The sequence below is a fragment of the Amphiura filiformis genome, chromosome 20 (assembly GCF_039555335.1).
Source record: "Amphiura filiformis chromosome 20, Afil_fr2py, whole genome shotgun sequence".
Taxonomy (NCBI): domain Eukaryota; kingdom Metazoa; phylum Echinodermata; class Ophiuroidea; order Amphilepidida; family Amphiuridae; genus Amphiura; species Amphiura filiformis.
This window is the reverse complement of record NC_092647.1, coordinates 61,487,108-61,607,891: the sequence shown is the minus strand read 5'-3', so window position 1 is coordinate 61,607,891 and position 120,784 is coordinate 61,487,108. Positions and strand designations below refer to the sequence as shown.

Genomic DNA, 120,784 nt, shown 5'->3' with positions numbered 1-120,784 from the left:
GATCGTTAGCCGCAAACTAATTTTCAGTCTTTTATTATACTTTTTTTACAAAAATAATAATTGATATGAAATTGAACATGTTCTGTATCATATAGTATTTTCAAATTGACAGTATTCAAATCAGCAGTATTTACAAACAAGAAAAGGCGTGATTTATTGATCGAAGTGTGTTCTCTGAAGCAACCAAACCTATACCGTAGAGTTTGTAATTTTATTAGAACAATGTGCCTGTTGCTGTTGTCACATCGTTGTTGTTAATCAATGCAAGGTAAAGTTATGCCGATGATTTGGTCAATCTTGTGCAATATTATGGTGACTATTTATTGATATTGTTGTGACTGTTTTATGAATATTTAAAAGTATTTATAATGTGTAAAGTGTATGTACGTTTAGATTTTCAGTGTGCCAAATGACATTGTACTATTTGTACCGTTTGATAAAAGGGTTTCTTCAAGGAATGTCTATAAAAACTGGAACTAGAGAGGCCAGTCCAATAAAGTGATCAAGTCGTAGGACAGATGTTTCAAATGGACAACACATTATCAACATATTCTGTAGATTCTGGAGTATTTCTTCTGTTATGTTGGGAATGGTCATTGAAATAATATTAAGTATATAATATATATTCGTAGCCGTGTGGGAAAAAGAGTGAAAACCAGACTTTAAACTAGGTGCGCTATCACACCAAAGGTATTTAGTCTAATAACTAATAAAATATTGCTTTGGAATTATTTGTCAAAGTTATATGATTAGGTGCTGATAAAAAAAGGCGCAGTGGCAATGTTAATAAACCGATGGCGATGTTAGATTTAGTCAATCTTGACCAACTCCCCCAGATTATGAATGTAAAGCCTGAAAACGCCATCACTTTTCCCTTTAACGCTATAGAAAAGTAGTGGCACTACAGTCGACACGATATATAAGGTATCAGTTCGTGAATCATACCTTACAGCAAAAGTAAGGGTAGATTTAAAAAAAATTAAGTTGTTCATTATATGCGCAAAGATATGTTCTTTAGTTTGAGATATCAGTGACGACAAACATGACAAATGATGTAGCAGTCAGCAAGTTACGCAACGAGTGTACACACCAACAACATAAGCCTTAGCCAAAAAGTGCATACCGTATACATAGTGCCGTCCGAAGAATGGCCTGCTACGGATAAACGTTGCTTTGCGTTTCATAACTTGGTGATATTTCCATCACTTCCTGCCGCTGATATCTCCAATTAAATGAAAACATCTTTGTGCACATTATGGTTACCTTGATGTTTTATAATCTACTCCCGCTTTTGCTGTAAGGTATGATTCATAAACCACTACCTTATTTATTGTGCTGGATGTATACCAATCAATCATACCTGAGCAGGACACGATCTGGAAATTGAATCGATCTTTATTAGAGATGTATTACGGTGGCATTCATACACATTTGCACACATTTGTATGTTTTTTAGGATCTGTTTTAGTTGACACATGTTACAAACAATACAAGAATGCCAACAGCTATAGTCACAGCTCGATCATTGTATTCGGCTTGAATCGGGATCAGATGAAGGGACCCGAAGTATTGTTATGAACAAAAACGGACCGTGCAGTTTATACTACGCTCAGGCTCATCTTTTTACAAAATAAAATTGAAAAATAAAAACGCTTAGCTGGACCCACAATGCAATGGGTGTAAAAACGTCGATGTGGTTACCACCAATCGACTGGTTTTTCACGATTTCTTTGGAATACAATATTCAAGATACTTATGAGAAAAATAGGATCAGATCATGATACCAAAATCTCAAGTCAGGAGATGAGTTTGTTGATCTGGTCACGCCCCTTTAAGTAATGTTAAATAATGACCACGCATCTGTTTCATAAATCATATGTATGGAGTGTGGCATGTCATATGATATCATAATAGGACTACACAACACCTTGAATAAATGTAATTATTTTGTGTGAGATTGCAGTATTTTGAATTACCTCGGAAATTATATTTTAAACCTATAATATATTAAATAGATATAATATTTGAAATGCAAAATTTTTGATTTCAGATTACGTTTTGTATTCTTCCAATCACTAATTAGACATGACCGGTTTTTATATTTCATCCGGTCTCTTGTATTCTGATATGTGTTCGAATCAAATGTAAACTTGTTATCCTTTTCATATTTATTTTGTCTGTTGTACACTTGGCATCGGCTGGGATTATTACTTACCGCTACATGTAGTCCTAATGCTGGTTTCATACTACCCTACCGCTTGCCGCTGAGCGGCGTGGCGCACGAGGATGTATTGCAGACAAACGGACACAATCAAGGCTTGCCATTGGTTGAAACGCCCTGCCGCTTGCCGCAGCGGCAAGCGGCAGGAAAGTATGCTGGAGGCTTAAGGTTCGTTAGTCCGAAAAAAAGGTTCGCTGTTTAGGTTTCCTAAGATCCGTTAGGCATCACATCCAATTTGGTCCTATAGAACTATTGGTGCCCGGTTAGGTACCTATAGCTCTTAACAGCACTCCCTGGAGATATAATAAATTGTATCAAGCATAATAATTAACAGTTGCATAGTGTTATTGTTTTCATTTAAATAAAAAAACTAATGCACTGTACAAATGTTCAGGGTAAGAAAAAATGTGCCATCGGTACCTCTTCGGACACCGATAGCACTATAGGACCAAAAAAGATGTCGTGCCTTTGTTCTAAAGTTTGCTAGCACCCTCTTCCCTGAATCTCGTCCTAAGCATCACCCCAACCCTAACCCTAACTTTGGGACTAGCCAATCCTTTTAATTTATCGGACTAGCGACCCTATTTTTCGGACTAGAGAATTCGGACTAGTGGAACTTAGTATTTGAGTAGACCAGCCATTGCAGATACGGTATAATATTCTAACAAACAGAGAATAAAATTGTTTATAATTTCAAGTGTTCACTATTTAATCAGGGCCGGATTTACCATAGGGCCAGATGCCAAAATTGCCCCGTGCAGTGTGCATCTTCCACTTTAGCCAAAAAATCACCATGTTTTGGGCCAAAAATTGCAAAATTTTGCGCGCTTTGCGCGCACTGGCCTGTTATACAGCACAATTCAGTTTCAATTCGGGCTAAAATAGTCTAAAATTTAAATTTTTTCGCGCGCTTCGCGAGCAAATGTCCAAGTAAACTCTGAAAACTTGGCCACTTGAGTGCACATACCTTCCTCACGGTGCGTTTGGGGCCTCCAAATTTTGGTCTGGCCCAGGGCCCCAAAAAAGGTAAATCCGGCCCTGTATTTAATTTGTCATTTATGTTTCTTAAATTTATCAATAAGTTCATCCGGGTAAACAAATGAAAAAATAAAACGTAATAAAGAAAAAGATGTGAAAACAAAGGTTGTTGTATGCTTGTGTTCAACTTTGTTTATGTGATTGTTAGTGATCATTTGTGCTTAGTCACTCTTGACACCCCTGTCGTAATACACTCATAATATTTGTTGATTGTAAAATACGGAGTTGAAACTTACCAGACACTTACAAAACGGATGAATTTAATTTCGACACATTGACATCGTTTTGGTGTACCATCGCAAAATGCGGTTCATTTCCTACATGTAACCCTTTTTCGAACATACATGTATAGGCCTATATGATAACACATAAACCCCTGAATAAGGTATCTACACTCCCAGACAAAACGGTAGTTGAACACTTGTATAAAAGATTCCCACTTTTACACAAGTGTTCAATTACCGTATGTCTGGGAGTGTCATTGCATTTGACATTCTAAAATTGCGCTTTCTTTTGTGTGAAGTATGAACCCTTTCCGTTGTGTCTCTAGGGGGAGACGAGCCAATTCACTTGTTGTATTGTACAGGGTGGGTCAGTGGGTTGGGAGGAGGTGTTAGGAAGAGTAGCCTATGAAGTATCCATGTCAAAGTGTTCCAACAATTTTGTCCGGCCAGTCCGGGACTTTATTGCACATTTGCAATATCAAGGTATCTGTTGAATTCGTCCCTCCAGTTTTCCATATCTTCGTATTTCCAGAAATAAAATTCTTCCCTCCATTCCCTTTCTGTCTCCTGCAAATCGGCTGAAAATGAGACATAATGACATTTTTACTGATTTTCGAGTATTTGGAAAAGAGGAATGTTTTACTTGTTATGTAAATTTACCACTGTAATTTTATTACTGTACCGCAATTTCAAAAAGAAGATAATGGCTTAACCCTTATTTTGTTTGACCTTTAGGGATGGAATCAAAACTCGACCGTCGGTTGACCTCCGGCTCCGTCCAGTTCCGCCCGGTTGTTATTGTTCTTAACAATGGCAATCGTACGGAACCGCCGGTCAACCGTCGGTCGAGTTTTGATTTCATCCCTTAACACTTTTCGCTTTCCGTAGTTTAGATTGAGGTTTGGTTTATATTATCACTTTACATTTTTCTGATACGCGTCATGCAGTATCCAGATCCAGCCAAAGGTTAGTTACAGTATTCGAGAGTTGACACTATAAAAATGGACCTTTGGGGCTATTCCCCGGGGGGGTCACTCACATTGTGGCCTGTACACCATCCGCGATAATCAACTTTTGAAAAGCACCCTAAACAAGGATTTAACCCTTGGCTAAAACAATTCCCTAAACAGGTGTTTTCACACCCTAAACAGGGATTTTATTCCTTGCATCAAATTTCATACCCTAAATTTCATTTCCGCGTATTAGCAATAGCAATTTTGCTACCCTTTTTTTTACAATATTTCATGTTTTTGACACCCTAAACGCGTTACGCGCGTATCGTGCCTACCCACGAAAAACTACCCTTTTTACACGTTTTTATTATCGCGGATGGTGTACAGGCCAGAATGGGAGTGACCCCCCGGGCTATTCCATTTGAATTCCATAGGCGTTTACGACATGAGCTCATAACAATAAAGAAGTTTGTAGCGAGTTTGCCGTCGAACAAGTTTAGAACTGTCAAGTTTTCGCCAGGGGTAGGTCTGACTTATAGGATACAGTATCTAAGTATGAGACAAGTAGACTGCCCTGGCTCTGAAAAGAGCTGTTCACCGAAGACTGCCCTGTGGCAGATATCCACTAATTTGGCTCAAAATAAAAACATCCTTTTAATACGTACCTGTGAATGATCTAACTTGAGGTATGTAATCATTCCAAAACTGACATTCACTTGCTTTCAATGCTCTTCCATTTGAGAGTGTTAGAGCTAACTCTTTGTATTCTAAGTCAGGGATGGTGTAGGTAGGCCAAGCTCGATCATCGACGTAAGGTGGAGAGGATGAAGATTCTTTGTTAGGGTCGCTGCGTTATGTAAATAAGTAAAAAAAGAGACACGTTATTGTATGAAAATGGTAGGAACAGTATTTTAAACATGAATGAAATACACAAGTAAGCAGTTGTTACATAAGGTTGTAACTGTGCGTACTCCAAGTCGTTATGTAATTATTACTAAGAGTTGATCTGAACCCAAATATTAAATATTTATATCAAATATCTATTTTATGACGTTTTTGAATAAGATTAATGGCTGGATATTACTTTTTTTCATGTTCAATTGACAATAATAGAGAGATTGCGATTTCCAAACGTACGGATCGAACGCCCGTGCAATCTATTCAAAATCCCGTCACAGGAGAGTGATTTTGAATAGATTGCACGGGCGTTCGATACGTACGTTTGGAAATTGTTATCGCTCTATAATAGAGAGCTTGCGATTTACAAATGTAGGTATCATACGTACACCCGTGCATCTATTCAAAATCCCGTGAGAGTGATTTTTAATAGATATACCGGCGTTAGCGTATGATACGTACGTTTGAAAATCTCAAGCTCTCTAATATTGCATGTATCATAACGGGTCGTGTATGTGTTCTGTAAAAACAAAACGGCGCGTGCATTAATCATTTCAACTACAACTAAATCGTACCTATATTGGTTGACCTATGACATGAAACTTAACTCTCGTTAAACACATGTTATAACACATGGGGCAGGTAGTTGCAATGACACATATGTCGCTATGATGCCGATGTAATGTGAGTGCGACCTCTACGGCAAATTGGAAATCCCGGTCAAATTTATGTTAAACATGAAAGGAAATGGCTTAGCCTAAATACTTCGAGTCCTCGTATTGCGACACGTAGTTACTTTTTTAGAGTGCAAGAACGTCGTATTCACATTTTTGTCATTTTACAGCAGAATAATATTTGTGTTTTAACCCTAGAACTACTGAGCCATAGTTTGTAACACGAACTAAGAAGAGGGGAATTGTTGCAACCCCCTTAATTCTCAATATATTGAAGTCCTGAGCGCAAGAAGACCGTAAGTCCACTTGGCCCCTCAACATGTATGTATACACTGAAGTTTTCACAAATCTTTCACAACTTTTCATGATGTTTTTACCCTGGAATATGTATTAAACATTATGAAACCCTAAGGGGCCAAGTGGACTTACGGTCTTCTTGCGCTCAGGTCTTCAAATATAAACGTCATATACCGTTATATTTTGGGACCTCACCAACCCACCCTCTATGGTCATCTTTGATGGCCGGTCCTGCCCCCGGGTAAGGTGCTGGGGTAAAAATGTTATCACCAAAATGAGCGCAAAGGATGTATCTATGATTAGCTTATGTCGTTTGGGCGTAAATGCGGTCGTTTTTTATGACAGATAAAAAATCTTGGGGTGGGGATGGTACAACCCCCTCCTTCGTAGTTCTAGGGTGTTCTTTTTAAATAATGTAATAGTTTTCTTGAAGAGGTTCATTAGGTTTGTAGAAACTCAAATACAATATTTCATCTTGACAAAACCAATTTGTTTTACTGACCTGACAGTTTCGACCATCTTGGACGATGGTCATCTAGAGCCTTAGCGGACATTCTGTCACCTTTGGTGGGAGGAACTGAACACCATGTCACTAACTCTAAGCATTTAGCGGAAAGTCTAGCAGAAGTCATGATAGAGGAGGGGGAAATCTTCAACTCGCATGACGTCGTCTCACTTTTTACAAACACGCCAATTGACGAATCGCTTAATGTCATCAAAGCCAGATTAGAACATGACAAGACTCTGAGTAAACGAACTCTTCTCGCGGTAGATGACATCATTGATCTCCTTAAATTTGTGTTAACCACCACATATTTTCTGTTTCGTGGAAAAATATATAAGCAGCGTTTTGGTGCAGCCATGGGGAGCCCGGTGTCCCCGGTTGTCGCGAACTTGTATCTGGAGTTTCTGGAGCAACAAGCTATAGCAACAGCCCCCTTGGATTGTAAACCGCGCTTATGGAAACGTTACGTGGATGACATTTTAGAAATTATAAAGGAAGACCAAGTGGAAAATCTCACCACGCATCTCAATCAAACGGACCCCACGGACAGCATCAAATTTACGTATGAGAAAGAGCGAGAAGGATCCATACCGTTTCTTGATACTTTGATTGTGCGCAAACCCGATGGTTCGGTCAAGCTACTGGTCTACAGGAAAGCTACACACACAGACCAGTATTTAAATTTTGCTTCACATCACCCTATTCACCACAAGTTGGGCGTGATCCGCACATTATTGGACAGAATGAATAGTGTTATATCTGAAAAGGAGGACAAAGATCAGGAGGAAGGCAAAATCAAGCACGCACTTAAACAATGTGGCTATCCGAGTGGACTTTTTAATCATGTCAAACGCAAGATGGATAGTAAACAACAGGCAACAAAGCCCAGTAAGAACAAGAATTCCACAGAAAAAAGCAAAGGACTTGTTATAGTTCCTTATGTTGAAAAAATGACGGAGACAGCCACTCGTATTTTTAGAAAACATGGTATAGCTACTGCGGTACGTCCCCACACCACATTAAGAAAAATGTTGGTTCATCCAAAGGACAAGAGAGACTCCATGAGTACTACGGATTGCATTTATGAAATCCCCTGTGCAAATTGTGACAGTACTTATGTAGGAGAAACTGGGCGTCGCTTCGAAACAAGACTGAACGAGCATAAGAAAGAGACAGAGAAAGTAGCGCGTAGTAAAGGAACTTTTACTCGACAAACAAGGAAACAATCGGTCAGTGAACAGTCCAAATCAGCGATTGCGGACCACGCTGCACAACAAAATCATATTATCAATTGGAAAGATGCCCAAGTCCTCGAGAAAGAATGTAATTCGGGAGCCCGCCGTATCCGTGAAGCAATCTGGATAAGGAAGAGAGCACCGAACACCATGAACAGAGACGAGGGGGCCCATTACCTTAGTCATGTGTACGACCCACTTCTGGGCGCTGGTGCGCCCTCTGTTGGTGTACAGAAGTCGAAAAAACATCACTCTGAAGATGACCATCGTCCAAGATGGTCGAAACTGTCAGGTCAGTAAAACAAATTGGTTTTGTCAAGATGAAATATTGTATTTAATTTTTTTAATGTAATAGTTGTTTATAAATAAATGCATTAACTCTATTGCTATAATTCATTAACACCCCCATGTCGCTTACGACGTTCTTGCACTGATTCGATGATTTGTAACTTATTACCTTGTTACAGCAAAGTTAATCAAGTAAGTCATAACATCCCGTGATAGTTGTTTCTCTTCATCTGGGTATGTGTGGGTTCTTAGCTGAGGTGGTGAATAAAACGGGTAGCCGAATACAAATTGGAGTTCCTCCATGTGAGCCACACCTAGCCATTTAGGTCCAAAAACTACATTGGTGTAAATGGACACACTAGGAACATGATTAAAAAAGTACTTAAATATCGCTGGTCCCCCGTTTTCTACATGAGCTCTGACTTCTAAATCAGCTGGACAAACAAAGTTCTCATCACCGTAGAAATTACTATACGAATCTATGAAATCAGCGTTGGGATCATCGGCATCTTTCCAATCCGTATATCGTTGCTTAACGCTGTCAAAGATAAATTGATTTTGGTAACCAGTCAACAGAAGCTCAATGGCGTTATCAAATGTTTCTTCGGATATAACAGGTGGTTCGCTAGCGTTGACGTATGTGAGATAGTCATAGTTGAGAAGAATGAATAGGGTACCTTCGTCTTTGTTGACTCCAGTCACCAGTGGGCACTTTTTGAAATCTTTATTCGCCAGCATGGTTACAGGTGATTCAGTGAAAAATGTACCGTCAACGACTGGTGCCCCTGAATATTTAAGCTAAAGCCAAGAATTCTCCGCGTTGCGGAAATTCCGCGAAAATCGCGGAATTCGGAGGTAAAGCGGAAAACGCATTTCTGAGAAAAAAAAAAATAATAAGCAAAAAATGACCTAGAAAAAGATAAAAATACAATTGAAAAGAAATAAATAAAATACTAAATGAAATGTATCTTCAAAATTCATCAAAATAAAGTAAAATCCGTCATAGATTTACCGTACAACGCCTGTCCTACCTCCCATTGCAGCCATGATACCCAATCACCCATCCCAACTTTGCAACATCGCAATGATCGTCACATTGGCCGGGCTGCAAAAAATGTGATAAAATTACAAAGCGGAGAAAAGCGGAATTTAGCATTTGTAAAGCAGAAAATTCTTGGCTTTAATTTAATCTGTCAAAATTAAAAAGAGAACACTGTGACTACTTGCATACTTAAGATTTAATGCAATGATTATGATCCTCACAGTGATAAGAGAGGCAACTGCGTAGGGGAGTAGAGGTGTCAATGGTTAAAGAACCCATATCATTGATATGGCCAAACTGATCACCAAATAGCACTACCCGAAGGTAAAAGTAAAGAAAAGTCATGCGTGGCGCAGCTATGCGGGACGTGTGAACTCTATTTTGTTCTCAATTTATTTTCATGATTTTACTTACATCGTACGCAGCTCGATTTATTACCGATGCTCTAATCCTTCGCAAACATTTCATCAATTCAGTATTATCAGTCTGTGTACATCCCACCTCAGCAGCCAGCTCATATGTACGTTGACGTTGATCTTCTATATTATGATGGAATGCCCATGGAGATAATATACTACCACTCTGGAAAAAGGACCAGAATGCACAATAGTATACTTTAGTAAACCTTTAGTCAAAATTGGCCTCACTGAATTACCTTTCATATTACTGGCTTTCATCCAATGGCCCCTCATTTTGCACCCATCTTTTAGGTTAAATACCGCTTTTTTCTTGCATGTCATCTGAAAAAGTACCAAGCTGTATAGTCAAAAATGTACAAATTTCAAAGGAACATACAGAAATGTTTCTGCCATTATTTTACAGTTTGGAAGAAAAGTTCCCCAGATTAATTCGCTGCACATCGATTTCTCCACTCAGTTGGTGTGCTCCTATCTAGTTTAAAAAAAAAGAGCAGCCCACTGTAAAAATGTGGCGTTTACATTTCAAAAAGTCTCAACTCATCATGATTTTGATAATTTGGGGATTCAACCTTCTTAACTGAAAATAATGTCTTCTCAATGTGAGAGTTCCCTGTATGAGAAAACTGTGCTTGAAATTAACTATTTTCCCACTGGGGTATAGAGAATTAGTGGCATTGAACCTTTAGCGTCAAATCTTTCACCGAAAGCCCCGGATCGTTTTAACCGATGTCCGTCAATTCAAACTTCGAGTGCCCGCAGGTGGGCTGCTGTAAAGCCAAGTCCGGAAAAATCTTCAATGTTATATTTAGATGGTAATACGAAGTGCTTTACATAATAGAAATCCTTACCAGGAGTATCACTTGCTTGTACAAATCGCGACTGTATTTAGAAAACAGATGAGATGACACGCTTGCAGCACCCGCGCTCTGTCCTAAGATAGTCACTTGATTGGAATCACCGCCAAGAGCTGTGGAGATAAAATAAAATATGGTAAAAGGCCATACTATACTATAATAGTCTGGTGTCTTGTGGGCATTGTTCAGTTGTGACAGACGCAGGGCTACATGTTCTCCAGCGTCTTCCGACGACGTTGACACTTTCTATAGCGTCTTTCGTTGCAGACAACGCCATGAATAATGAACAGGGCTAATTTAAGCGGAAAATCAGGCTGATACAGAATATTTGCCCGTTGTGCATACTTTAGCTATTTCATTTATACACAAAACATCGATATATATTAATTTAATCACAATACACGTACTCCATCTGTTTGCTAACTACCAAAGTGATTTTACTTGGGGGTTTGCGTTCAATAAACTGGTAGATCCCAAAATCAAAATTGTTCAGTAAGTGAGCCCTCATTATAATAATACCTACCAAGATATGTTGCATTCGATAACATAAGTATACTTTACTTTACTTTTACTGACACTAATAATATAAACCTTTTTTATGACCATTTATTGAATACTTTACATGTAATAGACATCTGAATAATTTCAAGTTCAACTAAATGCGTTCATCATGATTTATCACATAATATTTTCTATTGATCAAAAATCGACTATGGCATAGTCTACTGTCGCAACGGAATATCGCACAAAACACCGTACTAATATATGCTATCAGACGTTAGTAACCATGGTAACACCGAGATTCAATGGGTTGATATGGAAATAAATTGCAGATCATTGTTCATTTTGTACTGCTGACTTGTACATCTAATACCTGAGCATTTAGTCACGCATAATGATAATTAGATATATTAGATTTCCGTACGTAGACGCGAAGTCACTTCAACCGCTGTAATTAAGCGGCAATCTTCACGAATTCACGTACTGCGTTTATATGCGAATGTCTATTCCTATATACAGTAAGCCAAAAAATTGAGGTACCATTTATGTTTACCCCCCTCATTCGTTGAAATTGTTCAAGAAATAAAGGCACGACGATCCAAAACCCCAAGGAAGGTGCCAATGCAGTTGCAGTGTCTTCCATTGCATGCGCTATTGATTTGTACACAAAAACAAGGGAACTAGCACCGTGCTTCCATTGATTAGTACGTTAAAACTAGCGTCATGCTTTCATTGATTAGAACACAAAAGTGCAACTTTTGATTACGTCTCTTCAGTAGGTTTTAGATCACCGTTTCTTTAATTCTCAACCAATTTCAACAAATAAGGTCTTGAATCAGAGCTCAAGAGTTCAGGTATTAGCTGCTTGTTTTAATTTTGACATATTTGTCTTTATTTAGGATATACAGGGGTGAACACAACTGGTACCTTAATTTTTTGGCTTACTGTAGTTCAAATATTTGCTATTCTGCTATCATCTCACCTGTTTCCTAAATACAGACGCGAAAATTGCATGTCGTAAGTTGTAATCTTAGCAACAACTAATATACAGATATTTTTTGTCATGTTAAAGAGTATATTATACAAAATTATACCATTTGAAGGCATGAGTTGAGTACTGACCGTGTATGTTTGTTTGTATCCACTTGAGAGACTCTGCCTGATCCATCAAACCATAACTTCCTGGCGAAGCTTCGTCTCCTGCGGGTTCGAAAATATAACGGTCTGTTGGAATACGAGGGTCATTCAATAAGTTCTACCTCCACTCTTGTAACGTTGGTTCTGTAAATGGTAGCTTCTTCAATCTTGGCATGATAATACATTGGAATATCACCCACACTTGCTTACAAAATGTATATTGATACCTTTTCCAGATTATCTAGATGGTGATTTAGAACCAATGTCAGATTTGATGTACCAAAAACGGTAAAAAGTCGTAAAGCATTTAAATTTAAATGCAAATACAGTATATGTGTATCCCTCTTACGAGATTAGCCCGATATGCAAGTGTTATGATTATTATTTAATTTTTGCTTCGTAATATCAAATTTCTTTGGCTATCAATAAGTAAACGGCCCCCCTAAAATAGACCTGACATAGAGTGGGTTGCTGCCGATTTTTGAAACTAACCTGTTGTAAGAAAACCAAATGGTCCGAGTCGATAGTTAATAAATATCACTATGACGTCACCTAATGCAGCCAATGATATGCCACTGTGAAGATTATTGTTACCAGTATCGAAGCCTCCACCATGAATGAAAACCATAACAGGTGCTGCTGATGGCTTCAAATTAGAAAAAGAAATGGAGGTATAAGCAGAAAGATCAATGGTCACCATTTGATCTCACAGGGGTAATAACCTAAAAAATACTCCGATTTGTATGAAAATAGTCTCAAATTTTTCCTCTTCTATAAGCAATTAAAAATAGAATAGTTTGCTATAGCTAGGATGTTTGGTTACCATGGTAACATGGTGACAAAGGTCAAGGTCTATTGAATCAGATAGGCCCAGACCCTTTTTGCTACGTTACCATGGTTACCTATTATTTTTCTGTATGGATTTTCTATGATGAACAATTTGAGACCATTTTGGTGAAGATCGAAGCATTTCCCAGGTTTTGACCCCTGTGGAGGTCAAATCGTGACCTTTGACCTTTTTGATATAACTCCAGAAGGGTATGTCACAGATAGGTAAAAGTATACTTTTTCTGGATCGGCATGACAGGAGGAATAATTCGGAGAACCTTTCAGCAGCATTTGAGCAGTTTGAATTTTGACCTCTGTATGAACTTTGAACCCGCCATAATAATAACCATAACCAAAATGCCCAATGCTGACAGAGACAGAGGTCAAGTAAACTTATTTTTGCAAGTTGGTCTTGGGAAGTAATATCCATCAACAACAAAACAACACTATGGACACCAAAATTAGCTTCTGCGTTTGGCAGCCGGACTACTATGACATGACATGTACGAGGAAGGCTAATAGAGAGTGGCCCACTTCTCTTGCTTCTCTTTTTATTCGTTCTTTTTGTTTTGTGAACGTTTTCTAACACACTCATTCAATTTTCTCCTGACCTTTTTCAATATAAATTCAACGGTGGAGCACATTTTTACATATTTACACGTAACACCAGGGTAAATAATTAGCAAATACCCCCCGAGTCAAGTGTACTTACCGCAGGATTAGGAACAAATATATTCATGAATAGACAATCCTCACTGACTTCGAAGAAAATAGCTTCAAAAACATATTGCATACATACTTCACGTTGGTATGTTGCATTATAAATATCATCACCCCATGACTCTTTAGCTATAGGTGGACTAAAGCGTCTTTCTCCTAGTGGTGGTTCCGCATATGGAATACCTAGAAACATATCGATATCTTTATTGATTCCAAGAAACTCATCTGTAAAACGTTCCGTTTTACCCAGAATACTGCCTTGTTCAACATCTACGATTGGCTGAGAATTAACTACTGCAATTAAAGCAATAATGCATAAAGTTTCTGTGTATCTGTAATATATACCTGCCATTTTGAATCAAATTTGGACACAACTGTGTATAACGTTATCAGTCTTGAGATTGGAGGTAACTCAACGTCAACAGATAATGATCTTGACTAAATAACAACGATGAGCACAGTAGTAAAGATTATCATGTTATAGGTTTAATTAGCTACGAGGTAAGTTGTTGCATTTCCGCAACTTCGGTTCTAGGCGTCAAACTTTGCAGAACAAAACAAACTGGGTTTGTTTTTGATATTTCAGTTTTAAAATTTGTAGTATAGATATCTTATAATAGAGGGGTTATTGCTTGTGATGTGTTTACAACACATGCTCCTCAGGTTGGTCTTATAACCCTAGAATTATGAAAACTTCTGGGCCTCATAACTGGTAAATTGTTGGTCACAGTTATGAGGCCCAAAATTTATAATGCTAGGGTTAAGAGTTAAGACCAACCTTAAGTAGCATATGTTGTAAACTCATCACAAAAAATTATCTTCGATTTGTCTTCCCCTATTTATTATTTGATTTACTGAAAGTATAATCTTGTAATGGAGGGGGTAATTACTTTATTTGACGTGTTTCAGTGGCGTAGCGTCATAGGGACACGGGGGAACGTGACCTCAATCTATCTGAAATTAGTTTTAAAAAATCTCATAGGAAAATTGCCGAAAAACGGCTTGTGCCCCCCAATCAGATCCGGTGCCAACCCCAATCATGGTCGGGGCCCCCCCCCCCCATGTGATGACCCACGCTACGCCACTGAGTCGTGTTTAGATACCTGATGTTTATATTGCCTTCATTAGCCTTGACATATAAAACATATCTCGACCATTCATTAAGTATGTGTGTCTTATTTGATTTAGTTTACTATTTCATTATTTCATTGATATTGCTTGAGCTATTAGAATTTGTCAAATGCAAAACGAAACATCAAAGTTTGCTCAAAGGTACATTAAACACAAAGGTACACATTTAGTTTTTTTGTGAACAATGGCTGTTTGAGAAAAATAAAAATGTTTTTAAATACATCATTGAAAGTGTTGTTGCATTTGGAAACGTAGTTACATTGACAGAAAAAATGTCAAGAAAATTGAGATATTTTCACATACCGTGTATCGGCAAAATAAGTGTAGTATTTCAAGACATTATATGCTAATTGTGTTTCCTCTTGTGGATAATCGTAACCGCCTTCGAAGCGGATCAAAAGGAAACCAAAAGAAAAAATTAGCTCCTCAGTGCGTATCACACCCATCCATACAGTATCAAATTAGTACAGATGTGACTTATTTATTGAAACGAAGTGGTAGATTGGCCCTCCTTTGGAAACAGTAGAGTGTTGCAAAGTTACATGTTAAAGCAATGGTTAATTACTGGTTCATCATCGTGTACACTTATGTTGGCTTGAATCCATTAACAAGTTCGTTATATTCATCGAAAGCATTCCTCCAATCGGTCATATCCGTGTACTTCCATGTGTAGAATTCTTCACGCCATGTACGTTCGGTCTCTACCAAATCAGCTGAAACGGGTAATATAATAAACTATTATAAATATTTTACCTTAATAGTTACAAAATTCACTGAAACGGCTTACACCTTATGCAAATAGCAGTCTCGGATCTATTTACTACAAGCTAATTCCTGCAAACAAGGATTAGGCCAAAATCAGTCGGAACTCGAAAATATTGATTTTGAGATATTTTGTTTTGGAAACTCTTTAATTGCTCATATCTTTGGAACTGGTTGTTCAATTTCAATGGGATTTTCTGCAAAATCCAGCTTTGTAAATACTTTTTACTATCCTATAAGAAACTGAAATTTTCGTGTTCCAACAACATTACCCAACAATTGTTTTTTGAACTAAATAATGTAAAATCTATATCCTCTGCGTAATAAACATTTATCTCCGGAAATCACAGTTTTCATAAAATAAACTTCTTTTGACATATTTCCATCCCTCTGGTAAACAGTCTAATGAAAATTACCAGCATTCCCTATGGCAAAAATCCGCTTTCTGCCACGCAATGCGCGAATGTTCTTTGTGCAAATTGTTATTTCTGTTATTTCACCCATTTCCGAGTAACTGCTGGACTATACAAATCAGGGAATAAATTTCGAGGTACCTGAGAAAGTCCGAAGTTTAGGAAGATAGTTATTCCAGAAGTGACAGACATCGACTTGCAAAGCTCTACCAGATGTCAGGTTTACGGCTAGTTCTTTATACTGCAACTCAGGAATGGTGAATGCAGGCCAGCTGCGGTGGTCAGAATACGGCGGAGGTGTTGAGGATTCCTGATTGGGATTCCTAAATTAAATATAACATAATGATTTAAGAACTTGACTGGTAATTGACCAAAGAAACAAACAACTGAGAACAAAAAAATGTGACGCTTAATTTGATACAGTAGCAACAGCCACATGAAAATAAACAAATGTAAACTTACAGCTTGCCCCACCAAAAGAAAAAGCGTTATCGCATTTGAAAACGCGGTTACATTGACAGAAATAATGTTGAGATTTTGAAGACATTTTCACATACCCTGTCTTAGCGAAATTAGTCCAGTATTTTAAGACATTATATGCCAGTTGTTTTTCCTCTTGTGGATAAGTGTAACCTTCGAAATAAAATGGTGGATCAAATGGAAACCCAAACACAAATTGTAGCTCCTCAGTGTGCGTCGCACCCATCCACTTTGGCCATGTGTCCTCAAACCAGAAAAGGTTGGACTTGCTCGGATGATGCGTAAAGAAGTATTGATAGACATCAAAAGCTGCAGCAGACGCATGCGCTCTAAGCTCCAGAGAACTTGGGCATCTAAATTTGTCATCACTTAGAATGTTGTTATAAGCGTTGTAATAATCTGCATGTGCGTCATCTGCATTTGACCAGTCAACATATTGCGTTTTAAAACTGTCTATTATCAGATCATTCTTGTAACCTGAGACACGTGTTCGCAACGCATTGTCAAATTCCTCAGCAGAGATGAAAGGTGACTCGGTGCTGTTGTAGCTAAGGCCATCAGTGTAAACAAAAACATAGAGGGCGCCCTCGTCCTTATTAGCTCCGTGAATTATCGGACATTTCTTGAAATCACTATTCATAAGCATTGTATAGGGATGTTCTGTTAAAAATACACCGTCTACGTAAACTCTGCCATCAAACCCAAGCTGCAGAAAAATATAAACACATCAAAAAAGAAAATAGTTTGAGTTATCATAACTTTATTATAATTTTGTTAAATGCAGTATGATACCATACGAATTGAAATGATCGACAAAGTAAGGATTGAATGAAATTGGGTCCGATTCGAAAAGTCGTCATTTACTATGTAAAATGAATAGGTATCAGCCATGCGTAATGCGCTCCAAATGGGAAAGACCGCCATCAAGATGGGGTTGTTATTGATCAATGACACGCTCTGAACGCTGCTCAATTCAGGTGAGTGGAACATGTTAGGTAATACAATCTCACATCGCGTAATCTGTTTGTATTTGCGACTTTTCAAATTAAACCAAATTACTCGTACGCTCATTAGTTTCTCGATCATTTCAATTCGTTTTTACAAAAGTGTAGTACCATACTGCGGCTAAATATTATTTCACACATTCCTATAACTCGTATTGCTTTCAATTATTTGTGCTAAAAGTTACGAACCCTCAAACTACTGCAGACTTTCTTCTTTTATGTGTTTAGAACAAAAACAGTTTTTACTAACACTAAGCTAATAAAAAGTATTGATAAATTATTTTGTCAAAATTTCAGAGTACACAGACAAAGTGAACTCGCGTATGCAATGATATTACCTCGTGCATGAATAGGATCGAGACACGGGTCGTCGAATCGTAAGTCCTCTGAAAACATTGAAAACGAGGTTCTATTTGTGAGGCCTTGGAATAACACCGACAAACATAATATAAACTGGCCTCAAAAAGAAACTTATAATTTTTCATAAGGTCATATCTTAAAATCCTCTCCATAAAAATGAACAAAAATTGTACACAGGATTACTTCAATACTCTACTCTAAACACTGGTCAGTAACCAAACAGTTGTCCAACTGACACAACAGCTAAATGCACTGACATGCAACACCTTCCTGGACCACATTCACAGCGAAACAGATTTAGAACATTTAGAAGTTCAACATTAGTCGACGTCAGTTTCAAGATCTTTGGAAATATACGTAATGCAATGGGTGGATGTCAAAAAAGTGACATATCCGGGTGGCACACTTCCATTGCACTGGCTGTTATGGTTATTATTAATGTGGCGGCCATTAGAATCAAAATAATGTAAATGAATACTTACCGATGCAGCTTTCTGTTGAATGTCAATTGCATCGGCCTCTCGTAAACATTGTAAAAGTTCAACACTGTCAATAACAGAACAGCCCAACTCAGCACCAAGATGAAATGCAACCTCGCGTTGTGGGTCAAGATCTTCATGAAAAGCCCATGGAGAGAAAATACTTCCACTCTTAAAAAATATTACACAATGAACGTGTTATAGTTTTAAGTTTACCATTCATAACCTCATGATGTGATTAATCCAATCACAGGTAATAACTTTTAAATACCCGGACGCAAATGCAAATTGTTGAAAAAGTATAAATTACCGCGTTTCTAATAGTACGCTTTACAATTACCGTGTTGCGAGACGTATACTATGATGTATTCGAACAAAAAATACGCTGGCGCTGGCCGATTTATTTGGACATCGCATGATTTGGCGGTAGTGTGATTGGTTGCTAGCGGTATTTCTCTAATCAGCTTATTTTAAAGGGAAAACGAAAGATACAGTTAAAATGTGTTTTCAAATTGAAAAGAAGAAAATGGGACGTAAATTTATTTAAAAATGTAAAAAGTGACGTTTGTGAATGAGGTTAATGAGTTTGCATCAGTAATTTTAGGGGTATTGCCTCAGTTCCAAAGCACAATGTTTAGATACATGTATTTCACAATACCCTCAAAACAACAGATGCGCAGTCATTAACCCTAACAAGCCTGAGTACTACAAAACACTACAAACAACGTTCGTGCATCCCGCGGGATGTGATGACGCAATCACCCTATTAAGTGATATATGGGCACGAATTCTCTGGCCCGGGGCAGAATAAGACCCGTGGCTAGGTGTCGCCGACCTACTGCTTGGCATGCGAGGGGTCTCGGGTTCGAGTCCCACCCAGAGTCAACAACTTCTTTGTTCGTTTTCTCTATTTATTTCTCCCTTCTTTCCCTTCCAGTCGCCAAAAAGCCCTTCGGGGTTAGGTTTAACCTCCGCAATTCATCAATAACCTCCATTTCATCGGTTCTTGTCTATTTTGTGTGTTATGTATTCTGTATAAAGCAAAAAGTACTAGTTTCCTGTTCATTTATGCAGTGTCCACACCAAGTATCGTGTGTGTAAACCCTACCAAATTGAGAGTCCGGAAAAACATCCGTTTATGAATTTCAAAAAGTATTCATATCCACGATTTTCTTCTTTTGAACACAGTGTTGTTGCTTGGACGAATAAACTTGTAATACTAATACAATGGTCAAAAGCAAATTGATAAGATCTATGTGCTCTTCAAATTACGATGCAGAAAATCATGCTTCGTAAGATACAACTAAATTAATTAAATTGAAATCAATTTATTTGGCAAATAAATTACACGATTATGACCTCTTACCTCTAATATAGCTCTGTCAAATAAATTCCTACTTAATTTAGAAAACAAATGAGCAGATACGCTGGAAGCTCCGGCGCTTTCTCCAAAAATGGTAATGCTATTTTCGTCACCACCAAAAGCTTAAAAATACAATACAATACAAATATGTTTTTAATTGAAATGAATAGGCAAGTTTACTGAATAAAAAAAATGAGGGACTTAGGTACTTCTGCAACTCGGATCAGTGATGATGACAAATAAGACACATTAAAAAGCATTTTTTATTTTATTGTTTTGGTTCTAAAAGGTTTGCATAATATTTTCTGACCCCTAGCAACATCAAATTGCTATTAACAAAATTTCGCGTTTACCTCGTAAATTTCAGCTTACCTAGTTTTAACATAGATTATAAGTGTTTGACTTTGTGTTGTAGACAATGGCTTACCTCGAACATTAGTTTTTATCCATCTCAAAGCTTCTACTTGGTCTAACATCCCATAATTGCCTGAAAAATGTTCATCACCTGTAACAATAAGCATAACAAACATAACTGGTAGGTAGGAGTTGTCATTTCTGTTAACGGATTTTAGACAAATAGCCTCTGGACGGTCAAGGGCGCGATGTGGAGGATACTTTTTGACGGACAAACTATAACTTAATTTGCCGTCTTGCATATTGTAAGGTGATTATGGTTCATTGTTCCTCCCACGTCAAATTATCATATCTTTTTTAAAGGCAGTATGGCTCATTGGTCCTCCCACGTCGAATTATCCATTTTGTAACCACAAACGAGTTATACCTAATGTGACGAATATTGCATTCGATTTCAAACTTTTTTTAAAAGTTTTAATTTTAATTGTTTATGAAATTTTGTTACATCAATATGAATGAAGGGCCATACGAACCGGTTGTAAGAAATCCAAATGGACCAATACGATAAGCAATCGTTACCATGATGACGTCACCCACAGCTGCTAATGGAATGCCATTGAAATAATAAGAAAATCCAGTATCAAAACCTCCGCCGTGTATGAACACCATTACAGGTGCTCCTATTGGCTGTAATCAAAATAAAGAGAGTACCAAATCTAAAAACAACAATCGGTTATATTAAAACGTTAAGATTCAATACCATTATAGTACTTTTCATTGAAAGTGTACGTTGAGGTGAGATGCGTATGACATTCACATAATAGTATGGCGCCGTGTGTTTGGGTTTTTGGCATCCTTACACCTCAAATAATAAAGCTAGAATGTGTCATTTTCTATCACCCTATGCATGCTTCCCACGAAAGATCGAAGGTCATAATGGCGCCAAAATTCAAGAATGCTTCTATCATGATTTAATGTATCTCAAATATTCCCTCATAATGTCAAAAAGTTTTAACAGAGATCATATTTAAAAAATGGTCCAGTTTCGTCGAAACTGCATGATGGTCTCAAATGACTCCAAAACACCCCCAAACACTCTAAGAAATAAAGATTCTGAAAATGGCACCAAAAATGTGATACAGAACTGTTTTCGGATCTTTAAAGAACCTTTAAGGGTTCTCCAAAAATTAAAGAACCTTTTTTAAAGGTTCAAGGGAGGGTTCTCCTGAGAGGACAAAAGAGTGAACAAAACAAGAAACAAAACACCCATATCCCCCTTCAGTGTTAATGCAGCCAATGTACAGATATAACCTTTGACCCATAATTTCTTTTAATTCTGAGGTGACACATTCCCCAAATTATTTTCACATTTCGTTAGCCGAGAGGAGCAGTTTGAGACAAGTTACGATTGAATGTATTTCAAAAATTTTATTTTACACACAGCTTACCATAGGATTGCTAACATAAACATTCAGATGAAGACAATCTTCACTCTGAGAAAATCCCTCGGCTTCTGAATTATATTGAGGGCATATATCCCTTATGTAAGTTGCGTTATATAAACCATTCCATTTGCCCTTTGGAATCGGCGGCATCAGTCTATTTAGTCCAGTTGGTGGTTCAGCATAGGGTACACCTTCGAATATGTCGACATCTTTACTCATACCAACAAAGTCGTCTTGAAAATGCACGGTTTTCCCTAATATATCCCCCTGCTCTACAGTCACAATAGGCTGTGATACAGTCTGGGAGATAATGCACAGATATATGAATAGTTGACTTTTAAAGAACGCCATTTTGGTTACTAAGCAAATTGATGCTTGAGATACTTATCAAACAGTCATTTTATATAGACCGCCTTTGGACCCATCGACAACGACCACCAATATTTACATAAACGATAAGTAATTATGATCATGTGCTCTGATTTTATCCGAACATTATTTTTTGCTGTTTGGCTCATATATGCTTTGTCAATGTCAATGTGAAACCAAAAACACTTTTTGCAACAAATATGCTTGTGGAGTGCGTTTTCGTGGAAAACGATATTCAATGCGGAATATAGCTTGCCCTTGATATAACATCATACAAAAGGATATATCCTACTGAAAACGTTTCCCACGAATACCCACTCGACTATAATTCAACAGAGACAAAGCTATTGACAATAACTTCTGCCGAGAACTACGACAATTGGACACCACGTGACCGAAAACTGAAATCAAAACTAAAACCAGGATAATTGTCAATTTGTACATCCGACTTCCGAGTCATTGTGATTATTATAGCTGTTGATTTCTTGGTTTTTAACGGTTAAAGCCATATTGTAACATTTGCAGAGGAGGACGTCCTCAATTTTCTTTCTAATCTGGTTTTTACACGATTGTAATGTACTTTAGTAAACAAAATAAACTTTAGGTGCTGTAGTTTTGTTAAAATCCGAGATTTATAATAAATAAATGTCTTAATAAAGCGGTTTATTATTACAATGGAAATATTAGTCGAACACATATGCGATGTTCACAACACAGTACGTACACGGCGTGCGGGATACAAATACAAACACACATCATAGGTTCGTAGCGTATTACGACCGCTGGATTGGCATTGGCGCTTGTAGTAAATTCAAATTTTCTTCGCTTTACCTCACTTGTTCGGCTTAAAATTAAAAGAGGGCATAATTATCTGAAACTAAAAGCCAACATAAAATACGAATCTATTTTTATAGAAATGTTACATTATGGCTTTAAACGCTGTAAATTTATAGAGAGGTGGCAATTTACAGCTTTTAATAGCTACAATAGCAAATGTTTTTGAGATTTTATTTGGTCAATGGCCAGATTTAATTGATATTGTGGATAAAATAATTGACTGGATGGGCATTTTCCATCCAGTTTGCCTGTTATTTACCTCTTTGAGGCAGATTAAATTTGACGATTGACACTTGAGGCAAAAATTACGTATCATTAGCTTTACATTGCTTGTAACACGAATATTTAGAAAAATTTGTGAAAAAGATGATTATTTCTTCCAAAAATGAAATATGCACGCTGTTCGTAGCCTAGTTAAAGAAAGGAAGGAAGGAAGGAGGGAAAACAGGAAGGAAGGAAAACAGGAAGAAAGGAAGGGAATAGGCACTTCTAAATAATTTCCAATTTCACAATGCCATTTACATGTACATGTACCTATACTCAGTAGCGATATACCATTGTTGCCACAGCACTATAATACTTGTCTGGTTTTTAAAATTTATTATCATGATTATTGGTTTCGTTCGAAGAGTCCATTAAACCTTCTTAGCAAGAATGATTGCCTGTCGGAAAGTATAGGACAGTGCAATAATTCATTGCTTGAAATGAGCTTTCTCGCTTTATTTGTCAACGGCTTCAAGCAGAAGACAAAATAAGCTATAACTACTAGATTAGTCATTACTTAATTTAACAGATGATTAAAATGACACACTATGGTCAAAGAGTACCTAATCTGCCATGTTGATATGTTGCTTATGAAGGAAAAACACTGTGTTGCGTCCGGTAAACTTGAATTGCTTGTTTGGCGCGTTGTAATGCTCAAGCTTATAGACGGAAATTAACCTTTTCGGTAAATTCCATAAGCCTTTGCGAGTACACCTGAGAACTCGTCATTTGACATCACGCCGACTTGCAATGCGTAGTAGCAATGTTCGATAAACGATATGCGCATCGGCGCAGATCGACGCGACGTCAAATGACGAGTTCTCAGGTATACTTATGGGATTTACCGAAAAGGTAAATTGCCATTACATTCAGGGCTCTTGCAGATAAATGCTACAGGTACACTATTTTGCCCTCCATATAAAATATTCCTCATAGCGATATACAAACCAAGATGACGGAATTACCATGGCGTTTTCGCACGGTGCGAGTCGGTACTCTTTGGGTCTGATACATTGATATGATTAAAATTAAAATTAATTGTAGAAAACGCTTATACGAGCGCAAATTGTCTTTACTACTATCTCATATCAATTCATAATTTTTGTATCAATCTGTTTGTTCACTTTGAGTACTCTGTATTTGCCGCAAACTCAAGTGCTTTATAAAGGTAAAAAAAGGAAAAAACAGAAAAAAGAGGAAGAGGAAATGTAACAACAGCAGATGTAATCCCCCCGATTCTATTTATTTCTATGGCAACACTTAAAAATCAAAGCAAAATAAAACCCAAGCTGGTCACTTACTTCAGTTTTATATCCCTTGACAATGATAGCTTTCACTGACAACAAGTAAAAACATTTTAAATGCTTTTGAAAAGAGTGGCGGCTGATATTACAAATTGATCAATCTTAATGTGTAAACCGTATGACCAAACAGAAACTAGACTTGATCAAGTCACTGGACTAGAAAAGATGCCTCATTGCGCTGAACAGAAATACAAAAAGCATATAAATATCTACACATTAAAAATACAATATAATAAAGATTTCCCCAAATCACAAGCATGTACTATTTCTTACATCAGAAATTAAAATGTTACCCATGAAATGTTATCAGCAATTAAAATAAATGCTATCTGGAATTACAACAATATCGCCAGCCTGCTACGCTAAATGCCTAAGTCATTTTTTGTAATTTTAAGAACAAAGAACAAAATGTGCTTCAAACATGCATCAGTTACGTAATCACCCTAATTATTTCGGATAATTCCCTTTCATTTGTATTATTATCATTTGTTCTTGTGCAAAGATTGGTGAATAAATATGTTGAAATGCATGTTTGTGAGTGGAACAAAATTTTGGATCGTCGTACATCACCAACACCGCGTATTGACTTAGTTTCAATTGATTATAGCCGCGCTTTTGATTCCATCTCTCATGCAGTTCTTTTGGCAAAGCTGCATCGCACTTACGGTTTTAGGGGTCCACTTCTAAATTGGATCTCTTCTTTCATTACCAACCGCAAGCAGAGGGTTGTTTTCCGTGGTCAGATGTCCAATTTTATTTCTGTCCTTTCAGGTGTGCCCCAGGGATCAGTGTTGGGGCCACTGCTTTTTAATATTTATGTCAATGACCTCCATCTTCACCTCTGCTCCAAAATTTTCAATACGCTGATGATACCTTTTTATTTCGCACAATTACCAATCATTCTGATATTGAAATTCTTCAGAATGATATTACTGCACTTCACTTGTGGTCAGAGAATAATGCTCTCCAACTTAATCCCCAAAAGTGTCAAGTTATGTGTATTACTCGTCGTAAAAATAAGCCATCTCCAATTTATCTTGTGTCAAATACTAAGCTTTCTCAAGCTAACAGTCTTCGTCTTCTTGGGGTTCAAATTTCTTCTGACCTCACATGGAATGTACATGTATCTTATGTTACTAAAAAGTGCAATAGATTATTAGGTTTTCTTAGAACTGTGGTTGGAAATCAAAATCAAAATATCCTCCTAACGCTGTATCGTTCTCTTGTTTTACCTATTATTGATTTTTGTTCCCCAGTTTGGTTTGTTTATCGCAAAAATCATATTAGCACCCTGGAAACTATTCAACGTCGTGCCACCCGGTTCATATTGGGTCAAAGGAGGGGGGAATCAATCATATGGGGAACGTCTCAAACAACTTAACATCATGGATCTTAACAACAGAAGGAAATATTTGTCTATTTGTTTTGCCTGTACTTGTATTTTAAATTGTAACACTTTTCATTTTAGCAATTGGTCTGTAAACACACGTCATTCAGAAAACTTGGTTTTTAATCATAATATCACACCCAAAACTGACAGTTTCAAATTTACCATTGCTGTAAATTTCCCTCGCCTGTGGGCTGGTTTGCCAAATTCTGTTAAGGATCATTTCATTTTGTATATGGGCACAAAGGCTTTTAAAAAACATTTGAAATATTATTTTGTGAATACCAGTATTGAAGAGCAGGTCTCGTAATTTATGATGTTTCGGTTTTCTGCTCAGTGACCTACCTCATGGCTTGTGTTGGGTGGGTGGGTTTGAACCATATTTTGTACTTTGTTCTCAAAATTACAAAAAATGACTTAGGCAATTAGCGTAGCAGGCTGACGATATGAAGAACACCTAATACTGGTATTCCTTTTTTGTAATGTGATAGGACTCTACTACAAGTCTTGGACCAAGACTAGAACTAATATGGACATAACGCTGTCGAGAGTTTTCAGTGTATTGTAATTTATAGTGTTACAACCGGAGGTATATTCATCCACGCAAAACATTAGAAATGTAAACTATTCAACTAACGTTGGCGAATATTTTGATGAAAATGCACACAATTATGGCGTGTTACATATATTAAACGCGTTGATTTGTCTATTTAACATGCAGGACGCACTTTTGGATCCGGGAATCGGTAGGAATGACACCGATGTAGACCCGCCATTACGAGATGACATTGCGACTGTTTTAACTTTCCAGGAGCGGATTATAGTGTCGACCCTGACAGTGCTTATTACAACTTCAGGAATCATTGGTAATGGAATTGTAATAATGTGTATTTTGCTTTCAAGCAGACTCCGGACGGTTTGCAACGCATTTGTGTTAAACCTTTGCATAGCGGACTTAATCACTTGCCTTACAGGACCAATTATGGTTGTCGCTTTCTTATCTACTGATGGTTGGAAGCTACCTCCTGTTTTATGCGCAAGTGTTGGATTCTCCACTGTAACATGCATCGGTTGCAGTGTCTATACTTTAACAACCATCGCTCTCAATCGCCTTGCCATTATCAGGTCATCACGAGGTTTGTACTCAAGTATCTATAGCCCGATAAAACTTGCCTTCATCATCAGTCTCACATGGTTTGTACCCCTGCTCATTGCATCTTTACCGCCTGTATTTGGTATCGGAAGATTCGGTTATGATAAGCGTTTCAGCTCTTGTACGTGGGATCCACTACATCCTCTTTCCCGAATATATAGTTTACTCCTAGGCGTCGTTTTCTATCCAGGACCCCTTCTGATCATCCTGGTGTGTTACAGTTTTATATTCTGCAAAATTCACAAACACAGCCGTACTGTTGTCACATCTGTCGAACAGGTGCAGTTGTCGGTTAGTAAATCCAGCAGATGTGGAGAGACATCGGTAAATAGTGAGGTCACTGAGCAAGTTTCCCAAGGGTTGTCGCAAAGACAAATTGAAGTGACCTGTAATATGTTCCTGGTTGTAATCGCCTTCATTGTTTGTTTCACTCCTTATGGAGTGTCTTTGATGGCAACTGAAAGCGACGAATTTATAGTATATGGTGCTATGATTCTTTTAAGTAATTCCTGCATTAATCCAATAATTTATTCTATCAAACACCCTGAGTTTAAGTTAGTAATGAGACATGTCATTAAATGCCGATTTAACGATATTCCATAACAATAACACCTAACTGTAAGGATAAAGATGATGGTTGTAAGTTGTTTTCAAGAAAACAATGAAGCCCGACATCATGGACATGTAGTTGCTATTAACGTTTGGGTTTTAACCGAAAAAGGAGTCTAGCGTCGTAAATAGTACATGTATAATACATTATTGACGTGGATTTGTGAATGAGTACATTTGTGACTCATCACATCGAATCACGGCAGTTGTTAGAAATCCACATTTAAAGAAAATAATAGTATCAAGTAAAGACAAAGTTGGTAATGGTGTCTCCAACGGACACATAAAGGATCAAAGGATGATAGAAGAAGATACCTAGAGTAAAAGCAGAAAGATTCGAGCCAGGTATACCAACTTGATGTGGTGAACAAGACAAAGATAGAATTAGATCAAAACTAATGCAGTATGTTGTAAACCATGGAGGTGTACACTGACACTGCGCTAGTAAAAATCCAAAACCACAGGGATGGTAGACAAAAGCTTACAAAATTGTTTCCTTTTGTCTACCACCCCTGTGGTTTTGGATTTCTACTAGTGCATTGTTAGTATACACCTCCATGGTTTACACATTGCATTAGTTTTATCTAATTATACCTTTCTATAACGAAAATAACAAAATACGGCTGTATTTGTCACAAAATATCAATATTCTGTCTCGGACATGTAACACTTACGTGTGAGCTGTCATTTTAAATTAAAAAAGCAGTTTCTTAACTTGGTTAGAAATCTAAATTTACCTTTCTCGAAGACAGCTGCTATGTTTTGATATGATGGGTGCTTTAATCTTTAAAAAATATCACCATTCTAATATATTGAAAATTATATACAATAAGCACATGATTATTGATGAGGTAGTTTCACATTAAGCATGCAATTTAATTTGAAGTCAATGCATCAATTTTATTTCCATTACAATCATGACAACAGAATGATCGTTGTGTACATTTTTAGATTTTGTAACTACGGTAACGAAATACAAAACATTTAATATCCTGTTATTTTTCTGAAAATCCACTATCTGAGACCAAAACGAGAGTAAATCAATCATAAATATTATCAAAATGAGCACATTGCAATTCATACTAATGGGTACAAGTACAGAAAAATTGGGTTAGTAAAATTGGCAAGTAAAGTGCATGTTAATAAGTGAGAGTATGTAAGTGGATGAACTATTGCGGGTGGAGTATGTAGGTGGATGGTTATTGGGATGTGTAGGGGTGTGGTGTACTATTTTCCAGGTATGTTGGTGCCCAGTGGTTTGAGTATGGTTATGGTTAGGTGTGTGATTGAACGATCATATTAGAGTTAGATTTTTACTACGCGTATGTGGTCATGTTTGGTGTGATTAGTGCATTTGACTCTATATAAGGACATGTTTGATGATGCACTATACGTATACAGATGCAAAAGACAGTATCTATAATAGACAATGATGTCTAAAAGAGGCAAACATAGAAAAGAAAAAGAGGAGTAAGGGATATTATTCATATCGCCCATCTCTTTGGTTAGTTATAGCAATATTGTAACACTTGCTTAGGGGGCGCCCACAATATTAGTCAAAATTCTAATTTGGACAAGATTATAATGTATAATTTGTTGAACCATTTTCTTTTGGCGCGTTTATACACCTGAAATAATTAAAAAAAACCAGTTGGTTCCATTTTATTCCCCCTATGGTTTTTACGAGGTCAAAGGTCATAATGGGACCTAAACTCATCAATGACCCCATCATTAATGTATCCCAAATTGTTCCTCTCATTGCTGATAATAAAAATGTTAATTGTCATACTGTTTATAAGAACTGCATAAGTTCAGGGTTTATAAAGTCGATTAGGTCAAATGCCAAACATTTCTAACACAGATGTCAAAGTTTAAGTGCATTAGAAATAAACCATTTTCTTATTGGGTTTCGCAAGAGGAGTAACATGAGACAAGTTTGACCCGTGAAAATTTGACCCGTATGCATGATTGGATATTTGACATATGACCTACCTGACATTATACTCCGGAACTACGCACCGCAGTGCAATATGAAAATATATTATACTAGCGAGAGAAACAATTTGAGATAATGTTACAAAATGTTTGCGTTTTGTGAACTCGTAGCAAGACAAAGATCTGTAAGTATTGCTATAATTGCCATGATTATCACAAACTTTAAATAAAATGTATTTGTAAATTGTAAAATGTATTTGTACTTAATTTATCCTCTTTATGTCATCAAATCGCTACAGAACAGTTCTTTTAAAATGAAACTAGCACTATATAAATCATAAAAAATGAAATGTTTTGATTGCAACGTTTGATTGATTACTTGCTAAAGTAAACTTTCGAGTTAACACAGAACATGAATCAATACATATCAGTTTATCCACAGAACATCTGTCATCACGGTTAACAATTCCTTAAATAACTGAAACAGAATCTAAAATAATTGATTGTATACTTTCTATTCGAAAGAATTACATTTCGTTATTGTCATATTGTCATCATGTGATTTTGCAAGTTTCCTTATTTGCTCTCTGATAATCTCTCTTCCTTGTTGTTCTTGACAAATTGAAACAAAACAAAAATCACATGATTGTACAAGTTTCCCTCTCTTCCTGCTGATCATGATGATCATCTCTCTTCCTTGTTGTTGTAGATATCAAATGTTTTAATAACACATGCAGGGGTATGACTTTAATCGACATAAGTTGTTGTTAATGGATAAATGGTCGAGGACTAACTGAATAAGGGTAATTGGTTTATTAATTATTAACTATCAGTATTTTATGTGACCAATAAGGCAAATAACATACCTGTGAAATTACAATTTGACATACATATTAAAAACATCAAAAAGATTGTACACTGCGATGTTCATATCACTAGAACATGGCTTATGGGATGTTCATAACACATCAAGACGACCAACGTCAGTCACGACTGACGGATTGACATGCATTGGCGACATGGGCGCTGGACGATGAAAAGTGACATATTGTGGACAAGAAATAGAAATCTATATATTTTTATGGGAATATTACAATATTACTTTAAAGGAAACAAGCGCGTGATTTCGTTTTGCGTGGGTTCAATTTACCAACCTACTACGCATATAGAATAATGCTATTGTCAATGCTCCGTTATTAGTTAGCAGAAGTGTCATACACTTGATAATTTATACCATTAAATACCATTTCTTTTTCATGTAAATTATTATTCTTTTATTCAGAATTGTTATTTACATCCACCTTCTTTATCACAGTGTCCGGTGACTTCTTTATAGTCATCGAATTGTTCCTTCCATTCTGGCATATGAACGTTTTTCCATGCATAGAATTCCTCACGCCATTGCTTTTCCATCTCGGGAAGGTTATCTACAAGGTACAAACAGAAATTACAGCGTATTTGTTAACTGTGATTAAAAGTTTTATGCGAGGGGGAGGCTGATGGTGAATGCGTGTCTTATTTGTTTTGCTAACTCTAGTTACCAGGCAAATCCGATCTGAGTACTAATAATAATGGATATTTTGTGCGTAAAGTTTACGAAGCTCCTAACACTTGAAATCCTACACATTTTACACGTCTATATAACCTTATATATTGCAGGGGTGTGTTTGATCAGTGTTGATGAATACATGAATATAAAACCCACCCAAGTCCATGGAAAGTGAAAAACTGTGTAACATTTTAATTCCATCAGTTCGATTTACCTGTATTAGGTATGACGATTAGCATTTTTTATGCCGGACTTGTTTTTTGAATCACATAGTAATTATTTATGCTTTGCTATTAGTCTTTTTTTTCTTATTCAGCTTCATTTCTGCGTTTTTACCACTTATTCCGTCATCATTGTTGCTATCACCTCAATTTAGCACGTCAGCCATCTTGCCCGGTTCATACTGTTTGCGAGTGCACTATAATATGTGTGCAAAAACCACCCAAGTCCTGGACTTGGGTGGTTTTTGGGTTTCACATGCTCAATAGACGCACGTAGAGGGTAGATTTGTGTTGTTCTTTTATACATATGATAGGCTTATGTGTAAGCAACAATCTGTAATGCTTAACTCAATTTGGCCAAAGTATGGACTTGGGTGGACTTTGTATTCAGGTATGTACACTTTTATGGATTTCTAGTTATTTCCATCTGTAAACGTCATAAATAATCTCCTGTATTTGTGCAAGAGGGGGAAAATGTGTAAACCTGTTACTTAATATGTCACAGTTAAATAGTACACTATCTATCAAAATGTGTGTGAAGTCTAATTGACCTGATAGGTATAGCTCGTATGTAATATTAGGTCAATGTAAATAGCACGTAATTTCCATTTGACGTTTTTAATCACAATAAACGTATTGTATGTAATTAGAATTATTAATGTATGTATTTATTTGAATTAAAATTAACATGTTACCTGCAAAAGATCTTAGCTTCACCATGTAGTCATTCCAAAAAGCGCATGGTTTTGCCTTTAATGCTCTCCCTGTCGTTGAATTTAAATCCAACATCAAGTACTCCATTTCTGGGACAGTAAATAATGGCCATGTTGCCAATCCTGCATCATTCGGATCTCTGAAGATAAAATAAAAGAGAAATGCTGATACTAATTTTGTTATTTCGGAATTCAAATGGGACAACAAAAGGATCACTAAGAAATTCGTATTAACGACCCTGGCTTATTCCGCATGCAAGTAAACAACATCACAACATCAGGAGAAGTAATTCATAGGTATTTAAAGACCGGTTTAAACCGGTTTTAAAGATCCAACCATCCCGCTTCCCTCAGAGCATATTCCAGTGCTAACATGAACGCCATCAGCCGAAATGATCCCGAGCACCTGCGTACACACAAGCTCAAGTGCAGCGAGCTCAAAAGGACATCCTCAGACGTTGTGTCCACGAAGCAGGAATCTCTGAAGTCTCTGGACTCTGGTGGGTTAAACCGGTTTTAATGATCCAACCATCCCGCTTCTCTCAGAGATAGATTTAATTAAACCATCATCAGAGATTGGGCACTCCATCCTACTTTCAGGCTAGGAACAGCTGGTATGAGTGGCGTAAACCAGCGTGCTAAGTCAATAAGTAAAGGCAAAATAACCACATCGGGAACTTGTATCTCCAATCTGATACTTATGTACCTGATCTGTTGTTTATTAATTTCCATTATGCATTGCAAGTATATAATTTTGAATTCAAATTTAAACCTAATTGAGATTTTAGAGTCAATAGTAAAATATCGAGTTTTCTTGTCAGAAAGTTATTTCAAGATTGATTTCATTATATACAAGTCTATGACAAAACTGATTTCATAGTTGTTTTAATTAACACATTAACGTCACGACAAAATATTAAAACATAACGATTCATTTGAGGCGAAGAATTTTATGTATATTCTGATAATAGGAGATTTCGTAATGCTATTCAAGATCCGGTATTTTGAACGGACAGCCCAAGCATGACAAGTGTAAGATAATTTTCTTTATGACTTTTGCATCCATAATGAGAAGAAAAGAGAGAATTGAAAAGACACAGTTTACATTACCATTTTAGATTTAGTGGATTATTGAGGTTAATGTGACTCTACATGCAATATTTACGACATGCATTAGGCCTATACATGTATGCCTACCGATCATTGTTGTTACGGGAGCGAAGTTTGAAACTGAACAGTTATTTTCCAATACGGTATTGCATTCAGCACTGCTTATAACCCAGCAAAATGATTGTAAAACGTTATAAACGTGCTATAAACCCGTTTTTTGGTCAAAACGTTTTAATAAAATGTCGGGTTATATAAAGGTCAGTTTTTGATTTTTAAATGCAAAACGTTTTAAAAAAACCCACTACAACAACGTTCTAAAAATGTTGTTGAAATTATTAGAAAGCACATTCTGAGAAAAACATTTGCCAAACATTTTGTCAACAGCTACTAACATTATGATATAGTATTTTGCATCAAGGTTTCAAAATTACTATTCTGAAAGTTATTATAAACAAACCTTTATATAACCATTCATTTAAAAGTTTTCTGTAAAACGTTTTATGTTTGCTGGGAAAGTGATTATATTAAAATTGATCAGGTCCGCAACTTTAGATACTTTATCCATAGCAGAAAGATAGAAAGAGAAAAAGAAGAAAATGCGAGATATAGAAGGAACAGATGAGACAGGAAACAGAGAAAAAGTCAATATATTTACCCAGTCTTCGCAAAATTTGTCCAGTATTTCATAAATTCCACCGTAAGCGCTTTGTCATCATCATTTAACTTGCCATGGAGATTCGTTTCCATAAATGGAGACCCGAAAACGAATTGAAGTTCCTCTGAATGTGCAGCACCAGTCCATCCGGGTCCTAGGGGACCGATTGAAAGCAGTGATGCAGAAGGGTCTCTAGTCATTTGGTACATGTAAACATTGTCTCCTAAAACGAAATAACAAACATCGTCGTGTTCAGTTTATTCTCTAAGTTGAGAACAAAAGGATATGTTAAAAGTGTGTTCCGTTGGTCAGATCTTAGGCCGAAATTGACTCGAGCATAACAAATTACCCTGAATAAAGAAAGCATAACTTTCCCTTCACATCAGGTGATCGCCACCTGCTGATAAGAAAATACCAACAGATAAGAAATACTATGGTATGGAGAAACGTTTACTGTATTTGGCCCTCTGTTGACGGAATCACAGATGTACCAGTGCGGGAGATTTAATTTGTTCAATCAATTCATGATCGTGTATTGAAAATCACTGTTGTGTACAGTTCTGTGTAGCACACTAACAAGTAATTGACGGAACCCTTGGAACACCGCAGTTTTTAGTCGGGACACCGCAGTAATGGCGTAGTCGGATTGGTGTATATCAAGCTGTCCAGAAAATGACAAATTTTCAAAACAGAGGTGTCACGTAATGTTGATTGAAATGTACTATAGTTTTCATACCTACTTAATGATATAAATAGACAGTGCTTCTTTTTTAACGGAATTTGTTAACAACATGAAGTACCGGCATACCTGTTTCGGCATGTGCCCTTGCAACAATATCTGTCGGACAAGCAAATGTTGGGTCAGTATTTATGTCAATAAAGGCTCGTAGGTAGTCAGGATTAGCCTGGTCAACGTCTTCCCACGGTGTGTACTCTTGATATATTGCATCTAGAAACACTGGATTTTCTTCTGACATAAATCTAGGGACCTTTATAGGAGGGAAGTAAGTAAACAGAGAGAGAATATCAATATAAAAGAGTACAGTACGATCAGTATCAGATTTCATTGATGGATTACCATGTTTTGAGAGAATCGAACGTTTTATTTGGTATTGTTAAAAATTAACTCAGAAAAATACCAACCTCTCTAAGGAAATCGGTTTCGTTCATATGCGGCGGGTCATCTGACAGGATGTAATTTGGATATACTGCTAGTGCATATATACCACCTTCATCTTGGTTAGTTCCCAGCATGATGTTTGCATTTTTGAATTCACCTCGTTTGATTTTGTTGATTGGTAAATCGTCTAGAAATACTCCATCTACAGTAGCGCCACCAAATAATTCAGCCTATATATTCAAAAAGTAAGAATTAGATACTTATTTGCCTATAAAATAATCTAACACATTCGTTCGACTGAGAATCAGTCATAAAAATGTACTTAAATTTCTAAAATGGTCAAATCAACTTTTTTCAATAAAGATTAAAACAATTCAAATATTATTTTGCTCAAAAAGTAAACACTTCATCTAAATAATTTGGCGAGAGAATTTAGAAATTAGGCTTATCGACCTACCACAAGGCTAGAACAAAATAAAACATAAGAAACATTTTAATTTTAATGAAACCCAGCAAATAAGGGTGATTATATATTTGATATGGATAAAGATATGGATAAAGCCATAACACTTATGATTTTTTCTTTTACAAAAATGATAAAATAGCATAGTTATTCAATTAACTTAGAGCAGGTCTTTTTCTAAGATTTTTTTAAATGACATTTTTTGGTCATAGTCATCAAACGTTGTACTTCGGTTATATCTATAAACTAAATCTTCATGCATTGACCACTATACAGAAAGGGATAGGAACTCTGCAGATAATTATCATCAAATTTAAGTATTAATTGAATTGCAAAATTATTACACATTTTGCAATTCCGAATTTGTATTATGTTATCAAAAACAACATTTTGAAAGTATTTGATGACGGAAAAAAATATTCAATGACGGAAACGTTTACAATATGATCACAAAGTTGAACAAAATAGACAATTTTGCTGCACAGCAGTCTCATGTTGTTCCGCCTTTGCATTCAAATGTATAGAAAGACCACTCGCTATGTAGAATTTCACATTTAACATCGTTACTTTTTCAAATATTGAAGAAAAAAACACGTAGTCTAATGCCCGGTCTTTATATTCTATTGAATACACAGTATTCCAGTTAGACGTATTAAAGTTGGAACGTGCCGTATAAACATTACGAATGCTAAAATCAGGTTTGAAATAAAATAATGTTATCTATTTTCTATTATTTGCCTTCTACCGGCATTAAAATACAGTTCAAAATGTTCCTCTTACCACCAGACTCGCATCAAATACATCTTGTACGTCCTTGGTACGCAAACACTCAACCATTGTCATTGTATTACTCGTATCACATCCACATTCTTGTGCGATAACCATTGATTGTTTACGAGCTTTCTCTACTTCGGTAAAGGCCCAGTCACTCGGTGCTGCTCCACTCTAATAATAATCATAGAGCAAACTTCGAATAATGACTCATAACCTAATAATAATAGAGCAAACTTCGAATAATGACTCATAACCTAATCTTAGGGGAAAGACAGTCCTTTTCAGTAAGTTAAAGTACAATTCGTCCCAAAGTTTTAATCAATGACATCTTGACATACTTGAGTCATTTTACAGCTCACAACAACAAATAAGACAGTCCTTTTCAGTAAGTTAAAGTACAATTCGTCCCAAAGTTTTAATCAATGACATCTTGACATACTTGAGTCATTTTACAGCTCACAACAACAAATAAAACACAAAAACATACAAATAAAATGTAGTGGATTTTCTTGGACACACGTGTAGTTAAAATAATATTCAGAACAATAAACATGATTACTTTTGCTTTCTTGCTACAAAATGAGCTAGCAAGATGATTCCGCTTGGAGTTTATAGATATTGCTCATCCAACATCCAAAACGAATACTCCAACAACTGTGCAACACTCCCCATTACTTACATTCCATCTATGGTGCATTATTCTTAGAAAAACCTAACAATGACTACTCAAAATATTAACTATTACTTGATAACTGATAGCGCAAAGACGCGCTTGACTTATCCCGAGCAGAGATTCGCGCGTGCTTAATGGACTATTACATTTAATTTCGAAACGTTTCCGGGAATATAAAATAGGTTTTTTTGCGAATTTGCTACATTATATTAACTGTTGCAATGCTTTTTTTAAAAATCAAAATGTAAATCTATTCAATAAATTATATTGCTTAAATTGAAACGAATATATTTTTGGTGACATACCTCCAATATGACCTGATTAAAAAGGTCGTGACTCCCTTCTGACAGCAGATGAAAACTCGAACTCGCTGCACCGGCACTTTCACCAAATATGGTAACTCTATCTGGATCACCACCAAAAACTGAAATAGTGAATATTAGAATATTAGAACATATTGGTTAAAATGTAAACAGTGAAATTAACATCCCATTCATTGTGTTTAACCAACTATTGCTTGTATTTTACCCTACATGATTTGCCCAACTGGTTGGTTACCATAATGTTAACCAGTAGTTGGTTCATGTTTTTAACCAACTTGTGGTTATATTGTTAACCAACCCAAGTTGGTTAACAATAACCAACTGTTGGGCTGTTCACCTGTGAATACATAGTTGGTTAACATTTTAACCAATTTGGTTAAATTTTTAACCAATGTTCTGAGAGTGTATAATATTTTATAATGTACGTATGTGTACAACGTATGTAATAGAGATTGGCTGTTTCGTTTTAAGGCCCTGGAACTTACCGTATATATCTGCAAGTTTTATTTAACGTATGTAACAAAGTTATCACATGAAATTCTATTTTGAATCTTACCAGCAATATTTCGCTGAACCCATCTCATTGCTTCTATTTGATCGAACATGCCATAATTTCCAGGGGCCCCTTCGTCGCCTAGAATTAATGTGATAAAAAACATTAAAAATAGTTGTAAATGTTTTAGAGTAAAACATCAAATTGTAAGATGTCGTCGTAATTGTTAAAACAATTAATGTTGAGTGTTACGTTTTCTTGATGCTTTTAATGTCAGAAAAAAAACACATAACGGTTGACTATGGTCAAGCAATCACCATTTGCCGCAATTTTTAAAAGCACGACTCATAAAAAAAACCAAGAAAAAACAACAAAAAAAAACCCATCAGCCACATGAAGATTCATCTAAACTATATTATCGTACCTGTTGACATGTAGCCAAATACATTGAGACGATAATTTACAGCTACGTAAATAATATCACCCACAGCAGTAATTGGTGCACCATCGTATTCAAACTGCATTCCTGAACCAAAGGAAAATCCTCCACCGTGAAAAAACACCATGACTGCTGCACCGCTGGGCTATTGGACAATTCAGTTGGAATCAAACAAAAACAACAACATATTAGAGTAACATGTGATGTTTATTACTTAATTAAACCGATTGCTAACCCATCATAGTACATTTTGAGATTCTGAATACCGATGCTTCTGAAATAATAAAAAGGGAATCAGTGTAATGACAACAAGAAAACCCTTTTCGTCATAATGGGCTATTGCAAAAATGTGCACCCCATAGAGGGGTAACTTTAAACTTAAAGAAATGTCTGGATTTTCAAGTTTACTTCCTGAAAACGACTGGAATTCCAAATGACAATGTTATTGGATAAAGCCTGAAAATGCAAATAAATGATTGTAAAATCACGGAATACTAAGCCTCTGAAATTGAGGATTTCCTATTTTTCTGCTGGATTTGTTTCGCCTTTGGACACTTTAAAAGTCTGGATTTCCAACAATTATGTCTGGACTAAAAGACCGGAAATCCAAACTCCTCTACTGTATGTGCATATATTTTCTGGAATACCCCTAATGCCCCAAAAAGAAAGAAAGAAAGAAAGAAAGAAAGAAAGAAAGAAAGAAAGAAAGAAAGAAAGAAAGAAAGAAAGAAAGAAAGAAGAAAGAAAGAAAGAAAGAAAGAAAGAAAGAAAGAAAGAAAGAAAGAAAGAAAGAAAGAAAGAAAGAAAGAAAAAGAAAGAAAGAAAGAAAGAAAGAAAGAAAGAAAGAAAGAAAGAAAGAAAGAAAGAAAGAAAGAAAGAAAGAAAGAAAGAAAGAAAGAAAGAAAGAAAGAAAGAAAGAAAGAACTGTGAACAAGCTAAGATAACTCGGCGATAAAAGGTTACGACAAATATTACGATTTACAAACTGGCAATACCTTTGGGCTAGGGGCATAAACGTTGAGATAAAGACAGTCTTCGCTCTTTCGTAAATATAAAGTGGCAGGATTTTCCTGGAAGCACGCTGCACTCCTTGACGTTGCGTTGAGGATTCCATCCCATTTTGCTTTTGGTACAGGTAGCTGCCATCGGAGATCGCCAATCGGTGGCTCGGCAAAGGGAATACCGTAAAATATATCCAGATACTTATCTATGCCAATAAATCTGACCTCACGAAAGTGATATGAGAAACCCTGTACCAAACCTTCTTCTATTTCTCTGATAGGGTCATCCTGTGCAAATGTTAGCGAAAGTAGATTTAAGCAAATACATAGTATTGGTAGCTTGAACATGGTGAAGCTGGATGGTAATAAAATCGCTATAACCTACTTAAATAATTCAGCAGAGTATATTTTGGTACCAGCCCAATTCTGTATTTCTAATAAAAGCTTGTTGCAAATTCAAAGTCTAAAGTACAATCAAATATTAATAACACCTAGAGCGAGATAATTATTATAATTTGAGGCTGTTCTTTTGTTCTATTGCGTGCTAGAATAGTTGTTATCTACCAAAATATCCTGTAACCTTTGAAAGACTGTCAAATCACGCCTGCAAATATTGTGTGCTTTTATATTGATCTTAAAACTGATAAATACAAGGGAACAACCCAGAAATTTGATGAAGTCCTATAAAAAAGTAGTAGAACATCGGTCAACGTTGATCTTTTTGTAAGAATTTAATATATAATTTTAAAATATTAGCACTTTCTGAAGTACGATATTGACATTTTACAGTGGTTGCTTCAAAACGATTTAAAATCAATAAAGAGTGCAGTATTCACAACCTGCAACTGGTAAGTTCCTTTTTTAAAGCAGCTGATCCGCACTTTGATTCCATTTTTTTATATGAAAATGCAGCAAGCCCTAATTTTTTCGTGTCAAAAACGGTATGAAGAAAAGTATTTTAATATAAAATTTGTTTCTTCCATAAACGTGATCAATATCCTAGCATTGTCGCACCCCTCCACAGCCCCATCCACCATAGCGACAGCCCTGCATCCTATGAATACGGGTTGGAAATTTCGATATTTGACACGTACGTTAGAGGGGGAGGGGAGGGGGTTAGCTTTCTAACGAAAGGACGTTCGTTTATAGGACTTTCATCGAACTTTTGGGTTGTCCCCTAAGCAAGGTATGCCAACCGATAATGTTCTGGAGAGTGTACACTAGGATCCACAATATGCTCATCTATCAGGGCACAATTCATTAACCCCAATACATTGTACATTCATTGAATGACCTTTGAAAATTTGAGTACAAAAACTCATACTCTGCAACTTGAGGTCAAAATTTTCACTATGATTGTTTAATTGAGGTTATTGAACTACTTTATTTCTATCACTTGTTTGTCCCACTTGACGTTATTTTATTTAAGAACACTTGTCTTTTTGAGCTGATATTTCCTTATGTTGGCGCATGAACATAATATGCTATCCCAGAATCCGCTTTAACACTCATTAGACCAGGGAGGGGGCCGGAGACAGACAAGGAGTTTCATTCGGTATACTAAAAAGCATATGTGAACATCCAAAATGACTTAATCTAACTGTAGAGCCTCCTTCGTCTTCATGTTAATGAGAAAACATCAATTCCTTTCGCCCCGAAAGTCACCACTTCTTGTTCTCAGCATGGTATTATCAGTGCTTGATTGACAGCAGATTCATCCCGGGTTTATTCAGGGACTGGTGTTCGGCCAATCAGAAAAACGCACTATGAGGTTGTCGCCAGACGGATTGTTTAGCGACGGAGAAGCACAAACCGGCTGGGACCGAGACCAAAACAGATATGAGTTCAGTGCGTCTGCGCAATGATATGGGATGTCAAACAATACTGTGTCCACCTACGTAACCCAAACAGGTGAGGAACGGCTGGGAAATTTGTCAAAACTTGTGGTTATAGTTTATTGGGAAAATATCTAGCCAAAAAAGATTTTTATATCATTGGAAATTAAACTATTTTCTTCCTACACACATGACCTTCGGGCTACCAGGCCGTTACTGCAATTTAGTGATGTATATTGACAGTAGTTTTATGCGGCCCATACACGATCAATTTGATTGATCAATATTGGGGACCCTAGATGCATTATTGAATACAAAATAATATTTCTCTTCAATATTATTGAAGAGATCTAATCTAGTTTGATTTTATTGGCGGTTGGACAATAAACTAACTTGTGATGTTCGTGTGTAGAGTACACAATTGTGTATCCACTCTTGTATCTAGGGTCTTTGATATTAATCAAATTGATCATGTATATGCCGCATTACTTGTGTTACACCATGACATATTTTATTCAGCCCATTTTACCCCTATCAGGACGGAGATTATTGGCCGAATTGTGTTTTGTTAAAAAATCTCATCACTACTTTAAATATAGCCTATCAATAAATTTTTAGTTTCTGTATAAAAAGAATCCACGTTATACCGTATTATATTTCGTAACTAAGCTAACAAAGCACTTAATTCCCTGTTGCTAATTCCGCAAATACCTTCTCCGAGACAAGAAATAAAGAGCACATCAATCATAATTAATATTAAGCTTATTTATTTAAATGTACACAGTAATATAAATTTTGCAGGTACATATTTCCGTTGTTAGATAACGATGTTTATTTTCCCGGGTAATGAAAGTTAATACTTTATTTGGATATGTGTGGGGGTGTGTTGGGGTGTGTAGGAGAAAGTAGGGGTGTGTTTGGGTTGTGTGTGTATACAGGTATTTACTGCTTTTTTACCGCTGAAAATTGCAGTTATGATAATGATCAATTTATCTTTTTCCAGGAGAAATACAAATAAAAAAATTGCAACGAGTGTCAACTTGTAATGTAATAATTATTCTCTTCGAATGGAGTTAAACTTGTTTTTGCAATAGATATGGCCTTTAAACATACTTGTTACATTTTATTGCAGTAAGTATAATATTTGTATCTAAATCAGTAATAGACAACAAACTAGGATGTAGATTTGATTACATTCCTTGTTGTTTACTTCAAACACGTTTATTTTATTCCCAGTGTCTTTTTCATAGTGTTCAGCACGTGCAGTGACTTCTTCATAGTCTTTAGTCTCCTTTCCATTTCTATTTATTGATGTAGTGGGCCGTAATTAGTTATCAAACCAGAAGAGTCATAAACGTGTCTTATTCTTTGATTCATATTCATGTTATTTACATCCACCTTCTTTATTACAGTGTCCTGTGACTTCTTTATAGTCATCGAATTCTTCCTTCCATTCTGGCATATGAACGTTTTTCCATGAATAGAATTCCTCACGCCATAATTGTTCCAACTCGGCAAGGTCACCTAAAATGAGCGCAAAAAGCACATGTTTTATATATAGGAGTACCAATACTTTTTTAGAGAACATAAATGTAATTCATATGTAGTTCCATGGACTTCGCTCTTATACTGATGCAACAAGGCTCTCTGTCCTCGATCTAGAAAACTAGTAGGAGACGATGCCTGTTGGCTTTGTATAGTCTTCCTGTTGACATCGGGGAATTGACGTCTTGGTTTCCTGTATTATTATATTGTATTATATAATTACTGTTCTGTGTTTTGAATTCTGTTGTTTTTTGTAAGGTGCTGTGTGCTCCGTAGAGTGCCCTATAAATATTGTGTAATAATAAATATCTATAATGGTCTCGTCAATTTTACTTAATAAAATTTACTTAATAAAATGTATAAATATTATTTACCTGCAAATGATTTTAATTTCACCAAGTAGTCATTCCAAAAAGCACAAGGTTTTGCCTTCAGCGCTCTACCTGCGGTTGAATTTAGATCTAACATGAAGTACTCCATTTCTGGGACAGTAAATGGTGGCCATATTACCAATCCATCGGCTGGATCATTTGGATCTCTGAAAATTAAATTTATATATAAAGTCAGTTTACATAATTATGGCTCTAAACTGAACTGACAATATAGAGCAGTTTAAGATGAAAATATTGACGCCCTCTGTTGGTCGGTCAATGTTACATTAATCTTGCTTTCTTCCCTTGCCGAGGCTATTATATATTGGAACTCCATTAGTCGCAATTCCTCACTATAGAAGTCTCCGGCACCAGCTCTGCCGGGCTTGCGACCTTGATGTGTTTTTTTCGTGATACTGGGCCCCAGCCCGTCAGGGCTTAAAAACATCAAGGGCGCAAAAACTTGCGCAAATACAGCCCGTCACCCATTTTATTTCCCCCTTAATTTGCCTCATTCTTTAGGCCCTAATCTTTATCGTGGCTAATTTATAATTTAAACTTGATCGCTATTGTTTTTGAGCGCTATTGTTTCATTGTAACCCTACGGGGCAACATTGAACAATATTGTTTTGAGCGCTATTGTCACAGCGCTATTGTTTCTTTGAAGTGCCACGTGTTCACGTACCACGTCCACGAAAAGCTAATTCTGCCAACTAAGCAAACACAGCAAATAAGCTGCATACAGATTAATCGAGCGTCTAATGCCCAGTATGCTGAAAATGATTTGCGTCTTAAAAGAATTTAGTGATTTTATCATCCCCTTATATGGTATTATAGTATTGTTCAATAGTTTATTTACGAAAGATTAATTTCTGTCTGTGAAAATTGGTCGATGCCTTTGCCTTAATGACAAAATCTGTAATAACGATTATGCACACAAAATTTATGCACTCCTAGGTGATAAAGCTCCATGATTTTTGGAGTCAGCGGGGATAAGGCTGTGGATTTATAATTCATACCCCTTTATTTATATATAGTTATTATACATTGGCTAAGTCTGTGACGTGTTAAAGAATCTCCCATTTCCTTTACACTATTCTATTTTGATTAGACAATTGAAGCCATGTTGTACTTTGACAGCAAAATTTTTGATATGGCGATAAGATTTGCACATTTTGATCCATAAAAAGACAACGGGAAAAAGTCAGAAGGAAAAGATAATGCTAACGTTACCCAGTCTTTGCAAAATTTGTCCAGTATTTCATAAATTCCACTGTAAGTGCTTTGTCATCATCATTTAACTTGCCATGGAGATTTGTCTCCATAAATGGAGACCCAAAAACGAATTGAAGTTCCTCTGAATGAGCAGCACCAGTCCATCCTGGTCCGATGGGTCCGATTGATAGGAGTGACGCTGATGGGTCTCTGGTCATTTGGTACATATACACATTATCTCCTAAAAATAATATTATATTGTCATGTGTCTAACTGAACATTTTAATGTTAAGTAATCATACGGGTGTTGATATCAAGAAAAATGTATTAGATTGAAAAAAAAGAGCTGCAATGTAAAGCCAACAGTGTTTCTGTTTTGTAGATGTAATTCATTTACCAGTTTACTTTTAGTACTAAAAATTGCTCCTTTTTTTATAATAGTGGTTTTACTTAAAATGAATAAGGAAGATATATGCTGCACATGCATACCTGCTTCGGCATGTACTCGTGCAACAATATCTGTCGGACATGCAAATTTTAGGTCTGTATTTATGTCTATGAATGCTCTGAGGTAATCGGCATCAGGCTTGTCAACTACATCCCAGGGTGTGTACTCTTGATACATAGCATCTAGGAAAACCGGGTTGTCTTCTCCTACATATCTAGGGACCTGTTAAAGAAAGGTAAGTCATTAGAAACATGATATCAAACAACAGAATACTACTATAATCATGTAAAGGATTGCTTTATTTCAACGCTAGAGGGCTCTCTACGTTGTTAACAATTCTTCTTGACAGCTTTAGTTCCCAAAGAATTGTCCTTTCGATAAATCCCATAAGCCTTTGCGAATACACCTGAGATGTCTTCATATGACGTCACGCCGACTTGAAATGCGCAGTAACGATGTTCGATGAGCGATGTGCACATCGCTTATGGGATTTACCGAAAGATCAATTCCTTCGCCTGCTCCGGAGATAACTAGTTATCAGTTGACTTTGTTTAGTTCAGCTTTCCAGATAGAGTGAAATACAAAACTGTGAGGGGAATTTCAACGAACATAAATTATCTGTTATTTAAATAGGTAGATCGTTTTCCAAATAAGGCAAGTCGTAATAAACAGCGCCCCTCATTTTGACGTAATTGATCATGTGATGTTTCGGGAAAATCTGAGCGTTGGGCGAATCAATCGATATCGCGATTGGTAAACATTGACTTTCCATTGCAAACCAATGACGATACCACCCTTCCAGTGTCATCTTATCTTGTACATGTGAGCCCAGCATTGTATGTTTTGAACGAGATAGTTTTTACCCCGGCAAATTTGGACAAATATTACCAAAGTTACAGCAATTTTTTTCGAGTCAGTTTTGCAGCTCGGAACTCGGAATTGCAAAATTTAAGTAAATTAAACTGTCGATTTTTGATTGCTTTCTATCATTTAAGTGAGTTTCTTCTGCAAGCGGGTATATTTTTAGTGTAAAGTATTTTACTTTTGGTGCCGAATTCAGCTGCAAGCACTGCCAGGATATGATTAAGCATTATCGATATGCATGGATCAAATGCTTGTTGTGGACGATGATTCAATGGTGAAACATTATTGTGTGCGCTATTCTACATGTGGGCGTGGGCGTGAGCGTGGTTTTGTCGCCAACATACAGACAAAGTGTAATTCTACGCGTGTGTATACGCCCCGCTGGATTAGGTTAGCGCGCACGATTCGAATCTGCCACTGAGATATCCAACATGGGCGTTATTGTGAAGTAGTAAACCTTGGTCAAATAGGGGTATTTGTTAATTGGAGTTGTAGCGTATTCGGATTGATTTTAAATATATATAATGGCGCTCCAACACATACCTCTCGTAGAAAATCTGATCTGTTCATATGCGGCGGATCGTCTGCAAACAGGTAATCTGGATACACTCCTATAGCATTTAAGGCGCCTTCATCTTGGTTAGTTCCTACCATGATGTTTACGTTTTTGAAATCGCCCCGATTGATATAATTCATTGGTAAATCGTCGAGAAACACTCCATCTACGGTAGCACTACCATAGACTCCAGCCTGTAATAATAATAATAACAACAACAACAACAACAACAACAAAAACAACAACAACAACAACAACAATAATAATAATAATAATAATAATAATAATAATAATAATAATAATAATAATAATAATAATAATAATAATGATAATAATAAATAATAATAATAATAATAATAATAATAATAACAATAATAATAATAATAATAATAATAACAATTATGACTTATTAATTATTGATTGTTGAGATTTTAGAAAGTACATTTTATTTTTATAAATTAAAATCTGGTAAATTTGGGGAAATAAGGGCCCAAACAAGTGTTTTTGCATTTTGTTTTACAATTACAGTCAACATTATGCGTAAATCCGAGGATGGAGGATGCAATCCTAATATTTTGATAAGGGGGGTGGACAATACAATCATCCCCCAATGTTGACAACATTGTGTTTCGGACAACATAAACAGCATACTTAATCATTTTCAGTTACGAAATGCAAATTTGATCAAACTTATGTCATATAGACCATTTTAGTTTAAAAAGGGCAGATATGTGGTTCAAAAACACTACCCGTTTAACTATGTAGATGTTCAATCGGGCTTGTCGCCTGGGCATTTAGAAACTCCGTTACGTTTTTAGGGGGAAATCGTAATTTATAGCCAATTATCTAGCATTTTCATTAGCATTTTATGACTCCTCTTACCACCACACTCGCATCAAAGATATCTTGTACGTCCTTGGTACGCAAACACTCAACCATTGTCATTGTATTACTCGTATCACATCCACATTCCTGCCCCATAGCTATAGCTCGTTCACGAGCTACCTCGACATCGGTAAAGGCCCAGTCACATGATGCTGCACCACTCTAATAAGAACAATAATTACTGATCTCAAATTTACAGGAATAGAATGCATTTACGTATACAAGAGCAAAATCGGATGTATTACAGTAAGTTTGGACTAATAAAAAGTTGCAATCGATATAGATGAAATTGCCAAAAATATACACATGAGGGTCCGATGAAATATTTGTTGGGACATTTGTCGGTGCTTCGCACTATATTTCGTACATGTTGCACACATCGTTGGTTACTTGATATAACATTGAATTGTTAATGGTAAGTCACACCAACCGAAGAAAATCATTTCAAGCGGTTTTAGTTTAAGAATACGGGTGAAATAAAGGTTGGTATAACATATTTGTCAGAAGTATACTTTAAATAAAATCCTATTCCGTGCGATGTCACAAACGTGTAATAATAAGATTCCCTTTGGTTAAGTTGCCTTGTCCAGTAAATAGATTTAGACTCATAATTAGTTTCATTGAAGTATCTGGCTTAAATACAAAAATTGCGGTAACCGTTCTTATTAAAATTGATAACACATTAAATTTGTGATATACCTCTAGTATAACCTGATTAAAAAATGAATGACTCTCCTTCGAGAGCAGATGGAAGCCTGCACTTGCTGCACCAGCACTTTCACCAAATATGGTTACTCTATTTGGATCGCCACCAAAAACTGAAATGATTAAATAAATAATTATTGTTGTTGACATAACTTATTTTCTCATCGTTGACAATATTTTTAGGTTAAATCATAATCGAAGTAATGTAATGGAATCGTGCGCTCAATATGAGAGGGTTAACAATGTACTCCCGCGTTGAAATGTCTTTCCGCAGTAACAATAATTGTTGAATTTTTAGTAAATAATACTAACTTTAATACTACCTTTAATCAGTTTTAATCAACTTTTCAACATTAAAACATTGCTGGAAAATAACGAAACAAACTTTCTTATGATATCATGAAAAACCTGTACAAAATTCCCATAGAAAAAAGTGGCGGCGCTGTGCTTAATTAGCTAATTATGACGTCAGTCCTTGACGACCACCATAACAACAGATGACGCCCGGGATATTTGAACTCTTTTTTAAAAACATGTGATGCATAACAAATGATCAAGGTTATCAATTGTGATACTAGAGAATAAACAGTCAGCCACCTGGACAACCAATTCTTTAGAAATGCTTAGTCGCGCTAAAAGTCGATCGATACATGTAAAAATCAGCACAATTCAGAGATACACCTTTTTGCTATGAAATTAATTTTCTCGGTCAAATATAAAGCAATATTTTTTTTTTTTCTTCAGTAATGTCAGTTAAGAAACTTGGTGCTTGGATATACATTTTTTTAAAAATCCTGGTGTTAAAATTAAGCATCAAATTGTGTCTTTTAGTGTGATATTTTTGATTTTTATAGGCCTTGAATTCGCCTGCGAGCTTTTTACGGAATTCATGTTTTAGCGTCTCAAACTAATATAGTTTGCTAAAGAAAGATATTTCCCACCTCTGTAAAGCACATCGTGTGGGTCTATATGTTATAGTTTTGTCAGAATTTCCGTTTTTGTTTTACCCTTTTTCCATTCATGCTCCGAAAATGTCAAACTAAGTAAAAGTAGGTAATGGTGAGTACTTTTATCTCGAGAGCAACCAGCAGAAATAGTCGATATTTCCTTTGTTGTTATCCAGGTCAATTTTTCATTGAAAGCAAATTGCCCGACCAGCGATTAAATCCCCAATTGGGTGTTCTGGTTAAACATGATCAGTAGGAGCGCTATAGGTCTGGGAATTTCTTTGCTATATTGAAGTTCTGGCAACACTATAGCCATGCCGGTATTCCTATTAAACCCAGGGATATCGATCCACAATGCTAGTACTAGCCTTAGATTTCACGTGTTGATTTTGAAATTTTTTCAGCCGACAGTGAAAGATGGTGAAATCAAAACGGAAATTCTGACAAAACTATGATATATCGCTCACGGTGATGTGCGTTAGAAAGTTGGGAAAAATCCTTCATTAGCGAACTATCTTACTTTGAAAAGCTAAAAGGTTGAAAAAAAAAAAAGGCTCGCGGGCAGAGTTTAAGCCTATCAAAATCGAAAATCTTACACTAAATGACTAAATTTCACGCCTAAGTTTAACACTAGGATTTGAAAAAAAAAAACAGTATCAAGCACTACAGTTTTTCCTGACATTTACTGAAACAATGAAAAGGATTGCTTTTCATTTGGCCGAGAAAATTAATTTTACAATGAAAAGGTGTAACGCAAAATTTAGCTCATTTCAACACCAAATTCGATCGTTTGTATTGCCTCATTAAATGACTGAGTGAGCCTTGCAGAACAAAAGAATCGGTTGTCCAGGTTGCTAACTGTAAAGGTATGCCCCGATTACAACGGATTAGTAATTGTTATGCGATTATGTTATCTACCACGATCCAAAAGAGATAACTTCAATACAGTTAATTCCAAAATTGTTCATTTTTAACATCAGGTCAGGCTCAAAATGCCAAAAATTACCGATTACCAGAAGGGAATGATAGAAGCATATCATAGTGAAGGAAAATCTAACCGTGAAATTGCAAGATTATTGAATATTGATGAGGGATCTGTTCGATATAATTTTAGAAAAAAGGAGATTCATGGCTCAATGGACAATCGCCCGAAATCTGGACGGCCGAAAAAAGCAAAAGCGTTTGTAAATTATCAAACATTGTTGATGATGACCGGGATAACTGTAAGTCGATCATGATAACTTTTTGATAGCAACAGGGTATTGACGTCATAATGAACCTCATTAAACATTTTTCAATGGAATTTTACTGCGTAATTTACCGCAAAATAAGGATATTTTTTCTTTCTTTATTTTTGTAATAAATGAGGGTTCCAGGTTCCAGCAATTATGACTATTATTGATTAAAAGGTTTATATTTTAGTCACAGTTACGTTTGATACGTTTTCCATTTGTAGTATCATTACAATTTGCACATTTTCTGCGGTTATAGGGGGTGCGGAAAGACATTTCAACGCGGGAGTATGTAGGATACTAAACCCAACCTGGGCTCCCAACTAAACCGGCGTATATGGAAAGTGCACAAATTAATTATCATAATCCAATCATATGTTTATTTTATTATTTAATATTATTTCGTACTTGTGCTTTTTCTTAATAAATGAGTCACTTTACAAAAATTGGGACAGACCCTTGTATTTAAAATTCTACTTTCCTCGCGGCCTATTATCGGAAATAATGTGCTCTAAATAAGTATGGAATGCGGTAAACCGTGCACATTCTATATTCTTTACGTTGAGGTTACGTGTACAGTTTACCACGATACCCGTTGTCACTTGTGCTGAGCGATACGCGTCTGCGCTTTGCCCTGTGGTAAATATTTGGGCAAAACGTGAGCAATCGCATTAATATTGCGGTAAAAGTAAAAATGTTTAAATAATGGTTTGGGCTACGCATCGCCCATTATTTTAATACGTTTTTACATTATTTGTGTAAAGGGTACGGCATTACCATTCATTTCTTAAGTACCACTTCACCAGTAAGAGTTGAGCTACCAGGGTAGTGATTGTAATCCAATATGACCTTCACAGAACAAATCGAAATATGCACTTCAGAGTGCGCAGCACATTGCTTATCATAAATTATCGTATATGATCAGAATATGATCATATTGTAAACTGACAAATCGGGTTCATTCACTTTACCTCCTTTATCCAGCCATTCAACATGTTCAAAAAAGTAAATAAACTAGATAAATAAATCAACTTGGTATGCTTATCGGTAAATAGCTATTCGATTATGTTTGTTTAAAACGTTTATCTGTATTTGAAACATCAAAAAACTAATCATAGTACCTTCAATATTTCGTTGAACCCATTTCAAAGACTCTAATTGATCAAACATGCCATAATTGCCAGGGGACGCTTCATCACCTGCGTAAATAAAATTGATAAATGAATGGAAAGTGGTACAAATTAGTACATATCGGGTTTCTGGTAGAACATTATGCATTGGTTTGTTACTGCTTATCGCTTTTATCATTCGCCTTAGCAATGTATATAATTACCTGTAGACAAGGAGCCAAATACATTGAGACGATAATTGACAGCTACGTAAATAATATCACCCACAGCAGTGATTGGAGCGCCATCATATTCAAACTGCATTCCTGAACCGAATGAGAAACCACCACCATGAAAAAACACCATAACTGCGGCACCGTTGGGCTATTAAAATGGACGAATGAAAGTAGTGAAGGTTAGCATTGTGATTAATTGCAATTGGAAGGAAATGGTGTTCCTTTTATCAATGATTTACAGAGAGAAAATGGGACTTTTATTTCAAAAGATGATATTGAAGAAACGTATTAGGTAAAAAACTAATTTCCTTGAATGCAATGGTATTATAAGAGCAATTCAGTTAAATTTCAATAATAAGTTAAAAGGGGCAAAATTACCTTCGCCCTTTAGATCTAGTAGGCCTTAATGAAAAATAATGGGAAAAAATGGAGCAGTAGAAAACGCATGATCATGCATAACTCACAAACGCAAAATCAGAATCAGCTGAAATTTTGGGGATAAGCTTTTTTCGTGAATATCTACTGAAATATATCATAAAAAGAGGATGCTAAAGTTTGTTTGGCTGCTTATATTAGGCGGAAAAATTATAAGGCGGACTCATAACACTGTGTATTGATATAGAATGGCGTGCACACAGTTGGGCGCAGTGCTTACGCTAGTTGTGCGTTGCGTTATGCGTGACTGGCGCAGCGCGTATGTTAATTTACGCGAGCTTGAATCGGGACTTTATTGACGCGCGCAGTAACAAAAGCCGAATAATTTTCGCCTTATATATGCCGAACAAATTCTAGGACCACGAAATACTCCTTTAAGAACACATTTGCCCCATGTCTTTGTTACTTGTAGAACGATTGAATAATGCGTTTTTGGTGTCTGCTTGTGGATAGACCCTCCCTCGGGTCCGTGGAGAACGACTGGTAATGTAGATTACATAGCATTAAAAACCAACCCAATACACGGACCCTCCCAGTCTGTAGGCAATTTCACTTCCAGCTCCCACAAAACGCTGGAAGTTCACTTTTACGGATTTGGAGTCACGCAATCTTTCTATATACCACGTCCGTGTTCTCACTGCCTCACCGTTTGTGTAAGCAGTGGTGTAAGGGACTACAATTACCGACCAATCAATGCAGCTTGGCGGCGCGGCGATATTGGAAGAAGCTTCCCTTGATAAATAATGAGCAAACATTTGCAAACCGCACGCGCACATGTACGCATATGGACAATAGGACTAAATCAAGTCGAGTGGTTTATTTACATAACGCGTAATGTTGATCGAGTTTGACAGTGATACAGTGTCTTTACCATTTATTAGTGATTTGAAACTTTTAAGAATTGAGTAATTTTTTCCCGAGTAATTGAAATGCAAGATATTTTATTTTAGGCTGGGTTTTAGGTATGTTTTTTTTACTGCTGAGAATTTTGTGCTGAATGTAATATGGGATCAGTTCCCGAAGGATTTGAAGGAAGTGGGATTGGAACATTTGACAAACAATATCAAAAACATTGAAAGAAAGTATATTCAAAATATCATGAATATTGATTTGTTTGTTTTTGTTTGTTTTTAATTCATTTTTGGTCGGTGAAGTTATAGTGTGTCTTCGGTCAAGGAAAATTATACCCCCACCCCCAAAAGGGTACCCTACTATAAATCTAAAAATCATTTTTGAATAAAATTTCAAGCAAATTATGCCCATAAATCAGAATATTCTTTTACTTCATTTATAACAAAGTGAAGCTTGCTATACTTTTGGCTTTTCATGGGGACGTAGAAGAAGGAAATTTGCACCCAAAAAAGGAGTCAAGATTCTTCATTTTGTGGAGTGTCCTAAAATTCTATCTATAAATAAAAATTGTAAAAAAAAAATCAATTATGTTTTTATTCTATAGTAACTACAGAAGTATCGTGATAAAATAAAGCAGGGTGGCAGAAGAAGGACGGCAAAAGAATTATTAAAATAGACATGATAAAAAAAAGAAAAAAAAAAACATTTGTGCCCGCTGAGAGAAAAAAGTTAACATTGCACGTATAGTAGGCCTATGCCTAAAAAACATACAGTCGGGTCGATCGGACGTAGGTCTTATAATAGGCCTGCAATTACTTTAGGCATTGCTTGAAGGCGGGTCCTCGTCCTAAAAGCATGTGAAAATTACTGCCGGCCCGCCAATATGCAGGGCCCGTCGTCACATTTTGTCACCAAGTGGGGAACATCCCCCTCAAACACCCCCCTGCGTAGTGGATAAACAAGTAGCCATTTTCGCTTCTGCTTTCAATATTTGCCAGACTTCAAACTAAAATTTTACACAAAATAGTGCCAAAATGGTCCACCAAATCGCTTTAATTAGGTCTTCATTTTGCCAAAGTTTCTTACATCCCCCTCAGACACCCCCCTGTAGTGCACAAACAAGTAGCCATTTTTTGCTTTCGACACTTTCCAATTTATGTTAAACACAATTTATATAAGCTAATATGTAGGGAAAACTTGTCCATTAAATTAGCACGAAAGGCTTCATGGACCGCCCATTTCACATTTTTTTTCGGCTTTTCAAACTAAAATTGTACACTCTAGGCCTATAGTGTCAAAATGGTCCACCAAATCGCTTCAATTAGGTCTTCATTATGCAAAAGTTTCTTACTTCTAAGGGGGGGAACATCCGCCCTCAGACACCCCTCTGCATTGTGGCCAAACATATTACCATTTCCGCTTCTGTTTTCAACATTTCCCAATTTTGTTTAACTTAACACAATTTATAGGCCTACAATAATAGGGAAAACTTGTCCACAAAATTCGCGCAAAAGGTTTCATGGACCGCTCATTTCACAATTGTTTGGGCTTTTTCGAACTAAAATTTTACACTCTATAGTGTCAAAATGGTCCATCAAATCGCTTCAATTAGGTCTTCATTTTGCACAAGTTTCTTACTCCTCAGGAGGAACATCCCCCCTCAGATACCCCCCTGCGTTGTGGTCAAACAAATTACCATTTTTCGTTTCTGCTTTCGACATTTACCAATTTTTGTTAAACATGTTTAACACAATAAATTTATAGGAAAAACTTGTCCAAGAAATAAAAAAAAAAAACCTGCGCGAAATGCCAAGAAGGTATGCCTACGATCCCCAAGGTGTCAAATGAAAACAAAGTCCCCCCCCGGCTGATGCAACATGGTTCAGCTATATTATAGTGACAACCGCTCTAGTAGGCCTATTTGGTATGTCGGCACACACGGCTAGCGACTCGTCGGCAATCATTGACTCTTAATACACCCCCCTAATGAAAAAGGTCTGGCGACGCCCCTGTATCTATGAATAAAAATTGTAAGAAATTATTAAATTTGGAGCTGGGGCAAACATTTTTTACTCAGTCGTCTCGAAGGGTGGGGCAAGCAATGTTACTTTTTCCAGCCGAGAAGGGGGGGGGGAAGCAAGCGAGTTTTGTCACATATTCATGGGACGTCTTCAGTGCCGCCGAGAGCCATTACGGGCCCGGGGGCAATGTGAACACACGGGCCCCTTTGATCAGTGATGTGCAGGTACAGTGATAAGTGTGTGTGTGGGGGGGGGGGGCAACAGTGGCGTGAGTGGTGAGGGACGGAGGTTGGTGTAAAATCCTTGAACATAATGTTGCAGCGGAGCAAAAGTAGCATGTTTAGCTGCCAATAAATCAAATATGAACATTGAAGGAGACAAATGGCAAAGCGCGCACAAATTTGCAATTCTAAAGTGGCATTTTGCTCCCAGATAAAGTTTCTCTTAACAACTTCCACACGAAGTGCAAAAAAATTGCCAATTTTAAGCCAATTTAAGCTAAAATGATCCAAGTATGAATCGTTAAGTTGGTCAAAATTTGCAATTTGAATTAGCGAGTTTTGCCCCCAGATTGGACTTATTGAAACCATAGGTATTGAAACAAACTCCGTGCGAAGCGCGGAAAAATTGCCAATTTTAAGGTAAATGATCAAATAATAAACTGATGGGCACAATGCGGGCAAAGCGCGCGAAAATGTGCAATTAGTGTTCCCACGATTAAGCTGCACTCTCCTGATTTCTCAAAGATTTCATTATATCGAGGATGATCAAACAGAAAATCAAGTGAAATATTTATTAGAGGGTGTGCTTCAAAGGCTATCTTGATTTTTTTTTTTAAATGCACGTCTCTTTTCTTTTGCTTTTTTTTTACGGGCCCGCTATTTGTTTGATTTTTATGAGCCGTATACGCGTAAGAAGAGCAAAGAAAACAGACCTTATAATGGACCCGTGCAAAGAAAAGAGACCGTAGTGGGCCCGTAAAAAGCAAAGAAAAGATACCATAGGCCCGTAAAGGAAAGAAAAGAGACCTCAGTGAGTATGTAAGCAAAGAAAAGATACCGGATCTAAAATGAGCGTTTATTGCATTTCGACAGTATTTTCTGTGGGACATGAGAGCACCTCAGACCTATCGAATTGCATTCTGAATACGAAGCATGTCTTTCTGATATCAAATAATTTTCATTTTTTGAAAATCACAATATCATACAAATTTTATGACAAATTATAAAAATTTGATATTTTTCAAATTTTTGATATATAACAGTCCTCGAAGTAAATTATATAAATCTAATGATATATTCTTAAAGTGTATGTAGCAGGGAGGAAAAGCCGACAGTCAATTGAAAATTTTGACCTTTCATATTGAAGATATGGATGTTTTCCCAAAAGACCTTATTTTTGTTTGGTGTTTTGGGAAAAAAAATCCATATCTTCAATACGAAAAAGGTCAAAATTTTCAATTGATCGTCGGCTTTTTATCCCACCTACATACACTTTAAGTATAAATCATCAGATTTATAAAGTTTACTTCAAGTACTGTTAAATATCAAAAATATCAATTTTAATGATTTGCCATAAAATGTGTATTAAATTGCGAATTTCAAAAATCAAAATTATTTGATATCAGAATGACATTTTTCGTATTCAGAATGCAATTCGATATGTCTGATGTGCTCTAATGTCCCAAAATAAATACTGTCCAAACGTTCATACCCCAGCCCTTAAGGGACCCATAAAAAGAAAAAAGAGACCTCAGAGGGCACGTAAAAAGCAAAGAAGAGATACCTTCCCAGCAAACACAAAACGTTTTCGACATCATTCGCAAAAGGTTATTAAAGGTTGTCAAAAAACGTTTAAATGTCGGGTTATATAAAGGGTATATTAAGAGTATAAAACGTTTTCATAACCTTAAAAAACATTTTTTGATTATCTACTGCTCAGCAAACAAAAATGTTTTACAGAAAACGTTTAAATGTCGGATTATATAAAGGGTATAAAAACGTTTTAATAACATTCCAAAAACATTCTTGAAAACTTGATACAAAACATTCTAAACAGAATGTTACTTTGGGAGTTGAAAAAATATTTTGCGAAAAATGTTTGCCCAAAATATTTTCAATAACGTTTTAAAAACGTTTTCATGACCTTTATATAACCCGACATTTAAATGTTATTAAAAGGTTTTAAAAAACATTTTAAGAACATTTCTGTGTTTGCTGGGTTCAAATATTTTAACATAATGATATTTAGGTGTGGACACAATATTTGGCAAAAATGTTTGCAAAAATAGTTTACAATAACATTTTTTGAAAACATTTAAAAATATTGTTGTAGTGTGTTGTCATACAAAACGTTTTAAAACGTTATTATGACCTTTACATAACCGACATTTTAATGTTATTAAAACGTTTTTACCTAAACCAAAAGCCAAAATATAACTTATTTAAAATGTTCTTAAAATGTTTTTGTGTTTGCTGGGTTGGGCCTAATGGACAAGAAAAGAGACCTTTGGTGGCCCGTATATAGTAAAGCAAAGAAAATATGCCTTAATTACAAGGTATCTTTTCTTTACCATTTACGGGCCCCTGAGGTCCCTTATCTTTGCTTTTACTGCCCCATAGTAAAGTATGTTTTCTTCACTTTTTACGGACCCCGGCCCCCTCCCCTTGTCTGCGGCACTGGGCGTCTTTGAAACAAAATGCTATAAGACTTAGGAAAACAGTACGGAAATGTTTAAATATGCAAATTTTCCCGCTTGCTGCACTCGCAATATAGGCCTAGGTAGATCCTATCTAGACCTTTTAAAATTTGCAAATTGGGATCCCACAAATTTGACATGCAAACTGGAGGGGGGGGGGGGCAAGTGATTTGTGGCAGGCCGGGAGGGGCAAGAGATTGTTGGTACGCTATTTGGAAATCCCCCAGCTCATAATTATTGCACAGCCCCTGAAGTGAGGGAGATTGTCCAAAAAAGGCCATAATATACGGCTGCATAAATCGTTTTAGTACTTTGAGTATCCTGATATATTGGCTAAAATAAGAAATAAGAAATGCTGATCGACACAATAGATAGGCCTAAAACTTTATCTTTTACCATACTTAGTGTATAAATTTATGCATAATGTTCATTAAACTTAGAGTAATTTTCTCGCATTTTTTAACACTAGCTTACGGCCATTTCATGACAGATAAAACACGTTAATAGCCCTGAGAAACTGTAGAACTATGAGAAGAGAAAACGTGCAAACAAGACCTTCATGTTAACACTTTCTTTGCATAGTCTTTTTAAATACAACCTTAAACATCATATTTTCAACTTGCTAAATAAAATCATCATGAATAGGATTTATTTATGCAGTGAACTTATTGTTGCCTTGCGCATACCATATGTCCCCAGACCGCGTACGCGTGCCAGATGAGCTCAATACCGTTCAGTTGTTTACAAGTGTCCCAAGCTCGATCTCCAGCGCAGCGCATCACATACGCGGCATTGCTTTGTGCTACCATATTTGAATTGAAACTGGGGCGGGGCTATCATATAATTGACACCAGAATCACGTGCTTAGTTGAACGATTTTTTGGAAGTGAGATCTCTAACACTTCGGAACAGTCTCGGCGTGGGGAGCGGTCACTGAAATTTAGCGTTCAATATAGGAGGTGTGATTAGTGTAGTGGCATCAATTTGTGTAGAAAGAGGAATTGGTTTTGGGCGCTGTGAATTGGTTTTGGGCGCTGTGTATTTAGAATCGGGGGGGGGGGGGGTGAAGGACTATGACATATTTTGATAGGCTATTATGTTATTATGTAGGCCTATCGTTCCATTATCCAGGCCGGACCGAACCGAGACTGTGGGACAGTCTAGCTTGTGGAATGAAGGAAGAAGGAAAAACAGACAGAAAGAAAGACATACTGAAAGTGTGTGCACTATAATTGCTGTGATTACAGCAAAACAAATACCTTTGGGCTAGGCGCATAAACGTTAAGATAAAGACAGTCTTCGCTCTTTCGTAAATATATAGTGGCAGGATTTTCCTGGAAGCACGCTGCACTCCTTGACGTTGCGTTGAGGATTCCATCCCAGTTTGCTTTTGGTACAGGTAGCTGCCATCGGAGATCGCCAATCGGTGGCTCGGCAAAGGGAATACCATAAAATATATCCAGATACTTGTCTATGCCAATGAAATCGACCTCGCTAAAATGATATGAAAAACCCTGTACCAATCCTTCTTCTATTTCTCTGATAGGGTCATCCTGTGCAAATGTTAGAGAAAGTAGACTGATACAAATGTATACTAATGTAAGCTTGAACATGGTGAACTTGATTGGGTTATATCGCTGTAACGTACTTGTAAACGGTTCTTTTTACCCTGTGTTGACGGTGCTAGATAAACACGTCTGTAATATTTGTGTCAGGTGATGTTTCTAATTAAAGAGTGTCCGCATAAATAGCAAAATCAGAGTCTAAAGTACAGGTATTAATAGCACCTATTCATCCGTTTCGTTTATTCTATATTGCGTTATCTCCCAACCTTTCCAGTAACCTTTGTATTACTGTATTACCATATTATCATTCAGAGGTGTAGCGTCATTGGGGTACGGGAGGCACGTGTCCCCCAATTGATTAAATTTTTTTAGAAATTAAGGAAAATTGCCGAAAAACGGCTTGTACCCCAATCATGGTATAGCATCATACTGTAGCGTGATTTACACAGGAAATACATTTTAGAATAATACACTTACCATATTATTACTGCACCATACCTTCCCCACCCCACTATCCAGGGGATTTGGGGAAATGATGGACATTTGGACTATTAAGTAAATATATTTAAGTACATTTCCAGAGCTCTGTGGACCACAGCAATAGACAGCCCACTAAGATATTCTGTAGACAAGAGGCATTATGAAGGTAGGACTTAAAATTCTAAAATAGCCGTGAATGGCAGCTTAACAAACTGAGAATAGTGTACAGGGCACAATCCGAGAGCAGCCCAATTCCCATCAGCAACCTTCTTCACCTGATGGCTTGCCTCAATTTTTCTATCAAAATTGTATGATATATGCCCATTATTGTACTTTCATTTGGCAAATGATTTGTCATCAAGACTCTCCCTGAATCTCAGAAAACAGTGATAAAGACCTCCTTGACCTATGGAGATCAAGTGATAATCTTCTTAGGGATAGGTGATCCAGATGCTTCCACTGAATGGCCTCATGATTCCAGTGATTAATGTTTGTCTTATCACCTTTAGCTAAATATAGATGAAATTTGTGTCGGTCTTTATTCTAGGTGTATAGGAGGTGTGGACCTGATTAAGTCAACTGGCATCAATTTTTGCATGAAGATTCTTGGAACCAAGTCTAGAAGACACCCTATGATACCCAAATGTTAATGAATTTAATTTAAATACTTTCATTGGTTGTTATATCTCATCTTTCTTGTTTGCTTCTTTTTTCATTATCAATACCACTGTACCAGCCCGTATATCACCTCCGTCGGGAGCAAATTCCATGATGACCCTATGTTCACTTCTGATAGAACCTGTAAATTAAAGGAGGTAGGCTTCCTCTGCAGAGTGTCCTGCCAATATACATTGACGCAAAAGTTGAATATTTTGGCAGTAATGTTTTAAAGGAACAACCTTTCAAATGAAACCAAATTCATTACCATGCGACAAAGTAGCATACCTTGTTCTACGACCTTTTTGACCACCCCTCGTACCATGGTTACGTGTAAAGTACGGCAATAAAGTATTTAAAAAGTGTTATTAGTGAATACAGGGCAAAAATGTTAATCTCAAGAGCAATACGTATCCATGGTTTCATGTGGTCAAAAGAATAGGGTTAACAATAGACAATTTTTACCCAGGGTGACAGAAAAAAGGGTAGAATTGTAAAAAGATCAATGGTAAGGTGCATCGCATATCCCTTTTATACCTGGTTTGCTAATGGAACAATTAGCTGGCCAATCCATCTCTCATCTCAAAATTGTTGCCTTTCATAAGTATTTATACAGGTTGTTCCAAAAATCCGAACCAGACATATGCTTTAAATAGTCAATCAGTTTATCTATGTATAAAAATCAAGTGCCACATATTTTAGCTCTCGTTTGCAAAATCGTAGTTCATTTGATAAAACAGGGTGGGAATTCAATTTAATGTTAATTTTACTTTTACTCGTTGACTCTTGTTGACTCTTGCTGTTCGGCATCAATTAAAGCTCTCCAAAACCTTACATTTAATTTCCCTAGTGGAAATAAAGTATTATTTGACTTGACTTGCCTTATGTCCTGCATGTTTGTCTCAATTTCATTGTCTCCAAATATCATTGAGTTTGTTACAAGCTTTCCATGTCATTGCCTTTCTTACTTGTCTTATATTGTACTCCTAACCCATGAGCCCAAACACTTTAAAAAGTGTTATCAGTGCAAGAGCTTTAGGTAAACCTGTATTATCCGTCAATTTCTACGAATTATGTTGAACAAAACTCATTAAAATTCTAATAAAAATAAAAATAATGGTGTCAAATGTGTATTTTTAATGTATAAATTACTGTTATACCCCCACTGTCATTAGAAATTGCCTATTTCCCCCCTCTATCGATCGCTAAAATGATAAACAGAGGGCAGTATCATTCTATTAATAAGAATTAAATACTGCCCTCTGTTGGCGACTTCGGCGACAAAGCAGCACATCTGCTGAGATCACGGCTGAGATGTTATAATTTGAATGTATGACACTCTTCCATGCCAAATTTGCTAAGCGATTTTCACGACTAAGAGTTACAGCAGCATCTTACTTACCATACTAATAATACGAAGGGGTATGCAACGATGTATCACGTGACCCACTTTGACCAATCATATTTCGTGAAATACATAATTTTAAAGAATCAGTTTTGTCACGTTCCATGACCTTTTTTCGGCGCGCGTCATTGTGAAAAAAACGCAAATTTCAAGGTCATCGAGGGGATGTAAACAGAAAACACGGCAGATGTGATATGTCAGCGCTGTGCTAATCACCGGGAAAACAAAACTAAAGGATTGGTGAGTACTGTCGGTTTTATTCAATATTATTATTATTTTAGTAAAATCTAAAGAGGGTGCAGATGTAATTTCAATGGAATTTGGGCATCGGTAAAGTTGATTTTGAGGGCTTTTCGGCGCACAAGTCATGATCAACATGATCAATGGCATTGGACATGTTGGATGGTCATAAGCTTACCATACATCCATGTTACTTCATGAATAACAGTACTTCACATTCAGTGTTCATCATGTTCAATGGGTTCAATGTGCGTGTGTCAATCATGCATGCATGGTGTCAGTGTGCATTGAGAACTGTGCTGTATTAATTTTGAGGTTTAAACGCTTGCGAATTTTGCTGGCACATTTAGGGAAGTGGTTTGGACTCCCCTGGCATGCTGGTATATGGTCATTTTCACGGTAAAGGGTGTAACTTTTGATTTTTAGGGTCAAAATTTCAAACCACTTAAATATGTTTCTGTTTACTGAAATCATGCATAGAAGCAACTTAAATTCCAGTAAAATAATGTTTCAAGGCTTAAACCTTTTGATTTCTAATAAAAAAATTGACATTTGCATAACATTTTGGTTAAAATCTAAGAAAAATGTATTTTACATAACCTCAGAAAATTTTGACATGAAAGCTGGAATACATGTGAAATTCCATTCCAAAGTAAGTCAACAGATATAAGTTAAATTTTATACCATGTTTTGCTATGTTTGTAATTGCAGTTTTGAAAATTTTTAACATCAAGTGTCATTTACAATGGAAATTTCCAAACCTTAAACATATTTTTTAAGTTTTAATTGGGTTCCTAAAATAATTTGAATGTCTAACTTCATGTACAAATACTACTTGATGAAATGAACCTCCCAGCCAAGTTTCACAGAAATTGGAGTTATTTTTTAGAATTTGCAATTCAAGCGATTTGTGTTTCGGAGGCTTCAGTTAACAACACAGGTGATCATAAAAGTAAAATATTTAGCTAACTACTACAAGTTGACATTAAAAAATAGGTAAAAAATATCACAATTACCAATTTTCATGCTTTGCTTCTAAGTATTGAATTTCAGTTGTGACAAAAATTAAATTATCACAGCAAGTCATTTTTTTTGTTTCGGAGGCTTCATGTTAACAATTGTTAAACATTGCAGAAGTAGTTTTTTTGAAAACAACAGTGTTGGGATCATCTAAGCTGTTATTTTCTTGTGTGTATTGAATCAATGATTCTATGCGGCAGATATTGTAGACTTATCACACATTAATTTTTTCACCCATTTGTTAAGTATGGTGTTTTTTGCATGTGAAGCCTCCGAAACAGGCTTTTTAAGGTATCAGTATATTTTTCAAACATTAACCATAATGTCAATTTTTTTTTAAATTTATGACATTCTGCACATATCAAGTAATAATTACAATGCAGATATCAGTATGAAACACACCAATTTAGATATGCATAGATGATAATTAAGTTTATTGTTGTTTCGGAGGCTTCATTTGTTTCGGAGGCTTCAATTGTTAACGGAAAGTTTGTATTGGGTCCCATTTTCAAACGGTGATATATATCTCCACGATTTAAAAACATGTGACTTGAGGATCTACTTTGCTACATTTTGATAAATAGATTGGATGAGATCTTTTATTTATATTTGCACAAGCTTGCTGAACAGTTTGTTTCGGAGGCTTCAAAAAAGTTAACGGAAAAACGGCTATTTGAAGTCAAGATTTTATAAAAATTTTAAAAGCTTGCAAATCGGCTAATTTTTGTTACCCATTTCAAGTTAAGATAACAACTGTTATGAATCAAGAAGAAGTGAAGAAATAACCAAGAACTATGAACCAAAGCTACACCCACAAAGTTTGTTAACAATTGTTAACGGAAAATGAAGCCTCCGAAACGACAAATATCGAAGTCCGGTTCTCAAAAATACAGGGCCGTTCACAATTAAATCTAATGTGGCAGTGTTTACTGAACATATGACTGTACTTTCAGGATAAGAAAAATTATCCATGAACTAACTGAAGAAAACACAGGGTTTTACAAAAATGTTACTGTTTTTTATAGTTTTTCAAAATGGCAATATTAAGTACATAAAAGCCTGCTAAAACTGAACGCAGTAACTCCCAAAGCTGATTATGCTACCCAAGGTAGCTGCTAACTAGATGACTTATGTGGCCAAAAATCATGGAATTCTGTGGCTTTATTAGAACACTACGGATTAAAATGTTAAAAATCCAAAGTTACACCCTTTACCGTGAAAATGACCATATTCAAGGTTATTAATTTTGTCAACAAATGTGACGACATCACCACATGACCAGGTCCAGGCCATGTAATCATGGTAATGATGTAGGTATGAAAGGTGAATTCAAATTTGCCATCAAACCGCATCATTTTTATACTAGTATTAAAGCCCTTCCTTGAGTAAAGAAAACCAAAACTGAAAACCGTTTTGTCATAGACATATAGCACTTTCCATAGCAAAGTTACATCTTGTCAACTTTGACTTTCAAAAAAAAATTCAGCCAACATTTAATGCATCAATTAAATAACGACACAGCATATAGTCTCATGTTTGAGAGTGCAGCTTTTCTCTGTGGAACTCACTATCACAATCCCTCTAAAATTCCATGTGCGATTGTCTCATCACACAAAAAAATCATTTTGGGTCAAGTGAAGTATAGACAACATAAATGTAGGTTTCCTTGAAAAATCTTTTCTTTTATCATGTTATATGGAGTGACACACATTTACGACATCGACGTCGGGGCTGGTAGTACACGCTTAATACGCTACATCATGGCAGCCAGGGTCCGCATTAAGAAATTTTATTTGTGTAGCAAATAAGCTCACCAAATTTGGGAGTGAATGCTTATGAATGGTACAAAATTGCTACACATTCCAAAATTGTGTAGCAAATGATGAAAATTGTGTAGCATTTTGCTACTGCTACGCACTTATTGCAGACACTGATGGCAGCAACAGGTACGCATTACGCTCGAGCTTGGCCAAGAATTACTTTATTTGCTTGTAGGTCATGCCTGTTCCATGTGATGCTATGGCATGCAGCTTCTTTTGGTCGATTGAGGTGCCCATGTGATGATGATATATGAATCATGGGAACCTGACTTCCTAATTACATTGTGAGAGTCAAATCGGCCTGTGCAAAAGATTTTGAAGAGTATTTTGAAAATGTCCTTCTCATTTGTTACCAATTATACAATTGCCTGCCCCTTGTGAAGATGCAAAAAAGATTTAAGTTAAAAGGTAACAGTTCTTAGCAAATTATTCCAAGACCGTATCATGCATGTGTGGTACAGGCGCAGACAAAGATGGTGCAATGGGGCATATGTACTATTATGTAGCGGGTGCGCAATGACACTGTGCCCCAGGACTGTGCCCCACAGAGGGGGCCAAAATGGATAGTTTTAGTTTAATTGGTACCGTTACCGTACCATCATGATTTTCCTCGTATTGGTCCTATGATCAGCTCGTATTCACAGGCAAGAAATTGGGCTGGGACTTTACCGGGGCGAGGGCCGGGATTATGTTGTAACTCACCCTGGATTTTCCAACCAGTAAAATGGGCCGTGAACATGGCTGTGGTTTGCTAGTAATTAAGGATGCCCACATTTATAGGCTGGGGAATCCTATCACTTGGCCGTACTTGAGCCGTGGATGTATATTAATATTCACTGAGTCGCCACATTAATGTTACTGTTCATATAAATCCATTAACAAAAACTAAATCTTGGCTGTTGTTTCCACATATTGCATTAGGCCATGTATTTTCAATTTAGCGCGTCTTTAAAGTTAGCTTGATTAACCAGACCACACTGGCTTCTTGACATGCATGTGCAAACGAGAGCCTGCTTTACGCTTTTAAATTATTTATGCCAGATGTATTGGTTTTTATTTTTACGTTAATTTTTTTAACCACCCGCCGATTAATATTTATTGCTGGTAGATTCTTTGAAAATGTGCCTAATTGAAATGAAATCCCTACTCATTATTCTATAGTAACACCATAGAATTTATATTTTAAGTTTAAAATAAAAATTTGGTAAACAAATGTTCTGACGAGAATTTGAAACCTGTCCCAAAAAAATAAAGAAAAAAAAAAAAAATATTTACTCTCAATTTTCTCTCTGCAGGAAACTTATTTGTTTACACTTCTAGCTGTGATTTCCTGTAAATTTCAAAATGTGTAAAAATCTAGCTTTCATAAGGCATAATTTGGAATTGCCAAATCAGGGAACCTAAATTATTCTATTCAAAAATATAAATATTGCGCCTCTACTATGGAAATAATGATGTATATTAAAGTGGCAAATCGGTTCTACCTCAGTAATTATACATCACTGTAGTGATAGTAGTCACTGCTACAAACTATTATTCTTCTCTTTTATTATATTTGCGTCCAAAGTTTGCGAAAAAATCGAAAACTTAAAATCAAATACGAATTTTGAGTTTTATTTTCTCCTTTTTGTAAAAAATAAATAAAATAAAAAGAGATAAAAAAATGAATTTCTTGATTTTCAAAGAGGACAACGCGCACGATTTTACTAACGCGCGCGGCAGCTTTAAAACACAGGATTTAATTAAGATGGCGTTAGGAAGATTTTCAACATGGGGTGGGGTGAAAATTGAAAAATATTTGGTGAGGCACCCTGGGGGTGCCCAAGAAGGGTTTCCCCTTGGGAGTCAGAATTTTTTTTCAAAATATAGGTCACAAACACCAATTTTCCCTCTATTTTATCAATTTGTCTGTTTTAATGTTTGTTTGCACATAGAGATATTGACATGGCCAAGGAAATCAACCCTGCACTCTTCTTTGAGAATCTGCAACAGAGAATTGAGCGGCAAATTCGAAACAAGAATGGAGTGGAATGGGTGCACCAATGTATGTGGTTATGGCAGAGTCCATTTGACAATTGGAGGGGACAGTGTCTTGGTGAGTGTACACAGTCACAGAGCCTCTTACATGGCTTTCAAAAGAAAGAGAGAGTGTGAACTGCCATATGCCAGTACCAGTGGCTATGTGAAGCACTTGCAGCCAACTACACGTACTGCATCCAGTAACAATTTGAGAAATGATATAATAGTTTGCAACTCTCATATACATGCATGTAGGCCTATAAAATGCTCTTTAGTTATGCTGCAACTTCCTGCAAGTGCTTCACTAACACAATTTAAAAAAACCCTCTCAATGTCGGCCTAATTTCTCAAGCAATGTATATTGGGGAGATAGTAGGTGTACAATATACCTTGTTTTGAACTCAAACTTCTCAAAGTATGTATGCAATACATGCCCAAGTACCTTCATTGGACCCCCACTCTATACAAATAAACAAAAAGTACACAGAAAATAGATTCAGGCATTTGTTTTTGAATTCAAGCAATATTTTAATACAATTTTTCTATCATTCAATGTATAAAAACATTTGCAAATGAACAATAAAATGTAAAAATGTTACAGTGTATTGATCAAGCTATTTAAGTGTGTAATTTTGTCGTTACAGTGTATTGATCAAGCTATTTAAGTGTGTAATTTTGTCATTGCTATCAGCAGTAGATAGCAAAAAAGGCTAAATATGATACCATGTAAATTAGCTTATGCATAGTAAAAAACCCTCAAAATTGAATCAAACCTGTCTAATTATGTTTACCAGTATCCAAATTTATGATATATTATATTTAAAACATGTAAACATAAAATTCTTTAGAGTGCACACCAGTGACCAGTAAATAGGAATCTCCTAAAATGTACATTTCAGAGACAGCAAGCTATTTGTGAGTCGCCATAAGCTATATATTATATAGGGTGATCTAGTTATCAATTTTCTGAAAAAAAACCGATGGACTTCGTATGATTTCTCTGGACTAGATGTCTTCAGCTGACCTTCAACTTGCAGAAAGTGTAAGTTTTGAAGAGCTGAGTCGCTCTGAAGTCAAGAAAATGATGTTTTCCCGGACCATGTTTGTACAGAAAGTCAATGGAGGCTATTTACTGGTGTGCTGTGTGCACCCTTAATATATCAGTGTAAAGCTTATTTTGAGCAAAAATGCTTGTCCATTATCTCACAAAGTGAAATTGCCGCCAACAGCCCATTTGTGGTGTACAGTCACATAGCAAAAAGAAACATTTTGTCTCAAAAACAAAGAGATTTATAGTTATTGTGTCTCACTGATACCATCATATCATCACACATCCTATCTAGCACCTTTGAGAGCAATATGGTGCATTATTGTACTGATTTACCATTTTGTGTTTCAAATTTTAAACAACATTATGTGATGCGATCAAGCAAAATCAGTCGGAACTCGGAAATATTGATTTTGAGATATAGCTAAACAAAGAAAATATTTCCTTTTTTTCCTCTTGTTTTGGAAACTCCTTAATTGCTCATATCTTTGGAAATGTTCCGACTGATTTTGCTTGATCGCATCACCTACATTGCACTGGCCTGGGTATATGTAGGACATCATGCCACAAAATGATATGTCTGGTCCTCACCTCATATACTCCCAAAGTAAAAAGTTAACTTTTATGCAGTTAATAATCACATTGCCCATGTTCTTATTATTTCAGATCTTCATGACTAGCTCAGTCAATTGAAGAAAGTTGACAAACATTATACAGAGACAGAGAGAAATTGCTGAGGAACTAAAACAAAAGGTAAAGTCAAGGGTGAAATTAACTGCTTTTCGTCCAGAACTCAGTTTTGGAGAAAAAGTGAGTCATGGACCTGGTTCACCAAATGTTAGCTAGAACCAGGATTTACTCTGAGCTTACCAGGACTCACTTTTGTCCATGTTTTTTCGGGAATTTAAAATATTTGGAAATGCTATCTAGACAAACCATTGCCAGCCAGGGGTAGCATTAATGTCAAAGATTAAAGGGCATTTCGTGATCCACAGCCTCATCCCCCACTTTTCCCAAAAAAAAAGTTGAGGTTTTTAGACCACTGGATACCTCTGGCTACATAATGTTTATGTACCAAATATTTCTTGCAGATTTATTCGTTTAGCAAAAATATCGCCAAATTTGAATTTCGTTCTGGTGCACCAGAACGAAATTACAACACATTGTCTATGGAGCAGTGTAATACACATAATCATGCATAACTCGCAAACGCAAAATCGGAATCAACTGAAATTTTGGAAATAAGCTTTTTTCGTGGATATCTACTGAAAAATGTCATAAAAAGAGGATGCTAGGATCACGAAATCCTCCTTTAAGGGATCCAAATGGACCCTTACAGTAAATCCAAAATTAAGGGTCAACGGTAAGCAAATTTTAGGTTCCAAAACCGTTCAATATATTTACAATTAAAAATTAACTTAATGTGAAATGCATTGTGTAAACCAAATCAAACCATCAGTTGAGCTTAGCTAACATGCGGTTAAAATCTCGACATATTCTGCTCTGTATTTGTCAGGAAATACACAGTATTAACAGTGGCGGCACCAGGAATTTTTTTTCAGGGGGGAATTGGGGTGCAAAGTGAATTTGGGGGGATTGACAAATTTTGTGCAAATGTTGCTGCAAAAAGCGGAAATGTATGTAATTTGGGTTTTTGCCTCAAAACTAGGGGAAAGAAGTATACTGGGGGGGGGCAAATGCCCCACTTTCCCCAATAGAGATGCCACTAAGTATTAAACAATGTCTTTAATGCTTGGTTGGTAGGTATGGGGAAGAAGAATTTTTGTGGAAATTTTATTTATGTAAGTTACTAAAATTCATTCCAAGAGTCAAGAGAGAAATATTCACATGCGATGATGTGACTGGGTTTTCCGAAATAACAGAGGACCAAAGAATGTATAGAGTAAAGTGAAGAGGGGTAAGGGGCGCACCATTAGATTTCCAGGGGGGGCATGGGAGTTTTTTGAAAAAAAAAAAACTTTGCCCACTAGTGAGGAAAAAAAAAACTTTGCCCACTAGTGAGACAAAAAAATTTTTGCCTCACTGATGAGTAAAAAAAAAAAAATTTCCCCCACCCAACTTTGTATACAAATTTACATTAAAATTGAAAAAAAATAAAACAAATTTGGTGCTCTTGGAGGCGAAAAAAAAAAAATTCTGCCTGACCCAAACTCCCATGCCCCCCCTGAGAATCTAATGGTGCGTCCCTAAGGTACATGGTGGGGAAATAGTGAGGGTGGTGGGGTAATGGGGTAGGATAAGGTGGTGATTTAGGGATTCAATCATGTTTCACCGTTGTTCGTCACCGATTAACAACGATGCGTCCAAAACAAACTTGTGCATCAAACTACATATTAATATTTTTAAGTTGCCCATGACATGGTGTATTATTTCTTTAAGGGGGTACTACACCCCTGCCCAATTTTGTGCCTATTATTGCATTTTTCTCAAAAATTATAGCGCATTGGTGACAAGTAAGATATGTATATTATAGGGGCAAGGACTACAACTACTGCACTGGAAATTTTATTTCAGCACAGACAACAGTTGTGGAGTTACAGTCAAAATTGAGGGAAAACCAATATTTGATCAATAACTACTTGCCCTGAGTTCCTGAATTTTCAGTGTAGTAGTTGTAGTCCTAGCCCCTTTAATATACATATCTTAATACCTGTCACCAATGTGCTATAATTTTTGATAAAAATGCAAAAATAGGCACAAATTTGGCCAGGGGTGTAGTACCCCCTGCATTGCAATGGTTACAAATCATGATGTAAGTCTCAATAATATGTAGTTTGAAGCACAAGTTTGTTCCCAATTCACATACACATCGTTCATCCTGTCAAGTTTGTTTTGATCCAAGCGAGGTCATTTTAAATGTCGCGCCAGTCTAATTGGACTGCTCATGCACATTAGGTACAATTAGTTATTGAGCAGAAAATTGGGTTGCTTGATCTGAGCATGCATGCACATAAATCCGTAACAGACCTGGCTCATTGCACACTGGTGAATTCCGATCCCTGTTGGTTTTTTTTTTGTCTCAGGTGCTGAGGTAATAGTAGATGGTGATGTGGTTATATAATAGTGGGTGGCGGGGGTAAGGGTGGTGATGGAGTAGGGTTGTTGCCTTGTCAGGGTAAGTTGGTGGCATGTTAGGGTGGTGGGGTAGGGTTGTCTGGGTGGTAATAGTGGGTGGTGGTGTAAGGTTAGTGGGGTAATAGTGGGTGGCAGGTTAGGTGGTGGGGTAGGGTTGTCTGGGTGGTAATAGTGGGTGGTAGTGCAGTAAAAAAAAATTTGCCTCAATGATGAGTAAAAAAAAATATTTTCCCTACCCAGCTCTGTACAAAGGTATACATTAAAATTGAAAAAAGATAAAAGATAAAAATTTGCTTCCGAAGTCAGCGAAAAAAAAAAATTCTGCCTGACCCAAACTCCCTAGCCCCCCAATAATATCCAATGGTGCGTCCCTAGTGGGTTGCAGGTTAGGGTGGTGGGTAGGGTTGTCTAGGTGGTAATAGTGGTTGGTGGTGGTGTAAGGTTAGTGAGGTAATAGTGGGTGGCAGGTTAGGGTGGTGGGGTTGGGTTGTCTGGTGGTAATAGTGAGTGGTGGTGCAAGGTTAGTGGGGTAATAGTGGGTGGCAGGTTAGGGTGGTGGGTGGGGTAGGGTTATTTGGGTGGTAATAGTGCATAGTGGGTGGTATAGTGCAAGGTTACTTGGGGGTAATTGTGGGTGGCAGGTTAGGGTGGTGGGGTAAGGTTGTCTGGGTGGTAATAGTGGGTGGTGGTGCAAGGTTAGTGGGGTAATAGTGGGTTGCAGGTTAGGGTGGTGGGTAGGGTTGTCTGGGGGTGGTGGTGGTGGGGTAGGGTTGTCTGGGTGGTAATAGTGGGTGGTGGTGCAAGGTTAGTGGGGTAATAGTGGGTTGCAGGTTAGGGTGGTGGGTAGGGTTGTCTGGGTGGTGGTGGTGGGGTAGGGTTGTCTGGGTGGTAATAGTGGGTGGTGGTGCAAGGTTAGTGGGGTAATAGTGGGTTGCAGGTTAGGGTGGTGGGTAGGGTTGTCTGGGTGGTGGTGGTGGGGTAGGGTTGTCTGGGTGGTAATAGTGGGTGGTGGTGTAAGGTTAGTGGGGTAATAGTGGGTGGCAGGTTAGGGTGGTGGGTAGGGTTGTCTGGGTGGTGGTGGTGGGGTAGGGTTGTCTGGGTGGTAATAGTGGGTGGTGGTGTAAGGTTAGTGGGGTAATAGATCTAATATTTGTAGCTTATAATTGATGATATTGTGCTCCAAATAGTGCACTGATAGAGACTTTATGAAAGATTTTCAAATATCTGTGAAGCCAATGGTGGCGAAAGCGCAGGCAAGACTAGTGATTCAAGTACTGTTTATGTGTAAAAAGGCTGATGTAGTAAGCATGCTGACAAGCACCAATAAATCACACAAGATTGGGTGGATTGGTAATTGTGGTCAATCCTTCATAACATATATTAATGTGTTTTATTACACATATGTCAATACAGCATTTATTGGACTCGCTACACTGTGTTTCACGTTTCTAAAACGATCATCAGGCGAAATGTGTTTAATGTGTTTTTACTTTTTCTGTCTACAGAAATTACATTGAATGTGAATACTACTTCAGGCTAGACAGCTGGCAGCGAATGCAAATGTATTCTTTTATGCCAAAGAAGGTACGTAAATTTTAAAATTCAAATTTATCACAAAAGTCTGGTGACTTTTTCCTCAAAATGTAGTCCGGAACAGTATGCTGAAATGGTACTAGATCTAGCCAACACACAGTCACCATCAAAAATGTCAGCCCTTTACGTAAGGTTGGCTTGAAAACAAAGGCAGACCTGAAGCGGAGAATCTTGAGGGTACATGCCACAAAATAGCTTTCCATAGACTTTACGTGCAAAATAGTTTTGGTATAAAGGGTATAAAATAAAAAGGGTGGGTTGTATCACCACTGCCAACTATGTGTACTGACTTAAAAATCTCTTTAATCTCAAATTAACTAACTGCAATGCAATGTACTCTTTATCGAACATATCTCAAGAAGAAGTTCCTTTCATCAAAATAGTCAACTTTTTTTTTGATAGGTAATGTTGCACTTTGTTCTACTGTTGATTTTGTTACTGTGAAGGTGCCCCAGCTGGGTCAGAGAGGCAATGTCACAACAACAATTATCTATATATATAGCTTGTGTGAGTATAATGACTATCATGATTCTTAAATGATCTTAGTAAATTTTAACAAAATATCACTATAATGTTAAACTGTGATATGTTTGATGCCACCAAGAAATTGATGTATTAAATGATATGTATCTATATTGTAATTAAAAAGAAATAACATCATGCTTTGACTGCAATTATATTTTGACATAAACCCAAATACCACAGTATCATGTCATGTACGTACACCCGGCATCCCGGCCCGGCATGTACACAAGAGAAGTTCTTCATTGGTTGATCACCAGGGCAGTGACCTTCAGAGCCTTATTTCACCATATCAAGATGAGCACTAAATAATTGCTGAATGTATTAATGTAAATGTAATGGCTTATTGTCACATTTGTAAGTTTCTAAAGTGGTGATATTCTCATTTTTCTGTATCTGTATACAGGTTGTGAAAAGGACAGATGACACAGTCCAGGTCAGATTTATGGAGAAAGTAGAGATTGGTAAATCCTTAAATTGGCCACATGGAGCAAAGGGAGATTATCTCTAAAGCCATCAAGTGGAAGATGTTGTTTATCTTTTGCAACCTCCAGCTATTGCAATGAAAGGCAGGGTTGTAGAAAATATGTTGCTGGTCACTGCTCCCTGATAAAGCAAAACAAAAGAATCATATTAATCAGACAATGAACATAGTAATGGATAATTATATGATTATATAAATCAAAATAATTTGTACACTGCACACAAATTTTGTTTGAAAAATATTACATGTACTGGTCACAAATTATGTAAACAGTAAATTTATGCTGAACCTCATATATGTTGCTGTGCGATTACTCTCTATTCCCCATTCCAGAAAAATACAGAACTAATTTTTTCGGATTAAAAAAATTATTATCCTAATCCTTTAGTTAGTCCTAACTGGCAATAGAAGTCAAAGTTTAATATTTTTGCAATTTGTCCAAAAACATGCAATTTTGCATGTTTTCTTACAATTATTGTAGTCACAAAATTGTAAGTCTTGGCACAAGTCTAAGCATACAAAATCCCCGACAAAATCTTGAGTGTAGGGTAAGAGTTAGCTCTTAATTTTAATATTAGGCCAACAAAAATAAATGTTTGTCTCAAAGCTCACGGGTGGTTTGAAAACAAATGCGAAATGTGATTTTTTTATTTTTTATTCCTGACTTCGTATTTTTATGGTATTTTGAACGGAAAAAATCAAATTTTCGCTGAATTTTTCCGGAAAAAATGAAAAAAAAATGAAAAAAAAAAATATCGGCATTTCTTTTTTTCAAATCGCGCGATTTTACAAATGCGCACGCGAGCTTTGAGACACTGACCTTTTTTTTTTTGGCCTTATATGTTATTTTTGCTAATTCACCTTTTCGGTAAATTCATATGTTTTTTGCGAGTACACCTGAGAACTCGTCATTTTGCGTCACGCCGCTTTGCGCCGATGCGCACATCGTTCATGGAACATCGTTAGTGCGCATTGCAAGTCGGCGTGACGTCAAATGACGAGTGTTCAGGTGTACTCGCAAAGGGTTATGGGATTTACAAAAAAGATTCAAAAATGTGTTTTCCAAAAATTAGAATCAATGCATAACTTGAATTTAGCCTGTAGCCAAGTCTTTAGGCTTGATTGTTGACACAGAATAAGAAAATGTTCGAAAAACGCCCCAAAAATGCATGTTTTTGGCCCTTGTTTCAATATTGACCAAATATAAAAATTTTACTTTCATTGCCGGTTAGGACTAACTAAAGGATTAGGATTTAGCTATGTTTCATGGATAATTTTCAGGATAATATTTTTTAATTCAAAAAATTTGTTCTGTACTTTTCTGGAGTAGTTTGCTGTTTCAATGATATATTTTTAACGAATTCACTTTGCAGGAACCAGTACCGTAAAAACTCAATAATTAGCAGATGTGCTTACTATATCGAGCACTTTTGAAAACATGAAATTGTATGAAAGTCAGTCCTGCATTTTACCAACTGAGCTAATGGGGTTGAGATACACATTTGCAGGTTTACTTGTTCGTATAACTATGTGAATCGATGATTTTCTCAAAACCCTTTACACTTTTGTGGATGAGGCTCTTCATGTTAGCATGTTTTATAAGCGCTCTCAAGTTTTTACGGTATGAAGGTGGATGAAAAACAACACCATTATCATATTACGAGGACATGTTCTTAAAACTTATACCCCGAATAGCCAGTATCGGGATAATAAATTTTCTTTCCCTGATCTTATTTTCACATAACAGGACAGGGCTCCAACCAGAGCTCCAACCAAGACATGTGTAATAACCCTTGCCCTTGTCTACCCTGCTGACAGTGGTATTTGAAAATAAGATCAGGCCGATCGGAAAGAAAGTTTATTCCCCGATACTGGCTATTTGGGGGTAAAAGATTTTAAGGGCATGTCCATGTAATGATTAATAACTTTTATGACTCATTCAGCATTTTCTATTGGAATGCCGGCTTTTATCCGGTTTGGGGATTAAAGGTTACCAGTAGAAAATGATGTCCTCCGGTATTTGGCCGCGAATGCCGGTTAAATTTTCTCTGCTATTTCGCCGGCATTTATGCTAATAAAACTAGGATTTTTTCCGGAGATGAAAGCCGGCTTTCGTCAATAGAAAACCATGTACAGCTTCCGTATTCCGGTTTGCCACAGTGCAGTGGAGTACTGAAGCTTTGAAAGGTTTAATCACGATGTGGGGGTGTCAACCGACAAATATGCAAATGACATCAGCGGTATGCGGTATTTAGCGCAGTAGAAAATGACGGTGAACAGGAATATTCCGGTTTAATCTCTAACCAGAATGATTCTTTATTATACCGTAAGTTCATTAGAAAAACGCTGATTGTAAAGACCAATTAAAAATGCCATGGCCTCTTTCTATAGGGATTCGAATGTTTTGAAACAAAATCAAGGGTCAGAATTTTGTTGATTACTCCGAGAACCCAGAGAGATTTTTCTGAGAGATCTGTTCCAAAAACTCAATAGGGTTCATGTAGTGACTGCCAAAATTCTACCCCTAGATGTCATGGAAGTTGAAAGGTCACCAGCTTGAAAGTGAAACAGACTGGGAAATTGTCAAGCATATTGTGCAGGTCTAATATATCATAATGTGCTTTTTATTCTGCCATATCGTTTATTGCTTGTGGACATTCTCCCATCTCCTTCATTTCCAATTTGGTATTATTTATAGTGACCACGACTACTCAAGCATTATCAAGTATTAAACAACTATTATTTAGCTCCAGGCATATATAGTGGCATGCTTTGTGAATTCAGTGACACATGCCGGTTCATTTATGTGCATCTCACTATCCTAAGTAGTTGTAGAAAAGGATGCAAGTGAAGCATGCAAATTTTTTTTGCCATTCAATTTTTGGTTTATGTAACCAAAAATCAAGTTAGTATCTTAGACTTTCAAAATAAGATAGAACCTTCCAAAATTGTAGATATGTTTTGTAGCTTAAGATTGTAAAGCTCATGTTCATTTTAGTAATTTCATATTAAATACTTGCTTCAATGCTCGAGCAGTTTCGGACCTATTGTTAGTGGGTTAGGGGCAAGTCTATGTGTGGTCCTTTGACATCATGATGGAAGTCAAAACTACTATATAGCTCATCAGGTGGTCGCACAAGACCCTTCGCCAACTATATGAATTAAACAATATGAATTGAACACAAAGGAAGTTTCAAATCTTGTTAATAATATTAGTGAATATAGTGAATATATCAATAACCAGTGCTCGAAATAAGGATTTCTCATTTTGGACCTCAACTTTCAAGTTGGAGTGCCATTCATCCAATATTTAAGTATTAAACCACCATAGTTTATTACTTACTTATGTAATCTGTTTTGCAAGTTATATCATGATATGCAATTTTTGAGGTGCAAATTACGATACGGCTTATTTCGAGGGCGGCTGATATTAAACAAAGAGTTAACAAAACATTCATATTAGAAAATACAAATTCTTGGTGAAGTTGTACAAATGTACAATAATGCAAAAATAAGATCCATCAAAACAGCATGCATTTAAATCATAAAATTGTTAAATTTTAAATCTGAAAGTGTAATATTAAAGCAATTTAGGTATTATTCACTTACAACTGATCAGTAATTGCTTTAAACAAGAAAAGATCCTAGAACTAGGAACTAGGACAATACGATTTTATGTGTCCCAGTTATGCGCAACATGATTAAAAGTCGAGATACGCAAAATGTGCATTACTAATCAGTTTTTATTTCCTAGATTCAGTTATCCAATACAAAATGTAGCAAATGGTCTGTAATAAAAAGAGTTTGATCCAGTGAAGGTATTTCTTGTTTGTGATTTTTTGTCATGTTGGAAATTTCATATTAAAGTAAAACATTTTGGTTTTAAACATATCTAAGTTCTTGAAACATGTCAGGTGGGAAGTTTAAAAATGATTATGAAATTATAATATTTTGCAGTAAATCTTTGATGAGAGCGTATTTTAAGCATACATCACATATTTACTGTGTTGAAACACACTAGTCTCTGATTGGCTGCTGAGGTGATCTACTGTTGCCATATGGAAATTTATGAATGAACTTTGCACCACACACGTTGTTAGCTCTGACTTTGTACTAGTAACATCACGGTATAATATTTTGCAGTAAACCTTTGACAAGCGTGTACTACCGTGATGTTGCAAAGTCAGAGCTCACAACGCGTACGGCGCAAAGTTCATTCATACCGTGGAATCATGGCATATTGCCTATCTGCGTCAGCAAACACACAAATAGCACAAATAGTGCAAGCATACACAAAAGAAACTGTGTAAGATGAGCGATGTTGCCAGGTCTGAACGATGGACCTGCGTCAGCTGAATTTGAGTACGCTTGGAGGGCACAGGCATGGAAAATTCCAATCTGTGTGTTTATTAATCTGTGTGTTTATTAATCTATGATTAATTTCCACTCGGCAACAGCAGAACGCCTAAGCAGCCAATCAGACAAGCGCATTTCAACACAGTAAATATGCAATGTACGCTTAAAATACACTTTTGTCAAAGGTTTACTGCACATAAATTATAGTAGATGCTTGTCAAACTCAAAGGTTTACTACAAAATATTATAGAAAAATTGGTAAAAACGGTAGCAAAATTGCAATTGCTCATACGCGGAAATGATATTTAGGTTATGAAAGTTGATGCAGGGAATAAAATCCCTGTTTAGGGTGTGAAAACAGGCTTGTGTTACCCGTTTAGGGTATCATTTTAGACAAGGATTAAATCCTTGTTTAGGGTGCTTTCGGGTGGTGTATTGAAATAACTTACTAATAATGCAACATGTTGGTTGTACGACCCTCAAACACCAGAATCGATTCTCGAGAAAACGAAAATAATATGATATGAAAATGCAGTACTTTTAATTAAACGTGAAACAATAACACTGGAACGTGCAGGGAAAAAAATCATGTCATGGTTGAAAAATCAACACCATAGAATATATATATACGTAAAAAAATGTTTCTTAAATAACACACAAAAACACTTCTGATGAAGTGTTCAGTAGAAGCTGTGCCACTTGAATAAGAATTTTAAATAATGATAAAAGGAAAAGAAATGAAAACACTTATTTATCTGTAGATAAAGCGTGCAGTTTCACAGGAGTGGGGAAATTTAAGTCTGGGGGAAAATTTGCTTCCCGCTCGGCCTGCCAAAAATATTGTCCTCCTCCCCACGCACATGTCAAATTTTTGGGATCTCAATACCATAGCATTGTGTAAATATATATTCGCTCTTTGCAAGGATCCCAAATCGAGGTTCTGCCGGCCCTGTAAAAAAAAGAAGGCTTTTGCAAAGAGTATGCGGCATTTTTTGCGGCGGGTAGAACCCCCGGGGGCACTACCATATATTGACATACGTCATGTGCCCACAAAAGACCCCGACAAATCCTATACCCAATGACCCCTTTTTTTCAGTAGCCTACACTGAATGACCCCTTTCTTTAACAAGTAGTCCTCAAAATTTAAATTTCGGTGCGCGACACACATTTTGAGCAACATAAATGAGTTTTGTCTATTTTGTACTGTAAAACTGGGTAAAAAGCTATTTTTGATTGTCGATGATTTGAAATTTTGGGCGCTCCCATACAAAATCACCCCATTTTTGAGATTGTCGACAACGAATGACCCCATTTTTTCAGAAAATGTCTGCACCAATAGTACGCTTGTGGGCACTTTCATATTCGAGTGCCTCCCCGGGGTAGAACCTCATTTTGAGATGATCGCCGAATAGTGAGAGCAGCGAGCAGGAAAATTTGCTACTTGTTTCACTGTTTTCATTTTATTAAAAAGGCACCCGATGAATGTCAAAGCCTGCAATGAATGTGTGCCAAAAATCGCTTGCCCCTTGGCTTGCCAAAATTGCTTACCACCCCCCATTTGGCTGGCTAAAAGATGCTTCTAAGTTTTACCATCCCACAGTGCTCATAATTATTGCACAGTCCCTTATGTAATATAAATGCTGAAATGGACCTCGACCACGCTAATCATCTATCTACCCGGGATCATCCAGCACTCAAAGGTCGGATCTATATAATTGTGATGTCATATTTAGTGACTAGCAAGAATAAAATTCTTTTTTGTGGAGAAATAGCCAAGGAAACACGTTAATCACGCTATTTTGTGATAAAGACCAGACTCGCAGAAACACACACAAACACCATAGAATGTATATACAAATCCTAAGTCTGGTTATTAATACACATCGAAAAAAAAATATAACAGGAACAGAATTAGGGACGGACCATTTTGATATGAAGAGTTGCGGTTGTGACAATTATTTTTTTCAAAATAATCTGAAAGTATTTTGGACCATGATCCGGATGAAATTTGGTGGGAAACGAAAAATCTACATTTTGCCTTTGAAACCCAAGGATATTCTAAGTCCAAATCAAAATGTTTAGATTTTTCACAATGCCGAACACATTACAAAATGTACTACGTACGGTTAACTTATTAACTTCATTCATAATCATCACTTTCATTCATAACCATCACATCACTTTACAAAATAATAAAATTTTACTCAAAATTCGCAAAAATAAACAATTTCCTTTCCAAAAATCAAAAAGGCTAAAACAGTACAACCAATAACATTCGAAGTGCAAATCACAATCTGCAAATATGGTAGAGTGCAATCCAAATAGCGGCCACCACTCGCAGTTTGTTCGGCGCACTAACATTTACCTGACGGCGCAAAGGTCAACTTGAGTCTTGAGATGAAAACTCCATAAGTAAGCTGACGCTTGTCCTTGGAGAATGTGCTGTGCAGAAGTGCCTCAGGTGCTCAAAAATTACATTGGTGCAAGCAAAAAACCATGGCTGCCTACAGCTTCTGGTGGGTGGAGGTGGGTTGCATCTCCTCAGCACTGGAAGGGCCAGCGTCTGAAACTGTTGAATATTAGTAACCACATTTTGTGTTTTGGTAAATAAATACAAATAATTGGATCACATGTATTCATGTGGGCATGAATGTCCTAAATGCGATGCGTGCGATCCAATTATATTTTGTTAATTGTGAAAACGCGAATGCAAATCGAGGTAATTAATATCTCACAATTGACCACAAAATGCGTAATTGTTCAAAAGTAAACATTCATAACCTCATTAATAAACGCGATGCGTGCTATCCAATTAGAGGTTAATAACTGCGCATCGGTTATTTGGAGGGCATTGTGAAAAATCTAAACATTTTGCCTTTGGAACCGAGGGGATATTCCGAGGTCCGAAGCAAAATGTTTAGATTTTTCACAATGCCCGACATATAACCGATGCAAAGTTATTAACCTCATTCATAACCGTCACTTTGATCTTTTAACTTTACAAAATAACACAAAATTTTCCTCAAAAGTTTGTAAAAATAAACAATTCTTACATCTTCCCTTTCCCAAAATCGATCAGGCTAAAACAAAACGACCAATAACAAAAGTGCGTATCAGAATCTGTGCAAATATGGTAGCGCGCAATCCAAATACGGCAGCCAGCGCGCGCGCAGTTCGTTGGACACACAATATGGCGCACGCAGAAGTCAATTGTGTGCGACATTGGAACAATTACGCATTTTGCGGTCAATTGTGAGATATTAATGACCTCGATTTGCGTTCGCGTTTTCACAAATAATAAAATATGATTGGATCGCACTCATCGCGTTTATTAATGAGGTTATGAATCACATTTAGTTATTTGTAAAAACGCGAACGCAAATCGAGGTCATTAATATCTCACAATTGACCGCAAAATGTGTATTGTTCTAATGTTGCACACAATTGACCGGCGTTTGCGTGTTGTTTCTTAACGCGCAAACAAACACCCGTAATCACCGCGAGTAAGCTCGCGTACTTGTTGATCGTAATTATGAGAGATGCAATTATAGGCCAAACTTTCCCTCTGGTGTGGCACTGACGTCAACACGTTGAGGCAGCTGTTTCGCTGAAATTCGCTCGCGCATATGCATTCTGGGTTAGCGTCTTTAAGGTAATTAGTGTCTGTGTACATAGTACGCCAGCGTTGTGAGTGAACGCTAGCAATTTGAGGATGCGGCCAATTAAATGCACACTGACGTCACTGCCGCATCACACATGCGACCTCCGAGATGGTATTACATAGACATAGTACCGTACTACTAAATAAGTAATTCTTGGCCAAGCTGGAACATGCGTGTTGCGTCCATGTAGGGTAAGGGTACTACATGTATAATGGGATTTCAATTGAAAGAAAACACAGCTTTCAACAGCTGTATGTGACACAACCGCAATTGTATATCGCATATTTCAAACAACAAGGCAAACGACGAGTGCGCTGGCATGGTAGGATTCACTTCCGCATAACGCACACACGCTGGCATACATCGCACCATGACCATGTACGTAAAAATCGTCACGTTACGTCAGGCTGTGTTCATTCAATTGAAATTCCCAGTGCAGTATAAGCGTGTACACAATCAGAAAATGCAAGGCGTGTGTATGCTTTCATAGCGTTTCTAGCTTGGCCAAGAATTACTAATTTACCTGTAACTTAGTTTGTTCGACTTATTTATACAAGGCGGAATTTATTTGGCTTTTGTTACGTACTGCGCATGCGTCAATAAAGTCCCAACTCAGCCTCGCGTAAATTCACATAGCGTGCGCTAGTCACGCAATTACACAATGGCACAACTAGCGTAAGTACTAGTAGTAACAGTGTTACGAGTCATATTTTTCCGCCTTTATTGTAATATAAGCCGAACAAACTTCAGTACTATAGCTAAAATAATAGTTTCTCGATCATGAGAGAATGAATGTACTGCGTGCACTGCGTAATGTTGCAAGTTTAGTGGAATGACATGATAGCGCGATCGATTGTGCACGCACAGGAAATGCAGCGCTACCCAAAGGGTGTGTGGAAGGCATTGTACGGCGACGCAATTGTCATTGCGTGCCTATTGAGCTCTCATAATCGAGAAACTATTATTTTAGCTATAGTACGTACACGGTTTTGTTATGTTTTTATGCTTAAAAGCTTACTTTTCTTTTTAAACAACTTGCATGACATGCAAATGCAAGACTCAAGACTTCCAAGTTTGATTACCGTACTGCAAAATCCGGGCCTAACCTGCAGGCTGGTGTGACTTACAGTGAGACTGTCGAAATGCACAGCATCCATGCATTCACATATCAATTATCATACACAATGTCATGAATGTAAATTAAAAACAGTCATGGCAGTTGACGTTTGCCTTGTCATAGTACATGCATTGCATGTCATGATATCCACGTATCATTCACAATCACAGATCACATTCATATGGATTGAACTGGAGCCCAGGACTGGAACTTTTTGCAGCGATTTGCTCACAATTGCCATCCATTATTTCCACAACTGTTACCAGCTATTTGTCTCGTATTCGCTGCATTATCGTCACCAAATACCTTCAAATATCAATTTTTTTCCGTCTCGATCGTGCATTCGAAACAATTTGGGTCAAACCAGGTTAAATAATAAAAGAATCGACATGACCGATGACCCAGGTCAAGCAATTTGAGTGATGCAAATTCGTGACATTGACGTTTTAACACCATAGAATTGAGAAAGGGACCGATTACCTCTCTCAAATACTACCAAAATTCCATGTAATTTCAAAATTCCCACTATTGCAATTTTGAATAGACATCCGTAGATGTAATATTACTCCGCAACGAAAGGAAAATGTTTTCAAAATACTTCCAAAGAAAGAATTATACCCACCTTTCACTTGCAGGACTACTGCATTTCTCTTCCTTGCCTCCATCTTTACTGCAGTACCGTCACGCCGATCAGCTTTCAGATCAGCAAGATCTTGCTGACGTCACTGACATAGCAACGCAAAATTGGTATAGCAACGTGTGACAGAATTAGCAGATAAAAATCTGTGCCGTTGCACACCCATTCGTATTTAGCAGTAAACCCCGATAGAAATTGATGACGTCATCGTAATTATTCCTTGATTTCATCGGCATCAAGATTCTGGTCTCAAATGCGATTGTTTTGCTCCGATTTTGGCTTCAAAATCCCGGTGCTGGCAGAGTTATTCGTGTTTTGTTGTGATTTAACAGATTGCTGATTAACTATGGGTCCTAAGGGTCAACAAAGGAAACCTGATAGAACGCCAACAAAGCAGGTGCCTCCAAAGAAACAAAAACTGGCGTCATCACCAGAACCAAATTGTGTTATCATGGACGACATCAACGAGGTCAAGGGTCAAGCTAACAATATGGCGGCCTCCATGGCCACGAAGAAGTTGCACTTTGTCAACGAGTACGATGGACCCTCAGGTGAGAATGATTCTCCAAACATGCCAAAATGGTTCAGACAATTTGAAATTCGTTTGGATCAGCGGCTAAACAAACTTGATCAGGTGGCTGAGAAGATTGAGAATCTGGCGTCGATGGTGGAGGAACATGATCAGAAATTTGCTAGTGTACAGTATGATATGGCCTCTCTCAATGAGCGGTTCAAGAACCTGAAAACAGAGAACGAAGAACTATATTTAAAACTAGATGACCTTGAAAACAGAGGTAGGCGTATTAATCTGATATTCCATAATGTTCCGGAGAAGGCTGAGGCTCGTGAGAATTGTATGGAGACCGTTAGTGACATCATCAATAACTATGTTGGTTTTGAGCAACCCTGTGAGGCTGTTGTTGAAAGGTGTCACCGTACAGGACAGAAAGGTGATAAACCACGCATCATCCATGTTGCTTTTACATCGTATGCCGTCAGAGAAAAAGTTCGTAAAACTTGCATCTCTAAGTTTAAGCAGAGTTCATACAACGGTACCAAGATCGCGGTTGGGGAAGACTTTTCGAGGAGGGTCGTCCAATTACGCAAAGCAAAATGGCTCACTTTAAAGTCCTAAAAGAGGAAGGAAGCGTCCTTTCTTTCTGTACCCAGCATCACTCAGATACAGAGTGAATGGAAAGCTCATTTCAGCTGACTGAGCCGTTTTCATGCATTTCTTTGCATCCTTGTTATAACTTTAAATGTTGAACTTTGTGACTTTACAATGAAGACGTGGCCTCTCGCTATTTACCATTTTCACACTTCGCGATCTCTGTTGCGTTTGTATTTGAATCGGCCTTTTCGTAAGTGTGATGAGATAGAATTTTGAGATAAAGTTATCTCATTTTGTTGCACATTCTTTGTACATGCAATTTCTTAAATTTTATAGCATGGTTCTTGAACAATTTAAAAGTTGTCATTTTCTCGTCTTCCATACTATGTACAAGATTCAGGGTGTGATTTGTTCAGGTTTTTCCAGAATTCTGGCCAAAATTTTTGCCTTTTGGGTGATTTTTAACCCGTCTTTGGGTATTTTTGCCCGATTCCGCCTTGTTTTTCTTCTATTTTCTGGATTTTTTTCAAGCTTTGAATCGCACCCCTGAATATTGTTGTTTTTCATAGATCAGACCTCATTGAATTGTTGTTTGAATTTTCAACAACATTTGTTATTACATGCATATATATGTTTCTACAAAATGTAGCCCATCTTGACTGGAAAGCAAGGTTCTGGTAATGCTTCTTCACTGCTTGGGTTTGGTGCGCTCACCGGGGGTCACCCGGCGTCTTCAGCTGTTTATTTCTAGCTTGTGGTAAGATTGAAGAACTGCGTAATTTCAATTTGTATTGCGCTCTTTATAAGCGTTTCACATGGAGCTTGAGCAATGTGAGATTGGTCATGTTTTCTCCTCATCCATGTTTAAGATGATTGTCCATCGATCAGGCTTCACTGAATCTTTGTATCAATTTTCAAAACAAAATGTTGCATTGTTTAAATTCTACATGTTTTTCTTGTCTAGAGAGCAGGATGACACTTCTGCGCTGCCTGGATTTGGTGCGCTCCCCGGGGCCCTTTCGCCGGGTCGACGGGCGTCTTCCGCGGAAGGTGCCGGTTGGTCCGGTGGGGGTGCTCTGGCGGGTGTCCCAGGTTTGGGTCGTGTGGGTGTTGTTTTGCTTTCTATTTACATTTTTTCCTAATGTAAGCATGAATTTGCATAATTTTTCGTATCTTGACCATTTTAATACGGTCTTGTTGGTCGTGTTTTAGTGCATAAATTTTGCACTAAAAAAAATAATCATTCATTCAAATTTGTCTTTTGCCAGCACTGTTGGATTTTGAACTGCCAATTGTTTTGCTGCCTTTGTCCCAGTGTTCAGGGCTGTTGCGTGATTTGAGGCCCTGACTTCGTGCGGCGTGCGCTTTTCAATTGCGTGTTCTTAATCAACTTTTTATGTTTTTTTCCTCCTTTTATGTTTCCTTCTCCCTTGTATTTTTTTTTTTTGTAATGTTTGCAGCTGTACATGTAATTCAAGATCCAACTACATTAGGTTTTGTGTATTCTACGGGTATGTTAGGGATATTGAAATTATATGCAGTATATTTTAGAATGACATACAATGTACATGTGTGTTTTTATTGTAACCTTATGAACATTCAAGTATTTACATCAGAAGAGGATATCTTCGGGATTTTACTACCAATAGTTAAATGGTTCTAACTTTAAGTACTTTTAACTGTAGAGGTATTCAGGACACTTTCAAGCGTAAAAAAGTTTTTCATTACCTTAGGTCAATAGGAAGTGATATTATTTTTCTGCAGGAGACCCATTCTTCTACTACAGAGGAAACATTTTGGAAAACACAATGGGGTGCTCATGCCTGGTTTAACAGTTATGCTTCTAACAGCAGAGGGGTGGCCATTTTGATTAGTAATTCTATTTCTGTTGATGTTAAATCCATTTATAAAGATCCTAATGGAAGGTTTTTAATTTTGTCTGCTGTTTTGAATGGGTTCCCAGTTGTTTTGACAAATATTTATGCCCCTAATGCTGATGATCCCCAGTTTTATTTGGATGTGTTTGCCCACTTAGATAAATTTGATTTTTCCTCCCTTGTTATTGCTGGTGATCTAAATTTAGCTTTGAGTGATCTTGATTACCGTGGTTCTCGTGCTCGCCATTCAAATATTAATGCAAGTGAAATGGTCAATATTTTGATCGAAGATTTGAATTTAATTGATGTGTGGCGGCATTATCATCCTAAACTTAGGCAATATACCCGTCATCAACACAATCCTAAGGTTTTATCAAGATTGGATTATATTTTGATTTCAGAGAATATGATTGGTTCCTGTTATGGTTCTAAAATTCTTCCTGGGGTTAACTCAGATCACTCAATTGTTAATTTGAAATTTGATTTGGATCCCAACCCTCGTGGCAGAGGCTACTGGAAATTGAATTGTAATTATCTTCGTAAAGATGCTGACTTTATTAAATTTATTAAAAATAAAATTGAGGAGTTTAAAATGACCAATCTATGTAACACTGATTGTAATTCCAATTCTATTTGGGATGCTTTCAAATGTACCATCACTGGTTATTGTATTGAGTACACATCTAGAAAGAAGAAAGAGAGAACATCCTCTAAGAATAACCTTATTAATAAGATTAAGGAGCTTCAACTCAAATTGGTCGATGGTCTTGATGACGATGCTTATGCTACTATCAATGATGAGCTTAAAGAGTTAGATTCCCAGTTGAATAAGATTGTTGATTTTGAGACTGATGGGCTTATCACTAGATCCCGCTGCCGTTGGGCAGAAGAGGGTGAGAGAAGTTCCAAATACTTCTGCAATTTGGAGAAAAGATCTAATGAAAAGAAAAGCATTAATCGCATCAGGACTGCCGATCAAGATATGATAACAAACAAAAAGAATATTCTGGAGGAAATTCACAAATTTTATAGCAAGTTGTACCAATACTCTGGTATTGAAAAGAATTGTACTGAGTATGATGTAACAGTTAATGATTTTTTAAACCCTCTTGATATTCCCAAGCTCTCCAATGAAGATAAAGATAATCTTGATCAGCCCCTTTCAAAAAGTGAGGTTTTTCAGACTATTTCTTCTATGAATCATAACAAATCTCCAGGGTATGATGGCTTACCCGTCGAATTTTACATCATTTTTTGGAACGACATTAGTGATATGCTTCTTGACTCTTTTAATTTTTCTTTTGAAAGTGGCCTTCTTAGTTTGTCCCAAAGAAATGGAATTATCACTTTATTGCCAAAGAAAGATAAGGATCTATTGGAAATTCAAAATTATAGACCAATCTCACTTCTTACTACTGATTACAAAATTATTGCCAAGACTATGGCTAACCGTTTAAAGAAATGTATTGGTAATTTGATCCATTCAGACCAGTCTGGCTTTTTAAAAGGCAGAAGCATTGGTAATAACATTAGGCTACTTTTAGATGTAATTGATTTTACTGAGGCGAATGATATCCCTGCTGCTGTTATTTTATTAGATATCCAAAAAGCATTTGATTCGGTCAGTCATGAGTTCCTCTTTAAAGTGTTGGATCATCTTAATTTTGGTGAAAATTTTATCAAATGGGTTAAAACTTTTTACTCAGGCAGGAAATCTTTTGTTATTAACAACGGTTTCCTTACAAAATCAGTCAATATGGAACGGGGCATATTTCAAGGTTGCCCAATCTCCCCATACCTTTTCCTGTGTGTCATGGAGACGCTTGGGAGTGCAATTAGGATTAATTCCAATATTAAAGGTATTTTGGTTAACAGGAAAGAATTGAAAGTGTCCATGCTTGCTGATGACACTACATGTTACATTGATGGTTCAAAGGAATCATTTCAAAGTCTGTTTGATATCCTCAACACTTTTGGTAAATGCTCTGGTTGTAATGTAAACATGTCTAAATCCAAATCAATTTGGATAGGCTCTAAAAAAGGCAACCAAGAGTTTCCATTTCAAGATAAGGGGCTTTGCTGGGTTCAAGACAAATTCAGTTACCTTGGTATTAATTTTTCCCTCAATCTGAGTTTGTTGTTTGACTTAAATTATAAGGTGAAACTGAAGCAAATTGAACAAACCTTAAATTGTTGGAAAGCTAGAAGTTTGTCACTCATTGGTAAAATTTGTGTCATAAAATCTCTTTTGCTTCCACAGTTGTTGTATCATTTTTCTGTGCTCTGTATAAAAATTCCAGAAACTTTTTTCAAAAATTTAAATAAATTATTTTTTAATTTCATCTGGAATGGGGGAAATGACAGAGTGAAGAGGGATTTTGTATGTCTTGATTATTCTTTGGGTGGTTTACGTATGGTTAATGTAAAGTGTTTTGCGGAAAAAAAAAATTGATTTGGGTAAAATATTTACTTGATGACAACTATGAGTGCATGTGGAAATCTCTTGAGATTTCTTTTCTTCAAAAATTTCATTCTGATGTTAAAATTCTGTGGAAATCTCATGCACCTGAAAGTATTCTTTCGCGTCTGAAGAATGTGCAGCTGGCTGATTCAATAAGATCGTGGTATTCTTTTAGAGATAAAGCCACTGAAGACCTTGGTTATGAGATCCGAGAAATGAGGAGTCAGAACAGCACTTGTATTTGGTTCAATAGAAGTATTAGATCCAAATCAAAACAGTATTTTTATTACGATTCTTGGTATACTAAAGGGATTTGTACTCTATCTGATGTTCTTTATGATAATCTTCCCACACCAGTCTTAAAATCTTTTGACGACTTAATAATTGAATTTGATATCTCTTACAGAGATAGGAGAAAATATAATGTGTTGATGGATAGCATTGTTCATTATTGTGGGATGCTGGATGATTTTGAGGACCAGGATTTTGACACTTTCGACATTTTCTCTAATAATCTTATCCTGGTCCCCAGGGTCCCTCGCTACACCTACAGTATAATGTTAAACAAGCTTCCACCTGAAAGAATTCAAAAATTCTGGGAAGATATCTTTGAAGATTTTTGTGATAAGAGGAATGTAGGGTGGGAAGAAATTCATATCCGGAATTTCAAATGTACCATTGAGACTCAATTAAGATCATTTTATTTTAAACTATTCCATAAGGCAATTGCTTTCAACAGCTTTCTCCACAAAATTGGAAGAAAAGATTCTCCTCTTTGTTTCTTTTGTGACAAATTTCCCGAAACTGTGGTTCATGTTTTTTGTGAATGTGATAAAGTTAAATGTATCTGGAATGAGTTATTTAACATGTTAAATGACAAACTTCACCTGAATATTCAGTTTAATAGTTTTGACCTTATGTTTGGTATTGCCAATGATAATTTACTTTCCTTTTTAATATTATGCAGTAAATACTACATTTACAGATGTAGATTTCAGGAAGTGAACCCAAACTTTACTGCTTTGAAAAACTTCATTTTGATGAAAAGAAAAATGGAATATGATATTGCTTATAAAAAGGGTAAATTAAGTAATCACTTTAAAAAGTGGTGCTTTGACATTTGATGTACAAGGTGCATCAGCACTGTATTATTGTTTTGCCATTATGTCACATGTACATGTATGTTGACTCTGTATGATATACAAAATGTATCTCATTATTCATTATTTGTGCATTATGTAGTACACTATGCCATGTATGTATACACACATTTGCAGCTGTAATTGTGATTCTCTGTGATTATATTATTCTTATGTTTGCTTTTTCCAATAAAAAATATAATGACAAAAAAAAAGATTCTGGTCTCAAAACTCCGAGGCTGGAATTTGGCGATTAATCAACAACAGAGGACGCTATGTAGAGTAATTAACGACAGGGGGTGAAAGATCAGCTTCACGATATAAATCAAAGAAATACGATTTACTGAGTCATTGGCGATGACTGTATTTAAAATCATTGGTGTTTTTTTTAATCATGATTGTTTCAACGTCATGCATACGTATTGTAACACACATTTGACACCATAATTAATCAGATATTATAATTATTAGTATATGTTCTACAAATTGGAGAAAAATTAACGGACAATACAGGTTTTCCTATTGCTCATGATCAGTGAATGCAGTGCAAAAATATTAATCTCAAGAGCAATACGTATCCATGGTTTCATTTGGTTAATGCAATCTTAATGCAAGATCAATGGTAAGGTGCATCGCATATCCCTTTTATACCTGGTTTGCTAATGGAACAATTAGCTGGCCAATCCATCTCTCATCTCAAAATTGTTGCTTTTCATAAGTATTTATACAGGTTGTTCCAAAAATCCGAACCCCGACAAATGTTATAAATAGTCAAGCAGTTTACCTATAAATTATCAAATGACACGTCTTTTAGCTCTCGTTAGCAAAAACCGTAGTTCATTTGATAAAACAGTTTTAAAGATATGGTCCCGAATGTTAAAAGGGTCGGAGAACCAATTAAGTGGAAAATTTGTAGAATTTAACTTACACAATGTTAATTTTATTCTTACTCATTGGTTCTTGCTGTTCAGCATCAACGAAACCTCTCCAAAACTGTATGTCCTCCATGCTTGTCTCAATTTCTGCTTCTGATATTTTGTCAAAAACAAAAATGAGTTTGTTACAAACTTTCCATGCCATTGCCTTTCTTACTTTGAAATCTTCTTTGTTCTCCTAACCCATGAGCCCAGAATCTTCAAGTAAGCTGCCTTCCTCGGTTAGGATTTCAATCTCTGTTGAATGTTGGACACCATGAATTGTGTTTTGTTTGCAATCATGTCTAAGCCCAAGCTAACTGACGCATTTCTACATTTCTGACAATTTCTGCGCTTGAGGGGTAGTATCAGATATTGGCGCAATGTCGTCGGCGATGTTCCCCTGCAATTGCTTGTTAGGCTGAGATCACCGCTCTCAGGTACTGGAATGAGGTCCAAGATGGACAACTGGTTAGGTTTTATATTAATTCTAGAAATGTATGATGTTGTAAATTACATCTCTTGATCACCTAATCTTTGCTTTCAGCTATAGAGGTTAGCAGTGTTCTATAAGTTGCATATCCTATCAGCGACTGCTATACGTTGTTTATGATTAAGAAGCACCTGCATGTGCAACAATGAATGTTTCTAAATAGCCCGCCAAATTCATGCAAGTAACTCCGAGGTCGTGCATTGAATTGGTTTGAATGAGGAATACTACGGGAATCAGCGCCTTTTGTGAGACGTCACACATGAGTAACGTGGATAACCTCTATTCCTCCATATCAAAAGAGTAATCTTCTGATGGATAGTTCATGAAACACAGTTGCGATATTCCCGTCTTCCTTTGTCAATTGTACTGGGTAAAATGTATATATTTTCATCTAAATTTAATCAAATATTAGTAAGAAGTGGTTATGATAAATTTACAAAATAGCTTTCAAATTTTGACAGGTCTGTTAATTTGTGGATTACTGGTCAAAGAACCGTAAACATATATAGATAACTTAGTTAACCCCTATCGAAACTCCATATCTCTTAAAGACACATGTACTTTGTACAAAAAGATTTGATTTTGAGCTCTAAATACTTTCCATTCAGTAATGCATTGTGCGTGTGCAATATCTAATGCGGTGCGACTTGCCACGACCAACTCTGTTTATCAAGTGAGCTTTTGTTTTTGATAGCTGTGTAAACACCGAACGACTGTTGAAAACATATTAAAATTATTATGGGACACCTTGTATACATTTACGAAATGGATTGTTATAAGCCTCACTAGTGGTCGCGCTTTGTAATCACAGTTTTCACAGCGTAACAAAGTCCTTACATCCCTCATAATGAGATTGTTTTACAAAGGCCTTGGATTTGATACCACGTGACCGCACCATGCAATTACATATACCCGATGGATTTTGTGCGTGAAGGTCAATTTCTTAAAGTAGTATTGAATGGTCTACACAATAAGTTGATTTCTTAACTAAAAACCTGCATTTGAAGAAATATTCATAAGAATTTTTACCTGTGATGTGAGATATCGCCCTGAAATTTTTACAAGAAATATGACTTCATTAACATAACATTTGTATATTTTTTTTATACCAGCTTTATAATTGCTTAATATAGGTCAATGGAAATGCTCATCGTATTTCCCTCGTATAGTGTTTTTGCTAATGGAACAATTGCCTGGCTCAATCCGTTCGCCTCATATGTTTTTGCCTTTTATATCATAAGTAATTCGATATCCGTACGAAATGGATTTTATTACTGTGCTCTTTTAAATCTAAATTTTCACCTTTGATTTAATATATACAAATGATATCTTATGGCACACATAATGAGGTGTAAAATATCAACAAAAAGCTTATCATTTGATACCACGTGATTGTATTCGTGCAGTCACATATATACGAAATATTTGGTTGTGTGAAGGTCGCGTCGATTTCTTACGGGAAAACAATATTGAAATATTGAATGCTTTGCTCTTAAAGGTCCGTAACCCGATCGACAGCATCATCCCCCGATTTTTTCATTGTTGATGAGGTTTTGGTATCACATAATAGATACTATTTTTCTCATTACTATCCTGAAATTTGACGCTCCAAGTCGATGTATTTCCGGAGAAATCATGAAACACAGCGGTTTTTACAGGCTACCGGTTTGTAAAAATAAAAATTACTTCGGATTTCTGGGTAGGGAATTAATTGCGAACCATCGAGACGGTGTGCCGTATTTAGTTATAAAAAAAGCTACGATGTACATCGTGGGCTGAATTGCTCAATCGGTTAGCGCGCTGTGCGTTACCCGAGAGGTACCCGGTTCAAAATCTCGTATCGGAAGAATTTTTTTTCCTCTCCAATTTTAACCCAAACTTTTTATATTCATTTGAGATGTACATATTGCAAGGGGAAATATATTTTGTTTCCTTTTTTTTTCTTGGAAACGGTACGAAAACAACAACAAATATTTTCCGTTCAATACGGGCCGGGCATTGTACAGCATGTCAGCATTCGTCATCATGCATACGAACGGGAATTGTTGTTCCTTGCTTGCCTGCCCAGAATGCAATTCACGTATACCAAGGTATTGGATTGCAAATTTGGCTATTTATGCACATTTACGCTGAAAATGCTCTCGTTTTTTCACAAAGCAGCATAAAGGGGGCGATATTTGATATTATTATGTAATTTTAAAGACAATCCATATCCAAAACCAATAGGGTTACCCCCCTTTAATAACTTGGCAGCGTATATCCGCAATGCGTCAATAATATCGGTAATGTCACAATGTGTTATTGTAACAGTGGCAAGTTAAAGGCAGATATCTCTTGCGTGAAATTCTAGACGGGCAGAATTCTAAAGCTTAGCACACTTGCATTCAAATCTGAAAGAGGATGTCAACGACAAGTTAATGACATTGATATCATGTTTCATTCATCAAGGCATTAATTTAATTCTAGACGTTTTCAGAAATTCGCTAACTATTCTTCTTATTGTTTGATTCACACTTAGGATTGTTTACAAAGAAGTTGATATGGAAAGCAGCAATACTTCAGGTGTTTTTGATAACGATAAATCAGACAATGAAATTCATTGTGTGTTGACGTTTGATGAGAGAATAATCGTGTCGATGCTAACCTTTTGCATTACAACAACTGGACTTATTGGTAATAGTATTGTTATTCTCTCTATGTTGTTATCCAAAAAGCTGCACACAATCTGTAACGTGTTTGTTATCAACCTATGTGTTGCTGACTTCCTAACGTGTCTTACTGGACCGTTTATGATGACAGCGTATTTGTCCACCGATGGGTGGAAACTGCCAAACATTATATGTGCTAGCACCGGTTTTATTACGATTAGTTGCATTGGATGTAGTGTGTATACCTTAGCAACAATTGCATTAAATCGGATGATTTTGATAACATCTCATAACAAATTATATAGACGGGTTTATACGACGAAGAACACGGTGGTTATCATATTCTTCATATGGTTTGTACCGCTCTTCATGGCCTCTCTTCCACCAGTTTTTGGCATAGGACAGCTTGGGTATGACAAACGTTTTAGTTCCTGTACTTGGGATCCCACACATCCGAAGTCTAGAGCATATAGTTTACTTCTCAGCGCTGTGGTATACCCTGTATCACTTATCATTATATCAGTTTGTTATTCAGTTATTTTCGTTAAGATTAGAAGCCAAACTCGGAAGATAGGAACTGCCGCAGAACCAGCTGTATCCGTGACTGAATCAAGTGGGATGGATTCAGGGAGAGCAAATGTGAGACCATCTGGACTTCAACAGAGTATTTCAAGGCGACATGTACAGGTTACTCGCAACATGTTTTTAGTGGTCCTGTTATTTGTTGCTTGTCTCACACCATACGCCGCTTCACTCATGCTAACGAATAGTTCGGAGTTTATTGTGTATGGTGCACAAATACTACTGGCAAATTCCTGTGTGAATCCTATTATTTACGGAACGAGACATCCTGATTTCAAAGTTATCATGAAATACGTTGTCAGGTGTCGACTGAGAGATGTACCTGATAAAACGATGCTGTGTAAGAAATTGTTACGGAACGAGACATCCTGATTATATAGACGGGTTTATACGACGAAGAACACGGTGGTTATCATATTCTTCATATGGTTTGTACCGCTCTTCATGGCCTCTCTTCCACCAGTTTTTGGCATAGGACAGCTTGGGTATGACAAACGTTTTAGTTCCTGTACTTGGGATCCCACACATCCGAAGTCTAGAGCATATAGTTTACTTCTCAGCGCTGTGGTATACCCTGTATCACTTATCATTATATCAGTTTGTTATTCAGTTATTTTCGTTAAGATTAGAAGCCAAACTCGGAAGATAGGAACTGCCGCAGAACCAGCTGTATCCGTGACTGAATCAAGTGGGATGGATTCAGGGAGAGCAAATGTGAGACCATCTGGACTTCAACAGAGTATTTCAAGGCGACATGTACAGGTTACTCGCAACATGTTTTTAGTGGTCCTGTTATTTGTTGCTTGTCTCACACCATACGCCGCTTCACTCATGCTAACGAATAGTTCGGAGTTTATTGTGTATGGTGCACAAATACTACTGGCAAATTCCTGTGTGAATCCTATTATTTACGGAACGAGACATCCTGATTTCAAAGTTATCATGAAATACGTTGTCAGGTGTCGACTGAGAGATGTACCTGATAAAACGATGCTGTGTAAGAAATTGTTACGGAACGAGACATCCTGATTTCAAAGTTATCATGAAGTACGTTGTCGGATGTAGACTGAGAGACGTACCTGATAAAACGATGCTGTGTAAGAAATTGTTACGGAACGAGACATCCTGATTTCAAAATGATCATGAAGTACGTTGTCGGGTGTCGACTGAGAGACGTACCTGATAAAACGATGCTGTGTAAGAAATTGTTACGGAACGAGACATCCTGATTTCAAAATGATCATGAAGTACGTTGTCGGTTGTCGACTGAGAGACGTACCTGATAAAACGATGCTGTGTAAGAAATTGTTACGGAACGAGACATCATGATTTCAAAGTTATCATGAAGTACGTTATCGGATGTAGACTGAGAGATGTACCTGATAAAACGATGCTGTGTAAGAAATTATTACGTAACAACTCTTAATCAAAGACAAATGCTTGATGAACTAACGAACTATACAGTCCATAACTTATAAGTTCCCCCCTAATACTTTTCAAAATTTGTCGAAAAATATTTTACGAAATATAGAAATGTAAAAAGATATGTATAGCCCTATTTGTTTTACCCCTGTGGACCAATTTATAGCGTCACACATCATTGCGTTCAGTCACAAAGGTTAATTGTATAAGAAAAGAGACCGTTTGCTAAAATAATTGAATGGGGCAGAATGTTCTATTAGCAGTTATTTAATACGAAGAGAATCTGTAGGCTCTCTATGTTTTGTTCGTCGTTGTGTTTCTACATGTGACAGTGACGTTGTATCATAGGGGCACGGGGGCGGGCACGTGCCCCCAATCAATCTGAAAAAGGGAGGGTGTTGATTTTATTTTGGATTTGTGATGTGTGGAAAAATAGGTATCAAAATATGAGACCATTTTCTGAAAATGTACATGTAGATAGTAATCAAATTTGGCTAAACGCCTAACGTCCCCAGTCACCATCCTGGCCGCGACCATACAGGGTTCTGAACAGAAACTCACATACAACCACGAGTTTGCACCCACTACTACCATACCACCACCCAACACTTACACTCCAACCGCGTATACCGACAAACCGCACAACCCGAGAACCGCTCTAGGCAGTACTAACGCGCTGAAAGAAAAAATAGTATTAGACTAGCAATTCTTTCATATGACAGCACTCAACAGGAAAGCAAATTACTAAAAACGAAAAGACAGAATAAATTGCTGTTACTGCTAAGTAAGTACTGTCGCGAAATATTTATAAATATAGCTTCTTGTCAAATTAGAATTTCACTGATTATACTTTAAGGTACCTGCTTGTACGATGGGTTATTGTTATATTGTTACTAGAGCTGTTAACTTGTTTTTCTCTCTGTCTGTCTGTCTGTCTGTGTGTCTGGGTGTGTGGGTGTCTGTCTGTCTGTCTGTATGTCTGTCTGTCTGTCTGTCTGTGTGTATGTCTGTCTGGGCTTTGGTGCCCACGGTAGGGTGTACAAATAGACAGACGTTACCCTGATCAGAACTGGGACGAAGCTTGGACGAAGTCCCTGGTTCAATTATCGGTGGAGGCTAATATCAATATTTTATTACCCGTTCTTTCCATTATTACATTTGAATTGTCATTCACTACATCTGCTCCAAAATTCAAATGCGGTAATGAAGAGAGTGGGTAATAACATGTTGATATTTGCCTCCACCCACCAATAATTGAACCTGTGCCCTCTTGCATAAATGTCAAAAACCCTATAAAGAAATACTCCGGCAATCACGACTTTTGCCTTATACCGGGTGTCCCAAAAAAGGTTACATGTAGATTTTTGAAAACAATCTAAGTTAATGTTAACAAATATAATTATCCTTTTCATGACATAATCTATGTACCCTCTATTAGTACCGCTGTGAATGTCAAGTTCACAACCTACGTACTTAGTCCGCATTCCAGACATTCCTGACCAAGCTCTTTACGCACACATAATGCAACATGAGGTTCATTATACCAACGTCACAGCTATTATGCATTTGGTGGAGCACTTGAGTAGGCCCAGCCATAACCTAGCAGATGCAGTATTTTATTCTGACAAAGAATAACACTTGTTCAGTTTTATTCCAAGAGTTCAGTCAGAAATTTAAATACAAACACCAGCCAAGTCAAGTCAACAAAATCCGAGCAAGGCCTAAATGCAAAAGATTGTTATTCATTTCACTATGTTGATGACAGGCAATACAGCGTGCATAACCGATTTCACCAAAAACGTGTTTTTCTCTAATGACCATTTTCCTTTATTTGTTACCGCAAAGAGTCAAGAAGCTCTAAAACTGATTTATTTTCAGTATACAATATTTTCAATATGTTTTTTGTGTGAAATAAATTAAACAATGAAAAATAAGAGAAACATAAAAAGTAATAAATAATAAATCTCAAAACAAAGGAGTGCTTGTGTTCAACTTTCGTTGTGCGATATTTTGATGATAAACCACTCTTGACACCCCTGTCGTCTTGCGCTCATAAGTTAATTTGCTTTTATGATACGGAATTGAACCTTTGTTGAATATTGTTTTGTTACACCATCACAAAATGCGGTTCAATTTCTACATGTAACCTTTTTATGGGACACCTTGTATGTTAGAAAAATAATTATCAAGCACGAATCGCATGGTTTTATTTAAAACAAACTCATATTCACCATAAAAAACTAATAAAACAGTCGTCTCTCAATACGCGATATTCAAAATTCCCGCACCGAAATTGTCTAGGGCAATGACGTCATGGTTATTTGTGCTCAAATGTCGCCAGCCTTTATTGTATTACTGGGACGTCATTGAACCAGGCAATGTCTGTGCCAGGGAATTTTTAATATCACATGTTGAGATACGGCTGTTTTTATTCGTTCTTATGGCCATTATGAGTTTGTTTAAAATAAAACCATGTGATGTGTGCTTGATAATAATTTTCCTAACATAAGGCATAATGTTGTGATTGCCGGAAACTTCCTTTGTTGCTCTTCTTGCCTGTCTGCGTATCTGCCTATTAGCCTAAATGTGTGCCTTTTGGCCTGGTCATAAATTATTATGTTCTGATTTCATTTGTACGCTCTTTGAACTCATTTGTGACTTACTTGCGAGCAAAATAATTTCATACCATTTTGTACTATACTTCGTTGCTGCTTGTAAATATATTCTGACACGATAATTTCAAATTTGGTGTAGCCGTCACAATTTTGTCAAAAAAAAAATCAGCCATCAGTTTTGAATCTCATTCTTAAAACATGATGTATTGCTTATATCTGCATCTCTTTGGGCTATTGACACAAAAGCGGCATAAAAATGCAGACATTAACTGGGGTTCTTTATGAAAATTTGATACACAGAATTTGGGTTAATATCTTCCAAGTAAGCAGTTACTTTCTGTGACGTGTTTCAATCTAATATGGTTGCTTTAGTAAACTAGTGCGAAGAAATTAAACCGACGCAACGACTGTTATATAATACGTTGGCAATATTACACTCTTCATAATAATTTGATTTATTAACGTATAATATTGAATCTTTCAAGAATCTTTGAAAAATTATGTCCTCTGAAATTGATTCCAGACAGCAATATAAATTATCAGACACAATTAAAACAGGTGATGCAATTGCCATGTTTCTGAAATCCAATTCAATTCCCGTTGCAAACTTCGGCTACGGAGAAGGCGACCACGATATTTCTTCAAGCATAGCGATCATTGATCATTAATCAATAATTATGTTTCGCTTGAATGCCTTTTCACAAGTGCGTAGTCCAGCTTTCTTTCTTGGTGGTGGTGGTGGTGGCGAGGGGGCAAAATAAAAATTTTGGGTGCAAAAACGAAAAGCGAAAAAAATATATTAATTTTTCACCCGGTATTATCGATTGTAATATACTTACAGCGGGGTTTTTAAGAGACTGTGCATGTACTAGTCTTCGAGCTTCCAAAAAAGACTTTATTTGCTCGCAAAAATGGGTATTTTACACTAATAACCCATGATCGGGTGAACTTTGGTGGGAAACAAGCTCTTTCTGCCTCTTTTCATTTGCATCGCTTTTCCGATTTTCTCTTTCATTTTTTGTCACAGAGGTACTTTTCTTTTTCATTTTTTGTCAGGGTGGGGCACTACACTATACTGCTTCATCACATTACCGCAGCACACATTGATTGTAGGTAACATAGGAGATGTGCATGCCCGGTCTTCTTTTGCCATAAATTGGTATAGAGCATATCTTCTAACAGGCTACGAAGGACGTGCCCCAGAATCTCAGCTGACGATTCCTTATGCAGTGGATAAGAGGCTCAGTGTTTGTCATGGCATACAGGGTGTCCCAGAAAAAAAAACCCAGGTGAATGAATTTAGACATAAGTTGAGAAATAGGCATCAGAATCCAAACATTTAAACAACAGCATGTATTCCATTTCATTACGCATCTTATTTGCTATTTTCATCTGAATCGGCTGACTGATTGCGAAGAAATGAGGGATTACATAGCGCATGCATCAATTCACTTCATTCCAAGTTCGAAAGAGAGATCATTCAACACAATGCACACTCAGCTAGTGATTAACTGTCAATGGGCTTTATATTTTGTTCGTTGAACCCTGTCCATTCTTTTTAAACAATCTGTTTTCTGCAAAACATTTAATTAGGTTTTGTTCAAATTTGAAAATGAAAGCTTACATGCCCGGGGGGGTTCTTCGAAAAATTTTGTACGGGGGTGTGCCACGCAGACTTTCGGATGCTGACTTTCTCTATACCTACTTTTTGCTGTTTTTGCTACCCATCAGTATACCAATTTTCAAGAAAAAGCACCCAAAAGCACCCAAATTTGCCATAATTGGGCGCTTTAATGGCATTTTGCCCAAATGCGCCCAATTGGGCGCATTGGTATCCACTGAAAACCCACCCATCGATATACCAAAATCGCTGAAAAGGTACCCCAAAACCGTGGCACATCCCCGTATACCTTCAACCAGGAAGAACCCCCCCGGGCTTACATGTAAGATGATGCTCGGTAATTGTAAATCTTTTTCCGTTAATGTTGATATAATTATGGCATAAAGAATTGTTGCATAAAGAATTCCGGCTTCTCACACACATTAATGTTTATGGAATATTTCCACTTAATCATTGTCATTCTTGGCTCAAATGTTTTTGGAAAATTAAAATATAACATATTTGCACAACACAAAGAATTAAAACTGGGAAGCTTCCAATTGCAGAAAAAAGTTTTCTCGGACAAATTGTTGTTCATCTTCAGTGAAATCATGAATAAAATAACACCAACGGATCACAAAATAGATAATGAGGAGTAAATTTAATAAGATACACAAACTTAAGGAAGGTGTGAGCGAGTATGAGAAAATGAGAGTTTGATCAAATAGAATTTGCGTATATGATGCATGATAAAAATGAGCTACGATCTACATTTTTAATTTTTTGATTCTAACAACTCTTACAACTGCTATTTTAATTCAAGAAATTATGTTATGCCGAAATGCAAAAAATTGTATTGAGGTGTGCTGGGCGTGATGAGACAAGCGGCGTATGAACATGACGAAGGGAACCAGTATACTTTAAGGGTAGACGAGATATTGTTGGTCGAAGCAGCAAAAAAAAAAAATCAATTTTTATTATCTAAATCAATATATTATTGAAAAATAACACTTCAATGTTTTGCAAAAAAGTTCATTCTACAAATCATATACTTTGAAAACTTGCTTGATTTATTGTTGTGAATGAGTAATGTACGTTTTACAAAAGTTTTGTTGTTTCAGCCCTCTTTACAACATAACTCAAGAACCATAGGACATACAAAAGTATAAATGTGATATTTAAATTCTTCTACACCATGTACACACTCGCCATGAAATGATCAATGCAATTTTTGCCAAAGCTCACTACCATTCGCAAGATGATGTGTACTACCAAATCGCAACAGTTAAAATAGTTGCTAACATTAAGTATATCAATATTCTCAAACATCAAACTTACAGCAATTCAATCGCTACCTTTAAAGTACATTGCTGCATGGATTCATACCATTAATTCAATCAATTTGCAGCATGCATTTAATTCTGGAGGCTATTTGTGGAATTCGCTTTATAACTGTTATTTGTTTTATACTTTAATTCAGTCACACTTAAGATTATTTAGATGTTAATACGGACAGCAACAATAATGCAGGTGTATTTGATGACAATATGTGACCGTACACCACGAATGAGCCGTAAATTCCGCCCGGTCAATTCTGTTTCATTTCGTGTTTAGAAAATATAGGCCTATATCGTAAGCTTTAAAATGGTATATCATTTGCCTTCAAACGATATCCAGATGCGGGATATCATGGTTTGTTGAACTTTGCTTTTTCGGTTCTACTCGTGTCTCTTTTCGATTTCCCCCCATTGCTGATAATAAACATCAAACAATTATAATTGGCGGTCATTTCAAATCATCCCCAAGTCAACGAGGTTCAGGAATGTTCTCTCATTCCCTCATTTCAAATATATAGTTTTGGTTTCTCTATTGTTCAGAAACCAAAAATCAAGGGATTAAAATGTGGAGATGAACTGGTATGCAATCATAACACTATTGTGCTGGGAGGACACAAGAGGGTATATATAATCAAAAGTATAATGGCGTATAACCATACGTATATAATAGCCTATTGTGCTAACATTTTCATTATCGATATCTATCAACGCGGACGACTTTTGATGCTCTCTGCCGTATGTGGCACACTTCCATGACACCATAAAATTACACCCGATTTTCCGAGATTCGTTTGATAAGTTATGCATAGACATCATGTGCATATATTGAGGGGTGGGGGTGGGGGTGTTTTGTTTATTTGTCTGTATTATAAACGATGCATGATGATGTAGATGATTTGATTATGAATTAGATTATTCCCCGGAAAGCACAACCCATACCTCTTACCTATGTTCCCTCCGCCACCTATATATAACCTCCTCCTCCCCCTCCCCACACTCGATATCGACTCTTCCCTATTATTCCACTCCACTCTTGAGCCCCCTCCCTCCCTCCTTCCTTCCCACTTCCAATGCTCTCTCCCCTCTGTTTCTCTTTCTCCCTTTCCCTTACCCCCTCCCCTCACACACACATACCCTCTTTCCCTGGCGATCTCTTCTATCTCTCTCTCTCTCTATTCTCCAATAAATAAATTGAATAAAAGTTAGTTTAAACCAGCTTTCTATGATATTGATCTTCCGTCATGCGACATGCACATAAATAGAGTTGTGTATAATAGTGTTTATAACACTGAAGTCATAATCTGTCAAGTGCCTATTGTAATGTCTGTGGAAATATTTCGATGGTCTATATATTTTCACAGTGAAATCAGCTTAGGCTAATTCGTAGTCTCAAGTCAATGCTTTCAAACTAAATCAATGCTTTCAAATGTAGACTGCTTTGTTCGACTTCTCTGCTCGTGAATATTGCACTGCGAAATTTAAACATTTCTTTTGTATACTTAGAGTAGGTAACTTCAAATCAAATAATTTTACGATCCACACCACTTATAAGAAACTGAAACCAAAACCGAAACTGACTGACACAAATGTTCGGTTTTAAACAAAAGGTAGAAACAATGAGTTCGATATCTTATGATTCAAGTGGTTAGGCAGGACAATAGGAAACCACGTGACCAAAACCAAAACCAAAACTAAAACTATATATTTGAAATGAGGCAGTGTCTATTGTTAGTTATACATACCCAGACCAAATACAATGCTTTGTAACCCACCTACAGGATTTAGCCAAAGCAAACAAATACTAGAGATAAGAATTCTATAGACATAGACTCTTCAATAGGATTATTGATTCAATAATAGGATTATTGATTGGTTTAAAAGGTGTTTGACTAGTAGTAGTAGCACTAACGAGATGTTTGTAGCACTAACTTGAGATACCTATGAATACGACCTTCATGCACATTTTACACTGTAGCGTAGAATACAATTTAGGACATTTACAGCTCATTCGTGGTGTACGGTCACATATAATAGTAATGCGCATTTACTTGCAAATTATGAATCAGGTAATGCTCATGTCTTTAATATTGCTATAGAGCTTCAAAGTCAATTAACATGAATAAATGAATTCCAATTTGCTCAAGTTACGATAGAGTCAATTTGCATTATATATATCCTCACGCCATGATTTCTTTTAGAAAATCTTATACACAACTTCTGTTTAATTAAAGTTTCCATGGTAACTATGAGGTCTAATCTACTCCAATGGTCGCTTTATTAAACGATTGCGTAAACAATTAAGCGGGCGATTTGTGAATATAGGGCGCCAATATTGCATTCTTGATAATATTTTGTTGTTAACAAATTAATATATGGCAACCTTTACCTTTAACAAAATACGGCATGTGCTTTATAAGTGACATATTCTAAACATTTGACGAAATACGTAGAACTTGGCAGCAATATATTATATTTTGATAAATGTAAATCAATGTTCTCGTGAGGCAAACATATTATCAAGTGCACATTGTTTTTGTTACAAACCATTTAAACCCTAGGACCTATAATCAAAACATATAACTACAAAAATAGAAGGAATATATTGATTATAACATCACCGACGACGGTTTACTTTACGGCCAAATTCGCTTCTTGCCTTATCATCAAGTAGAACATCAAACAGCATACATCGCAGCATACATTAATGGGAATCATGAAGGTAAATAATGCCCACCCAGTAAACTCAACCTGCCCAGAGCCCACCAAGTTAATTTATTTGCTTAAAAAATGACAAATGACCATTATACATTTATAATAATCATAAGACCAGTACCATTACCAGTACCAGCGAGGTCTCTTGAAATCAACAGTTCCTATTTGAAATTGATGTATCTTTTTTTTTTTTTTTATAACATTTGCCCTATATTTATTTGATTCAAGTTCAGTTCATACTATTGAGCGGAGAATGAATAACTATCACAAAGTATACACAATGATATATGACGCTAAATTATTTTGAACATTTTTCACACACAACCTGAAAGCAATAACAACAATAATACAAATACAAATTCATATAGCGCCAATTTACAAAAAAAGTTAATTGTTCAAAAGCGATGAATTCATGGAGACTGTTATACGTTTAAATTCTTGAATAAGGAGTGTTTTTAAATAGATTTGAAACATGATTTGAAATAAATCTTAATACAGTTGCTTATTTCCAGTCTTTGAGCGAGCAATAATACCTAAATAATATTATAATATTTACTTTTTGTAGTCACTTTAGTCACTTTTGTAGTCACAAGCCGTTTTTTTGGCAATTTTCCGATATAAGGCGTCTTTAATTTGACCTTTGTGGACGTGCCCCCCTACACACACACCCCCACACACACCCCACACCCCCACACACCCCCATACACCCCACACACCCCTACAACATTAGCTGAATTTAATATAAATATTATGAGGATAAATGTGTAGACTGACCCCGGTCCGAAATTGATTATCTAACATTTTTGCCGGGCAGTATCGTTTCTTACCGCCGAATCCTACATTCTTCTTCTTCTTTGTCTTCTTCTTCAACCTCCTATTAAAAAGTATAGCACGTTTTATGCTTTTGCTTTCCCCAAAGACAAATTCGGAATACTAACAGCTGTATTAACCCGATCTACCAAAAGTTTCGACTCACTTTATGAAACATTGCCACATTAGTAAAAGGTACTGTGTTATGTTCACTAAAATGACCCAGGCCAAAATCACCCGTTACCGAGTTCACTCAACACCAAACACGCAAACACACTTTGTATTATATCAAACAACTTATGCTAATGTATTAATTAGTGCAGTATATCTGTCAATCAAGTCATATTACAAAATCATGCAGGAGTTAAACTTAAAATTGCTACAATACTTATATATCTAAGCCTAGAGATCTTGATTAGCTGACGTTCTGATGAGATTCTTTTGATGGTCTCAGCTCTCGATCCAAGATTCGACAATGTCCGAGATCATGTCTACCCAAGGGATACCCCTGGTCTACCACAGTTTCAGTCCAAGTCCTGAAGACTATGTTTTCACAATCCTAGCTGCTATGCCAGTGTTTCCCAAAGCGTCTCCTATGTTGACCTTAAGCTCCTCTGTTGGAGATCCCTCGAGCAAGCTATCTGCTCTACCTGACTGTCAGATAACACACTATGTTAGTCCAGCAAAATACATTTTCCGACCGTACATCTCTTTCAGTGACATTCTCATGCATGTATATAGTACCGGTTAGTGCATACACTGAAAGAAAAACTAATGTCAGGGTGACTGTAAAAGCAGAGTCCAGCCACTCTGCGACTCTATGTCTAAAATGTCTCCATATCGGGAGTCATCTGTCTCCATTGAAGAGACACAATTTGTTGACTCCGCTAAAGAGTCACCGTTGATGATTCTACACAGGAGTCATTTGACTCCCAATATGGAGTCATTTTAAACAAAGAGTCGCAGAGTGGTTGGACTCTGCTTCTAGAGTAACCTCGGCTCCATTACAGGGTCACTTCGACTGTTCGACTCCAGGTAGAAAAGCTTACTCTTATTAGCGTTAGCTCGCCGTCAGGTTAAAATGCTCATGTGGAATCCAGCTCAAGACTAAGTTAGCCTACCGCATACAAATGTCCAAACACCAACACATTATACGAAGTGCGAATGACCAGCATTCTGAACAGCTATCAACAAACAGCTAAGTTGCAAACAGCAGCAGCTGGGCAGCATAATGTAAAATGCCCCCTACCACAGCAATACACGTGTACCGCTTAATTTGACTCCACGGGTAGAGTCAATTGACTCTGTAGTAAAAGTCAGGTCCAACTCCTTTTGAGAGTCAGTCAAATAATAAATAGCTAAATTTGCACTCTTTTACATTTAGAGAGTACAAATACAGAATGTATCAAAATGATTGGTACCCATCAACGTTGATGTTTATTGAAAGGTCGGCCATTTCCAAGTGCAACATTAGATACTCGCGAAATGTCTAAGATGTACAATTTAGTTTTTGATATTTTTTAATACAGTATTTTGACAGGAAACATGGAACTCTATATAAAAAAATTTCGGTGTCATGATAGCAGAATAATCGTAATAGTCTGTTTCATTAAAAAAAAGTGTGACAATTTGTGAATTTAGATTGACGAAATAGCAAGCGGAAATAATGTTGAATTGATTGCATTGACTAGGTTCAACAAGACCCACGTTGACCTCCGAAATTATTAATAAATAGCATAATTATTTTTGGGAGATTTTTGACACACAATAAAAATTATAGGAAAATTGAACTTCTTGTGATCACTTCAAAAATAGTGTTAACCAAAATGCATAATTAAAATATACAAGCCTGTTTTAAGATTTTTCTATGAGCTTACAAAAGCGATGATGCTAAAATATGACTTTTCACATGCGCTATAAACATTGTACCGGTGATATATATGTCAACTCATAGTAAACATGACAGACCCCTCAAATTTCTCGCCAAATTTGTGCTACAAGTTGCTAAACCCGTTAAGAATTTTCTTTATCAAACAGGTAATAGGTTCAGTGCGACATGGGTAATGCTAAAACAGCGCCAACTGTATTTAGCAATTCAATACCAATTTACAATCGAACTTCATAATCGAGGGCGCACGTCGACTCAACAGTTCATAAAAGGGGCAAACCTCAACTGCACATCATGCATCGTATATAACGATTTGTGATAACACAATCGCGGCGCAGTATTTTAATTTTAATTTTATATAGCCCATTTTTTATTAATTTAGTGAAAATTAAGACTGAAGAGATGATGAAGATTCTATGTAAAAATTACATAGAATCCCGCTAAAGATTACTGTTTCGTTTTTATGGTAATCTAGTCTTCTATTTTCTGAAATTAACTTAGGGGTTCTATGCGGATTTTTCGCATCAAGCATAAAAAACCCACATTATTCCTCGACAAAAATCGGAGTTTAGCTAAATCCGTTAAGATTTTCTCTTTATAAAGCAGGTTAGATTCAGTGCGACATGGGTAATGCTAAAACAGCGCCAACTCTATAGCACTTCAATTTACAATCGAACTTAATAATCGAGGGCGCAAGTAGACTCAACAACTTCATAAAAGGGGCAAACCTCAACTGATTCAGTTGAACCAATTGAACGCATTTAATTCTAAAAACGTGCATGCAGTTATCAAATTTGTGTATAATTTTTTAAGGAGGTACATTTCGTGTTTAATCCTAAATCATGAGTTTACATAACTTGTTTACTAATCTGAAAAAAAGTTGATACAATTTTGTGGTTTCATTGTAAAGGGTTCGTAGCTTGTCAAGCTCCTGGTAAGTTTTTTTACGGCTACTGGCTGATATTGTTTGTTACATATATGTGATGCGATCGAGCAAAATCAGTCGGAACTCGGAAATATCAAATTTTAAGTTTCTTATAGGATAGTAAAAAGCATTGCAAAACTTCATTTTGCAGAAAACCCCATTGAAATTGAACAACCAGTTCTAAAGATATGAGCAATTAAAGAGTTTCCAAAACAAGAGGAAACAAAAGGAAATATTGCCTTTGTTTGGCTATATCTCAAAATCAATATTTCCGAGTTCCGACTGATTTTGCTTGATCGCATCACATATTTGTAGTCTTTGAAGCTGAAGCTCGTATAAGAATGTTTTATAGTCCAGAGAGTTCTTTCAATTATTTTAGCGTTCAACAATATCCTGAACGTCACAAAACGCTACAACCATGGTACCACACGCGAAAAACGCGGATGGATCAGTTTAAAACTAGAAATAAAGAATGACCAATGCAGGTTGAACGCTAGTCAGTCGATGCCTATTGTTAAACAAGACCCACTCAGTCACTTAATTGTTTGCTGCTTAGCTGTTAGACTTCTCCGTAACTTCTTGGTCAAATGAAAAGCAATAATTTTCAATTCTTCGGTAAATGTCAGAAGAAAACTATAATGCATGGTACTGTATATTTTTTTGTCAAACCCTAGTATTAAACTTAGGTGCGAAATTTAAGCGTCTATAGATTTTCGATTTTCACAGACTTCATTTTGCCCCGCGAGCCTTTTCTGTATATGTGACGTGTCATGTCAAAAGGAGACACTTTTGGGCAGGTTATGAATTTTGAGGTTTTTACATATCTTAAATATAGAGATATTTTGCTCCACAACGCCGTTTTCCCAAATGAATTTGGACATTCCTAAGCAAAGATATTGAGTTCGGAAGTTACGGTATTATAAAATTGGAAATTGAGATATCGGCCTTTAAAAATATTATTGACAATGTTGAGAGTGGGAATTAACTTGAAAAATGTCTCAAAAAATACAAGATGCCAGTTACATTCCGGTCTGAAACTATCAGACAATATTTTTAACATTAATAACATCACAAATTAGCAACAAACCCAAATTGTGAAAAAATCACCCACCAGCAGATTTTTGGCTATTTCTTCATTTACGATCCTGCCCAAAAGTGTCTCCTTTTGACATGACACGTCACATATATATCATTGTTTTGTCATAATTTCGGGTTTGATTGCAGCGTTTTTCAATTCCGACAAACCAATTTTGTCAAAATCAACTCGCGAAAGTACCCATGGATGGATGATTTTGCAAGCCACAATATAATATCGATTATTTCTGCTGGTTATATTACAAATGAAGTACAAGATCAAGTAAAAAAAAATCGAGATCAAAACGGATATTCTGACAAAACTATAATATATAGACCCACACGATGTGCCTTACAGTGGTGTGAAATATCTTTCTTTAGCGAATTATATTAGTTTGAATCGCTAAAACATGAATTCCGAAAAAAGCTCGCGGGCGGAGTTGAGGCATATAAAAATCAAAAAATGTATATCTAAGCACTATGTTTTTAACTGACATTACTGAAGGAAAACAGTTCTTTATAATTATTTGACCGAGAAAATTAATTTCATAGCAAAAAGGCGTATCTCTGAATTGTGCTTATTTCAACATGTGTCGATCGACTTTTAGCGCGACTATGCATGACAAAAGAAGCTGTGACCATGGTGACCATCGTTCTGAGTGAATACAGCATATTGCGTTTTTACCAAAAAATTGATTTTTTTTTGGAATCTTTTACCCTGTTTTGTCACAAAGAAAATGATTTACTTGCACCAAACCTCAATATTCTGCTTTACTCTTATTCCGTTTTACAACTAACTAGTGTCTGCCAGAGTTACTTTAATATATATTTATCATTTCGCATGTCCAGTAGCTATATTGCTAGACATGTATGTATCATATAGCACTCTCTGCGTGGCAAATCTAAACAAGCCCAAAATATCAATGCATATGATACTAGTATACAGGGATAAAAGTTTTTTAGCCATAATAAGCACATCCGTATGACTCCCCACCCAACACTACGCATGGTCGATCTAAATATTGCGGAAACAGGATATTTTTTCCCGCCCACAGCGAGGACCGCGAAATCGTCAAAATAGATGGTATTTACGTTCATGAAAGTTCATCTGTGTTGGTATAAATCATGATTTTTATTTAAACTTTTGATCCAAACACAAACAAATAATTCCTAACTCGGAATTTTCAGATGGTACTCCATCTTTCATCAGCGAGTGAGTGACTGTATCAGGTCGTAAAACTGTTACCGGTACCGGGCAGAGCAAAGAAGCCTATATTGGCGAAACTGAACGCTCTCTGAAAACACGTTTTAATGAACATAGGAGACCCAGTAGTACAGCATCAGAGGTCTTAAACCACATTCACATCGAGTCTCTGGGACATTTTGTTGACTTGGATAAAGTCCGCATACTCGACAGGGACAGTAGGTGGTTCCAACGTGGAGTCAAAGAAGCAGTTCACATCAAAGCCAACCAACCATCTCTCAACAAAGACGGGACCGGCTCAAACTTTCAGGAGTCTACGAGTCTGTTATCAGGTCAAAGGTCAAGAAATTCTCGGCCTGATACATCCACTCACTCGCTGATGAAAGATGGAGTACCATCTGAAAATTGCGAGGTAGGAATTATTTCTTTGTGTTTGGATCAAAAGTTTAAATCAAAATCATAGATGGTATTCAATTTAAGTCACACTGTCCAAGAATTCTAATAATGCTTGCTGGTCTTCATTTCTGCTTTTTTTTTCATTGCGTCGATTTCTAAGTAACAGACCAGATGCTATTTTTCGTCGACTGTCTTACAGTGTCCTTCAAACGTAGCCATCTTGTGGTGACAAGTTACAGGTGGAATGTCCCCATACAATTCTTTATTGGTCATATGTGTTTTCCAGCTCATACTTAGTGTTGATCGTAGCCAGGCAAAGTCTAATATTGCTCAAATGCTACTAACTTAAAGGGATGCCAGCCAAATATGACGGGACAGGGATTTAATTTGGTATTTAATTTAAGTCACGCTGTCCAAGAATTCTAATAATGCTTGCTGATCTTCATTTCTGCTTCTGTATACCCTGTGTGTTCTTTTTCATTGCGTCGATTTCTAAGTATTAAACAGACCAGATGCTATTTTCCGTCGACTGTCTTACGGTGTCCTTCAAACGTAGCCTTCCTGTGGTGACAAGTTACAGGTGGAATGTCCCCATACAATTCTTTATTGGTCATATGTGTTTTCCAGCTCATACTTAGGGTTGATCGTAGCCAGGCAAAGTATAATATTGCTCAAATGCTCCTAACTTAAAGGGATGCCAGCCGAATATGACGGGACAGGGATATTGGAAGATCTACGATTTTAGAAGTAGGAGGAAAACCTGAGCACCCGGAGAAAAACTCGGCAACCAAACTCAATTTTGGCAACGGGGAATTAAACCCGGGCCACAGTTAGATATGAGTGAGAATAATGACAAAACTTATTTTATTTTATTTTTACAAATTTCTAACTTAAGTTGTACTTGGCTATATATGCATATTCATGAATTTGTAGTTAGAATGTGTCACAATTTACAAAATTAGTGTTACCCTTTTATAGATTCATCCTTATTTTAAGAAGTGTAAAGAGCAACACCTCTTTTTTTAGCGCAGGGATTTGGTACAAAGATGAACCTGATATGACAAAACGTCACTGCTAGGAAACCACAGTATTTGTTAGTCAGGATTCTGTTTCAATTTTGATCTAAAAAGTAGTTCGTGTAGAGCTAAATTGATTGTACTATATCAACAACAAAAACCTGCTACATTTAGCTGGTTTGTTGAAAAGATGTTTGCAATAGTACGGACATCTACAACTAACGACACTGCGTTTTTTGTTGTTGCAAATCATCGTACAAAATAATTTTGTATTCCCTGCAGCTTCTGATTTAAATGGCAAAAATTTACATTTCTGTTTACACATTCCTATAAAAAGAATTCTGAAGCGGGACTTCCTTCTAAACACATACTAAAGAATTCACGTACATTTGTGTTTACACATTTCTATAAGAATTCTAAATCAGAACCTTCTCCTTCACGTACTAAATAATTCACGTGCTTTTAAGTCATACGTGTACCCTTAAGGTAAAATCCTAATTTTGAATTTTAAATAGCATATAAAATAGGTACAATATTTCAATACACGGTGACTTGTTTCCACGTCGACTAGTCTTCAAAAAAGTACCCAAAAATCAACTAGCTAATGGGCAGTTTACTTGTTAGGTCGTAACCGTGATTCCCTCAGGCGGCATGTGCCATTAGCTTACCGAGGATCCTCAGAATTCACAGTTGCCAGGGGTAAGAGATATCTTCAGTATATGGTCGTACTTAGATTACATAATAATAATACATTCGCCCAATGATCAGAAATCAGTTGCTTGTCGTCAGTGTGAGTTTGTTGAGTTCATTGATATGTTGCATGAATAAATTTTTTTAACACAAATGGTGAAACTAAAGGAACCTTGACTGATTTCAATAACAGCACATGCTATTGGGCTTATAGAATAGTCGTTTGACACACGCCTTTCATTCTGTTGAAAACATTGCAAGCATTGACCAAAATAGAACACTCATGAGTAATAGCATATAGCCCCGAAAAAGATTAACCAAGGGCAAGAGATTCATATCAAGATGATGCACCGTCAAGAACTGAGACTAAACATAACACCCAAAGCGAAGGAAGCACATAAGCGGTAAAATACAGGCAAGGGAACTAAGTGCCAGCGACAGGAGTAGCATTTTAATTTGCAATAACTTTGAAAGATTTCTTATGGGAGTACGTTTATTTGGCCCAATCGGAAGCTCTTTCTAATTATATTTATAGCGTTCGACTCGCTAGCAAATAAAAAGAACAACTCATCTGTTCGTCAAAAATGTATGTCGTAGACCCCTTTATTTTGTTGACATGAACCAAATTTTGTTTTCAATTCAAACTCCGCTGATGAGAAATCACATGTAACCAATGTCAATAACTTAAAGCCATGTTGTAATATTTCTATAAAAATGGTTTGGATTTCTTTTCCACTAAATGTTAGGTGTCACCGTGAGATATGTCCATTTTAAATTTTGCCCGAACAGATTAGGCAAATATTAATGCTATTATTTATGGTCAGTAAAATGAGCAAGGCCAAAATCACCTGCTACCGTATTCACTCAACAGCAAACCCACAAATACATTTTTTATTAAATGAAACGACATATGATTATTTGTTAATTAGTGCAGTATGGCTATCAATCAAATCATTTACAATATTTTACTATGGCTTCTTATCAAAGCCTAAAAATCTTGATTGGCTGACTTTCTGATGTGATTCCTTTGATAGTCGCAGTTCTTGACCCAAGATCCGGCAAGCAATGTCCAAGATCCTGTCTACCCAAGGCCAAGGGAAACTCTTGATCTACCAAAGTCTCAGTCCAAGTGCTGAAGACTATGCTGGTAGCTAGTGCTTTTCTAAATGGTCTTCAATGGTCTTCTATGTTGACCGTAACCTCCTCTTTTGGAGACCTCTTGAGTAAGCTTTCTGTTCCACTTGATAGTCAGTTAACGGACAGTGTTAGTCCAGCAAAATACCACAGTTCGTTGATGGAGATATTTCAGTCTGTCGCTCCTTTGAGTCGACAAAACAATCAAGCTCTTTCAGCTTTCACTGCCACCTTTGGCGTATTTTGTTCTCTCCAACACACAAGAACCGCGAACCGAAGTATGTGGCAATCATGATCATTCTAGTTGTTTCCATTATGTATGATTGTATACTAGCATTTTCTAGAATTCCCAGAACATTCCGAGTACAAACCAATGGAGATAAATATCAAAACAAGTAAAAATTAATGTCTAATGACAAAATTAATTACTTTTAATGAATATTATGGAATATTTTGGGTCATATAACAAATACAAGCGCGTAATATTGTCAATGCGCGTCACTGTCTATAGTAACTAAGTTCGGACTTTTATGCTATGACCTTTCCGCATGCCGTGTACGGACAGTGTTATACAGGGTGTCCCAGAAAAAATTACCGAGTGAATAAAATTGAACGTAAATCGAGAACTATACATCAGAATAAAAAATTACAAATGTACAACTTAGCCTATTTTACTGTGCATCACATACAAAAATTTGATTTGATTTGCTTGAGTGGTTGCGAAGAAATTAACACTTACATAATGCGCGCGTCAATGCGGTTCATTCCAAGTTTGATCAAAAGTCGTTTTTCTTTTACTCGCTCACCGCTTCCTAAAGTTTGCGTATCTCATTTATACATTTAGCCCACATTATCTATTTTATAATCCGACGGTGTTATGTTATTCATGCTTTCACTGAAGATGAATAACATTTTGTCCGACAAAAAATTCTGCAATTGGAAGCTTTCAAACTTAATTCTTTAGGTTGTGCAAATATGTTATATTTTATAAAACTTTCCAAAGAACATTTGAGCCAAGAATGACAATGAACAAGTGCTTGCAGCTTTACGTGTGCTTTTTTTATACCATGTAATGTTGAAATTTTAAAAGATTTAAACTTTGCATTACAATTTTTTGGAAATATTCCAAAAACATTAATATGTGTGAGAAATGTTTTAAGCCAGATGGAATTCTACGCAATAGTTCGTTCTGCAACATTTATATTAACATTAACGAAAAAAGTAACGAGCATCCTCTTACATGCAACCTTTCATTTTCAATATCGTGCAAGTTTGAACTTCAAATTTGAACAAACCCTAATTAAATGTTTTGTAACAAACAGATTATTTAAAAAGAACGAAAAGAATTTCACGGTACAAAATATGAAGCCCATTGACAGTTAACCACTAGTGCGTTGTGTTAAATGATCTTTCTTTCAAACTTGGAATGAAGTGAATTGACGCATGCGTTATGTAATCGCTCATTTCTTCGCAATCAGTCAAACGATTCCAGTAAAATTAGCGTATAAGATGCAGAATAAAATGGGATACACACTGATTTTTATATTTTTGGATTTTGATGTCTATTTCTCGACTTACGTCCAAATTCATTTGCCCGGTAATTTTTTCTGGGACACCCTGTATGGGTATCGCGTACGCGTTCAACAAATATTTCGATTACTATAATAATCTTGGTTTTTGTCACTACTAAAACACATAAGGCCTTGATTTTTGCAGGGTATGATAGTTTATTTACTGTGATTGGCTAGATGCTGTTAAGTGGTAGCATGACGCCTTGGTAGATGCAAGCATGAAACATGCTTGACTAAAGCTTGGCGCCTTCATGCTTGGACGAAGGGTTTTGTCATATTAGGCCAGCGATTGATATGTCACATCTGTTTTGGGAAAGTTCCCTCTTGGCCATTATTGTGTGGCTGAAGTTACCTGCAATTTCTGTTCTAATAACAAAATAATTGTGATGTTTATTTGGACAGAACCGCAGGTCATCAGCTGACCACTGGCAAAAGTTTAGATTGAGGTAACTGGTGCATTGTCCAAGCAATATTAGCCCAGTCCATTAAGTAAACATAGTGTGCTTTCCAATCCAGGGTCGATTTACTAGACACTGCCGACCCTTTTGACAAGCTGCATGAACCTTAATACCGTACTTTAAACATTTCCAAATAATGAAACACCAAAGTGCACCACTTATGCTATAATTTATATAACAAATCATACACTAGTGAATGCATCCCAAGACTAAAACCGTCAAGTTTTCGATCATGCTTGTATGCTCTTGTCCTTGCTACCACTAATAACATTTTTTTGATGCAGGGCAAGCATGTAAAGAAAGCATACAAGCACTGAACACCCACATACCCCAAACATACCTATTCCAACCTTCATGCTCTCAAACACACCCCACACAGTGGCGTAGCGTGGGTCGTCATATTGTGGGGGGGGAATGGGCGTTTTCGGCAATTTTTCTATGGGATTTTCTAAATTTTGCAATCGTTGGGGGGGGGGGGGGGGACGGAACTATGACGCTACGCCACTCCCCCACATATCCTCACACACAACACCCACGTCACCCCCATACAAATACGCGCACAATTGAACTTTATAACGCAGAGAAAAAGCGTGTTTAACAAATAAAATCACTATGTAGACGTCATAAAACTATCACACTTGCGGTGGTGTCGATGAACGGACGTTTTAGATTCGTAATCAAATTATTAAAGTCGCAAAGCGTCCGTCTAATTTGATCAGATTTGAATCTGTTGTCAATTCCTCGTACTCTTTTATATTCGAAGGGTCAATTACTTAAAGATACCATCACATCTATATTACACCGATAAGTTACAAAGCCTTACTTCTTAGATTCAATAATACAGTCATCTCTCAAGAGAATTGAAACAAATTACGAGCTCTAATTTATCGACAATTTCATTTGTTAGTATTATCATGGGAATATGCGAAATTGGATCTGAAATTAGGATCAGTCGGTGATTTTGAAAAAAAAAGTCTAAATATGAGACAGTTGAGGCGTAGAAAGGTATTATAGAAATAATTGGTTTTTAGTACATTGAGTGTCAATAGCAATTCCTTGCGGACAAATAAAGTTTCTATATAATATTAAAATAACATGCTTCTTTATTCATTTCTGGTAGTTAAATGATTTAGATTATAAAAAATAATACACGATTTTGTCATATCATCATTAACCTATGATATTCATGATATTCTGTGCAATCATCGTGATGCACTGGCACCTTATACCTATTTTATTATGCTATCAGTTGGCGATTACTCACACAGTTGAAAAAAAAGGCTCCATGTTGGTCGTCTCATACATTCTTAAAAATATTTACTCAAATTGAGTAAAAAGGTCACAACTCAACAAATTGAGCAGAAAATTACTGAAATTGAGAAAAATACCGAATAATAAAATATGATTGGATCGCACGCATTGCGTATATTAAAATGAGGTTATGAATATCAAATAATACCCTCAATGCTGAGTACTATTTACTATTCATAACCTCATTAATATACGCGATGTGTTTAATCCAATCACAGATAATAGAGACATTGCGATTTCCAAACGTAGACATCGGACGTACGTTGATCTATTCAAAACCACTCTCCTGTATCGCAGCGAAGATATTCCACGTGCGAAATCGACGTAGATACATCGTTGAAAATGCACAAAATGTGTCCATTTCACAATATGTTAAAGACAGTCAAAGATAATGAACATATGAAGGAAAGTCTAATTATTATTATGATCCTTTTTGTTTGTAACAAATCATTATAATAAAGGTACAGCGATGTGTTAAAATGGACTAAATTTAAACGCAATATTCACACGCAGAGATTGCCCATTGAAATGTGTGTGATACTTTGCGTTAAAAAAAAGACATTGCGATTTCCCATTTTGGATTCCAACCTAGAATAAAAACGCAGATGCTACGTGATTATGCTGATTTTACCTCATGTCTAAGTCCATGCAACGCGCCTAATTTTCAGGACGAAAAAGTCTCATTTTGAAAGTAAAGTCAGGATGTATGTATGTAGTGATCTTTAATCTACCAAAATATATGTTTTTGGGCAACTATAATATTTGCGGAGCACAAAAAAACAATTAGGTTTAATCAGCATGTAGGTCAAAATTTTAATCAAAATCAAAAGCGGTCTGTTTGAATTTAGGCAGAGACTCAGCTCACTGTTATTTTTTCAATCACTATGCCCTCTATCGACCTAGGTTAGAAGCTGTTAGATTAGATCAAATGTTATAGTCTTTATTCTAGCTGTCTTGTTCTCCTTCGTGACGAATGAGCACAATCCAGTCTGGAACCGAGACTAGCAATATTTAACACCGTATTAACGTACGTAAAAACGTACGCGAAAACGTACGTTCCACGTGCTGCGTTTGGAAAATCGCAATGTAACTTCTAAATACGCGGACGCAAATGCAGGTTGTTGAAAAAGTGTAATAACCGCGTCTTGTGACGTTAATGACTGAGCATCAGTTCTTTTTTCACAAAACCCGAAAAATAACTGATGCAAAGTCATTAATTAACCTCATTCATAACCGTCACTTTTCACTTTTTCAATTCAATTTTCGTCACATTTTCTTCTTTTAAATTTGAAAACAGAACACAATTTTAGCTGTATCTTGTCAAAAATCGAATAGCCTATGAAGGAAATACCGCTAGCGACCAATCACACTATCGCACAATCATTAATTAAAATTAACTTTTAACGAATTAAAACGGTGAACGGAAGATACATTTTCAATCGTAATTTACACAACAAATGTGTTATTTTCATGAAACAAATTTGTTAATTGACGGTAATGAATGACAATATTAACTTTGCACCATCTGTTTTACTGTCATTGCGTGAAAATGTTTTGTTTTGGGCCTCGGTATTTTTGCTCGGGGGCTACTGCGCCCTCGGGAAAAATACCTCCGCCCCAAAACAAACCCCTCCGGTGTTACACAATGACCTCAATATAGATGGGGTGCAGTTAATTATTATTGTCTAATTCATAACCTCATTAATATACGCTGTGCGTGCGATCCAGTCATACTTTATTATTTGTGACTACGCGAACGCAAAATGCGTAATTCTTCCAATGGCGCACACAATTGACCGGCGTTTGCGTATTGTTTCTTAACTCGCAAACACGAGTAATAACTGCGAATTTCAACGGTGAACGGAAGATACATTTTCGTATTTTAAGCCAAAAATGTGTTATTCTTATGAATTAAATTTGTAAATTGGTGGTTGTGAATGACAATAATAATAATTTTGCACCATCTGTTTTACGGTCATTGCGTGAAATTGTCGGGTTTTGTTTTGGGCCTCAGTATTTTTCCTCGGAAAAAAACATCGGCCCCAAAACAAATCCCTCCGATTTCACACAATTACCTCAAAATAGATGTCTAAATATGAACTCAATGTTGGGTATTATTTACTCAATTGGAGTAAATATTTTAAAGAGTGTATGACACGACCAACATGGAGCCTTTTTTCAACTGTGTAAGGAATTGCCAACTGAGATAAGTAGCATTATGAAATAAGTACAATATTACAATACGCAGTGCCAGTGAGTTGTTTTCTACACAAACTGAAATTAAGGAAAAAAAGCCTTTTAGCATCATTTATAGTTTGACTATTAGGATCGTTTAATAATAAACGATTTCAATGGTCAGAAAAAATCTGGAATCTCAACTAACTACAAACCATGACAACAGGCATATTTGGGCTCATATCAGTATCAAAGTCGTTTGATTTAGTTGCGAACATTGTCCAAAATGAAACACTCACTTGAGTACAGCATTTAGCACCCGCAAAAGGTTAAAGCACGGACAAGAGATTCATATCAGGATGATACTCCGTAAAGGGCTGGGATTAAACATAACACCCAAAGTGAAAGAAGCGCAATAACCAAGGGATTTAAGTGCTTGCGACTGGAGTAGCATTTTAATTTGCAATGACTTTGAAAGATTTCTTGTTTATATTTGTCCAATCAAAAGCTATTTCTAACTCTACTTATAGCGTTCGCCTCGCTGGCAAATAACTAGAACAAACTCATCTATTGTTGTCAAAATGTATGTCGTAGACTCCTTTATTTAGTTGACTCTATGGTGAAAGGAAACCTATTTGGTCATATGTTTTTTAATCCAGTCCCTGCTGATGAAAATGTACAATTTGGAAAATTGTTATCATATATATAGCTTACACCAACCAGTTATGAATTCTGGGATATTTAAAAAAATTACAATGCTTTATATTTATTCGCAGCTTGCAGCCCATCCTGCACTGCAAGTTTGAGCAATATTGATGTTTGTTTGTTTCCTTGTTCGTTAGTTTGCTGTAAGGTGTTTTCCCTTTAGATTTGGAAGTCTAAATATTTCACAAAATACTATACGCGAAGATATTGATGAGTCTCCTTTGCTTTGAAAAATTTAAACCATTAATATATAATATACTTGTGTATAAATAATACATGTATATAATATATATAGGATGAGTCAGAAAAGGTGCAATATGGCGAATAAGTCATCTTTACTTTAAACCCACGTTGAATCTTTTAGTTTTTAAAATGTGTTAGGAGTAATAAGCATTTACCGTTTTGGTTTTATGAACCATTTTACAGCGATACCAAAATTTCTGTCCACAAGGAATCGGGATTTTGAATGTAAGGTAGAGTTGGAATAACTGCCACCGTTCTTATAACCTTTAGTGCTAAGGGCATATCTATGTGGGAACACCGTTATGTCCTCGGGCTTTTATTGTTGAAGTGGAAGAAACATTATTCATTGTTATTTTCACACTTGCGTTTTATTTGCTTTTATCATGTTTATTCTATTTTAATATCACATAACTGATAAAAATTGAAGAAATATGCAGATTTGTGAGCGGGTTTTTCAAATGTCAAAACAAATGCGTGCAAATTGAAGTGAAGTGAATAACAGTAAGTTGAATATCGTCACCCTGTTGCTATAATTGCCTAGGTCATTTTTTGTGATTCTGAGAACAGAGTACGAAATCTGGTTCAAGCATGCATCCGTTATCCTTTAATTCCCTTTAATTTGTCTCATTATCATTTTTTTGTTTAGTCACACAAAACATAGTGTGAAAGAAGACAAAAATCAAAATGGAATTAAGTTAAAAGTCAGTGACTGATCTGGTGTCTTTATTGCGCATTGTGTGCTCTCATTCAAAATGCATGTTACCTCATTTGGGTATAGCAGTAAAAGTGTCTCAGCAAAATAAAATGGCAGATGAGATTCGCTTTTTTTTTGCATTTAGTGACAAATTTCAACAACTGAAAAAAAATCACATTTGTCTTATAATTCTTTCCAGTATTGCACTTTTTTAAGCACCTTGTATTATACCATATTGAGGAAATGGCTTGTAGCAAAATAATGCATGAAGTAAAATGAGGCCAGTAGATTTCCATGGCAAATAAGGGTTATCTATCATACTAAGAGCAAGTGTTACAAGATTTCCTTGAGGGCGCACAACAACGTCTCATTAAATTACCGAAGCCAATTTACTAGTTGCTGTTTTGCAGATATGAAAGTTTCACACCCACATTCGTATGCGTAATGACATTTTACCAAGGCCACAGACGTTGAAATCACGTTAGTTCGTCGTGCTTCCAACACATTACTTATATATTACTTTGGTACTTATCAAATTGAAAATGAAATTCAGGAGCAACTGAATATCATTGATGTAATCATTTAGGTGGAGAAGAAAAGACTAATGACGGCAAATAAAAGATATTAAAATAAAACGTGCATACAGAACTGCGAGTCATCATAGCTTCCTGCACATAAAGATGAAGAAAATCAGGTGAACACCCAATAGATGCAGATGGTTATTTTCTACGCAATTCCAAGTAAGCTTTATAGAAAATTATTAAACAGCAAATTTAGGAAGGTATATTTAAGATATGGAGTATCTCTACTGATAGCTTGCAGACCAATGTTTGTATATGATATTTAAACAACATCGTACTTCACTTAATGTTTTGGAGGCAACATTGT

General features: G+C 36.5%; 6 protein-coding genes and 1 long non-coding RNA gene across 8 annotated transcripts; 4 read left to right on the top strand and 3 right to left on the bottom strand.

Moving 5' to 3' along the window:
* Positions 1 to 6,934: 6,934 nt before the first annotated feature.
* Positions 6,935 to 8,413, top strand: LOC140142432 (uncharacterized). Its single transcript, XM_072164401.1, has 2 exons — positions 6,935 to 8,132; positions 8,400 to 8,413. The coding sequence occupies exons 1-2, from the start codon at positions 6,935 to 6,937 to the stop codon at positions 8,411 to 8,413; spliced, it is 1,212 nt and encodes a 403-aa protein (XP_072020502.1).
* A 1,348-nt stretch (positions 8,414 to 9,761) lies between these two features.
* On the bottom strand, positions 9,762 to 14,185 carry LOC140142431 (cholinesterase-like). The gene is made up of 4 exons (XM_072164400.1): positions 13,826 to 14,185; positions 12,778 to 12,931; positions 10,642 to 10,760; positions 9,762 to 9,956 (listed from the first exon to the last, which is right to left on the bottom strand). The coding sequence occupies exons 1-4, from the start codon at positions 14,183 to 14,185 to the stop codon at positions 9,762 to 9,764; spliced, it is 828 nt and encodes a 275-aa protein (XP_072020501.1).
* A 1,364-nt stretch (positions 14,186 to 15,549) lies between these two features.
* LOC140142429 (cholinesterase-like) lies at positions 15,550 to 21,975 on the bottom strand. Its single transcript, XM_072164399.1, has 8 exons — positions 21,628 to 21,975; positions 20,685 to 20,866; positions 20,253 to 20,380; positions 19,829 to 19,947; positions 18,466 to 18,633; positions 16,697 to 17,325; positions 16,281 to 16,462; positions 15,550 to 15,677 (listed from the first exon to the last, which is right to left on the bottom strand). Exons 1-8 carry the CDS (start codon positions 21,973 to 21,975, stop codon positions 15,550 to 15,552), a joined length of 1,884 nt encoding a protein of 627 aa, XP_072020500.1.
* Positions 21,976 to 26,449: 4,474 nt separating this feature from the next.
* Positions 26,450 to 27,663, top strand: LOC140143085 (melanopsin-like). Its single transcript, XM_072165134.1, has one exon. It carries the CDS (start codon positions 26,501 to 26,503, stop codon positions 27,539 to 27,541), a length of 1,041 nt encoding a protein of 346 aa, XP_072021235.1. The 5' UTR covers positions 26,450 to 26,500; the 3' UTR covers positions 27,542 to 27,663.
* Positions 27,664 to 30,769: 3,106 nt separating this feature from the next.
* LOC140142428 (acetylcholinesterase-like) lies at positions 30,770 to 59,997 on the bottom strand. Its single transcript, XM_072164398.1, has 11 exons — positions 59,941 to 59,997; positions 58,230 to 58,523; positions 50,953 to 51,112; positions 50,741 to 50,818; positions 47,435 to 47,553; positions 46,733 to 46,897; positions 45,838 to 46,044; positions 44,472 to 44,652; positions 44,001 to 44,223; positions 31,948 to 32,105; positions 30,770 to 30,909 (listed from the first exon to the last, which is right to left on the bottom strand). The coding sequence occupies exons 1-11, from the start codon at positions 59,995 to 59,997 to the stop codon at positions 30,770 to 30,772; spliced, it is 1,782 nt and encodes a 593-aa protein (XP_072020499.1).
* A 1,175-nt stretch (positions 59,998 to 61,172) lies between these two features.
* On the top strand, positions 61,173 to 73,774 carry LOC140142509 (uncharacterized). Of its 2 annotated transcripts, none has more exons than XR_011857525.1 (5): positions 61,173 to 61,317; positions 66,092 to 66,252; positions 67,891 to 67,977; positions 71,826 to 71,904; positions 72,842 to 73,774. It is a non-coding gene; the product is annotated as an uncharacterized lncRNA (long non-coding RNA). The 2 variants fall into 2 exon arrangements; XR_011857524.1 differs by lacking the exon at positions 72,842 to 73,774 and adding an exon at positions 72,316 to 72,410.
* Positions 73,775 to 94,360: 20,586 nt separating this feature from the next.
* Positions 94,361 to 94,945, top strand: LOC140142427 (melanopsin-like). Its single transcript, XM_072164397.1, has one exon. It carries the CDS (start codon positions 94,361 to 94,363, stop codon positions 94,943 to 94,945), a length of 585 nt encoding a protein of 194 aa, XP_072020498.1.
* The last annotated feature ends 25,839 nt before the right edge of the window (positions 94,946 to 120,784 follow it).

What these genes read in the sequence shown, in the direction of transcription:
- LOC140142427 (XM_072164397.1), top strand. Translation starts at nt 94,361, where the DNA reads ATGGCCTCTCTTCCACCAGTTTTTGGCATAGGACAGCTTGGGTATGAC.
- LOC140142428 (XM_072164398.1), bottom strand. Translation starts at nt 59,997, where the DNA reads ATGGTACGAGGGGTGGTCAAAAAGGTCGTAGAACAAGGTATGCTACTT. An exon ending in TTTATGCGCCTAGCCCAAAG is followed by an intron (nt 51,113 to 58,229) that starts GTATTTGTTTTG and finishes CCATTTTAATAG; the next exon opens with CCCAACGGTGCCGCAGTTAT. An exon ending in TTAATCAGGTTATACTAGAG is followed by an intron (nt 46,898 to 47,434) that starts GTATATCACAAA and finishes TGTTCTTATTAG; the next exon opens with AGTGGTGCAGCATCATGTGA.
- LOC140142429 (XM_072164399.1), bottom strand. Translation starts at nt 21,975, where the DNA reads ATGGCGTTCTTTAAAAGTCAACTATTCATATATCTGTGCATTATCTCC. An exon ending in GATAAAAACTAATGTTCGAG is followed by an intron (nt 19,948 to 20,252) that starts GTAAGCCATTGT and finishes TGTATTTTTAAG; the next exon opens with CTTTTGGTGGTGACGAAAAT. An exon ending in TAAACTTCGGACTTTCTCAG is followed by an intron (nt 15,678 to 16,280) that starts GTACCTCGAAAT and finishes TACCCGTTTCAG; the next exon opens with CTGATTTGGTAGAGACCGAA.
- LOC140142431 (XM_072164400.1), bottom strand. Translation starts at nt 14,185, where the DNA reads ATGGCAGGTATATATTACAGATACACAGAAACTTTATGCATTATTGCT. An exon ending in TATTTGTTCCTAATCCTGCG is followed by an intron (nt 12,932 to 13,825) that starts GTAAGTACACTT and finishes TCTAATTTGAAG; the next exon opens with CCATCAGCAGCACCTGTTAT. An exon ending in ATTTGGTTTTCTTACAACAG is followed by an intron (nt 10,761 to 12,777) that starts GTTAGTTTCAAA and finishes TTATCTCCACAG; the next exon opens with CTCTTGGCGGTGATTCCAAT.
- LOC140143085 (XM_072165134.1), top strand. Translation starts at nt 26,501, where the DNA reads ATGCAGGACGCACTTTTGGATCCGGGAATCGGTAGGAATGACACCGAT.
- LOC140142432 (XM_072164401.1), top strand. Translation starts at nt 6,935, where the DNA reads ATGATAGAGGAGGGGGAAATCTTCAACTCGCATGACGTCGTCTCACTT.